General features: G+C 45.9%; 10 protein-coding genes and 1 long non-coding RNA gene across 16 annotated transcripts; 7 read left to right on the top strand and 4 right to left on the bottom strand.

Moving 5' to 3' along the window:
* Positions 1–9,474: 9,474 nt before the first annotated feature.
* On the top strand, positions 9,475–13,032 carry LOC133392670 (tenascin-like). Of its 3 annotated transcripts, none has more exons than XR_009765739.1 (5): positions 9,475–9,798; positions 9,894–9,999; positions 10,075–12,316; positions 12,384–12,476; positions 12,553–13,032. XR_009765739.1 is itself a non-coding variant. In XM_061653048.1 (4 exons), the coding sequence occupies exons 1-4, from the start codon at positions 9,695–9,697 to the stop codon at positions 12,416–12,418; spliced, it is 2,487 nt and encodes an 828-aa protein (XP_061509032.1). In that variant the 5' UTR covers positions 9,475–9,694; the 3' UTR covers positions 12,419–13,032. The 3 variants fall into 3 exon arrangements, 1 of the variants encoding a protein (XP_061509032.1); XR_009765738.1 differs by having other exon boundaries at positions 12,543–13,032; XM_061653048.1 differs by having other exon boundaries at positions 12,384–13,032.
* Positions 13,033–43,869: 30,837 nt separating this feature from the next.
* LOC133393979 (uncharacterized) lies at positions 43,870–44,546 on the bottom strand. Its single transcript, XR_009766543.1, has 2 exons — positions 44,130–44,546; positions 43,870–44,061 (listed from the first exon to the last, which is right to left on the bottom strand). It is a non-coding gene; the product is annotated as an uncharacterized LOC133393979 (long non-coding RNA).
* Positions 44,547–46,403: 1,857 nt separating this feature from the next.
* Positions 46,404–53,222, top strand: LOC3291574 (toll-like receptor Tollo). Its single transcript, XM_551799.4, has one exon. The coding sequence runs from the start codon at positions 47,514–47,516 to the stop codon at positions 51,570–51,572; it is 4,059 nt and encodes a 1,352-aa protein (XP_551799.3). The 5' UTR covers positions 46,404–47,513; the 3' UTR covers positions 51,573–53,222.
* A 9,917-nt stretch (positions 53,223–63,139) lies between these two features.
* LOC1280330 (uncharacterized) lies at positions 63,140–64,808 on the bottom strand. The gene is made up of 2 exons (XM_320174.4): positions 64,558–64,808; positions 63,140–64,482 (listed from the first exon to the last, which is right to left on the bottom strand). Exons 1-2 carry the CDS (start codon positions 64,572–64,574, stop codon positions 63,282–63,284), a joined length of 1,218 nt encoding a protein of 405 aa, XP_320174.3. The 5' UTR covers positions 64,575–64,808; the 3' UTR covers positions 63,140–63,281.
* A 489-nt stretch (positions 64,809–65,297) lies between these two features.
* Positions 65,298–67,595, top strand: LOC133393978 (organic cation transporter protein-like). Its single transcript, XM_061661675.1, has 4 exons — positions 65,298–65,726; positions 65,814–66,048; positions 66,231–67,125; positions 67,200–67,595. The coding sequence occupies exons 1-4, from the start codon at positions 65,572–65,574 to the stop codon at positions 67,547–67,549; spliced, it is 1,635 nt and encodes a 544-aa protein (XP_061517659.1). The 5' UTR covers positions 65,298–65,571; the 3' UTR covers positions 67,550–67,595.
* Positions 67,596–67,718: 123 nt separating this feature from the next.
* LOC1280331 (organic cation transporter protein) lies at positions 67,719–70,347 on the top strand. Its single transcript, XM_061661674.1, has 3 exons — positions 67,719–68,675; positions 68,748–69,880; positions 69,945–70,347. Exons 1-3 carry the CDS (start codon positions 68,512–68,514, stop codon positions 70,289–70,291), a joined length of 1,644 nt encoding a protein of 547 aa, XP_061517658.1. The 5' UTR covers positions 67,719–68,511; the 3' UTR covers positions 70,292–70,347.
* On the bottom strand, positions 69,696–72,352 carry LOC1280332 (major facilitator superfamily domain-containing protein 8). The gene is made up of 3 exons (XM_320176.5): positions 71,826–72,352; positions 71,106–71,755; positions 69,696–71,036 (listed from the first exon to the last, which is right to left on the bottom strand). Exons 1-3 carry the CDS (start codon positions 72,006–72,008, stop codon positions 70,376–70,378), a joined length of 1,494 nt encoding a protein of 497 aa, XP_320176.3. The 5' UTR covers positions 72,009–72,352; the 3' UTR covers positions 69,696–70,375.
* Positions 72,353–72,637: 285 nt separating this feature from the next.
* Positions 72,638–75,673, bottom strand: LOC1280464 (major facilitator superfamily domain-containing protein 8). Of its 4 annotated transcripts, none has more exons than XM_061661671.1 (5): positions 75,270–75,672; positions 74,588–75,076; positions 73,870–74,528; positions 73,071–73,790; positions 72,638–73,002 (listed from the first exon to the last, which is right to left on the bottom strand). In XM_061661671.1, exons 2-5 carry the CDS (start codon positions 74,768–74,770, stop codon positions 72,837–72,839), a joined length of 1,728 nt encoding a protein of 575 aa, XP_061517655.1. In that variant the 5' UTR covers positions 74,771–75,076; positions 75,270–75,672; the 3' UTR covers positions 72,638–72,836. The 4 variants fall into 4 exon arrangements, with proteins under 4 accessions (XP_061517655.1, XP_061517656.1, XP_061517657.1 ...); XM_061661672.1 differs by having other exon boundaries at positions 74,588–75,033; positions 75,270–75,671; XM_320177.5 differs by having other exon boundaries at positions 72,647–73,000; positions 74,588–74,801; positions 75,270–75,673.
* Positions 75,674–75,978: 305 nt separating this feature from the next.
* LOC1280333 (small nuclear ribonucleoprotein Sm D3) lies at positions 75,979–76,838 on the top strand. Its single transcript, XM_320178.3, has one exon. It carries the CDS (start codon positions 76,115–76,117, stop codon positions 76,544–76,546), a length of 432 nt encoding a protein of 143 aa, XP_320178.2. The 5' UTR covers positions 75,979–76,114; the 3' UTR covers positions 76,547–76,838.
* A 273-nt stretch (positions 76,839–77,111) lies between these two features.
* Positions 77,112–78,935, top strand: LOC1280334 (nitrilase and fragile histidine triad fusion protein NitFhit). Its single transcript, XM_320179.5, has 4 exons — positions 77,112–77,426; positions 77,486–77,860; positions 77,930–78,440; positions 78,508–78,935. Exons 1-4 carry the CDS (start codon positions 77,238–77,240, stop codon positions 78,855–78,857), a joined length of 1,425 nt encoding a protein of 474 aa, XP_320179.4. The 5' UTR covers positions 77,112–77,237; the 3' UTR covers positions 78,858–78,935.
* An 8,624-nt stretch (positions 78,936–87,559) lies between these two features.
* On the top strand, positions 87,560–140,638 carry LOC1280335 (prolactin-releasing peptide receptor). The gene is made up of 3 exons (XM_320180.2): positions 87,560–88,064; positions 116,823–119,113; positions 131,385–140,638. Exon 2 carries the CDS (start codon positions 117,345–117,347, stop codon positions 119,070–119,072), a length of 1,728 nt encoding a protein of 575 aa, XP_320180.2. The 5' UTR covers positions 87,560–88,064; positions 116,823–117,344; the 3' UTR covers positions 119,073–119,113; positions 131,385–140,638.
* The last annotated feature ends 2,436 nt before the right edge of the window (positions 140,639–143,074 follow it).

Here is a 143,074-nt window from a genome sequence, read left to right as displayed (position 1 = left end):
ATAGCAATCACCCTAATCCTGGTCATGTTGGGTTCTGAAATTATCAGTATTGTATCTGGCAGGGGTTTTTCCTTCCATATGCACATGTGTGCATTGTGCAAACTGTTCTCCTACAATAGATTGTTTTTAATCAACGCTACCACGTAAAACGGTTCAACAAAGAGGGCTGCAGATACCTACAGATCTTTGCTTGCGAGTAAATCTATCCCACGGGAAAAGTTTTCATTACGCCAGCAGCAGCCAGCATGTTGCAGGCATTTATGCATTCTAGCAAGCTTTTTAAAATATCAGTCAGCTCTATAAAATAATAATAGATATTTATTTATACGCATACCGGGTGCTTATTTGAATGTTTGAAATTCCGTGCAGAAAAATCAACTTACCCAAAAGAAACAAACAAACGTCCGCTTGCAGCGAGTCATGGCAAAGCAAATTAGTGAAAATTGCATTTAAAATTTCTCCACTTTTAACGTTGCCGTGCCACACGCTCCAGTGAGTTTGGTGCACTGCAACTAAGTTGTGCTTGGAAAAATGCACCACACGATTTTGGCAAGGAGAAGCCCTGTTACGGTGGTGTTCGGTGGCGATTCTTGGCTTGCTTGCTGTTGGCTCGAAAGGCTTTTTATTCCTACCGGTAAGAATTCTTCACTGGAAGTGGGCACACGGTACTGGAGCAGAATGTAAATTGGTCGAAATCAACATGGTGAAGTAGTTTTACGTCGGTTTAATGTTTCAAGAGCCGTGCCTGTGGAGTGGTTTGAGTGCGGACTTAGTCGTGTGTACGAAATTTTGCACACAGTAAGATAGCGTTATAGTTTGTAGCGGTTGGTGTTGATGACGGTCGCGGCATTTTCATATAGCTCGGGTTCCAAATCCAGCCAAGGCGGCGTACGAAGCGCTGTTGCTTGCACTCCCGTGCAAGTGACCCGGCAGCTGAACCGTACCTGAGAAATTTTGCGCACCGGTCGGTACCGGTTCGCTTACAGGTAGTAGCTGTTGTGTTGTGAATCACAACAAAACCAACGCAAACAAAACGTCTCCCGAGCGGTTGGCAATCGGCTGCAGCATCTGTTCCGGCGGCAGCGGCTGTAAAGCACTCTCGACCCTCGGAGCCATCGACCTACAACCCTAGCGCGTTTTGCCTGTGCCTTCTAGGAACACTGGCCAACTATATGCACTCTATTGACTGTTGGGACCCGCACCACGGATGTAAGTACAAAAACAAGCCATTTTTAGTGCGGTTGGATGGGTAGGAAAATAAATAACCCGGCCCGGTTTGGTGCATGTTTCAAGCATGCGCTTCAGCTGAAAATCACTTAAAAAGCCTTTGTTGTGTGAAATTTGCTAATCGATTTATTTCCAATCGAAGATTCTTTACCGTTCGAATGTTTTTATTTTCTCGAAATGGGAGCCTTAACCTAAAATAACATCGAAAAAGGAAACCTTTCACGCTAAACTGTTATGTTTTATGCATTTCGTTTAAAGATTAACGCTTGTACCAAAGCAGTCCATATTTATGCGGTATGGGATGCTTCAGCCATTGGGTTAATAAGAATATTTAATATGCAAATCAGTTATCATAACGCAACACGCCGTACTTTTGGTTTTAAGAGGGTATGCGACCTCATAAAAACCGAACATTGCGTGAAAACTAAAAGCATCCATAACTACTTTTCCCTATGACGAGAGCAAAAAAAAAAGGAATCAACGCCACGGCAAGGAGCGCATGTAACGAGCTTTGGGAAATGGGGTGATGAGACCTATTGCGGCCACGGGCAGTGTGCAGTTTCCCGCAGCTGATAGCAATCCTTCCCCGTGGCATTAACAGTGCGCATAGATTCATTTCGGCGCATCAACAGTTTTAACCGAGGGACAGTTATTATTGCGATCCATTGTGCCCGTAAATTGAGTCCTGCCTTAACACTTCCAAATCTTGCCCGCTGCCCTCGTGCAAGAGGCAATTATACGAGGGAAAGCAGGGATTCGTGCAGATACGAAAGGGGGATAGATAAATAGAAGGCTTCATAGTGTATAAACCATGGTGGTTGGGATTTTAAACACAGAAGAAAAAATCAACCACAATCGGTCGTACATGCCTGCGGTAATCTATATCTCTTAATTTATAAACCCATCCTTTCATGCACACTAACTTCTATGCAGGGTATAAAAAAAATCACACACCCTTTGCGCGACTTCAGTGACAATGTACAGGAAATAAATAACGGACGAATGATATCAACGTCTTTGAAACTGGTTTTCCCATCGGATTTAATAAAGTGAATTATGGAATGATAATTCAATGAAAATTAAAAAAAAAACTAACCTTGATCAGCAACGCTTTATGGTTGGTTTTCAAGACGAAACGTCCCTTTCAATTGCTCTTAATCGTGTTTCTCTTATTTATTTACACCGATAAATTTAACACATCGATCAATCGGATTAAAGAAATGCTTACGATTTTTACTGTCTAGTGGTAGAATTGTAAACCAAAATTGTGACAAAATCAACCGATGGGAAAACTTCTTCAAGTAGCATTTCTTCAATGGCTATTTCAATCGCACACTTAGCTCAAGTACAAGCAGAACTGCAGCAATGGTGCAGGGTGTATGTGTGTGTGTGTCACTTAAATATTTCACCCACTTCTACAAAACTATAACCGTTGTCTTATCAAGTCGGTTTTTCCTTCCAGTTTTGCTAAAAGCGGGTTACTGCATCTTTCAGTACGAACCTTTTAACAACTTTTGCTTCCACTTGCCTCCAATGAACATCAATCATCACTTAGGCTTTACGAAACATTTGTCAAAATTGCTGGCGCTCGTATCGTGCTACACGTCCGTGTACCCGTCAAAACGTTTTCAAAGCCGTCCCCCGCCTTGTAGCGCTCCATCAGCTCGCTCGCAGACCTCGTTTAATGACAGATTTTGGCTTTCGGCTCGATCGACTCTATTTTCGAGCGCAATCCAGAATAAAGTGCCATTTTATGGTGCTTTATTGGGAAGCGAGAATGGCGCCTTTTTTAAGGGGCCACTGTGACGATATGATTGCGGCAAGCACGCTCACACCCCGTGCGTCCCGCGTGTCAATGTGTTGACGATGTATGATTTTTCACGCACTAATCCCACCCGGACGCAGTTTTCTGTTCATTTTTTCCCTGTGTGTGTGTGTTTTTTTTCTATCTTTTTCTGTATCTTTCAACGCGACATCCAAATCCTATACCGAGCGGCAATAAATAGGTGCCGAAATTGAAAATCGTAAAATAAAATCCCATCGTTTACTGTTTTAAAACTTAAATTCAGTAAGATTTACGATGCACTTCTCTCGTTCACTCTCGATGTGTGTCACTACTACTGCTACTGCTGCGCCTTTAGCTCCGTCACTCTGTGACGATACGTTTCAGCTCAAGCCAAGAAGCCGCCGCAAACGTTTATTTCTCGTACCACTAGAACGCGGCCTCGGCCTGAAGCATCCAGAACTCAGATCAATCTCCCACTGTCCGCTTTTCATCCGCATTTTCCAGCCGCTCGTTCAAGCCGCTTCGTCTGGATGAATGCGCCCTAAAACCGTTTCTTTTCCACGGCTTTGCCTTTCCAGTAATGCTGATGGATATTTTATGTGATTTTGGAGCCGTTTAAAAATAATACCCAATGCGCGCGAGCACGCTTGACAACGTCAGCGAACGAAAAAAAAAACCAACCACCCAAAGTCATCCACTTGCAGATCACTTGCTCGATGGCCATGTGCTTTGACGAGAATGGCCCAATAAAACTCTTTGCAGTGCAGGCAGGCAGGCTGGGGCCTGGAAAACAAATTTCTCTTCCAGCTCTCGGGCTGTTCTTCTAGGGCGTGCTGGTTAAGCGGGCTCGCAACTCGCGCCATTCCCGATTGTTTAACCACTCCACTACATAAAACCGCCAGCAAAGAACCCGAAACAGTAGCATAGTCGACAGATGTCGTCAAAAATTTGACTCGTATGTCACCACACGCTGGCACACGTGCGTCATCCTTGCTGTCATCAATCGTGTATGTGTGCCTTGGCCCCACCAGGGACCCCGGGCAACGAAAGGATCAATATGCTTTCAAAGTTGCTACCAAACGAGGAGATAAAGAAATTTTACGATGTTATTAAATTTTGTACCAACCGTTACAGTGGTGGCGGCTTGTTTGCACAAGTAACTGATTGAATACACGGTGATTGATAGGTCATAACACGGGCCAATGTGTGTCGGTGGGTGTATGTGTGTGTGTTGGTGTCATTACCTTCAATCTGTGCGTCGGTGCTGCACCCACGTGCGCAGCCAGCAACAATCCAGCGCCAACACACCACGCAATATTCGCGTAATTACAGTTCCGCCGAAGCCAAATCTCTTCCTTTTAATAGGATTAGTTGCCTTTCAATCCGTAATCCCTTTTTTCTTCGAGCAGCGGACCCGCACCCGCACCGTCGTAAAAAGAGAAGTAGCTGAAAGTAGTTGGAGTTTCGGCGAAGCCGAACCACGGATAAGACAAGTGAATCCGGTCACCCTATAGTCCTGCCAGCGACCGAGAGAGCGTACGGTAAAATGGAAATCTTTCCCAGTAATCCTCAATTTCCACGTGACCGAGGCACGGTCATAGACATGCAAAAAACCCGAAAAAAAACCACTGCTCGGACCCCAAAAGCATCCTCTTCACCCCAAATGGTCCAATGTTGGTGCGCAGATATTTCTATTTAACGATTATCGGCCAATTATGCAAACAACAGCCAACACGGAAAGCTTGCCGGGAATTGTTTTTGTGCTTGCGTTAATGTCCTTAGCTTTTCCTTCGCTCCACGGCTTTCACCGTTTGCTTGGTTGCTGATTAGCTGGCCTCGGTCTTCGGCCTACCAGAACCCGGATTAGGTGAAACTTCTGAGCCCGACTGGGTGAAAGAGTCACACACAGTTAATGATGCAGGGCGAGCGTACCTGCTGTCAATTATTTTAATCCTACGGGTTTCGTCCATCTGAATAAACAATACACGCACAAATCCTACGCACTGGCATCGGGTGGACCGAACTTCAGGCTCCTAGCTCAGTTGAATATGGTAGGATCTAGTGCTTGTGTGGGGTATCAAAGGTAAGCTTCTGCCAGCAGCACATTCGCAACAGAGCTCAACACTCGAATGGAATTGTCTATTCGCTGGAAGGCTTTGCTAGATCCCGGCATGGGTCACGCACATGCCAAAAAGCATTACGTCGACACACGGTAGCACCATGGCTACCGAAGCCCACACACACACACACACACACACACACACACACACATCGACACCGACACATTTGGTTCATAGCCTGAAGAATTACAGCGTTCTTGAAACTAATTTCTCAGCCGAGCAGTCTTTCTCACCACAAGCGCATCATGCACTTGTGCGATGTGATGTGAGGTTGTCCGAGTGCACCTCCGTGTGCGTGTCTGTGGGTGATGTTAATTAAAGTTTCGTTTCGTAATGGTGACTTACAAATGCAGCAAATGTAGTGTTTTCTTAGCAGTGCGAACGAATCATTCGATCTATGAGAATCGCACAGCACGGCAGGGCGGTGGAAGCGAAATGAAATGAAAACCGTTTCGAAGAAAACTTCAATTAAAACCCAACCGCACTGGTGTTTCTGGTCAATCCATTCGTGTGCGGCACACGTGTTTGCCTGTAACGTTTGTGCACTATTTGTGCACGACAATCAATTGACAGACAAGCATACAACCAACCTGCAGGGAGAGTAATCGGCCCCGGCGCAGGAGAAGGTTCAATTTACGTTGGTTTGCAGTACAACTAATTCCAGTGATGGCTCTGAATGTTTAAAAGTAAATGTCAATAGCATGGCTCTTAGCAATCCCTTATCGCTTCAGCAATTCTGTGCATAAGGGCAGGCAATGTGTGGTTTTTATGTGCAACCGTTTCGTATGTGTGCGAAATGTTGCTCTGTGGGCTACAGCGATATGCGCTAGTGAGGAGATGCCAACGAAAACAGATAAAAACAAGGAAACACAACAATGAAGCGTTGCCTTTGTTTTAACGCACACAAAACCCGCGGGACCCCAGCCGTGCGGCTGCAAAGCACAATTTTTTATCTCCAGCTAATCTTCACACCCCCGTGGTGCAATACGTATTTCATCCCAAGCCCTTTCTCCTCACATTACGGGCCATTAATCATTTTTTAACTGTACCCTCCATGTCGACCGCACGCGCTCCCATCACCCATGAGAACTATCGATACCGCCAGTAGCGCCCTGCGTTGCGTTGAGAATTTAAAATGCCTACCCCCTACCCCTAAAACTACATTATTAATGTTACCTACCCCATCCATACCCCAGCATACCTTTGATCGGGCTAAGCCTGATCGATTCGAATGATTAATGAGTGGGTCGCGAAATATTGCAGCTCACATTAACTCTTCACTCACACTAGACATGTTGTGTACCGATGTGCAAACCGACATCATGTGACTGCAATTTTCGTTCGATGGAATGGTTGTTTTCGGGAAATTTCCTCTCGCCCATTTAGTGCATTGTTGTGATGGCACATGCTTTTGAGCCTTTCTCGAAACGGATTTCTTCTTAATTGTGAGTACTTTGACTATTCGCTTCACCATCAGCAGTCGCAGATGGAAGGGAATTGCTTTCGCCGATACTTTCTTGCCTATTTTCGTTGTTTTTTTTTTTGTTAATCCTTTCACGGTTCTCATCTCTCTCGTCTCCCTTCCAACGCCTAAAAGCTTGAGGCCGATCCGTTTGGTAGCACAGCATGCGCAACTACTCCGTCATGGTTGGACAATTTTCTTTTTTAACAATAGCAAATGGAGCACAGCGATTCACGACTGCTTTGCGATCATTAGGCGAAGCTCTTCAGGGTTTCCAGGTAAGCAGATAATCTCCACTCCGGTGCAAACACACACACACATACATTCATATGTGTTTGTCTAGCCCTGTTTCGCTTTTCACTGCTTTGCTGCCGTTCTTCGCCTTCGCAATCATGAGCATCGGCAGCTCATTGGAAGTGGATGGATTTCCAAATCAACATTAATCCCTGCTAACAGCCACCTGCAATTAAAGAATACCTTCGTCAGACGGTTCAGTTCCCAGCGCTGGGGCGGCCGCGTACGTGTGACGCAGCTTAAACTGAACTTTGGAAACCAGCCGTACGAGAACTCGTTAAGCTGCAGGAGGTTGTCAGTGTCGGGCCGTAAGGCTCTTACGTTATTCCAGGACACATTTGTTTACACGAAGCATGTGAAAAAGTGTTGCCGTTACCTAATCGGTGTAGAGGTCGGGTTGAAAAAGCAAAAAATGGGTTGCAAAAGATTAGGAAATTGGATTGTTATTTGAAGGCCTTGCCTACATTCTTGCGAGCTTTCGGGAACAGCTGCCAATTGGTATGGTCAATTGGGTAAGATCGAGAAAGAGGGACCATTTTATTGGCATATGTTGCTTATTTTGAAAAGTACACAAATCACGTATCAATTGTTGATTTTCGCTGTAAAATTAGCTGCAACATCAAGGGTAACTATTGAGCAACACCATAGTCGAACTGTTCATGCACGATGTAAAGCGTAAGAATGATGTCTACCTCGGCAAACCGCACAGCACTTAAAATCAATCCATCCATTTACAATATCCGTTTCGTTTATATTCTTTTTCTTCTTCTTCTTCTTCACAAAATGTGATAACAATCGAGCCAACAACGGTCGGTTGCTGACGAGCATGGCGTTCAGATACTTAGCGTTCGGCGAATTATTCCGATTCCGAACAGTAAGCTGCTCTTGGTTTCACCTAATTTACGACACCATTACATGGGTAACAGCGTTAATAAAGTCATGCTTTTATACGATTATAAATCGCTTTGCGACCAGCGTTGACAAAAGCAATCCGCCTAGCAACCACCGCAAGCATCGCATTTCTTCGCCTCGCTTGTTTGCCTTTGGCCCCCCTGTCACCCCAACACCGATAGGCGGAGACCGACCGGCCCGGGTCAGGTTTCAATCGTTCATTTATGATCACAACTCATGCTATTCGTCTCGGACTGGGCTGCCACCGGGCTGCCCTAACCAAGCTCGCTCAAGTGGTTCGGGTGCTGGATGGATTGTGTGTTGGCGAAAAGAAAAATGTAGCCACATTCGTTTGGATTACGCTGTCATCACGTCCGGCTGTACACGCAGCACACCGGGTTCTGTGCTCTCGGGCGGAACCAAACTGTACTGTCCTGCATTCGAAACACCTTTTCCCACCCACGGTACAGCGGTTGAAAGGCGTTATGCCATGATGACTCCGGTGACGGTTCAAGGTGTGAAAAGAGTTTAACTCTTACTGAGAAGTGGTGATACACTCACCAGCCATGTTCGGTTAAAATGACATCGTAAAGCGATAGCATGGAACACGCTACCCACCGCTTCACAATTGCAGGCCGGAGTTGGTGGTGGTGCCATCAACGCTGACATCAACTGCCATGTAATCATAAGCAGTCGCAAGTGATTAAACGATGAAGTGTTAATACTACGTCACAAGCACGATAAACTCTATAAAATTGCGAAGAAATGGGCAAAACAACAATTTCAACCAGCGAACGAAATATCTGACCGTGAACAACTTAGCTGAAAGTTTTTCTACTTTATTTGAACATCCATACCAACAACCCACTTCCGTAATATCTGAAATCTGGTCGACATCTTTCTCAAGGCATTAATCACAACCATTTCAACCCCTGGAATGAGCATTTCTCGAAAAAGATTTGTACTTCTTATATTATCATTAATCGTTTCTTCCTCTTTCCGGTGATGGTTTACTTCAGCCTTTCCCAATCACGTATCGATACTTCCGGTTCGTCTGTTCCGGTTACAGCCAAAATGAATGCTCGCCGATAGAATTAATGTTCCATATTAACCTAACGGTTTCACTTCGGCGTTCTCCCGTCCACGGAAAGGTTCCCGAAATGCGGCGGGTTTTACAATAGGGTCACTGTGTAGAACCCAGGGTGCTCTTTGCCGTTTACTGACACATAAATTACGTAAATACTGTCATTAAACCATCTTTCTGAGCATCCTTTTCCTTGTCGATCTGCCGGCAACCAATCTTCAAAACTGGAGGGTAAGCAAGCAAACTAGACGCACAAACCTAGCAATTATCGATGGTCAAAAGTGATTAACGTGGCTAACCATCTGCTGTGAGATGCATATACCAGCGTATACCAAGCCAAGTATTTAGAAGGGCTTTAGCATTTGCACTTTTCAACGAAAAGAATAAAAAACTCTTTTGTGAAAAATGCATTGTTTACCATTCTGTATGGAAATGGTTCAATCATAACAACATTATTTGAGCAAGCAACATGATCTAATCAGCTAACAAGGAATGTAGGGAATCACGGTTGACTCACAGCCGTATTTTTATACATGCGCCTCACTTTATCGACATAGCCCTACATTCTCCCATTGTACTATCAGGCTTGTTTACATATGTGTGGTAGTTACATGCATTTCTGTTTTGAACGCGACGTCTATTATTACAAGAAACTGACACACACACACTCCCAACGTTTGCGAAGGAAGTTTCCAAGGCGGCAAGTTATTTTGATAAAATTAAAAAATAACAATAACTGAACATTCGAGCTAAGAGCAATCTTCCACCGAGCGACTGCTGCAGTTCAGTCTTGATCAAGCTACCGAACGGTTGTGTCCGCAATTCTGACCATGGAGTCGAAGCAGTTACTCTGGACGATAGGAGTGTTCTATTTCTGTTCACTCCAATTCTTTTCTCAAGCACAAATTGCTCCGTCTTGTAGTATTTCTGTAAAGTAAGTAGAGTCTGTCATAATTTGCTGTTTTTTATGGTTGCGTGTGTTTTATTTATGGTTCTTAATCATGTTCGTACCTATATGTTACTCTACAGACAGCCTTTTGTAAGTAGAGCCAATTCTATTGAGACTGGTACCGTCAACTGTGGAAGATGGAGTCGACGAGAGGTTTCATACCAATGTCATAAAACAACTTGCAACGTGAGTGTTAAATAATAGCAATTTCCTTAAAAACATGCCCCATTTTACCCTGGACTCTTCAATTCTTCTATACAGCTAGATTATACTACAACATCCCAACCAGCGTGCTGCTCAGGGTATTGCACCAACTCTGATGGTTTATGCGTACCGATCTGCAAATCACGCTGCGAAAACGGATACTGTGCAGCACCTGAGACGTGCAAGTGTCTGGATGGATTCACAATGACCAACGGAGTCTGCAAACCCATCTGCAGTCACTGCCAGAACGGTATGTGTGTTGCACCAAATCAGTGCATCTGCAACAAAGGCTATGAGCGCAGTAATGCTGGCACATGTGTGCCCAAGTGCACCGACATCTGTCTGAACGGAATCTGCACTGCCACCGGACAATGTGTCTGTGCGGAAGGGTACTTCAGCAGTCCGGCTATCGCCAACTTTGACGGGCTTGTGAATGCCACGCTATGCGTGCCGAACTGCGATAAGACATGTCAAAACGGCCGATGCGTAGGACGGAATCGATGTCAATGTCACGAGGGATTTCAACCTTCCGGCGATCCGTTTCAATGTGAGCCGATATGTGTGAATGACTGCTCCAATGGCAAGTGCACGGCTCCCAACATGTGCGTCTGCAACGAAGGCTATCGGTTCGAGGTTGATCGTTGTGTCCCGGTATGCAATCCACCCTGTGTGAATGGTGCTTGCAAGCAGCCGAACAAATGTACTTGCTACGAAGGATACTCGATGGTGCCAGGCTTTACTAACAAATGTGAAGCTGTATGTGATCCTCCGTGTCAAAATGGAACCTGTACCCTACCGAACGAATGTACGTGCCATGCTGGTTATGTTCCTTCACCATCCGCTACTGAGCAGTGTGTACCATTCTGTGATCCAAAGTATGTAGACGTTGAAAATGGACTCTGCGTGGCTCCAAATGTTGTGCGATGCAATGCGAACTATCGTCTAACACAGCATCGACAAAGCAACAAAGTAAGCTGTGAGCAGATATGTACCCAAGAATGTGTCAACGGACAATGTACGGAAGGGGATCGCTGTGTGTGCCATGAAGGATACGAAGCAGCAAAAGCTCGTCCCAATCTATGTATGCCTGTCTGTAATCCACCCTGTGAACTGGGCCACTGTATCGCTCCAAACGTTTGCGATTGTCACGAAGGGCACGAGAAGCAGGAGACAACGAATCAGTGTGTGCCGACCTGTAATCCGAAAGTAGTTGAATGCACTAATGGCCAGTGTACGAGTGTGAATGTTTGCGAATGCGATGAAGGATACTCCCTGCAGATCAGTGATGATGGAGTCCAACGATGCCTTCCTATCTGTGATCCATTGTGCAGCTTTGCTACGTGTGCCAAACCTAACGAATGTCAATGCTGGGAAGGATACACTCCCTCTGTGACAGCTTCATCTGTTTGTGAACCGTACTGTGAGAATGGCTGCGAGAACGGGACTTGTGTAGGGCCTGCGAAATGCGAGTGTCTGGTAGGGTATATGGCAATTAATGATAGTGCTTGTACACCTTACTGTGATCCCAGAGTAGTCGACTGCGAGTCTGGAGGCAGCTGCGTTGGGCCTAATGAGTGTGACTGTTTCGAAGGATACATGCTAGAGACAGGCCCTGTTGTTCCTAATCGTTGTAAGCCACAATGTTCCGCTCTACCAGACAACGCCGTATGTACTGCACCGGAAGAGTACAGCTGTCTGGAGGGATACAATGCTGTATACAATCAGGAAGAGCTCTCGCAATGTATCCCAATCTGTGAGCAAGACTGTGAGAATGGCACCTGTACAGCTCCCAACCAGTGCTCGTGTTATGAAGGATATACAGCGGGCTATAATGAAAGCTGCACTTCCATTTGCGAGAGAGACTGTGAAGCGCACAGTGGTTTTTGTGAAGAGAACCTGTGCCAGTGTAACGATGGTTACAGTAACCTTATCAATAGATACACATGTTCACCCGTCTGCGAGGGATGCAAGCACGGGGAGTGTTTGATGCCGGGCGAGTGCTCTTGTTTCGACGGCTACGAGATGAGCAACGACACCGACTCATGTGAACCACTGTGCGGCAATTGTACAGAAGGAACGTACTGTCAATCCCCCGGAAAATGTGCATGCTACGGAGACGCTACTATGCACGTTGACGAACAGAACAACGTACAATGCATTCCATCTGTAGAATTAGCCCTTCACTCAACTGAGTACATTCTTTGGTTGGCTATTGCTGGTACGCTTGGCGGACTTACGGTACTGTTTGGTATTGTGTACTTCAGGTACTTCAGACCATCTGGTAGCTTTAAGACTACAGGTAATTGAAGCTTTCTTCAAACCATTTAACCAGCGAACTCATTACACTCGTTATGTTCTCTTTACAGGAGTAAGAATGAGTGAGATTAAATCCATTGACTGAACGAGTTTAAACGAGTGATTTGTTATTTGTTGATTTGTTCTTATATCGATTTGCATAGGTTTGTGCAATGAACAGAATCTTTGTGTAAATTGACGCATTTGAAATTATCTTTTCATATGTTAAGCTTTTTTTAGATTTTGAAACGTCTTCAAGATTCGTTGTATACGGGAAAAACCAAATCAAAGCCCTTGAAAATTTGCTGCCGAGTAGTTTGTTTCGAACACAAAGCAATTCTAACGCCGCATAATTTCGCGTCGAGACAGCAGTAGCAACAGCAGCAAAAAGTCAATGAATAAACGTTATTTACGACCTGCCACGATATATGACTTTGGTACCAGCACCAGACCACCGAGTTTTGCCCTACGAGCACCGGCGAGACGAATGTTATGCCGCGACACCATGAGTTATACGATAACGCCCAGCCCACCGTTCCGTTCCTGTTGAACCAGACGATTCCTAGACGACCACCAATTGGACCCAGGTTTTCAAGCGAAAGTGTATAGTATCCGCTTTTTACGGTGGACAGAAAAATTGTAGGGAAAAATCATATGAAATGAAAACCACAAACTTGCTGTAAATTATTGCTCAATAATAAATATTTCCCTACGAATGTGTACTATTCTCTTTCCCTCTCTTACACTTCTACCGGTGTTTGTAGTTGTCATTCGTGGCCCACTTCAAATCGCATCGTAACGGTTAGCCCTGGTATGCAAAACTCAGAGCTCCACCATAATATATCCACGGTTGCCCTGCGAAGGATGCCTATCCTATCAGTTCTCCCGTTCCCCGAAATGCAAAGCAACCCAACAGCAAACAAAAAATGAGGTCACATAAAACATGCATTCAAATTATTCAAATTGCCATTAAATGATATACTTCCTGCTCCCTCTGATTCTGATAGTCTTCTCATTTGCAATTGCGGTAATCAAGGCGGTCCATCACACATTTCAATCGATGTGTACATCACTTTAATGAGTTAAAGTTTCGGTTTTATGTAAAAGCTCTAGCCTTTAGCCAGCGCTATCGCCCAGAAAGTGAACTGCGAGCGAAGAAATCATCATCACGCAAGCTGTGAAACACGGCTATTTAACACATTGATTAATCATCCGAAGGAACTAGCTATTAATCATCTGCTGATAGGAGAATCAAAATGGATTTCGATAGAGGCGCCTCAATCAAAAGCTGGTGTATGTGTTTGGTTCGAAAACAATTTAACTCTTGAGCTTCGCTGTGGAATTTTCTTCTACATGTTGGTGTTTTCGTAAGGCGAAGAAGAACAGGACGACCGTAAACCCACATCAAATCGAGCATTGGGTCGGTTTACTCACCAGCTTCTGCTGATGGTTATAAATGTGTTGATGCGATCAATTGACAGGTAAATTTGAGAATGATATATTTCTACAGCGGCTGTGGATTGGTGCGTTTTTAATGATTGCAGTAATCAAATTGTTGAAAACTAGTTACGATTAGTCATCAGTCTACGGACCATTTAGGCCACTTACATGATGTTCGCTGATAAGCGGAGGCTATGATGGAACTGGTTCTATGCAGTGAGCAATTGTTACAGTCATTCTTATGCTGATAGCTTACTTTCTGTTTACGATTTAAATAAATCCCCTTTCCGCTTGGCAGTCAAGCAGACTCATTGTTCGACGACCAACATTCTTAGGCCCTAAGTGTAATCAACTGTAGCTTAATTCTTCGCGCAGCCAAACACTCCTAATGAAGCTATTTTACGAGTAGCAACCACCAATGACGACAGCCAAACAATCGTTGGGTGTCGAGTGGGCAGTGTGTGTGTATGTGTGTAGGCAACGCTCATAAATTAGCATTAATATTGCTAAGCTCACAGTGTCGTATTTTTGCCATTTCCGCAAACTGCCGTTTGTTTCTCTCCTCCCACTCAGTACGCGACACCGTTTCATTTTTATTTCGCGTGGAAAATGTTTTTCCGCCCGCTACGCAATCCATTGGTCACAGCGCTTTGGTGGATGTCTGTGTGTGTGTGTTCTTTTCGGTGACCCGGTACAGAACACGACCATCGTTTGCGTACAGCGGAGAGTGAACAGGGCATTAGCTTTTCTTAACCACATTCTTATTGCTGGCGTCTTATCGGGTCGCAGTTCACACAATCCACCGTGCGAGAAGTTGACGTCATGTTGACGCGCTCGGCTAAATCCTAACCTCGCGCAAGGTTACGGGGCGGCCCTTGGGTGACGACGGCCTGACGGTTTGTCGCTCGGTGAAGTAGCTTTTTGACAGCGGAAAGCGATACGCTATTGCATGTATGCATGAAATGAAGTGATTATTACATTTTGCTTTCAACTAAAACCACCCCCACTACCATGCTTCATCCCTCCGCGCGACTTATTCGCAATGGCCAGTGCCAATTTCGTCGGCAGTTTTTCTCGAGCAATTTGTGTGCTCTAATAACTCACCTTAATGCGAACCGTCATACAAATGGCTTTATTTTCCGTCGGCATGCTAACAACGCCGGAAGTTGGGGCCGCGGTGACGTATGAGTGAAAATGGGGCATGTTTGGCTTGACTTGATAGCCATCGGCAAGCGTACGGTACGATAAGAATGGAGCTTGATGCTGAGCTGAAGCCGACGAGTGACAAATGATGCCCGATTATGACACCAGTACAATCTTCTAACGATGTCATTTTCGCACTACCCCTAACATGGTTGATTATTTCGTCAAAAACTACGCATAATTCGTGATTAAGTGTGATTTTTTCCACGTCGGCAGCTGATTAGCCTGTGCCAATTTCCATCGCATGAAACATGTTTATTTGTCACCGTAGAAGATCATTTTGAAGGTTTAATTGTATGGATAAAGGAAAAGACGAAATTGTACGTCTTATTTCTAGAACCATTCTACTGATCGTTGTACTGTGAAATCCAATTCGGTCATGGAGAGCACGTGGACATGATAACCATTTTATTCGAAAAAGCTTACATGTTCTTCGAAAGCCCGCGACGGTGGCCCCTCGGGGCCAATGATATCATTTATCATTACGTCAGCAAGCAGCTACCAGCTACCGATGCTGCCAAAAGCGCGCCATATAAACGGCGCTCCGAACTGCAACAAGCAAAATGTTGCGGTAGGTTAATTTACCAAGCTCACCTTTCAGCTTTTGGGTCCCCTTCAAGCTGGTACACGTGTACACGGTGCTACCTTTTCGTTTTTTGCGCCTCCATTTCTATCCATTACCTCACGACACAAAATAACGAAAGTCGGCTAGCTTTGGCTTCCCTCGAGGGTACAATTATGACGTTTTTGTGTTCTTCGGTTGCTGGGCGCAAAAACTAAATTTATGCAGCGTTAAGGATTCCGTCCAGAGACCCGAGGACACGCGGGTTTTGTCTTTTATCCTTATTCCCCGCGCTGTCACACTTAAAATCCCGGTTAGCTGACGTTGACGAAGGTTTTGTGCCGCGTTTTGGAATCGATTATGGTTTATCCGCAAGGTGGCGCCTCCCGACGCGTGGCCCTCTACGCCATGCCGTGACGTGTGAAGTGTTTCCGGAAGATTAGGATAAATGGGATGCTAAGTGAGTGTGTGAAACTTTCGTAATGTTCCGCAACATTGAATGGTTACGAAAATTGCGTTTCCATTCAAAACTGTCAAAAGTTTGTGAACGATCCTTAATCCAACCTATCATCGCATCGTTTTAGCCTACACATGCGCTCCTAATTGTGGCTAGGACAGAAGTTCGAGCAACCTGTGCATGCATGTTCTCGTTACTTTTCGAATCCACTGCCAAAAACAGCTCCAGCGCAATCAGGAACCTCATGCACGATGGTCGATAATCACAAATTTACCGAGGACAGCGGCGAAATTTAACACATCATCACATAATTCATCCAGCGGACCCTCCCTTTTACGTCCTTTGCGATGGCGAATGTCCGAGATCCGGATGCGGTTAAGCAGAGCGCCAAGAGATGCGACGATACCTGCAAAACACGGCGGCACTTGATTGCTAGACGCGCTGCCCATCTTTCGTCGGGATCGCCTACTCTGTAATTAATAATATATTTCCTGTCTCGTTCAGGAAGGGTCTGCAAGAACCCCGAAGCGCCTTCTATTCACGATCACGACGCCGCCAGTAGAATGTGCAAATTATAGGTCTTTTTCACTTGTCGAGAAGACCCGGCAAGCGTACTTGGGACGGCTAAAGATGCCGAAAAATGGAAGAAACTTCCCTCATCTTGATCGTGACCGTAACCAGGCACCAAGACTCAGCTGCACCAATAATATGCTTACGAGTTTTTTGCTTTGTTTTTTGTCTGTTTCCTTCTTTACTCGATTTATCTCGTCCGTTTTTTTTTTGTCCGAGCAGGACGCTTGTTAAAGTGCGTTTCAAGTCCATGCATCCAGGCCGTTCGGTGCGTTCCAGCCAGGAAGATGTAGTTGTGGGAAGGATAAAAACAAAAGCCATCGCCACAGGAAGGAAACGAAGGGAGTCTGTTGGGCAGGTACAGGGAATGTGAATTTGTCTTCCTGGTTTGGAACCGTCCGCTTTATTTGATCATTCCGCAAAGAACCCACGCTAGAGCTCGCAAAACTAACGCGAAATAAAAGTGAAAACGATGCGGAATTTACACACACACACAAGAAAAAAACACAAATCTTCTCCATTCGCTTTTCACACCACTTTTGTTCCTTCTTGGCATAAGAAATCGATACCCTCTTTTTGCATAATACGGTATGATAAACAGCATTTGCTCACATATTATTAAGGAGTAGTGAGATGAAAATCAGAAGAGAAGCATGAAAGAAGACATACGTTTATTGCTTTGTGAGCTGGTTTGAGTGCTTTACCACAAGAGCATTTCATTCTGAAACTATCTCGAACAAAATCTCGAGCACTCGAAAGCACTCGAGCGTAATGAAGTTTAGTCCTGCTGGATTGACTCACACGTCATCCTTGCGAAGGAAGGCAACATTTGTTTCAAAAACAGCTACAGCTAATAGAAAACTAATCCCACATGTGATTTTTCTGCTTCAGTTGTGTTTCTACCGTCCCTAAGACCTCGTCCTGAGGGAAGGACTACGATGACCTAGCATAAGTCACCCATTAACACAAGAGCCCTCGCCTAATCAGGATCTAAATCCAGCGAGATTGTTTGTCACCACACAAATGTGATAAAAAGATAATGGTCTTGATGGATGGTCCGCCCATAAAGGAAGACTTGGTGACTCGGCGTGCCCTACGCGCACACTGCCAACAGCCCCATACGGCACACCCAACAATGAGCTACTGCTGTTAATGCTAACGCATCAGATTACTGCTGATATGTGGAAAACGGCCAAACACCAATCGTTAATTGTTGGTAAATATATCAACAAGCCATTCACCTTAACAGCATTGTAGTTTATTGTGGTCAATAGTGCACCCCACTAGGCCAGGCCCGAGACCCACAGAGCTTGACTACTGGCAGCCAGCGCCGAGGGTCATAAACAGTCGTTCCAATAAGGTCGAAACACACCGCGTTGATAGCATAAATAATGATCCCAGGAAAGAATCGCACGGGGAAGGGACGCCGGACGGCCGCGCTTCGCCCGAATGCGTACACCATTAGCCATTAATGTAGAACCACTCCCAACGAGTCATAATGCGCGAGTACCTAGACCAAGCCATCGCCCGGTACGGCACCCATTGTACGAAACGGTACGCAGTACAACCGGAAGCATAGTTATCCTATTACAACATCCCGGAACTACACCTTCAGGGAAAGCCGAACGCACCGCACCGGCAGTTGGAACGCCCCACGTGACTGTCCCATGGAGCGATAATTTATATTAGCACAGAATGCGTTCTCGATGAGCCCCCTTGGTCCCGTCAAGGGCTGTTCGGTGCAGTGCTCGCATTCTGCACCACTGTCAAGTGAGTGAAAGTAGCGAGGAAAAAATTAATTTATAACTGAAATAAAGTGGTTTTTCATTACCATCTTATGGTCCCAAGCAGTCGCCGGGAGGCTAGATCGTCTTGCGCTTCTCGACTGCAAGCGCACACCCAACAAAGTCCAGAAGCGGATCTAGCGCAAACGAACGAGTTATGAGCACGTCTATAAATTACTCCCTCCTTTGCACGCGGTGCTCAAGACGCAGCCCCGGGAAAGAGGGTGCGTTTGCGTATTTGTATCATCGGCAGGACGAGCATGTTTTTCTTGACTGAAGCGAAAGGATATTCAAGCGCATTTTTTATCACGCTTTCGAAGCAGGATCAGCGCCAAAGGGTCGCTTTGCGTCATGGTTGCCAGTCTCGATGCTCGTTGTTCTCGATGCTCGATGAATTGCACTTCTCGACAAGACGTTCCGGTTGGGTTGGGATTCCTTCAAGACAGCGCAGCGAGCGCAGGGTAGCCATATGTAAATGAAGCTTCTACAGCAAAGTTTGATTGCTTTATGACAGCACGGGCGTAACTTCGCTAACTCGTCCAACCCAAACCAAAACCAGGGGTGGAACATATTAGGTGGTGTAAATATTTACGATGCCCAACAGCGCGCGACCGAATAATCGTAGCTTTATGGTTCTCTTCTCACATTTACAGGGGCGTGGGGCGCTAATTTCCTTCGACAGTGCATTCGCGGGGTTCGTGTTGTGGTTCCAGCATTTATGGTCCACCTTGCACTTGCCCCAAATCATCCATCCAAAAGACATCGTGTTCACAAGGAAGTCCTATTTTGCTCGAAGCTTTTATTCCATTCCACCGACGGTTAATAAAAGGGACCCAATTGGAGGTTATAATTTTTATTTACATTCCTGTGTAAAACGTAAGGCAGGTGCACAATCAATATGCCGTACAAATGTGCCGAATGTTTCCAACACACCTTACAATTCGTTTGCCTTCCATCGCTGTGCACCGTGCAAATAAATAGTATTGTCAAGATTTTCCGCCAAGGCTCCGTTCGGCCGGCCATAAACTTACTGAATGTACTGACTTGCCGCGCTCAACTGGTTGCCAGTTTATGGTACTTTAAATTACTTCCCCAGCTTAACCGGGACCTTTCGGGGAGCAGCAAAGATTTCGGGTTGCTGCCCTTCGAAGTACTTGCTGCGTGGCAGGAAAACGTACCGGGCCAAACATAAGAATGCAATTTTATGTTAGACTTGCACCGGAAGGCACGCGGCACGGCGAACGAATTTTCCAATCGGACCCGTTAAGAAAAAGCGCTTTCAGACTTTCAGGCGAAAAGTGACTGCCATGGGAGCAGGCACAGCTCACGCATTCCACCTGCTGGCACGTATTGTCGTAAATCGATGCATATACACACCCACACACACCCTCCCTCCCGTAGCTATGTACGTTGGCACGTGGATCGGAATGTGAAGCGCAACATTGGGAACCTGTGTTTTCACATAAATTCAATAAACTACAAGCGCGTTACCGATTCGAGTGAACGGCGGGCAGGGAGAGGTGCTCCCCTTCACAGTGAGTACCTTTTGCAATCCTCCACGTGGTCAGAAATCGCGAGCAAAACGTCGTCCCCGTCGCCGTAATCGTGCGCCCGTACGTGCGGCTGCATCAACACGGTGCCGCTGTGGGCGCTTACCGCCCTTGCACTTAGCTCTCTCACGTACGCGCATCCACTAAACACGTTATTATAACACCCTCAGAATCCAGTAATTTATGGTTCTGGGGTTCATCTGCAAACCGCCGAAACGGCAGCCATCCCACCGGAGACTCTAGGTGGTCTCGTTGCATCGAAGCGTCCCGGCCCGGCCGCAAAACCACGTAACGTTCGCCAAAGTCACGGGACGATCCGAACCTTCTTCCGCCACATAACGGCTGCATGCAATCATCCCTCTCTCTCTCGCTCTCTCTTTCTCTCTCTCTCTCTCTCGAGGCTACACATATCCCACACATGCACACGCTCTTCCCATGGCTTCAGTAAGGAAGCGGAACACCCACACCGTGCACTCAGGCTCCCCTATCTGTTTCCGTTTCTTTCACATGCAAATAGTTCGATTAACGGAACAATGGCCGGGACCAATCGTTGTCGCTGGGCGCTCTCCCGCCCCGTTAGTTCATTTCGAAGGGATATCGCAATCATTCTCTGCCTTTTGGTCTGGCTCTATTCAATCCTTCTCCCGTATCACTTCTACGGTGTCACTGTGCGAGGCACACACAACACACAATAGCAAGAAAGCGGAGCAGAGTTTGAACTTTTCTGTGCTTGAATGGTGGCAAATAATTTATGAGACGGTTAGAGTAGAAAAGTAAAATATGATACAAACAATGGAAAATTAATGTATAATAAATGTTGTCCCTTTAATTTAATTAAACTATTATTTTCAAATTATAGAAAAAAAAACCTACTAAAAGGTGAGAAATTTTGTTTTTTTTTTAAATATCAAACAAAAAATGAGTGTAACACGTTTTTATTTATTGTTCACGAACATCGAAGCATTCATGTTACGCCTGAAGGGTATGCAATACGCATTCCTTCAAACCGTGATGTTCAAAGCGTGCTTATGATTTCAGCGCCTTGTAGCTATGCAATTGGCACGTTACATCCAAACTAAAGTTATGCAATCCGCATAACACCACTTTGTGTTCGTTTGAACATACAAATTTGGTTCATATTTGTGTGTACTGTCGAAAGTAACTAACTTCTACCACTCATAAATGTTCATAAAGCATATTATTTTCGCTGAATGTCCCCCACAGCATAGACAGTATGAGTGGTTATTGTCAACTTGTTGTAAAACATGTTATCACACGGTTTTATTTCAAAACATGCCAACTAAATAAAATTGCCACGTTATAAACATTACCCACGCCATTATCAATCACACACTAGCCGGCCCCGATTATCGATCCGAACGCATTCAATATATTTTAGTCAATCGGCAATTTCGCATCTCACAGCTCCTGGATCTATCCTTTCCCACCCTTCGTATGTGTGGCCGCATAAATGAACGCACTCCAACGTGCCAACATTCACAGGTTCGAAGCTAATTTACATCACGTACCGGATATGTACGCGTGGATTATCAGGTCATACACAAACCGGAATGACTTCCATTGCACTGCGCAAACAATAAACCGGGTCGCCGATTTATGGTTATCTGATGCCGATGAAAACGATGACGGTGGTGCAAGTGCAATTACTAGAAAATTGAATCGATTCCACATTGAGAAAGCGGTGATGTTTCCTCCAATTTTCCGATACAAAGCGTAATTTCTGATTTTATGGCAGGAACTTCTCCGCCTCCCCGGTCCAGCGGGATGCAGTGTAATTCATGTTCTGATTACGGATTGCTTCCAATCATATGGAATTTGATAAATATCCGTAATGTGTCAATTCGTTACAGACTGAATCGAAAACTATCTGGCACGTAGCGCAAACAGAGCCTTGTCTACCAACGGTAAACCCATCTCTATTCATAATGAACAGCGCATAGAGCATGGAAGCATCGCACAAATTAAAGTGCCATTCATGCGCAGCAATAGAAAAAGCCACGAGCCTCCACTTCAATGAGGTGTCTGCGAGTAATTGCCAAATAATTAAAAGCAATTAAATTATGATAAACTCCTCACCATTGTGCCTAACTTAAGCAAATCAGCTTGCTCCGGCATTCGGGAACACTCGTCACGGCGTCCCTTTGTTTACTGTTTCGCTTATCAGTGGGACCGCTTCAGAATTTCCACCCATTTTGCTGTTCATTAGTATTCAATGTTGCGCTTTCAAAAGACATGTCTTCCTGCATGCCACGGTGGCTGCTCGTGGAGATGGGATTATTCGTGCTGCTTGGTCAAAGCAATAGCAGCAACAGCAGCAGCAGCAGCAGCAGCATCAGAAACGAAGAAAGTCTATAAACAAACGAGATTACGTTGGATTCGTCCTTCTTCCATCAAATCATCGCACGCTCGGTTGCTGACGCGTGCTTAATCAACAGCCATCTTTATCATTGAGCAAGAGAGGGGAAAAACAGAGCTACAAAGGGAGAGAAAACTACCGGCGAGAGAAGGGGAAGAAGTGATAATAATCTCCGTAAATGGATGTATGTAAACAGGCAGGAAGAAGGGAAGTGAACGCCACCGGAATTAAGAACGGAAATGATTTCGAGCGCAGTGTAGTTGTTGGTAAACAGCCACAGCCCACCATTTCGGCAGCAGACACGTTGCAATGGTGCTACAAGAAGTTTGATACATTATACAAATTTGCCAATAGACAGTAGGGCAGCGCAAATCAGTGTCTGCGTTCGAAAAAAAAGCCTCACATCCCGAAAAGCTTTTGCTAAACTCACAACAACCAAGTAAGGCTTTTACATCAAAGATACAACTTTTCGATCCGACCTCCCCAGTGCTGTGCGTAGCATATGCCGGTTTGTCAAGCACTTGCCATTAAATTATGTTTGAGTGTAGCGAGCTTTCCTGAGCCCGAGTTGTCAGCGGACGTCAGTGCCCTGAATGGGCACCCCATTCGACCCGGATTGCCTCGAGCAAGGAGGCAAGTTTTTGTTGCCCACCTAACCCAAGCTGCTGCAACATAAATACCATCCAACTACCTCCTGGGCACAGGTCCTGTGGATCCGTTTTACAATCCGACGCAACTGACCTTACAATGGAGCCTGCCTAAACTTTACGATGTAATCATTCAACCCGGCTTCCCCACACACACACAGCACCGCAGTCGGGCGGATATTACACCAGTACGCAAAACTCTTTCGTGTCCCGGGTTTCGGCAGTTTACAGTTTGTAAAGATGATGAATAATAGAGCCAGTTGTTGGAACATTTACTTTTCATACAAAAGCCGCAGCCCCTACTGCCCGGAATGAAATGCTACATAATTGATATTTGCTTCCTTCTTAATATGTGAGCGGCTGCAAATGTAGCAAGATTTGTGCGTACATGGGACTGTAACTATCTGAAACTGGCAGAACCACAGCCTCCAAGCCGACTCATTCCGAATGTTTGTTTGGATTGGACTGGATTTATAATTCAAACGGCTTTCGACTTCCGTTTTAAGAACTTGTAGCACTTTGTCATGATCACAAACTTTCGCCAAACTTGCAGCAAATCTTTCGACAACTCTTGCGCAATGCAAAAACAAAAACGAGCATCTGTATGATAGACAAGTCCGTGACCGTTACTCGATAGATACAAGTTTATCCTGACCAGAGCGTTCCCTTAAACGCTTCTTTCGCTTCGATCGTCCGCAGCCCTGCCTGCGTGACACATGCGTCGTATGCTCATCGCACGAATAGCACGGTGGGTTGTTGGTTAGCAACAATCACTGAACAATTGCCATCCAGAAGATGTCTCCCAGGCCTTCCGAGTGCGCAAGGGGAGGCAACGGGGTGGGACGGCACGACGGGACGACAAAAAGTGCCGCCAAGTTGTCAACGGGGCAGAAAAGTCGATCAGCCGATTGCGAGGCGACTTCTCTGCCATAAATCGACTCCCGCTGTTTAATACTCTCTGACTGTCTGTCGTTTGGGCGCGTCCCACCCCGATTGCGTCCGGGGTTTCCTCTCTCCCCCCTGCCACAGTGTGTCCTGTGTGCGGCGAAACGCACGATGTGTGTGCGCTAAATTTCTGCTGCCCGGTAGGGTACATACATGGCGATTTTTTCGCTTCCGTCGCATAAAAGATACCATTACTCGCCGCTCGCCCGTCGGTGGCCGCACCGTCACTCGAGTGTGTGTGTGTGTGTGTGTGTGCACACATTCGGCCGAGCGAATCACGGCCTGTGCGCTCCGGTAGGCTGCGGCAACTCCGGTAGGAATGACTGTAATCAATCTGTCATTTCGCGAATTACCTTCATAAGTTTTCTTGCCCCCGCGTCGTGGTGTGGTGTGCACTGAAGGGAATGCGAAAAGTGTCACTGTGTGCTCTCACGGGGCCGCCACCGAACACCTGCTGCCAGTGTTTGCCAATGGTGCGCACAGCGGCAAGCTACGCAACACTGGAACTGGGAGAGATCGAGGAACCGTTTAAACATTGCACCAGACAGATAAGTTCAAGAGTAAACTGGGTTGTTTCACAATGGCGTGGAAATGCTTCCTTCTTTTTTTAAGATCACCGCACACCGTCCGCAAGGCGGCCAAAGTCTGCAACTGCAACTTGCAGCTCGCTGGAATGCCACTTCAGAAGTTTCCTGCCAGGGCCCTTGCCAAGCGTGCGCGCGCGATACGACCACGGCGGCCCTGCTGATGATGCTCTGCGCGCCTCCAGCAAATAGTAGTAATGTGCAGTGTTGTGTTTACAGCTGTCGCCGGATCCATTGCCTTTTTGTCCGCACTTGCCTAGCCTCGTCTAGCATCTGATAAGTTTTAATACGCCTGCGATGGCTGCTGACAGACAAAGGTGCACCAGCAAACACACAGCCAGCACCAGCACAAAAAGCACAGAACAAGTAATTGCTCTCGTATTACAAACATATTTTATAAAATGCTCGTTTCCTTCGTCTGTCACAATGCCCGTAACCGGTAGACAAGCATTCTTCTTCAGCATACAGCAAAAACTGTTCGGCCGAGCCACCGAGGAGAAGAGTTTTATGTTAACTGCATGTTGCAGAAAGCGTTCTCGATTGTTTGTTTCGTGTCTTTTTTTTTGTGCCCTGTCTCCCTCTCTCATGATAATTATCAGCTAAGGTACAATCTCTGTTCTATAATCCTCAATCGTTTTAGCTACAACCCTTTTTCACCGAAGCACCGGCAACCCAACAACCGTACACAAATAAGCAACCTGAGTGTGTGAAAACGAATAGTACACTATTTTGATTACAAGAAGATAGACGCCGCCGCCCTCGTATTCTGCCCCCCAACCGCCTCGATGGGCAGTTGGCTTGTTTATGAAAACGCCGGTACACATAAATAGCAAACCAAACGAAAATATTGATCAATAAATAAAGTCCGCCGCAGCAACTGCACAGTAGGAAGCACTAGAATTTTATCGATCATGCTTTGCCGTAGATGGAGCCGTGCCATCGATATAGACCGGGCCCGGGTTACACCTTCCCAGGCCAGCTTAGGGACACCTTAAGCCGCTCGTGCTTACGTGACGTACCGGATGTCCATCATCGGTTTATGTGTTTATTCGACTGATTTTATCTTTCTCATTGCCATATCGTCAATCCGGAATACTTTTACCGACCGGTGCGAAGGAGTAGGATGCACTAGCACTCTTGGTCACTTGGTCACCGCGCTCTTGGTCAATACCATCATCACCCTCATCATCATCGTTGTCGTCGTCGTCGTCGTCGTCGTCGTTTCGCACCGGACCATCTCGTACGATGAAGCAACAGTGCCGCCAACCACCACTGCCGCAGCCACCATCTGGCGGCATGCTTGACAAACAAAACGCTAACGATGTCATTGAATGGTTCAATATTATCCAACAGAAGCCAGTAAAAACCTATCCGATAAAATATTACTTGCAGAAGTTTCTGCTTATACGTTACAGCGGGTGGTAGAAGCAAATAACAATCCCCACACCGGCACTGTCCTGTCGTGCCGGCACACTGTCTTGAAAAACTGAACCGCTTCTTCGGTCGGAACGTATCGTGCAGATTGCTTAGAAGCGTTCGGCAGCCCGGTAAGGATATGGTGTTGATAATGAGGAAAGTTTTTCCACCCCTTTTCGCGTTGCTTGGTTGCACGGGCACAGTAGCACGTGTGCGTTCCATCACAGGTCCGTGAGAAAGATAAAATTCGGCTACACCCGGTACCACAGGCCGCACGTGACGGCCTGCCTCTTCCCCCTTAACAAAACCCTTTTCACAATAGTCTTTTGTTGTAGCAACATTCAGTTATAAATGCTTTAAGAAAAATTCCACATCTTAAGAATCTAGTAACAATTAGCTGCATGCGTTGCTCTCCCCTCGCTTGCTCCACACCGAAATTTGAAACAAAGAAGAAAAACCACCAAAACATGTAGCTGCCAAGGTACTCTTTTCCCGACACGGCCTTTTGTTTCACGAGCACACAACCCGACATACGACAGAATGCTTAAAAACACATTCAACAGGGAAAATCGCTTCAAACGCACCAAAGCAATCAGAAACAATTACGTGTTTCGGTCGAAATTTTCGAATAATCGTTCGCTACTCGCACCAACCTCCCCTGCTCCCACCCTACCCCAAGACACTTTGCTGCCAGCAACCGTGAAACTGTAAGGTTAACGAAGAGAGAGAGATTTTGTTTTTTTGCTGTTGTATTTGGAGGATTTTGCCCATTTCAGGCACAACAATTTTGAATGTCAAAGCCGGTACCACAGGGGCCCTTGGCCACGTCCGCACGGTCGGCCCACAGCTCGTCTTGCTCGCGAAAACTTCACCACCACAAGCACCGAAAACGCTGAAAGGTATGTCGGGGTCAGAACGCGCTGTAAGCCGCCGTACCCGATGCCTCGCAAGAATATGTAATTGTTTTTGACATCTACAAATTATTTTAATTGCTGAATCAACAGTTCGGCCAAAGATCGTCGGCCGCAAGTCGTGTTTTGAGGTAAAGTGGATAAATCGAACGCATCGGATTTCAACAGCTGATCAACGGCTGCCCGGTAACCAGTTAATCCGCTGTGAGTATGTTGTAAATGGGTGTTTCAACAGTGTTATTATGTGTTGTGCGGGTTCTACAACTTTCACACTCTAAGAAGAATGCACTGCACTCCGCACAAATGGTACAGTTTTGTAAGACAAACATAAGTCATCAATCAAACTGCTCATTGCTGTAGCGAGCGAATGATCTGTTCGCGTGCACCGTACATGATTTATTCATTTCTTGCAAGCCAATGTTCCATCGTGAATGTCAAAAAAGGCCTCACCTCAAGTTGCTACCAAGCTTTCCGTCTGCATTGGGGCCCGGTCGCTTTCAAACACTCACTTTGACGGGATCGCAATTGTGACACAAATTAGCGTACTGCAGCCCCCGTAGTCGGGGTTCCGATTTCGAGAGGGCTTGGCGGATAATTGGATGGTGCATGCAAAACTTGCAGCAGCCCTTAATCCCGCAATCGTGATTCGCCAGCGCCAAGCGCAGCACCGGGCGGGGGGTTTCAATCAACCACCATGCTCAGACAGGCGTAAACCCGAAATTGCCAAAACGGTGACGCCACAACACGATGACGATGCCCATCGGTACTTCACGACGGTTACATGCAAAAGAAAAAGGGACAATTCCATCTACCCACGTGCATCTTTATTCGATGTGACTTTTTCTCTCGGTGTGTGCTTTCTTCGGTGGCCCCGGGCTCACCCCCCAGCGTACCGAAGCTCGCTGGCGTAACGCAACATGATACGTTCAGTTGACCGGATGGTACAGAAATCTTCTCCGCCCTCCCCAGTTGGTTGTACAGGAGCGCATAAAAAATGGCCGGCTATGCATGCCGAGGGGAGAGCACAACGACGCTGCTCGTCACAGGCTGACCATATTGGCGAACGGGCCAGTATCAGTGTGGTATGCCGAACGATAGCGCTGCAAACGATTGCTCACTTCTGTTTACGTCTTGTCGATTTAGATAAAAGTAGGTCACTGTGAAATTCTATACAAGAGATTTCACCCGAGGGCTTTTGGGGAGCAGTTTTTTTTTACGGCCCTTTTTGCCATCGCCTGTTACTTTACGCACCGCCACCTTACACACACACACACCGATGCGACCTCCCGATGCAAGAGCAGTGACGGTGCTGCGGGACATGCTGCTACGCTTTGCGGGCTACAAGACGAGTGCATAAAATATTCGTCCGGACATGGCCGCTACCGGCAGTTTTTGAAGCGATTCACTTCTTCGCGATTCAGCCCGACCGAGCGAGCCTCGCTTGCCATCGCATCTTCTTTTGGGCTGCAGTTGAGATTTCTCCTTCTTGCCTTGCTTCTGCGCTTCGGCGCTGATCTCTTGCAGCCACGTCTTCCTTTCGGCGGGGCGCTGTGGGGACCAGAGGGGGCACCAGAGAGAGAGAGAGAAATTTGAACGAGCTCCAAAACGATCCGATCGGCTTTGTTATGTCAAGAGACCCGAGTGGTACATGTACCACGCCGGGCACGTTTCAGCGTAAACACAGGAGAAACTTCCGCCACCGCGAACTTCACTGCTGCAATGAGGCATATGTACAGACCAACAGCAAACAGCGAAGGGAGCACACAAAAAAAAACGGTACTAGCGTGTCTACCCAAGAAAGACGATCAAACCCCCAGCCACCGGGTGCCACTGAGGGAGGCTCGCGAAGGGTGTGAGCGGCCAGGGCCGACGTACGGAAATGCGAAACACGCTTCTGACAGAGTCATTTGTCATCCCTTCCCCCACATCCCCGGCGGGTCAGCGGGGGAGGGCCGATCTTCTTCCTCCAGGTAGCCAGTCACTGTCCGTCGTGGCAAACCGTCGTGGCCGGCCGGCTGGCAAGCCCAAGATGAACCCCGTCACGGTATCTCGTGACTTAAATTCCTTGCCTCAATCATAACTGTCAGCCAATGAGAAATTCGAATACATTCATGTCAAATGGCTCCGGATCGACGGTTGCACACGCACTTTGTCCATCGATCCATGCCCGATCCATCCAAAGGGTGCTATCTGCAAGTCCGAATGTATCGGGAATTACTAACGAATTAATTCTCTTCATCATCCTGCCCTGACTGACAATCTCATTGCGCGGTGAGCGCCGGTTTAAGTGTGTGTCTGCTGGATATCATGATTCATCGTGCATCTGTTGCGGCTACCGGTGGCCGTGGCCGTCGTTTCGACGAAGGCGGTCGGCCTGCCGCCGTTGGATGGATTCATTATTTTTCAGGGCGGTTGATGTTAATGTGAGCAATTCGCTCTTCGCCTATCGGAACGGTTTCTTTGAAATTAATTTTATCGCTAATTAACCGCGGTAAAACGATGAAAGATAGCGTACATAATCGTGGATCGTTGACTTATCTGGTCGGGTGATAACTGTCTAGCCATTATGACCGCTGGCGTGGAGTCGACACTTAGCACCTTACCAATGTAAACAGGCGTGCATCATCTTTATGCGCTGTTTCGAATGGGATTATCACACACACACGCTCACCCGGGCAGAAGATAAGACCAGGTTGTACGCCATGTTGGGCACTGGGCACGTTCAGTCGAGTTGCATTTAAAACAACGCTATCGGCTCTCTCTCTCTCTCTCTGTCCGCTTTGTTCATAACTTGATACTTTTTGTGATACAAAAAATGGGAAGCACCGATGAGCATTACAAATCAGGAAGAGTTATGCCCTCCTCTCACATTTTGTGCGGATAGTATTTAGCAACAAACAAAAACACACTAACCGCATGCAACTACCTGCATTTGAATAAAACTGTCATTTGTTTAATTAAACTTTCAACATTATGCAAATGCACCTGATGCTGATAAAGCAGCTGAGAAAATACGAAATTATTGATTGAAATGCGAGCCGGGGACGGTTCACACATTGCAGCTTATGCTAGCGCGGTCAATCAGTCTTTCGAATGAGGTTCTAATTATTCGAAATGATCCAGTCACCGAGGGAGAGACAGTGCGCGAGCGAGCAAGCGAGTGGGATCGGCAGCTCAGAGTACAGCACCCCATGCCATCGTTCCCGCCCGTGCGCCTGGGTTGGTCACATCCGAGGCGTAATAACGCCGTAGAAGGCGTCAGACAAGAAACTGATCGCTCACATTATATTGCCAATTAACTGCGGCCGTTTTGCAACAACCATTCCGGTCGGACGGAAGCGTAGAGGAACGAATTGCCAGTGAACGGAGAATGGAGCGAATGCGAAATAAAAAATAAAATAAAAACCCACAGCTCAAACAGAGCCCGCATTCCCGCAAGATGTCACAGCAGCAGCAGCAGCAGCAACAGCACCACCGTCGGCATTACTAGCCGTTGTGATTGTATTTATGGTACACCGGGAATACAGAGAGCGAGCGAATCAACTCGTTCCCTCTCGGTATGCAGCACGCTCGGCAATTCGGAGCCCATTGGCTTGATGCAACATTTTACGGGGCAGCTGCAGCTTAGTTTGCGAAAAGAGAAAATAAACTTACGAAATTTACGCGAAAATCATTCACACAGACCTCGATGCGCCGCTGGCCGCCACCGCCAGCACGAATGGTTGGCGGGCCTTTTTGCCCGGGATGGCGGTTTCGAGTGCCTCACTCGACGGTTGTTTGCCATGTCAAGGGATCGATTGTAATATTTCAAACGAATCGCTGCAATCCACACTCGCCCGTAAGACGTGTCTGCGATGTGATGGGGATTTAAAGAACTTATTTTATTGTTACGATCAACTTTAATTAAATTTTATATCGAATATCAAACGTTTAGAATAATTTATGCTCTTCTTTTCCCGATACGCTTCCACTGGCCGTTGCTGAACTTCATAAAACTGAAGTGTGCAGTCTGCGTTCATTGTAGGACTTGCGGACAAGTTTAGCACAGGTTAAGCACAAACCCGCACTTATTCGATAAACTTGTTCTCGACAATTGTGCACATGGCTAGTAGTGTTTGAGTAGCTGCGATCTTTGCTTAATATCTTTATTTGTACAATGCATGCAGGCATCTTCAACGCGTTCGCATTGTAGTAAGAGTGGGCGCAAGACTTATTATTAATATTCCCTAAAACAAAACTACTACTTCAATGATCCTTTTCTTTGCACACCTCATCGTCATGACTTTGGACCTATTTAGCAATAATTGATGTTTACGTTCAATGGTGAATAGTTAGCGAAACTGTTACACGCTGCACTCATGTACCAACCGAATGCATCGCGCTGCAGTCGAGTGAGAAAAATCGATACAGTACCCGCCGCAATAATGGTACCTAATGACATAGACCAATACTAAGCTAATGAGCAACTCATGTTTTTCATTTTTTATATCAAATTCTCACACGATTTGTTCCCCGCCATTCCACCTTGGTTGGCATAATTTTACGTCGTGCTGAGAGCACCAATTCTGTCGCCTGTTAGCCGAACCGTAGGTCACGTTTTAGGGTAGGGAAATTGTGCCGCTTTGTGTCAGCGCGTTTGGCATGCATTCTGGCATAATGGGTGAGCTTGCATTCAATGAAATGAGAGCGTCCTCTAGCGCACGGGAACCCCTCCGACTGTGCTTCCCTCCCCCTAAGGCGATCTCCTTAAAACCGTTTAATGAGATAGAATGTCATCCAGTTAGGCGGCACGGACACTACTGGCACGGCAAAATGTTACAGAACTATTGTACGGCTAAGTGGAAATTGATATCATTGTAACATACGTGAAGAATGCCATAAAAGTAACGAACGATAGTGGCGCGGAAGCCTCGCGTTAGTCTCACCGTACCGCGCTGGGGTTTGTTCACGGAGTAAGCCAAGCTTTACTTCTCATAACATGTTTGCTTCACTTCACTACGCTTGGTCCGTCGTGAGCCGTGGTCCACAATAAAGTTTATCGTATCTTACACGCTGGTGGGTTCGCTGATTAGCGAACAAATAACACGAAACACGGTACCGCTGAGTACTGAGATCGGCACACTCTAATTATATCGCAAAACACTCCCGAAACTCCCGGCCGGGCCACGCCGTACGCAATGCGAAAATTTTCCTTTATCTCATCAATTACACACATACCTTCGTGGGCCGCGGGAAAAGTGCAAACTTTGTTTTCGTTAATTGTGTTAATGATGTGCCGAAATTTGATTAGCGGCACGTTTGAAAACGAAACAAATTCTTTCCCGTGGCCGGGCGGGTTCCCCCCCCCTGGGATTGGTGAGACCGAATTTGCATGCAGCTGGCGTGCAGCGCGAAGCAGCAGTTGTTGCGAAAGATTCTCTTTAATGGGCTGCAGTTAATTATGAAATAAAGAATGCTTCCAGTGCCAGCAGCGACACATGCGGGCTTGTTTGAATATCTTGCCGGGCTACTCGCATTTAATTGCTACCATTAATCCTGCGATGCATCCAATCACTGAAAAAAAAACCGGGCTTCGCTGTCAGGTAGCACAAGCGAAGGTGCGAAACGTTTGCTTCTCCCATCGATTAGGAAGGAATTTTCTTCTTCGTGCTGGGGGTTTTCATGTCTTGACCACTTGGGCAAAGGTTTCGTCGCTTTGAAAGGCTGACTCATTAAAGTGTACCATTTTCAACAAACACTGCCAGCCGGTTGACACAACGAGCAGATGTTTTATAATGAGTTTACTCACATAAAATCATTTATATAGTAGTGTTGCTACAGCTTGCTGAATTGATTCTTTCACACTGCAATGTGCAAACTTCGTCGAGGGGAATGATGCGCTCCTAATACGTATTTCCTACTTCCGTCACTGCTAAAGTCATGCCACTGTAACTGATTTGCAAAAACTGGCAGCTTTTCGTAGGGGAATTGCAATTATCGCCTCTGCACAATGTAACAAGCCACACATACAAACATCTTGAATCAACTCTAATTTTCACGTCAAATTCTGCTGCGGCACAATGTAGGGCACGACGGGCACTCGGGCCTGAAGACCCCGTGAGTGTCCGTAATGCGAAATTGATCGTTAGATCTTGATCAAGTGAACCGGAACCGCGCCATAAACATTTTTCCTGTGTGAAAAAAGAATAATCACAACTCGGAACGAAGCTTCTGCCGCACCGGGACTGCCGGCCCACAGCCAAGCCCACCAGCCAGCCAGCGCACTCTTCCGTCCCTGGGCAAGAAGCTTCATTAACAATTCTTTCCACCAATTTTCGACCAACATCTTTGTACGATCATTATCTGTGGCTATTTTCAAATAGTTTCACTCTCTTTCTCTTTTCACCACGGCTACGCGCGTTACGGCTACTGGGGCCTTCCATTAACACCCATCTGAAGTGGCTCTATCGCCACTGCTAGCATTGATGTTATAGATAATCTTTCCCATAACTAATTCAAAATTGTTTCACTGGAAAGGAGGTTAGAAATTGTGAATGCTTCTGTTCTGCTAGTGGCGTAAGGAAAAAAAACGCACACATACACACACACACATACAACCAGACTAATCCTGCAGCAGCATGTGTGTTAACCTAATTACACATGCAGTGTTGAAACCATCCATCAAACCATGGCTGACAGAGCCCAAAATGGTGAGACGCATCGCTTCAGCGCGTTAATTTTGATTCCCTTCCATTCTTAACTTATCTTCAGTTATGGTTTGCGTTACTTTTATGTTTGATGATCATACGAACAAGTAGATATTACACGTGATAAGCTTTTACTTTGAGGTAAAGAATGACTTTTAATAGAATATTTCTTAGAAGAATCCCACTCCAAAATCCAAAGAAGTGCTTTTACCTTACAATCATCGTTTTGTTCGGCCAAATCAACCGCATTAAAAGTAAAACGTTCTCACTTCATTACACTCCCTTTGGACGCATTTACCTTTCGCACAAAGCGCACACGGCCGAGATTCGTGCGAAAACAATCCGTTCAAATGTATTTTTCTTGTAATATGTTAAACACCTTTCAGCTTGGAATTGCAAATCATTAAAAGGAGTGTGTGTGTGTGTGTGTGTGTTTTTTTTTAGTTCTTCCTTCACCACAACACACGCTAAATACCAACTGTCAGGACACGGAATGGAACAGATTCTAAAGAGACGGGTGCGCAATAAAAGCAATAAAGGAAACGCACAACACTTCATGAATAATGTAATTAACGATTAAGCCCGCTAAACAGTGGATATTTGTAGCTTCGATGAGCGCTTGGCTGCTGCAACGTTCTGCTGCAAAACGCACCTTTCCTCCTATTTGGGCGTACTGAGCGTGTTGATGGTCGGCACGGTCTTCCCTTCCGAAGCGAATTTCAATCTCGGGCTGCACCGTACAGTTGACAGTACGTAATAGACAGAAATTAATTTGCATTTACTTCACACGCACATTTTTTCCTCCTCGACTGACTGGATGTTGCTGCGTGATTCATAAAGATGGGAGAGTTTGAGAAACTCTTTTAAGCTTAAATAAGTACCTTTTATCGCTGATGTTGCCAGGGTTCCTTTGAAAGTTCGAAGCTTTATACTGGCCGAAGGAGCTTTTATGGCGGAGTTTCGCTCTTAATTTATTTGTCTTCTTCTTGCGGGAAGACCACTATTCCATTAGTCCACACAACCGATGTGCTTCACCATGCTTCCATCTGCACGGATCCAGGAAGCTCCCCGCGCTCGACGATAATCTGTAAGCTGCAGTTAATTTTCAACACATCTCAATTCATAGTTTTAGTTTAAATGGACAAGATATAATGACACGCCACACAGTCTCATGCCGGCCTAGAAGTCACTTATACCCGGGCGTACAAATTGTTCCCGGCCCTTAGCAGCCAGCCCCACCAATAGTCGACGCCCGTCTAGTGCGTTGGTGCCGCCTACTTCGCTGGTGCCGCTGTTATGAGACGATCTATTCCGTTCTATGCCGTCTTAGCGTATTTCACAAGCGGATCAGAGCGGGCCACCGCTCGCGGCATCCCTCCTTCGGCGCACACGGTTGTCTTTCACCTTGTCAGGATGTGTAATTTGGCCATTCTTGGCGGCGGCGGCGTAGTGGGGTTTGATTTAAATCCTTGTGCGTTTCGTTCTTTCCACCGAAGCCTTCCGCACAAATAATTGAATGATAATGATACGCTGTCAGGTTGTTGATTTTACCTTCGCTAACGATTGCTTTGCGGACCCGGTTTTCGTTGTTCTAATCATTCTTCTTCGCTCGGTGCCCGGTGTGTTGGGTCGCGCTTGCGTCCAAGAAAGAGAGCCGGCAAATGGTAAAGAGGAAAGACAAAGAGAACGCGAGCCATAATTGCGGAAGGCGTAAGTGGCCGGTCCAGTGCCAATTCAAACATCACGATCCGGCCAAGGGCTGAACACACGGTTAATTATCCTGCAGATGAGGGATTCAATGCTGATTTTTAATTCCACAATACTACTTGCGCTCGGTTTTCAGGTATACATACGCTTACATACCCCTCCACGCACATCGCTGTCGGCGAACTCACATTCACATTCGGCCTTTCGTAAAGGTAAGCTTAGCGAGAAAGATTGCTATCGCACAGCGAACCAACGGTAGCGTTAGATAATCTCGGTGGCGGTGAAACAACCTGAACCCACACGGGAGAACGATCTTCGAAGCACAAGTCCTACCTATGAATGTGGCTCACTATCACCTTGTAGACACGAGAGCGACACTGATTCTAACAGACCTAGTAGCGTTACGTATTTACAAAAAAAACAAGAGAAACCCCCCCGGAATGCTTACCGAACATTCCATTGTCCTCGGCTAATATTTCTCATTACTTTCGGTCGGGCAAACATTTTTGTGACGTCTGGTTCTGGTGTCACGTGATGTTTCCTTTGATCGCGTTCCAACGCGACTAGAACCAGCACCACCGGCCAGCGAATCGGTTCGTTTGTTGCATTTCTATCATGTTATCAACTTCTGATCAAAATGCCTCCGTATAATTATGCTGCTGAAAGAATCAAACTGCCCGGACGCAGGATCATATCCAGCAAGCCCAGCGAGCGTTCGGGCTGACCGGCCACCGACCATACACAGATGAATAACAACAGCAAGTAAATGCGCGTAGGCATTCCATTGAAATATTATTTGTTTTATGATTCCATTCTCGATCGTTAACAGAGCCCGCGGAGCGAACGATACGTGGCTTGACTGTTACATTGCTTCTTAACTGGCTTGGCCCTTACCACTTGTCTTTCGGTTGCGCTGAGTTTCATCTTTCTTCGCGCTGCCTCTCGGTCTCTGTCCCTCTCGCTCATTGCCAATGGCACACCAAGGGCCCGGTTCAATTATTCAATTCCTTTTGCGATCACGCTGGCAACGCTGGCTTACTACTACTACCGCAGAGCTTCGCAGTGCCCGTGGACTCTGATCGCGCTGCCATTATCACAAGTTATATTTTTTACAGCCTATATGGATGCATCGTAAAACTTGTTAACGGTCCTTGTTTACATTCAGCGCGCTCGCAAAACGTGATACGTATGAGCCGTTTTAAAATATGCTCCTCCTATATTTTCCAAAACTTTCATAAATATATCAATCATATTTACACGCGCACCGTTTTATTATTTGTTTCTCGTTCGATCCAATCGTCCGTCGATAAATTTCACGAGATCGCCATATTCGTCAGCTCCATCATCTTAATCGCGATTGTACCGATTCCGACAGTCTGGTCGTAATCTGTGTCAAAATTACTGATAGGATCATGATTTGGCATGATTGCTTGCACGGCGAGATGATCAGTTTCTCCGCCAACCGAACCAGCCTCCTATTGTCAAGCGCATAGTTCACCTGAACAGCGCCGTGTGCCGCGAACGGGGTCCATAGCCATAATCCTGCACACGGCACACAGGCCAGCACGGGCTCCATTTTCAATACTCACGTTCACGGTGCGTGCGAACAACGCTCAACTGTCTACCGTTAAATGCTCATCACAAATCTCGACATCAAGTGAACTCTCGCCACGATCACATACTTCTGCTAGCTGAGGAAATAGAGAAACGCGCTAGAGCTACGGAGGCAGAAGCACACGGGCGAAAGAAATGTAGGAGAATTCTAAGTCATGCATGTCAATCTTCTGATCCATATCGGAGACATTGGAGATTTGGATGATTGATCACCTACCCTGTAGAGTGAGTTGGCTGTGTATCATACACTCCGGTTCCCGGTTTAATCGCGTTGACAGTTGAATGCTTTTGCGAAACCGCGTAACTGGATTTCACTCTAGTAAAGCAATGCTTCGCACTCTAGTGAAGCAATTTGGGAAGCATACATTTGATAAGCAGAATTTTATGAAAATGAAAATAAAGTATAAACACTTGTTCCTTCATACAATTACTCTGCTTTAGTTATTCTGCGTACCAAATATTCGCCCTTCTAGTTCATCAATAATCCACCACGCGCACCGTATCAACCATTACGACGCTCTCCTAACGTCAGGCCAGAACTGTCAAGCGCTAGAAGCTGCTAATGGCGAAATTGTAGCTTCTTAATTGGCACATAAATTGCTATCGGTTGCGATTGATCAATTTCACAGTATAATTTACAAGTATGAATCATGTTGTCTCGGCTGCTATTTCACGTAGACGAGCGCGCTACTAGCTCTTACCTACACCGTGTGCTAATCGTCCCGCTCTTGCCAACAAGCTGCTGACAAAAGGTACATGTTGGGTAGATATAATAAATAAATTATGTTCTACCGATACCGCCTTTCACGCGATAAACCGGTTCGGGTCAAACTCGACGACGTGATCACCTTCCGATCAGTTTCCTGAGCGCGGAGCAAGTTCGATTGAGCTCCGCCTCCGTCATTTTTCGTCGCTGTCGCAGCCGCATGCGCTCGAGAACAAGCTCAAGTTAATCATATTTTCGATTGGAAATGCTGCCGAACGGACATCTAACTGTTTCCGAGGCCGGCGGGGCCGACATTCAACCCGCTCCGGACGAGCGTAACGAACGCGCCGACGGTTCCATAGCGATGCACGGTCACAAAACCCACACGTTGGGGATCCATCTGGACGGACGCTCTCTAGCACTCCGACACACGTCAGCCTGCCGGAGCTTAACAATTGAAAATAAAGCCATCTTTTAATGCGGTTGATATCTCAATGACTGCGTTGAAGATCATGACAGGCCGCATCCCGTCCGATATGGTTTTATGACATAGTAAATCAATAACGGCCAATAAAACTCAACCGACGCACCCCTGTAAATCAATCAAATTAAGAATATTCAGCCAAACATTCAGTATTTTTCCCGTTCGTACTTCAACAGTCGGAATAAGCTTCCCATTCACACTCATTCCTTACGACCAACGACCAATTTTGCATCGGCAATCATCGTTCGCTGGTAAGTAATTACTTTCAGCACTTGGGGCAGCGATAAGCTGCTTTCTGTGGTGCCTTCCAGCTCAAGCTGGAAAACATATCATTGTAACCCTTCTACTGGGGCTTTAATTTCACCTTTCCGCAAGCATATTTAACCTGTACAAATTGAAGCCACGGAACGGACCGCGACCATCTACCATCTATGGATAACGTCGTCAGCGGCATCGACGGCAGAAGCCACCTAATGATTGTGACTTAAGAAACGCCCGTCAAGAATCCACTTGTATCTGTCAACAGAAACAAAATTACACCTCTTTACTTGAAAGATGAGCAAAATAAACAAGAAACTTGCAACAAACCGATCGACTGCTTGCTTGTTTTTTTTTTCTCCCCGCAACTCTCTCACTCAGACTTTCAAGGACTGTTTTATTCTTATGCGCCCTTTGCTGCGAAGTACAACTTATGCGCAACCATGTCCGATGGCGTCTATCGTCGGGTTCGTTCCCCGTTCTCAAGTATTTATCTACACTTTTATCAATTTTCACCTTTGAACAAGACTACTACACCTTCTGCAAGGCACCCCTTGCCTTTTCAGTGAGTTCAGTTTCCTTCACCACCGCTACCGTGCCCGTCGTGGCGAGTGGTATTTGCAAAATGTCTCCCATTCGAACGGCTGGAGTAAAACACTCAATATTGCTAAAATATATCAATTACACCGGAAACCTTGTTACGACCAAGCTAAATTAACTAGTTTAAATCTTTCTCACGTATAACGTTTTCCATCGATTGCAAAGAAGTAGTTTGTCTAGAAAGAAATCGAGTACCACAATAAAAAAGCGACCACCACAGCCATTGCAGCAGCGTTGACGGGATCATATTTCAAAAAAGTAAGCATAATCAACCAATCTCTTGTGTACGGCGGAGGCTAGCCTGGTTAAATACGTACAGTAAGCACCCACCGAGCGGCAGACGCATCTGATCAACAACGGTGCCGCTCTTTCTTTGCTCTATGCCAAGTCAAAGGCTTTACCTACTAAATCGTTGACCCGTGTTCACACTTGATACCTTGTTTGCCACTATTGCATCCGAAGGTTACCCGCTCGAATTCGAACAAGCGACCATAAAGCGTATCGGAATCGTCCACCGCTGCACATCCCGCATGTTGTCTGCGCAAGATCTGCGCAAGCAAAATGGCGCAAGCGAGATCGTCTCCCTGTCAGGCCGTCTAGGCTTAGTCACGGTTGGATTGAAATCAAATCTTTTCGCAAAACCGCCCAGATAACATTTGCTTTGAGTTAATTTTATTGATATTCGTGTTACAACTTCTCACTTACACCGTTGCTTAATGGCGCAGCAGAAAGAGGACCTTTGCTGCAGTGGTTAAAACGCTGTCGATGCTAGCCGTATAAGATTCATTGCGCGTTGTCTTATTAAACGTAATCAACGTGTGCTATAAAAGATCAATTCAATAGGAAACCTAACCTCTCCTACCTTAGTAGTTTATGTTCAATAAAGAAGGATACATTTTTGAGCACCTTTGTTTCAAATTTTCATATCTGCTTCAGACCGTCCTTATTCCCAGACGAAGAGAATCTCTCTGATTCGTTTACTCAAACAGCACTTACCTGACTTTCACTTAAAGAAGAAATAAAAAACGGTCTGCTCTCAAAGTTAGCTGAGCTCAGATCGCAGACCACAAGCAAACCACCAGCCAGCAACCGTAGACGAACCGTTGCTCCCGCCACGGGTGGTGAAACAGTTCCCGGAGCTGTCAATTCTTGGCACGTCATCGGTACATGCTTCGGCAGGAGAATCGCACTACTTGCGACCATGTGACGATAATGACAATCGATAGTCCGTTCTCTAGTTAATAATCAATTATGCGAAGCTTGTTACTGAGATACATCAGCTGTCAGTTTGCGGTGCATGTTTCACGCGGTCAATCAACGAATACCCGGCTGCCTAAGTAGTACCATGCAGACATACATACATACCGTCGCTTGTCCCATAGCGCTTCGTTACATATGGCGGGAAAGAAATGATCCTTTCGAAACCATCTGTCAATATAGCCAAACACATGACTGCATTGTTAGATACACTTTTGATATTAATGCTCGGCTTTCCCGGCCTCCCGGCAGCGTTCGTCGCGCACAGAACCGCCGTACGCGATCGCACAATTTCTCAAACCATTGTTGTCCTGCACGAAGCCAGCAGCGAAAAGATGAAACAGCTTCAGCTCAGATGTGCATGTAACATGTTCTCTCTCCATCTCGCTCCGTGTGATATATATATGCACCGTTAGAAGCGGGCATAGATTTCTTTTTAGCATATTGGAATTGCATTACCATAGCTAATGCGATGCAAGCGAAACGAACGAAACCCGGCCCGGGCCCGGGTGGCTGTTGCATGTCTAGGCATCGCATAAACGACCCGTACAGTTTTGCGCTAGCCGTGCATTCGCGACTCTGCGCTCCGCTGGCATCCGCGTATCGTCCGCGAAAAATCAATAAACAGCGAAATGTGTGCTACTGGGACGCGTGTTGGTGGTGTGAAAGAAATTTAAGGCCAGGCAAAAGCGAACGGCACCACCGGTCGCCAAAAAGGTGGGTGGCAGTAATCCCGATAATGCTAGGCTTACACAGTTCATTCAAACATTAAAATCAATGTGTGCGGATGCCGCACAGCGCAGGCATAAAGGATAAATTATCAACACCAGACATAAGTTGATCATTAAACTTTGCCTGACAAATATGCAGCCAAAACACATACACACACACACATATATATATATACACATTGCGAATAAATCGTCGCTTCCCAATAGTTGGCGGGAGCCGGCGTATCGTTCACTTCAATCTTCTTAAGAAAAGAAATGGTTTTACTACTCAGCTTCTGTTTGTTCGGAGCGTTTTTGTTTCTTCTCTTGCTTCTTCTCGACCCTCCCATCGCGCCACAGCACAGCGCACCGTCTATCACCGGCTAACAAATGTGTGCACCTCATTCTCGAGACCCCGGGCCACAGTTTGGGCCCCATTCAACGGAAATTTACAGACAGCACGTCATATGAAACGTCCCGAAAAGAAAACTGCCGCTAATTTTGCCTGTTAATGCGACATTTGGAATAGTAATTAAAAGAATTTACTATTTCATTCAAATTATTTAAATTCAAATCGCCTGTCGCGAGGCCTCGCCGGATCTGTGCCCGGGCCTCGTAAACTTTAGAATGCCGTGAAGGAGGAAGAAAAGATATGCCATTTATTTTATTCGGTTCCCCTCCTGCCATCATTAACAGACCGGGCGGCTATTTATTACGCTCAACCATACAGTTAGCTCTACAATCTCTTGATTAGACCGTTCAACAGCTTCAAAACTGGCCACCATTAGAAACACGCTTACGAGCTGGCATGTGTGTATGCAGAGACAGCAGCAACAGCAACGACAAAAAAAACTGTCTCACGGTGATCTAGCAGCGCACCACGGCACGATGGTTCACAAAATTCAAATTCCTAAACGAAAGTCTTTAGCACGAAAGCGAATGGCCGGGGCGATTGGGAACGGGGTTTGGCACTAACACTGCGGGCAGCCACGTTCTGTTCGGCACCTCGTCAATTTTATTCCACCGCATCAGAAACGCTCAAGTGTAAAACAATAGATTATTACAAGATCTCAGGGTATTAAAAAGCGTTTGGTGGTCGGCCATTTGGTCGTAATCAAGCAACCACAAAACCCTGGCAGCCCTGTTATCCCTTTAACTCGTACTTGTTTCTCCTTTTCGCTCTGTCTCTCTCCTTCAGTTCGTCTCTTTGCATTACTATTTTTATATTTAAAATACGTTTAATTTTGTAATCGCTTTGCGGGCCGGGTTTAAGCTGGGACGATTATTTTTACTAGCAAGCTTTAGCTGGCTGCCTTCAGCACCCCAGAGGGAGTGATCTAGCGCCGATAAGGGGTAATTTATAGCAGCGATCACCTAATTTTATAGGGGCATGATCCTTCACAAACCATAACATTTCCAACGCGGCAAAGGGACGAGAGACGCCACAAATCTTCCCATTTATGACCTGCCAAACGAACTCAAAGTGAACAAAACGCACTACACTGCATCGGATGTGTGACTCGAAAACCCTTAGCCTTACTCCCGAACTCCCCCCTACCGAAACATCGACCATGCCCCTACCAAACACCACAGTGAATGCGAACGGGAGAAAAAAAAAGGTCAAGGATGAGAAACAATTCTTTACCACTTTAAAAATGGCTATCTAATGAAATTCGGAATGGAAAACCTTTTTGTATTCTTCTTCTTCCTCCTTTTCTAAACCTTCATCTGTGTTTGTGTTTGTGTTTTGTGGGTTTCGGAACGTCAGGTGTCAATTGTCGGTCGAGATAAAAGATAAACAAAATTTCAAAATAATGACCCCGAGCCCCGTAGCGTTCTCAAGATAACACAAAAGGGAAGAGAACATGACGAAAGGAAATGTGGATTTTTTCTGGTTGGTAGCTTCCTGGTAGCGACGAGAACCCACGACGGTTGCACAAGTACCTACCGGTACGGGGTTTCACGAGTGTTCCAGCTGTTTTCTTTTTTCTTCTCACTCGTTTCAAGTGGCTAGGGAAAAGAGCCCTCTAACGAAGATGACCTAGCCGACTGTTTACAGTAAATTTTACACATCCGCAAAAGCTAGCGAACGAGGTTAGAGGATGGATCGTCCCAAAAAGTGATTTTTGTATGATTTTAGTTTTTTTTTTTCGGGAAAACTCACACAGTTTTAAACGTCCGTGCAAACGCAACGCTTGCAACGGGCAAGCGCATCGGTTCTCGCCCCATTCCTGCTCTGTGGTTCGCCGACGGTTTGCCGCAGAAAGGCCAATTAAAACACGAAGAACCATCGCAACCAATAACTCTCAAAAGTAAATGTTGAAAGCCCCGGCTATATCGTCCAGCCTCGCCGCTTGAAAAGCGATGATTACGCTTTTATCACATTGCACGAGTGAGAAAACCTTCACATCTGATTGCAATGGCTCGTCATCACCCCGTTGCGGGCTGCAGCCTGAGATGAAGGGCGCTTCGAGCGTGGAATCGCATGAAAGTTAAATTTACAAACTACGTCCTTCGGATCAACGGACGTTTCGGACGCTGCAATCATTTTGCGAAAACCGGTAAGAAAACGCTTCGATACGCTGAAAGCTCCAGAAGTTCTCGCCTTGTATCCCAGCATTCTTATCCCATCCGCGTGGCCGCTATGACCCGTGGGCAAGGAGGTGGAGATTCCTTGTTAACACAAAATATTCCCTCTTTTCCTTTAGCCGCAAAACAAGTTTTTCGTTACTTAATTATAAAGGAAGCGAACGAGACGAGGAGGATCGCAAACCGCGGCGGCACACTTCTTGAAGCGATACATCCGTACCACACTGCCGGCTGCCGCGCAGTGCTGTTGTTGGCAGGCCTGCCATCCAAAGCCATTCGCCCCGGTTGCCTGCGCCCGGCGCAGCTCCCATGCCCATGGGGTTAGCTTGTTTTAGCAATTGAAACGTGGTAAACGCTGCGCATAGCCAGCAGACAAACGCGTGATTGCCGAATAGATGTCGAAACGGACAGACGAAAGGCATCGCTTGTTATAATGTACGTGAAACCCATTTCTCAGGCCGCCGGAATGATCCGAAGCAGAAACAAACAATCTATAAATATGACGGCTTGATATTTACGGTTTTATTACACATTATTCAATCACTAATAAGCCTGCAACATTATTTTTCGGAGCATATCTTTTTCAGCACCTCTTATTTTACTGCGCTACCCGTGATTGGACGATCGCGGCACGATTGGGCCGGGACATCGAAACGAAATCATTTTAGACGCCACTTTCCAGCTTTATACGACTGTTTGGTTATGGAGATATTTATGGCAGGGAAGTAAAACATAATTTCAGTCCATGAATCATACTCACATCGTTTTCCATCGCTTCGCTCACTCGCTGGAAACGATTTCAGGGCTTGACTAATTTTATGTTGGTGGAAAACCCCTTTTCTACGCTTATCCTTCTTCCCACCCAACCCAAGCTCCCAAGATGAGCGAGGCTTCCCTTCCAAAGTATGTCTTTCCGTGCGGTTAAATGCATTCGCGAAACGATGCAACTGCATCCCCGGCTCGACCACAATTTTCCCGCATCTTGCGTAGCAGGAGGTTGATAGAACGAAAATATATCTAATGTTGCTCTCGCAGCAGTGCTCCCTGCCGCAAAGCATAACGAGTCGAAGTTGATACGAATATGAAACCATCGCGCAAACAACGAGCCTACGCTGCTGCCACTGCTGCTCCTGCTGCTGCTGCCACTGCTGCTCCGGAAACCACGCTCGAACCACGCACCACCACTACCATCACCACCATCAACACCACAACCACCGTTCGTTCGCCGCCACCGCTGACGACGGCAATTCCGACGGACCAACACGGTCCGACGAACATCGAAAGGAGATAATTGATCCGGTTTCTTGCTGGTGAAGCAACACAAAAGCAGCAACCTGAACGTAACTCCGTGAACAGGAATTCATCGAGAGTTTTTTTTCTTTCTATCTTTCTTCTCCTCCTTACGGACCCGCGTGTGGAACACGGCAGAGAGAATGAAAAAAGCCTCTGTGTATGCATAAATATTAAAACGCACAACATATGTTCAGCGTATGCTGCCCTTACGGCTGCTTACATCGCTTGCCTGTGTGAGTGGATCATGTTTTCAAGAAAAAGTAAATTTACCTTTACTGGCAAGATCGCTCGGTTGCCTAACCTATACACAGGCGCGAACGATAGCTGCAATTTTCTGCGAGCAAAAGAAAGAGATCAAACTAGTCGCTTGACTTAACTGGTATGCAGTAACAAGCCCGAGCGATCGCCTCTCTTAGCTACAGGCTTAGCTGGCCGGATTATGAAGGGCTTCGGGAGAGCTGAAAGTGCAATTGCATTTGCCATTTTAACCTTCGTCTAGGTGCTTTTCATACTCGACTGTGAAAATTACTATGAAAAATGTTTCATTTGGCTTTTGGTTTTTGTTTTTCATTTAATGTATCATGTTAAACTTGCAAAGCTGATGAGAAACTTTTTATAACAACATATTGAAAACGGGCAGCAATCATTCGGTTAGCTTAGAGAAAATATTCAATAACTAAATATAAGTGAATTTACTTTTAACATTATTTAATTTCAATAACTTTACATGACCGATTTTACGACAAACGCAAACTATTTTTCATGAAAAAGTCATAAAAAGCATTAAATACACGAATACAAAGTCAGCGCGTGACGAAACAAGCAACACATCCGCCCGGACAGGTTCGTCGCTTGCCGAAGAGTTGATGTCTTTTTATGAGCGATTGTGCACTTGTCGCGCAGCCCGCTGGAATCGAATTCGCGCAGCTATGTTTTGTTTGTGAGACTTTAACCATTATTTCCTATTATTCATTCTTTGGAAAAGCATGCACATGCCACCCTTTACGTAAGCATTTATGACTGACGGCCAACCGTCAAATGTTCGCATTTCGGTACATCCGAAAATCATTATACCCCACACAGCTGGCACAACTTCTGTTTCTCTTGTGCGCACTGGCGTTGGCCATCCGTTGGCGGAAAATCGATTAAAATTTCTCCTCGCCAAATTAGCCGAGTCTGATTCACGCGATCGATTGTGAGTGACCCGAAAGGCCTCACACTCGCCGGACCTTTGCCACCAAAACGACACAACGGTACGTGTAAAAGATCGCACAACAATGAGCAGCATGAGGTAAACAAGAGCACACTTTTCTATCACCTTGGGGCTCATCCCGGGTGCTGGCTGCCGTGGGGCTGCTGTGGGGTGAGCTGCATTTGTTGGTTTCTGAAACAGTGCGACCGAGGCTGCGAGAGTCTGCGCGCACCGCGTCGACACAGGCTCTCTTCACACGATCGCGAACAACGCTCCGCAGAGGCGCGAGGGCAAAAAACTCGACACATAAATTCCAATTTAGAAAGAGCCCTGCTCGACGCACATCAAACTCTTGATCACGTTCCTACCGAATAAACGGCAGCCATGATTGCATCCCCTTTGCGCGGGCGCGTCTGTAGTGGTGCGATCGGTCCTGGCCAAAGCGCTCAGGTGAGCAGCGCTCTCACGGCGAGCGACAAGATCGATCCTCTCACCGGAGAGACCCATTTTTGTGGTAGCAAGACAGCTCGGGGTACGTGGAATTTCTCAGAACTGACTGGGCTGGCTCAGTCTCAGAGTGGAACGCAAACGGAGAATACACATCCGTCCGGGTGCACGGTGTTACGGTACGAAAAACGCCTAACGTGGCTAAATTTGAGGTCACGCAACACTTATCAAACGCGCATTAGAAGCGTCTTCACAGTGATAAAGTGTATTTTTCCGGTGTTATCGTAATAGCGAAGGCGATCGATCGTGTGTGTGAATATTGTAAAGTTTTTACGCTCTTTCGCAACGTGTGTGCATTCGGATGAAAATTACCGTCGGAACAAGTGCAACTGTGATCATGAGTGAAAATATGATAATTTTTACTACTCGTGGTTGAATTTCAAAAGATACATCGAAAACTAAAATGACAGTGAAATAACGGGTGTCAGTGATCGTGCACAGTAGTGTCTTTGTTCGTAGTGCGTCTGCTTTTATGGTGATTGTGTGCGAGTGCAAAATGCCGTCGGTAAAAGCATAAACCTTACGGTTTACCTTTCACGCTTAAATCTTTTCCTCTGCGCTAGACAACAAGAAAGCTTTGTGATATCTGATGCAATTAGTGTCAAGTTGTGCTGTGCTATTTTGATCCGTGTGTCTTGATAATATGACAAGCTGGTGCAAACCATGTGAGAGAAAGTATTGTGTAAAATGCGTGCATTTTTAATGCAGAGAGAAAACTTCGTCTATCGTCGCGGTAAAGTTGAGCAAAAAGTGTTTCCAAGCATCAATGTGCAACGCTCTAAAGCCTACCGTCATACGTGAGCTTCAGTTTCGTGAACAACCGTTTAGTGCGCACGGGAGGGAAATATGTTAATCCCTACGAATGTGGTGTGAAAACGCAAACCGTATCGCAGCAGAGTGGATTAACAGCAGTGTTTTAATTAAAAACATGAGTATCAAGCGCTTATCGCCGTCTTATCGTGCGTAGTGCGTGTGTCTAGTGCGTGTGTGTGTGCCTGCCTGAAGGGTGGTGGCGATCGATCATCACTCGATTTTATTGCTTGCGCTATCTTGACTGGCCGAGCGGTGGCGTGAGACGCGCGGTGGTTCCGCGCGTGTCCATGCTATTGTGTTTGTGGTGTGAACATACGCAAGCAAAGGCAGCGCGTCAAGATGCGTCCCTCGCCGGCACTGTTGACGGTGCTGTTTGGCACCATATTCGGTGTGTTTGGCGCTTCGCTCAGCAAATCGCTCGTCAGCCAGGCGCCCGACGAGTGCCGCTGGGATGGCTACACCGAGGACGATTTGACGCTGCTGTGCCGGCTAAGGACTATCAACAGTGAGCTGGAAAACACGAACTTTAGCGTGCTGCATCCGGAAAACACCGTCCGGCTGCGGTTACAGTGCAACGATGGGCTGTTTTTCCAGAGCAGCCTCAGCCCGGGCAGCTTCAAGCAGCTCACCAAGCTGCACGCGCTGTCGATCGAGTACTGCAAAATAGCGAACCTCAGCGAGGGCTCCTTTCAGGGGCTGAAGCAGCTCGTCAACCTGACGCTGCGCACGCACAACACCGACTGGTCCTCGATCAGCCTGGACATTGCACCGCAGGTGTTCACCAGCGAGCTGGCCAAGCTGCAACGGCTCGACCTGAGCCAGAACAATATGTGGAGCGTGCCGGACGGGTTCATCTGTCCGCTGGCGCGGCTCAGCTATATTAACCTCACGCAGAACCGCCTGCGTGACCTGTCCGTGTTCCACTTTAGCGCCTCGTTAAGCACGCGGCTGTCGAAAAAGTGTGGCAGCTCGATCGTTACGCTCGATTTGTCGCACAACACGATCGACAATCTGCCGCCTGCCATATTTTCCGGCCTCGGAAAGCTCACCGATCTGCGGCTACAGAGCAACGGGCTCAACTACATCGCCGACAGGGCGTTCGAGGGGCTGGTGTCGCTGTCCCGGCTGGAGCTTTCGCTTAACCGGCTCACCAACCTGCCTCCGGAGCTGTTCTCCGAAGCAAAGCACATTAAAGAGATTTACCTGCAGAACAACAGCCTGAACGTGCTGGCTCCCGGCATTTTCAGTGACCTCAAGCAACTGCTCGTGCTCGATCTGTCCAACAACGAGCTCACGTCCGAGTGGATCAATCCCGCCACCTTCCGGGGGTTGTCCAAGCTCATCCTACTCGATCTTTCAAACAACAAAATAACGAAGCTCGAGCCCACGATCTTCCGCGATCTGACCAGCGTGCAGGTGTTGCGCTTGCAGGAAAACTTCATCGAAAGCATCGGCGAAAACACCTTCCTGGGGCTGGGCGCGTTACACACCGTCATCCTGTCCAACAATCGTCTGTGCACGGTCGATCACTTTACCTTCAGCGGGCTCAACAGTTTGGCGCTGCTTTCACTCGACTACAATCGCATTTCACGCATCGATCGGCAGGCGTTGCGCAATCACTCCGCCCTGCAAGAGCTGCACTTAAACGGCAACAAGCTGCTGCAGGTACCGGACGCACTGTACGACGTGCCGCTGCTTCGCACGCTCGATCTGGGGGAAAATCACATCTCCAACATCGATAATGCGAGCTTCCGGCACATGGCTCACCTGTACGGGTTGCGGCTGACCGAAAACAACATCGAAATCATCCGGCGCGGCACGTTCGAGGCGATGAAATCACTGCACATCCTAAATCTGTCTCAAAACCGGCTGAAAACGGTCGAGCAGGCGTCCTTTGACAACAACACCAAGCTGCAAGCGATCCGGCTCGACGGCAACTATCTCACGGACATTGCCGGCCTGTTCACCAAGCTGCCCAATCTGCTGTGGCTGAACATCAGCGACAACCATCTGGAGGTGTTCGATTACGCGCTCATCCCCACCGGGCTGCAGTGGTTGGACATTCACGCGAACAAAATCACCGAGCTGGGGAACTACTTCGAGATTGAGTCACAGCTAGCGCTCAGCACGATTGACGCCAGCTCGAATCAGCTCACCGAGATCACCGGAAGCGCGATACCGAACAGCGTGGAGCTGCTGTACCTCAACGACAACCTTATCTCGAAGGTGCAATCGTACACCTTCTTCAAGAAGCCCAACCTGACCCGGGTCGACCTGTTCGGCAACAAGATCACCACGCTCGATCCGAACGCGCTGCGCATATCGGCCGTGCCGGATGACCGGCCGCTGCCCGAGTTCTACATCGGCGGCAACCCGTACCAGTGCGATTGCAATCTGAACTGGCTGCAGAAAAGCAACATCGATTCGCGGACCCAGCCCCGGCTGATGGATCTCGATAGCATCTACTGCAAGCTGCTGTACAACCGCGGCCGCACGTACGTCCCGCTCGTCGAGGCGCTGCCAAATCAGTTCCTCTGCAAGTACGACACGCACTGCTTCGCGCTCTGTCACTGCTGTGACTTTTACGCCTGCGACTGCAAGATGGAGTGTCCGAAGCAGTGCACCTGCTACCACGACCAGAGCTGGAGCTCGAACGTGGTCGACTGCTCGCGGGCCGGCTACGACGATCGGCTGCCCGATCAGATCCCGATGGATTCGACGCAGATCTATCTTGATGGGAACAATTTCCGGTCGCTCAGCAGCCATGCCTTTCTGGGCCGCAAGCGGCTCAAGATTCTCTTTCTCAACGGCTCCAACGTCGAGACGGTGAGCAATCGAACGTTTTACGGCCTGAAAGAGCTCGAAATTTTGCAGCTCGATCACAATCTGCTCACCGCACTCAACGGGTTCGAGTTCGAGGGGCTCGACAGCCTCAAGGAGCTGTTCCTGCAGTACAATCGCATAGCGTCGATCGCCAATCACACGTTCGATCATTTGCACGGTCTGAAGATCCTGCGCCTCGATCACAATCGCCTGGTGGAATTTAACGTTTGGCTGTTGCCGAAGCAGCTGAACGATATCAGGCTCGCGTTCAATGCCTGGTCCTGCGAGTGCGATTACGTTACGCGCTTCCAGGAGTATCTGAAGACGTACGATTTTGTGCGCGATCGGCACAAGATAAGATGCGCATCGTACGTTTCCAGCAATGCCACCATCGCCCCAGCAACACAGCCAGCCGATGCGAGCCAGGCCAGTCCGGCCGAAGAGCCGCTACCCGATGGTGCCGGCACCGGTGACTTCCTGGTGTATTACGATAACAGCTCCACGCTCTGCACCGGTGCCATCCCGCTGGAGAATGTGATCAACGGAAATTTGACCTCGCGAAAAACCATCCTCTCGCCGCAACCGATCGAGGGCTACATTCCGTTACTGGTAACCGGTCTTTTCGGGTTTTCTTTGGTGATCATTCTGACGCTGGTGCTGTTCGTGTTCCGGCAGGAAATGCGGGTCTGGTTTCACTCCAAGTTCGGTGTGCGCCTGTTCTACCGCAACGCCGATATCGACAAAAACGAGCGCGACAAGCTGTTCGATGCGTTCATTTCGTACAGCTCGAAGGACGAAGCGTTCGTCGCGGAGGAGCTCGCGCCGATGCTCGAGAACGAGGACCCGTCCTATAAATTGTGTCTCCACTATCGGGACTTTCCCGTCGGTGCGTACATCGCCGATAACATCCTGCAGGCGGTGGAATCGTCGCGCCGTACCATCATGGTGCTTTCCGAGAACTTTATCAAATCCGAATGGTGCCGGTTCGAGTTCAAATCGGCCCACCATCAGGTACTGCGCGACCGGCGACGCCGCCTGATCGTCATACTGCTCGGCGAGGTGCCGCAGAAGGATCTCGATCCCGACATTCGGCTGTACCTGAAGACCAACACGTACCTCCAGTGGGGTGACAAACTGTTCTGGGAGAAGCTCCGGTTCGCGCTGCCCGACGTGCCCAACAATCAGCGCCGACAGCACCAGCCGAACATCTCGCTCACACACTCGAACGTGCGCAACAGCTATCAGCTTACCCGTGTGGCACCGAGTAATCGAACCAACAATCAGCTCACCGCCCAGCATCAGGATCCTCGGGGACCACAGGGACGATCCACGGACTATCATGCGACGCAGCAACCGCTGCCACTGCCGGGTCTTGCGTCGGAAATGCAACCGCAACAACTGCACAGCAGCCAACAACAGCAGCAGCAGCAGCAACAACAGCAGCAACAACAGCAGCAACAACAGCAGCAACAGCAACAGCAACAGCAGCAGCATCAACCACCGTCCACACAAGCGCAATTAAGGCCTTCTGCTCCGCTGAACACATCCCCCCGAACAGTTGGCATTCACATTTAAAAGCCCATTAGGGTGGGTAATGCGTTTGTGGTTGAGTAACGAAAAAATCCCTTGTTTTTGTACATAAGCGAACCACTGTTCTGTACAACACAACGAAACGTGTCGATAAATGTAAATATAACGTATGATATTCATATTCGTCTTAGACGTTGTTGCGCGGACGTGGAAATTTAGAGTTGTGCACACGCAAATGAAATTGTGATATTAACACGTATAAGTTATTTGTAAACACACCGATCGCCGGCGCAGCTGTGACAGAGATTTATATAAAATAGTCAGGGTTGGCGGGCGTTCTACTTTCACGCTCGCAGTTCGCATTTGAATTTGAAATTATAAATATCCCAGCTGAGCGTGCGAAAACCTGTCGCGCCTACCTTTAAAGTGAGCAATAAAATAATGGCCACATTGGAAATTAACTCTTTCAAACACCGTTTGCAACACGCAATCAAACCGCACAGCATGCCATTCCAGTATTTGCGGAGATAATTTACAAATCAGAACGACCGTACCTGTGCCATGATTAAATGTGGCACACCTTTTTACTGACAATAGAAGGAAAGCAAACAGCAGGATGAAACACATTTTCATTTCGAAGAGCGTTAGAACAAACAGCAGAAGGGTGATAAAAGATGCGTACAGTGAAAAAACGATTAGGACAGAGGAACGATTAGGAAAGTGGCGCAAAAAGGCGAAGGCTGTTATTTGCTCATAGGTGTTATGTATGCTCCATCTAGTCAAAAGCACATTAGAAACAAAATGCACATTGAATTGATGATTCAATCATACCTATCGGACGATTGTGCATTGATTAGAAAACTCGAATGAATACTCTGAGCGCTAGAAAGGGGAACACTATATGTCTTTTTTTTTTTGTAGAATAGATGCTGCCAGCACCAATCATTCCTACTACTAACGTATACAGGTAAAGAGACTGATGATGAGATCTTGCATATGGAAGGGAATTAATTTGATTAACTAAATCTGTCACTATTAGTTTACCCCATTTCCACTACTACGCCTTGACTTTTGAAGTCTGACAACTATCCACTCAATGAATTCTCGCTAGAAATAAACGCAATCTAAGGTTTCTTCATCACTTAAACAAAACAGTACAGGTAGCACCAGTATGAAGAACGGAGCATTTAATACAACGCACTCAACTTGCTATCGTAATAGGTAAACATAGATGCAATAAAATCGGTTACTATAGTTAGTAATAAACTGATCCAGTTCGTACTAAATTTCAAACCGCTAACGGAAGGTTGTTGGGTTTTGTCAGCAATAGATATCAATTGTTAAAACATAAAGAGCAACGTGGTAGCACAGCATTTTTAATCTATACAATAACAGCAATAGCAGGAGGCAGATTTTATTCTTTCGAATAATGGAGTTTAAAACGGAAAGAACGGATTTCAACGGCTATCCATCCGTGTATCCTAACGTTGTTGATAACTTATTGTTTGGCGAACCGTTTCGCACAGAACTGAGTAGAAGAAACTAAATGAAATCGGAGCTAAAAGGTATCCTACTTTTTATTTTTTAGAAAATAACTCAAACTGCCCTAACTGAAGTATTTGTTAGCGAAATGTAGTCTATTCAATTGTAATAAATCAGGCAGCAGGAACATCCTGTTTCAAAAAGTAAACATTACTCGATGGCTCAGTTTTTCTTTCTTTTCGTACATCTGAAATATGGTAGGTAGTCTGGGACAATCGATATCAGGTGAGTATGTTATGATTTTGCTGCTTCTTACGCGAACGCGAAAGAAACCCATACAGCGAGAGACTTCATCGATTCGTCAAGCAACGAACCCCACTGCGCTCTCATTGAGCTTTACGAGAGCATTTTTTACAAAGCGTCATGCTCACAATACCACCATACTAATTGAAACCCATTACTTTACCTTCGTTTTGTGCGGTGTATGATTCCGCTTCGGCTGCTTGAACGAGCTGAACTTTCCTGCTCACTTTGTTCGTGATTTGAAGCATGTTTTCTGCCTCTATGCATGTCTTAAAACGCAATTAATTTAATTTTGCGTCAAGCTAGTCTCGGACAGCTTCATACACAATTCGTGGTAGATTTCATTTGTGCATGTACGGGTGTGTGCAAACGCATCCGTACACAGCACACAATACCACAAGGAGATTCAAACGCCACTCCCGGTGAAAGCAAACACGTTGAAGCTTTTAGCCTCCCTTTGCCCGTAGCGTTTTCTTCGCCCCCTGTTTTCGTTCGCTTCTAACAAAGTATCTCAAACATACAATTGAAACTGGAGATGGACGGAAATACAAAAAAAAGAGAGGCATCAACAAAAGCGTCTTCCCGTCATCGTTATCTGATCCACTGACGCGAGCGCTTAGCAATTTGATTCAGATTTGTATCGGAAATCATAGATTCAAACGAACCGAATCCTCCTTCACTTTTGCTTCATTTATCGTGCTGCTGCTGTTGCTGCTGTTGCTGCTGCCACCATTGTGTAATTTTGTTAGATTGCCTTTTCACCGCTGCTGCTGCTGCGGCTTGAAAGCTCCGGTGCTCCCGGGTGCTCCAACGCGCTACACCGCTGGCTGCGTTGGCAGAAGAACTATAGCAGTGATTAAATCGAATTAAAGGGTAGAAGCATAATAGCCAAACGGATGAGTGGGCCAAACACAAGCGGCAGAAGAACGGCCGTACCGGCGCAACCTCTTCCGGATGTGCCACTTCCAACGGTAGAACTAATGAATCTAGCCCCCTCCTTCCCCCTCACCGACCGCATTACAAATCATATTGCCCTAATGATAACCCTACGGCCCCACGGGGCAGACATGCAGGCAGGCGGCAGAATCTCAGTCAAAATAGAATCCTCAATCGGAAGGTATTGTTACTTACTCATCATGTGCCTAAAGTGTGTGCTTTCTTTCATAAAGCCGTTTGACGTTCGCTTCTAGCTATTCCATTTCCTTTTTTCTGTTCTGCTTCTTGCTAGTTGAAACAGTTGTTTCGATTTCGCGTCATAAATTTGTACTACTTCTTCGAACATCTTCTTCAAAAGATGCAGCATTTTTGCAATTTCATAAATGGCTCGATCAATCCATTATATCCGTCCTCGTATCCCGTATAGACTAAACCCACATCCTATCTAATTTAAATTTGTACAAACCAAACAGCTCACACACACACACTCGCTCGCTCGCTCGCTCGCTCGCGGGTCCGTAGAGTTCCAACCCGAGCCCAGAGCGCGCAACACCGGGACCGACCGGGTCCAAGGCACACTCATAATTTATTCTAATTAAATAGTACTGTCCACATAAATTTCGACTTCATTTCGAGGCCGGCCGCTGCGCCGACTGGTTGTTGTTGTGATCGATCCCTAAGCTCAATCTCACTCTCAACAAGGTGTGGATCTTACTCGTCAGCCGGCGGGAAGGCTGTTCCATTTCACCAATTCACCCCGGCTGCGGCCATTCTAAAAAGCAAATAAATTGTTTCAAACCGTGAAAAATACGTAGGTTTCACCTTTTATGCGAGTCTAACGATGCGTGGCTCACCCGCTCGGCTCGTTATTCCCAGGGAGTCATCCCGGGAGTCTGTATTTCAGCTGGCCGTTTTCAGCTGCCCCCCCCCCCCTTCCTTCCCTCCCCTGATCCCCATCGTTTTGGTGTGTTTTTGCCCGCACGCTCTTTTTTTCCTCTGTTAGTTATTCCAATTCGTGGCACCTTCCCCGCCAAGACATAAATTGCTACATTAGCAAGGCGGCATAAAAAGGGGTGAAAGATCTTAGATGGTACCGTTTTTATTGTTATATTATTTTAATTTGGTTCACAAACTACACATAGCACCAACCGGCTGGCCGGCGGCACACGTTACTCCGGCTCTCCGGTCAGCATCTAATTCCATCATCTGGGATGGAATGATAATTTTAGCTCTTCGGCGGAAATGGCATGCGGGAATGGCACGCGGAATTCATTTGATTTATTTCATCACTGTTATGAAAATGTTAGCGTTCGCGTATTGTAGGCTACCTGCCACCTCCACTCCCCCGCACATCACGGTCAGTCACTTCAAACACTTTAGCCCTTTTTGGAGTGACCTCGTACTTCCGGTCGGCTGGTGGTTCCGATTCGGTAAATGCTTTGATGTTCGCATGTGTTCCTTGTCTTTCTCTCTCTCTCACTCTCGTTCTCCCTCCAATCTTCATACTATTGCTTTGGAATTGACACACGTTCTTCATTCCATTCCACCTGCCACAGACCAATTTCCGAGCGCTCTTTTAAATATAAAACATTTCCTTGTGTCTTTTTTTTTATAATCTTCCATCCGGGTCTAGGTCCGAAGCTCCCCCTCATTCGTTCCTTCCGTTCGGTTCGATTCAGGTAGCGCTCATTTCATGATAATTAATTCACTGTTAATAGTGTTATGCTTTCCTTTGTTCGCGCTCTACACACACTAGGGATATCTTACACGCATAGTTGAAAATTTCTTTAGCGCCATTTCTTCGCTGCCTTAAGACCCACATAAACATGCGCCAGTGTTAACGGAAGTGTTCGCACCTTTCAAGCGCACTCGTCCCGTGCGGGTATGTTAAATTGATGTTTGTTAAATTAATTTCAACTTTGCTCCTTTCTTTGCACAGCGTGTTCAGTCGGTTTGTTGCACCTGGAGAGTACTTTTGCTATTTTACTTTTTGTTTCTTATGTTTCACGTTGTTCAAAACTGTTGACAATTTAGAGAAGGTAACTTTTGTTATACTACAATTGATCACACTCTATTTCAAGGACAGAGCAACATTAAGTCTTCCATTTCTCTCTGCTAGAATAAAGCTATGGCCAACCGTCAGCCGAATATAAAAAGCTTGCAACACTAAATTAAAGATTATAGCGATATCACTTCCCACAGTATGTGTGTGTGTGAGTGTGTGTGTGCCCAACAAAAGAGGAGAAATTGAAAGAAAAAGACATTACGAAGTCTAACCCGCTTACAACAACACACAACAAATTAGGTAACTGTAATCCGGTGTGGTTCTGATTTCCATCGCGCTCTTTCCTAATCCTCCCAAACCCATCCACACCACCATGCAACCACCGCTCCCGTGTTTGAGCCCGTGAACACGAACAACACACAGAACTTGATCGTCATTGGATTTTAATTGATTTTCCCTCCGCACGCTTGTTTGGCACAACGCAACGCTCGGCGGTGTATACATTCCTTCCTCCACTGTCTGGTTTTTTATCAAATTCACCACACATTACTAGTTCACCCCACACAACATCCCAACCGAAAAAAAAAATCGAACGACTCATCGATCTACACATCGTTCGTTCGATCAACAATGTTCATTGAGTCGATCTTCTTATTCATTTTATTTACAAGAATTATGCTTAAATCAATCTAGATAGGAATAAATTCGAACAAGCGCACGATGCCCAAATATGCATAGAAGAGCATGGGCGAACACCCCCTGCCTCTCATCCCCACCGTACAGGATGATAACTGGGCGCGGACGGGCATGGCATGGTCCGGTTTCGAAACCAGATAAAAAAGAACAAATCATTTGTCGATAATAAATTATTTTCCATCGTTAGCCTGGAAGCCCGAGCGCTTTTTCGACTATTCGATGTTCGCGGATGCTTCCTTTTGCTTCTCTAATTCCTCCGCCTTACCTTTCCTGTTGCTTTTGCTTATCACCCGGACTGAGAGAGAGAGAGAGAGGGCTCCCTTTCTTTGGACTGCTACTTCATTATACCCATCCCTTCCTTCACTGTTGCGCTCTGTCTGCTAAATTGTTTTCTATATTAACCCAATTCAGTCAGTCCTGACATACCGATGACTAGCGCGCTACCCCCGAGATTCCTTACCGGGGGCTGAATGCTTCAAGCCGTAGCCGAGCATTCATTCCTTACCGTTCAGAAGTTGACGGCATATTTTAGGCCGAGTTTTAGGCGACAAAACGCTGTTCAATCACCGATCGACGCTCGTTTCGCGGTGCCCCTTCTCGATCGAGGTTTTTTTTTCTTTTCTGTTAACCTGTCATGCCCTTTTCAGACTCTCCCCCCACACCCCGTCGGACCCTCCCACTCGTAATTGATTAGCTGATTGAATGCTCACCAGTCTAGCATCTTTATCGTTTAATTGATTTTTTCAACCCCGCCCCCCCCCCCCGTTCGGGATGGAGCGGCGTGGTACGCCCGATGAGAAGTGAAAATTACTGCACCCTTCAACCGAACCACTGTAACTGTTGAACTTTCCTGCCAAAGAGTAAACGAGGGTAAGAATAATTGCATAAGCAGCAAAAAAAGCAAAATAAATTGCAACAAAGTTGGAAGCAGTAGGAAGGCATCAAGCGGATCATTGGCAGGACCTTGCTTACTGCGTGCCGCACGGTGCCAGGGCAGGGGCAAAGCCGTGGCACAGTTAATAGTTGTGTGGGCCCGTGAACAGCCATAGATAAATAAATAAAATTCCACAAACTCTCCCAAACTACGCGCATAATAAATCTTCTGCTCTGTTAATTTGAAAATGATAGCCTTACATGCCGTCATTTATCGAGCGCGAGTGAGGGTCTCTTCTGCTATCATGCAAGTCACGAGAGATTCGGTTTTGTTTTTTCCATTCTTTTTTGTGGTTGCTGCTGCCGTAGTGGCCATTCCGCAACAGGGCCACGAACACTATGTTGCAGGTGAAGCTGGAAACGATTTATAAGCGCCTGGGCATGGGACCTGGGCAGCGCTATGGACCAATTTAAAATGATGCCCAAGATGTAAGAGGAAGCGGGATCACGATAGGGAGCGCGCGCTGCTCACAGTCGTCGTCGCGATCGCTGCGGATCGATTTCACGGGGTTGAAACACACAGACACACACACACGCACACACGGAGAGTACGTACACCGAGCAAGCAGCAACGGCAGACGGGAACGAAGGAAAAGCGGAACCGGTTTCCTTGTCATCAGCAGGCAGGATTTGATGAAAGATAGTTGATCGTTTCTTTACCGTCTGCGCGATGGTTTCATCATTCGAAGCGCGATGTAAAATATAAATATTTATAATCATCTTCAGTAACATGCAAACGGTTCACCGTCGAGACGATCGGTCGGTCGCGTTGGTTGCTTGGTAGGTTGATGGTTGATGGTTGTTAGGTCGTTTCGACTCGTCAAGAGCCGGGGCTAGAATTTCACGCAATGACAGCCAAATTTATCTAACCAGGTAAGTGTGCCCGTTCGGACAAGCTTCCACCTTATTAGTTAGCAATTAAGGCCCATATATTGTTTGGGCGGCCACCTTCCATCAACGACCCTCCCCACAGGTCCCACTCTCCCCTGAGGAAAAAGGGATGCAGGGTTTGGGTTTGGATACAGCCCTCAGCCCGACTGCATCACTGAATCACGCCTCTGCAGCCGAGCCGCTATCCGGACTACATGAAACATTAATTCGCAAGCAAGATCGTTTTCTTTTCTCGCGTTTTTTTTTTTTTGTATTTCCGTTGTATGAATTACGCTACGACGGAACCCTCAAAACCATTCAAATATACGATGACGCCCGTCTACGAGACATAAACACCGAAGCTGGTGGAAGCTGCAACACCCAACACAAAGCACACACAACGACCACGGCGACGACGACGACGACGACGGCGACCCCCGCGCGTACAAACGACGAACCTTCTCGCGCTTGCCGTGCGAACGTACGTGCGGGGTGAAGCAGCAGGCAGCAGTATGCTGATGCCTGATGCAAATCCCTGATCATACCAACGAGATTACAACGACTCCGCGGCTTAGGGATCGATAGCTTCTTCTTATCGCGCTGGGAGCTAGTACGGACATGAACTGTGTTTGCCTGTGTGTTGTATTTATTGTTTGGGACTTTGATTTGTAGCTGGTTGTTTCCTTTGCATTACTCACCCCGCCTGCACTCACGCTGCTGCTGCTGCTGCCGGATCGGTGTACCACGGTGCTGTCGGAACAAATAACATTGTCCCCTCACTGGCTTCTACTGTCCACCCACTGGCGAAACGAAAGTGTGCATGTCGGTAGGCTTCAGGGGAGGAGAGGGCTGCGGTAACGGCACCACAGAAGTCAGGAGTTGCTCGTTTTTTGTTGCTTGGCTGTCGTTTCGATCAAAGCCTGCCCCACACTGCGCACCTCCCTCGCGTTCCTCCCTTTCTGTCCACGTGATGCCGCTCCAAATGCCCACCAGAATTCGTCGTTTGCCCTTTGTCAGGCGACAACGACAACGAGCGATTTTATCTGCGAGTGAAGACATCTTACAGTGTCGCCTGCAACAACTACACCGTAAGTTGTCGCAGTTCGCAACGGTGGACACAATGGCGGCGGGCGGCGTGGAGAGCTTTCGCGGCGGTGGTTTCCGTTCGCATTACTTATATTTTGCCTGCGTTTCGAGTTGTATACGCTTTTGCCGCGTGCTTCATCAATTGAATTGCGCGACTTTTGCACCCCATGACCAGCGGTCAAAGCGCTTTGGGGGGGAAAAAGGGGATAATAACAATATTGTTTTCCATGGCTGTTTAATTTTACTGGATCCGGGGCCTTGTCTAAGTGTGTTAAGCAGCGGCGCTGCTTTATGGGATTGGTCTAACGGCAGACACGAACGTTCGTCGTTTGTGTTGTGTCCCCCCCCCCCATTTCAATGGGCAAGAGACGCTAAGACAGAAGCGCTCTGTCTGCGAGTGTGTCTGGTGGCTTTATTTATTACCGACTGTTGGCTAGTTACCTTTGCCTAATGAAGCCTTGTTTCTATCGTTACTTCAACCCACTACGGCACACTACGGTATTAAGCTGTATTTGGCGGTTCTGACGCTATAACGGACACCATTAATACTGAAGCGATCTGTTCCTTGCGTTCTCTCCCAGCAATTCCCAGCACTCAAATCTTCACACAAACGGTCGCTTCCAGGAAGATTCTTGCCAAACCAATCATTTATATTGCCCCTCGGACACCATCGCGATAAACGCGAGGTGTTATGAGAGGAACGATTCATGACAATGGAATCGAATTACGGGGCGAGAGGAAAAAAAAGGCAACAACAACAAACGAATGAAACAAGTTTCCAACATTTACGAATTGTTGGAAGACATTTGAATAATACAAATTCCTTACTTGCTGGTATTTATTTTGAATAATATTTATACTCCCTCTCTCGCCTGAATCCCTAAACAAACGACTGCCGGAATGCTGGCCAGCATTTACATCATGTAGCGCGCTTTTCTTGTCCCGGTGCGCTTTTTACTTATGGTTCGATTTCCCGTTGATTTGAAATATTTGTAGCGTTTCGCTGTCACCAAGCCCACAGCCGAGCCCAGCAGTTGGGATGGCCTCGATTCGCCGTACGAATTGATTATTTTCTGCATACGCACAACCGAAATTTCGATAATTTTATTCCACCTCGCATGATGATTGGTTTCTGGGCAGCGAGAGAGCAGTCAGCAGCCGGCATCCACGGCACGGTCTCGGTAGCGGTAGCGCATTAATGCGTTACATGCACTTTTGTTTCCACCAGCGCACCCGATTGGCACCAGCGACGCCATTTGCAACACGCACCAGGGAGGACGAACAACAACGGCGATGGCGGCGGCGGCGGCGGTGGCAACTTAACCGATGGCCGACAGAAATAATTCGGCAGAAATTTAAATAATTCGTCGTCAAACCGCTCGCCTAACTTCCTCGGCCGGGTCATCTGGTTTGCTTTAAGTCGTTACTTGCTGTTGCCTGTCCAGCAAAACATTGTTCCGTTTTTCTTCCCATGATTGGATTTATGGTAACGAGGTCAGGAATTTGCTTGCGGTAACAGATTACAATATTCGTTTGCAATAAAAGAGAAATGCAAATTGTGACTGTTGTACTTTTTTGTTCGTTTCCCGCCCTGATCGTTGAACTGTTTCTTTTTTTTTTGTTTCCTCGTTCCAATTGATATCCAAACTGGCTATAAAGCATCGCAACATCCGGGGAGGGACGGGTGAGGTTTGTCGAACGGATCCCACCTTACCATTTTGTTTTGCAAAACAAGTTCATAAATTTGGTACCCTCCATGGGGTTCGAAGCGTAGCACACACATACACAGTTATAGCTTTTTCTAACAAACTCAACGCCTGTTTCATACCATACCAAGAGGTTAACGGTCAGAGACCAAGTGGCTGCTCCTTGACAAGCTGCAATCAAATGGATGATTTACCATGCTTAATAACAATCGTAGATGCAGGTTCCGGACGATCCAGAGAAACCAATTTTCACCCCAAAAGTTAGGCAATAGCTGATCGCGATGCGTAGAATTCAGATCGGACAGCTGCCTGCAGCAACACCTGCAGCAAGCAATCGAACGATCGATCGTCGATCTTTTCCGGCTTGTGCGTACAATTGGCCACAGATAATCCGAATCCGGCCAACAGCAGTTCCGATCAAGCCCCAAACACCTTGCCAGGTTGCTGCAGAAGGCGGTCAATAATCAAAACGCGTTCAGTAAGCGTTACCACGTTCATTCCCCAATGTATGCGATGACGATACGTTACTATACACAAACATTTACCTTAATTCAGAGGTTACCGGATAACATCGCAATTATAAAGCCATTTCTATTCTAATTGTTCGTAATGAAAACATACCTAAACGGTTGTTACATTGCAACAGTTCCCTATTTCTCCTGGTGAACTGACAATGAGACCATCCGCACTGATGTACGGACAAACATTTTACGTAGCGCTATACTGCATATGTATATCACTGCTGGCCTGTTTGCAGTCGTACTGCACTAACGCCAATTCGTACTCACTCAGGATCAAGAAATACGTCTGCATCGACACTCCGTACAAAGAATCCACGGTTTACGCGTGCAAAAGCATCCCACGAAGAAACGCACCCACACTGGTCAATGTGTCCGTAAATGTGCCAAAAATCTATGATATTGTCATGGTCAAGGTTTTACTATTCTACAAATACAGTACCTATCAACCATTCTTGATCACTGTAGAAGGCAATGGTTGTGAATATATCAGACACCCTCCACAGTTCAGCGTGGAAAAGCAAGTGTATGATATAATTGAAGAGACGCTTCCGGAGCTGCTGGTACCGTGTCCCACGGGCGTAAGTAATGTAGGAAAAGCTTTGGTTGGAAAGCCCTCCTTTTTATTCATTTCTTGATTTCAGAACCGTACGTACAATTTTTCGTGGTACCTGCAAGAGCGTCACGCGCCGAAAAATATACCACCGGGGGATTACAAGCTGCAGTTCAAACTGATCGCTCCCCGTAACATCACCATCTTTGCAATGGATATATACGTCGAAGTGCGTGTGTCGGGAATAGTTGCGATGTTGCAAAAGCAGTAAACGCATGATATTGGTAATTAAATTTCTCTTCTACCGTCGTTTCTGACCTATGGTGTGCCTCAACCCGCAAAGATTCTAATTTATGTATCCTGCAATAACACAAGATAAAATACATACCTAGTGAAAGTTATCCCTTTCACCGATATGACTACGGCAGGGGGTTCTTTTGCTAGCTGGTCGTTCTAAATTAACGAAGCATCACAGTTACAGTACAATGTTTCAATGTTTACATATTGAACTTTACTACCCAAACTTTCCACCAAACCCTGATCTAATGTTTATTCTACAAACAGTTAAAACAACTCAAAGAGCAGCTATTATAAACTGAACATTCACAAACAGTTGAACAGAAATACAAGTTCTTTTGCCGGCGGACAGAGTTCAGCACAGCTTCACTAACACTCCGTGTATGGTCCCAGGGCTTTTACGCTGCTGTTTATATGCGGTAGCTCATTGCAATCGAGCGGATTGTTGACCAGGTTCAAGTAGTCCAGCTCCTCTGGCAGGCTGCTCATGTTGAGCGCATTTACATTATTGTCATACAGATAGATCGCTTTCATTGCCGGGAACGGGCGTAGATATACGTCCGATATGTTATTGTTGGAGGCGAACAGCTCGCTCAACCTTATCGGCACCTTCTCCTCGGTTGCGACCAGCTCCAGCAGTCGATTTTTCGTTAAATCCAGCGAGTTTAGATTATTCATCAGGCGGAAGACGCCAAAATCGATATGCTCAAACGCGTTCCTGGGCATGTGAACCGATAGCAGTGTCGCAAAGTAGTCGGTACAGTTGGGCCTGGGCACGTCTTGAGTCTTCTGCTCCTGCTCAATGTAGTACGTACGCCACGAGCAAAACGTCTGCACATCGCCCGCCTCGTTGACCGTCATCTGCTGGTGCTCCCTATCCGGCAGGTTTAGCTGCACCTCAGTCAATCGGTTGCCCTCCAGCAGGATCGTTTTCAATTTGCTCATCAGTGCCATCGTGCCGAAATCGAGCCGTTTCAGCTGATTGCCGGAGAGGAATAGTTCTTCCAAATTGCGGCAACACACCAGCCCGGGCGTGATCGTGACCAGCTCGATCTTGTTGCCCACCAGATACAGCAAAGAGACGGGCGAGTTTTCCAACACATCGAAGCTAAAGTTGGTCAGCTGTGAGTGCGTTATCCAGAGGATGTCGAGCGTCAGCAGCTTGGACACGGTCGGTGACACCACCTGCAGCGAAGTGTAGTCGGCACGGAAGTCCTGCAAGCTTGTGTTGTTTTCGAACTGTACATCCTCAACGCCCATGTGCGTCAGGTGCACTACACTGGCGCTCATCGCTGCCGGAAACAGTACGCGTGTAACGTTCGAGTTGGTGAGCACCACTTTCCAGGGCCGTATGCTAGCGAGCGGGTGCGTTAGATCAAGCACACCGATCGTTGCGTTATCGAAAATGAGTTCCTCGGTGCTGTTAGTGAGAAAGGAATAGTCTTCGGGCTTGCCTTCGCCGGTAAGATTCACGATCGTGCAGGACACGTTCCCTTTGATGTAGGAAAAATTCGGTGCGCCTAATGTCACCATCACGCACATGGACGTCACGAAAAGCAGCAGTAAAATGCTAAGGTGGAAAACAGCAAATGCACAGCATACAGTCAATCAGCAGTACAGTATTCACTTTCGGGGCTATATTTACCTATGAGCTATTGCCATTCTTCACTCACACAAAGAGTTACACAGAGAAATAATTCCCTTACGACACGCTTAACACAAGTGACCGGCACAATGCTATCGTTCTCATTTTTATAAACAATTTTAACCGATGCAATTACGAACCAATGGGACTCATTATCACCCACCACTGAGGCTAACAAGGCATGAGGCCAATTCATAAATGATTTTCAAATTGAATTACTACTCAACGGTTCGCAGAAATACGGTATGACGGTAGCTTAATGTGCTTTTAAACAGAAGCATCAGAGTCGAGATATTATAACATCACGTTTTGTTGTCTAAAAAAAGCATCAATTCCAATGAAACCCATTCCTCCACTCCAAAGCAATAATTTCAACGACCAACTTCCGAGCAACTGTTAGTACCCGAGCTTCAATGACACTTTAGATGCGTTGTTCAACGAAACACTCCTTTTTGTGCGATTTGTTGCATTCAAAAATGCACAATTTAGCTCGCCAGTGGATGCTGAGTGGTTGGTCTAATGAGCTGACCACCTCTCAAAACGGCCGCTCTTTCTCTAGCTCTCTCTCTCTCTCTCTCTCTCCCACTCGCCACAATCGCGGGAGTATTTTTACATGTATATGCTTCCTAATAAAAGCAGTAGTGTGCTAAAAATAACCCGGTGCATGAACATAAATACTTGCCACCGCGGGACTGTGGTGGCAAATTATACTCCCGCTTCCCTTCAAAACACAACGCACAAATACACATACACATATGGGGCCACAGCCACTCGTTAAAGTACACGCATGATGCGTGTTGGTGAACCATCATCTCGCACTCGGCCATAATCTGTGATAAAAAACCGAATGACAAAAGAAGAGCGATTGCTGCTGGCTGGCGCACAATAAGCGTGTGTCCTTTGCGTTACAGACAGAGCGTACAGTTTGAGATTAGATTTCGTGGCGGCATCACACACCACGGTTCAGCAGTTCCGCTCAGCAGTTCAGTAACAGCAGTTTTGGGGTGCGAAAAGATGGCACCACCGCTAGCGTTTGATGATGTGCTCGTCGAGATTGGCACGTTTGGCCGGTTCCAGCTGCGGCAGTTCCTGCTCATGATACTGCCGCTCGTGTTTAACGCCTTTTCCAACCTTTCGTACGTGTTCACGGCGGCTGACCTCAAGTACAGGTAAGCTCTACAGGCTCATGGGGATGGAGCATTTGGAGCTGCATCAAGTTGCATTAATGGAATTTGTTCCTTTTTCTGTTTGCCAAGATGCTACATCCCGGAGTGTGAGAATCGAACCGATGCGGCGTACCTTACCGAATGGTTGCCGGCGGCCGTACCGTACCAACGCAACCAACCGGCCGGGTGTGAACGGTACGAAGCGTTTGTAAACATCACCGGCGACTATTTACAATGCCAAGCGTCCGATTTCAACCACTCCGCTATCACGCGATGCTTCGACTTTGTGTATGAAGATAAAGCGGCCACAACGATTGTGAATGAAGTAAGTGATCTTGCGGGGCGCGCTTTTTTTTATGACCGACAGGCGGAACAGCTGATGGTGCGAACCGAACGCCCGATGTGTGATGACCAGCTTTCATTGGTCGAAAACATATCTCGCCGGCCGCGAACGCGGAACGCGGAACACTCATGATGCTACTTTTGTTATTCTTGTTCCGCTTTCAGTTCAACTTGACGTGCGACGAGAACACGTGGAAGATAACTCTCGTCGGTACGATTCACAGCGTCGCCCAAGGGCTGGCGCTGCTGCTTGGTGGTTTATTTTCGGATCGCTACGGCCGCAAATGGGCCCTGCTGCTAAGCATCGGTCTGGGTTCGACCCTGGGCATCGTGCGGTCCTTCTCCGTGAACTACGAGATGTTTTTGGTGCTCGAGTTTTTGGAACCCCTGCTCGGTTCGACCATGTACACGACGGCGTTCATCCTCGGCCAGGAACTCGTTGGACCGAAGCACCGTGTCTTCGCGAAGAGCCTCTGTTTGGTCGTGTTTGCACTTGGTGAAGCTACCATGGGCGTCATTGCGATGTTCGTGCACAACTGGCGCTACTATTTGCTGGCCCTGTTCGTACCGGGGCTCGTCTCCCTGGCCTTCCTGTGGGTGACGGCCGAAAGTGTGCGCTGGTTGCTTTCGAAGGGCCGCAACAGGGAAGCCATCGTCATACTGGAGCGAGCGGCCACCGCTAACCGGCGAACGTTGTCGGAAAGTACGCTCAAGTACTTCGCCACCAATGACTATCAGCGCGAAACGCCCGACCTGCCGGCCAATCCGTCCTTCTTCGAACAGCTGGCCGAGGTGTTCCGGTACAAGCGGCTAACGATACGGCTGGCAATCTGCTCGTTCTGCTGGTTCACGAACGTGATGGTGTACTACGGGCTGACGCTGAACTCCGTCACGTTGGCCGGGGATAAGAACGTTAACTTCATCCTAATCACGCTGGTCGAAATACCTGGAGCCGTTTGCATGAACTTTATCCTGAACCGATTCCCCCGCCGAATGACACAGTTCGTGTCGCTGGCAGTGTGCGGAGTGCTGTGCCTGGTCACACTAGCCATTCCCGAAGGTGAATTACTGTGCTACGTACACTTTGATTGTCCATCATCTCATCAAATTTCTTCGCTATGTCTTTCCTTACAGACGACAGCTGGATCCACACGGCAATGTTTCTGTTCAGCAAGATGGCCATATCGTTTTCGTTCGGCGTGCTGTACATCTACACGGCCGAAATCTTTCCCACCAATCTGCGGCAAAGCTTACTCTCCATGTGCTCCATGATCGGCCGGTTGGGTTCGATCGTCGCACCGCAAATGCCACTGCTTGCCAAGGTGTGGAAACCGCTGCCGATGACGCTGTTCGGGTCGATTGCGCTACTGTCAGCTTTTACCATTTTAGAATTTCCCGAAACGGGTAATGTTCGGCTACCGAACACGGCCAGCGAGGCGGAGAATCTTAAAGCGAACAGTTTTGATAGTGATCGTTCAGAATAAAAAGGGGATATGCTACGCGCATATCATTATTGCTATACCCACGTAAGCCACTGCCAATTCCTAAACTTATCGATGACAACAGGATCGCCAGTTCCTGTGGAAGTCAATCAATCATCCGATCATCGCATAAAATGATGAAACAATTAGATAACAATTCAAAGGAAATGACACTGGTACGCTTCCAACAGTTACGATTCGAGGACTCGACCTTTGATACTACTACCCGAACAAGCCAGTCCAGCGCGTTGGCGACCACATACTCATTTAAAATCTAAACAAACACGTTGGAAGCATCACTTCATATTTAAAAAGATTAAACATTATCAGCGTCAATGAGTGGCTCTGGCAGCTGATAATCATTTAAATGGGTTCCGCGTTTATCACCGAGCCGTTTGCAATTCCTCGCTGACAATACTGACTCGCGCCGGGCGTGGTCATTCTTCGAAACCTTTTGTCAAATCAGTTAATTATGCTCTCTCTCTCTCTCTCTATCTCTTCGCTGCAGCTGTCCAGAGCAGCGGTAGCATGTGCGGTGGCGGGAGTCTCCTTAAGAGTTTGAGAGTGTAAAGTGAAATCAATCAAATTCAATTAACGCATTCCCGATAATAAAACAATATTAGCTTACTCCAACCGGCACTACTTGTACGCATACCGGCGACGCTTCTCACGCTGGCAACGGAGCACGCGCAGTCGTGCCGTTAGCCGCTAACCGAGCCGGACCCTGCGTTTCTGTCACAACACAGTCAGTCTGTCGAAAATAGCTTTCATTCATGTGAGTGAAAAAACTCACGAATCGTGTGCTCTGGGGGACCATCTCTCCCGTTGATTTGCACGGTGTTACTCTCGTGCCGAGTGTGTTTGTGACCTATAATCTGACGAATCACATCTAGTTGGCGTCGCGTTTTTTAAGCCGGCAGGAAGAAGAAACAGTGTAATCGCACGTGTGTTTGCAATCGTTCGTAATGCCGCAAGCCGAGGACGACGTAGACTTGGACGGAGTGCTGCACGAGATCGGTCAGTTTGGGCGGTTTCAGGTGCGCCAGTATGGGCTGATGGTGCTGCCGATCATATTTAATGCGCTCTTTACGCTCAGTTACATCTTCACGGCGGGGAATCTTGAGTACAGGTTAGAACAGGTGCAGTGTTGTGCAAGAGAGCAGCATCGCTCAGCATCGTGATTTGTTCTGCGTTTTTACAGATGTTTAGTACCGGAATGTGAAGATCCTGCCACGGATGTTTATAATCCTCCCTGGTTAAATGCAACCTGGCCGGGATTATTGCACTCTGACGGGCGATGCCAACGTTTGCAATTCATCTCAAATGACACCCGCCTACCGGAGGGAGAGTGTACCAGTGATGATTTCAACACTTCCGCCATTATTCCATGCGATGCGTTCGTTTTCCAGACCGAAGAAAGCACGATAGTGCGTGACTTTAACATCACATGTGCGCACAACGACTGGAAGCTTACGCTGGTGGGCACGATCAACAACGTGGGACAGTTCGTAGCGCTTCCCATTGCCGGATACCTGTCGGATCGGTTCGGCAGAAGATGGATCCTGCTGGTGAGTGTCGCCGGTAGTGCACTGTTCGGGTTGGTACGCTCGTTTGCGACTAGCTACGAAATGTTTATCGCGATGGAGTTTCTCGATCCGGTCATCGGTTCCACGATGTACACTACCGCGTTCATTCTGGCGCTCGAACTCGTCGGACCGAAGATGCGTGTCACCGGCAACAACATTATTTCTTGCGCATTTTCCTTCGGCGAAGCGCTACTTGGACTGCTGGCGATGTATTTCCGCGACTGGCGCGTGCTGCTGCGCATTTTGTACATTCCCGGCCTTTTGGCGCTTCCGTTCCTTTACACAACGGTCGAGAGTGTTCGATGGCTACTGTCTAAAAACAGAAAAGATGAAGCATTTACAATCTTGAAAAGGGCGGCAAAGCTGAACGGTAAAACCATCTCACAAGCCGCATTCGAACGGTTCAACTGCATCGAGACCAAGAGTGGGTCAGCGAAATCCCTAGATACGCAAACTTACGCACAACTGCTACGCGAAGCGCTGGCCAATCCCGCGCTGGTGCTGCGTGTCATCAACTGTTCCTTCTGTTGGCTCACCAACACTATGGTGTACTTTGGCTTGAGTCTCAATTCCGTGTCGCTGTCGGGCAACAAGTATCTTAACTTTATTCTTGTCTCGCTCATCGAGCTTCCCGGGTTCTTTTTGATGCAACTCATTCTCGATCGTGTCGGACGCAAAAAGACACTTTTCACTACGCTTGTTCTAAGTGGGCTGTTTTGCATCATTTCCGTGTTTATTGCTGACATTGGTACGTAGCTATTCCTTCCCCGGACCCATACTGTGTTTAATCAAACTGTATTCCTCTCTTACAGATGCTCCAGCCCTACACCTTACCCTGTTTTTGCTCAGTAAACTTAGTATAACAATGTCGTTCGGCACACTGTACATCTACACTGTGGAAATCTTCCCCACCAATCTACGCCAAAGCCTACTGTCTACCTGCTCCATGTTTGGACGCATCGGATCGATGATAGCACCGCAGACACCGCTGTTGGCTAAAGTGTGGACACCGCTGCCGATGATACTGTTTGGCTGTCTCGGCATCTCGTCCGCAATAACCTCACTCCAATTTCCCGAAACGCTAAACAACGAGCTGCCCAACACACTAGAAGAAGCTATGAATATGCAGGGGAACGACATTCCAGCAACCGACCGGTGATTAATACCGGTGCCGAGTATCGATTTTCTAATAAATATCGCAATTGTATTAACGCATCCCTTCTTGTTCTGACTGTTCTCCGTATCATTCTGCTACTCCATTGGCCATGCGCTGCATTTCTTCCGCGTGGTTAATCTTTTTAGTCGTTCGCAGATGACTTTTGTAGCACCACATCCAAATCAGTAGCAGCCCCGATATCATCGCACCCAAACCAAACAGCCAATAAGTTCCGAAACGCACGTACACCACTACCGAGGCCGGTCCTATGATGCGCGTTAGTCCGCCAATGCTCGTGTACAGCGCCATCCAGTTGCCCTGCGGCCGGGTGCCGAGCAGTTTCGAAAGAATCGTTTGACTAATGGCTATTCCAACCGAGAACGAAATACACAGCATCGTGTATGAGATAGTTAATTGGTATTGATTAATGGGAGGAATAGAATTACACCATTCCTGTTCGATTGGACAGCCACCGCCACCACCAACGCCCGTACTTCTATTATTCGACGAATCTAACATTGGAATTGATTTGCTACCCATCGGTATCATCACCACTTGACTGATAAACAGTGGTACAATAGCGAAAAAGAGAAACACATTGTGCTCCTGAAACCGTTTACATAACTGAGGCAACAGCAGAAACACGGCACAAGAGCACAAAGTGCCGCCCGTAATTAAGATGCCCAGGTAATACAGAGATTCCTCGTGGCTCCAGCCGAACTGATCGAGCGATATCGGTGAAAGGGCGCTAAAAGAAATAGAACAAACATTGCAATGAGTATTGGAATGAGAAATAAGAATGTTTGCGCATACTTACGTTTGAACAGACACGTAGAAAAACATCAACACACTGTAACCGATCATGACCGTCCAGATCGAGAACATTTTCAACGGTTCGTACGTATCCGTCGCTTTGCTGAATCCGGTCGTTTTCATCGCTTCCTGGGCGGCGATAGTACGATGCACGAAGCAGGAAGGATTCAGAAACAGTATGTACACCACGCCAAGGGCCGCACAAATCCACCCCGCCATCGTGTACATGTTAATCCGCAGCCCGTACCACATTAATCCTTCCTTGCCAATGGTTGATAGGGCCGCTTGAATGATGGGCCCCACTGCTAGCCCGAACGTTTGAGCCAACGAGCTCATCGATATGGCACCGGTTCGCTCGGACAGCTTAGTGGCCGTCGATATGTACGCTCGGCTAAGCGTATTGATTGACGTCGATATGCCAAAGACAAACCTTGCCAACAGTAGGACGTACCTTCGGTGCGGTGTGGGGAACAGCTCCACGACGCTGTACAGCCCATTGCCAAACACAAACAAAGCTGTCAGTATCACGAACGGAACGCGGATTGATGATAATCTATTCGAGCACCAGCCGATAAGTGGACTAAAGATCAACTGACCGGCAGGTGGAGCGGCAAATACGACACTCAGAAACGGCTTGCCAACCGTGGGATCCATCTGAATCGAGGAGAAAAGGTTTCATTATGCAACGGTAACACTCTGCACCATCGCTGCGCCGACTGCTTACGTCTTGCAGGTATGGCCATAGCCCAGTCGTCACCACGCCAAACGATAGAAACATTAAGAAGCCGCTCACATACACCAATCGTATTGTGATCCATCGTTCGCGATATTCAAAATCACTCTCAAGCCCACTCGAACGGTCCTTTTCGTTTTGCACCACGCGCCACCAACTCCCAATCGATGCCATGGTCACGAACGACAAAACCGAAATGACCACCGTACATTCGACTAGCACCGATCGAACCCTGTATCACACGAGGCGATGCGCAACTCGTCGATTCGATTTTCTACAAACTTGTTCTTCCGACTTAGAACCGGCGGTCATATTTTGCAATCAATTGAATTGATGGAGAAAGCACTCACTGATATGATTTAAGGGTGACGTAAAAAATAATTGCATTCACTGCCCACACCGCCAATACGCGCCAATAAATCAAACACGGATGGCATTCTCACGACGGGGAAGCAAACGCGAGCTAGAAGCGCACATGACTGCTCGCGCGATCAGTTTAATCGACACTAAGTCAAGAACCAGTTTTGCTTAGACGCGCTACAAGTCTCATCGGAACGGCAAATGCAGTGCGCTCGCGCTCGCGCTAAATCAACGCCTAACTACTTGTTTTGGCCGCGTGTTTGCCCTTCAGTTTGCCACCACCGTGCTATTACTTATCAGCTGGCTGGATTATTGCACACACGCCGCCCCGTACTGATACTCACAACAATCAATACCCGGGCGCATTAGGCAGACGAGGAGACAGGAGGCAAACGCGTTTTTTCGGAATGACAAATCACGGCTAGATAAGAAACCACGGCGAGACTGTTTTTTGTGCGATTTCGTTTCATTCACTGCTGAATGCTTTCACAAAACGGCTACCTAATTGTATACGGTTCGCTTACCAACGAGGAAAATATCACAACGAACACGCCGCTCCTTAACGCTGAATAGATTATATATGTGTATAAACTGAGCAATTCGTTTCCCTGCAGCTACATGATCAGCCGTTCCGCGAAGGGATCAGCTATCGCCGGGAGTGCTGCTGTCTTTTGAATTACCGTTAAGCTGATCGCCACCGTCTTCGGTTGTCTTTTTTTCTTCCGACGCTTGATCTCCTTTCGTGATCACCGACACGAGCTCCTCTCCTCTACAGCTTGCTTCGTAAGGGATCGGCACTAGTCTTTCTCTGTCGAGGGAAATGAGCAACGTTAATACAACGCCCTAGAAGGATTTACATCAATTTCAAATAAATACCTCATTTGCCATAGCCACATCATGGTGGCCGCCATCATTACCGCCGTGCTGCCAAAGGTCCAGTATAGTCCGTACTTGGTGTAGATTGTAGATAAAAATACCGGCCCCAGTGCTCGCGATAGACACCCCGAGCCCGTCATGATGCCCATCCATGTGCCCTGAGGACGCGGTCCTAGCACTTTCGAAAAGATGGTTGTAATCAGCGTCACACCGATCGGATACCCGATGGCCGTGAACGCATAACCAACCAGAAATTGGCTAATGGTCATACCGCGCGTAGTTTTACACCATTCCTGCGATGGTGGACAGCCTAGCGCGTCGATACCACCGTCCAACGTTTCTGTGCCCGCTGTGGGAATAGGTCCACTGTAATCAAAGTCCACCCTGGTCAGATTGGACCAAACGTTTGTAAAATTCGATCCGTACACGTACGTCGTCACATCGTCCTCCATGCGCAGCGACGCGAGTGTTGCATTTTCTGGAAGTGCCAACTTTGGCGGCGTGTCACTCATCGGTATGTAAACCGCGCGTCCCAACACCATGAGGAAAAAGCCACCCCAAATGAGAACTTGCTGCTCTGGGAATCGCTTGCATAATGGATCAATCATCAGGAACATGGCACTGGCCAGTATGGCTCCGACCGCCATAATCCATGCCATGTAATATAAGGCTTCGGCTTTCGTCCACGCGAACATATCCATCGTCAACGGTGTGGCCAGTCTGAGGGGGAAAGGATACACAAAATCGTTAGCGGAAAGCGCTGACCATCTTCACAGGACACAGAATTCCGTACACTTACGTTTCGAGAAACACGAAATTGAACACCAGAATGAAAAAGGCAGATATCAGCGTCCAGGCGGATAAATAATCCGGTTTCATCGATTTCCACGTTTCCTTCTCCGACTGCATGCCCTGCTGTTTCATGGCTTCGAGGGCCGCGATTCGTTTCTCTTTGAACACGAACGGCAGAAACAGACAAAAGTTCAAAATTCCCATCAAAACGTTTATCCACCCAGTGGCCGTGTACATGTTGAGGTGCAATTTGTTTTTCACCAGCGGCAGTCCATCTTCGCCGAACATCGTTACGGCGCCCTGCAGCACGGGGCCCACGATAAATCCTAGCGTTTGCGCGAGCGATACCATCGATACGGCACCGGTCCGTTCCTTGACCTTGGTGGCCGCCGACAGGTACGACCGGCACACGGCCACACTGGACGAGCTGACGCCGATGAGGAAGCGCGAGTACAGCATCCAATACTTTTGATCAGTTGGGAACAGCTCGAGGCAGGCGTAGATGCCGCTAGCGATGGAAAATAGCGCCAGCGAGCAGAGCAGGGGCAGCCGGATCGAACCAAGCCGATTGCCCCACCATCCGACCAGCGGGCTGAAGATCATTTGTCCGACCGGATTGGCACCCACTATCCATCCCAGGAACTCTTTGCCGGCGTGAGGATCTAGCTAGTTGTGGAAATGTTGTCAGTAAAGTCGTTCTTGGGCACAGTTTCTCTTTAACATACCTTGTCGAGGTATGGCCACACGCCCGTGAGGATGATGCTGAATCCGAGCGACATGAGAAACATGGTGTAGTAGATGATTCGCACCGACGTCCAGCGTTCCGTGTACTCAGCGGCCGTTTCCAGACCATCGTCCAGATCGTTTTTGGATGGTTTTTTGAGTAAACAGTTCTTTAATCTCTCCATTGCTGATAATTGCCCGTTCGCTGAACACACACTGACGATGACAAAGCATATGTTAGCCCCTTCGTACGGACTATTTACTCCGATCTTCGTCGATCTTCGCAAACTATTGCTATCGAATTGTTGTGAAGCGAACGGAATTGAATCCAATGCTACGTGTACCGTCTGAACCGCACCACGCGTCTGGCCTGTTTCACATGTATGCGCACAGAAAACGAACTCAACGCTCTTTGTTTAACGGAACGTTGGGCAGTGCACGGTTCAAACTACAAATAGATATCAACTATAAATAGTTGCAGCCCCTATCAGCTGAGAGTTGTAACGGGGGGTATTAATATCACTCTAGAATATTATACGAAACGTGCCTGATTTTGCCTTTACAAGAACAGTTTCATTTTTAAGAAACTTGTTTAGTAAACTAAAATATTCTTCACTTTGTTTGTTAAGTGCATCGATCATAACTCTCCCCGCATAGTCTTCAGGTCGATGCTTCGCCACTTACCCTAAGCCACGTTCCAGTTGAAATGCGTTCGCGCAAATAGTTTGTATTCCGGTCCGGTCGACGCACCGCGTTACCACTTCTCACACGAAAGCATAAGCCAGCGGAATACCCTGGCAGGTCCCAAAATTACATAAAACTGAAGAAGGCTCTCCTATTGATAACATTAAATCGGACACTTTGCGCCGTTATCTAATCGCGTCGCAGATAACCCTGCATAGTGGCGGTGGTCAATGCACGGCGGCAGGCTCACCACATATTTCCCTTTGCGCTGCCGACTGTTTACAGGTCTTTGGTCACTATTTTTCAACAAAGAAATTGTTAGCACATGTTTATTGTACAATAAAAATTGTTTGTTTGTAGCAGCTGCCTGCGATCGTTTTGACAACAATGACACATTCCGCTTAAATCGGGCAGTTATCTCATCGTTGCCGCTCATTCGAGCACTAATTCTTCTCACTGCGGCAACCAGATCTTTCTCACCACCTCACATACATTTTTTTTTTTACTAAATCATTTCACATAAGCATGACAATTTCACTGTAAACTGACTGTGTATAGAATATAGTCTGCCCTGACATTACCTTTTTACCTCCTTAATTTAATAAAACAACAACATTTATAAAATTCCGCAAAATGGCCTACATTTCATGAGGAACAGCATCTGTGCGCAAAATCCTCGACTACAACCATGGGCTATAAACACAGCGTATTTCCAAGTGACCAGCACCATCGCATAAACACGTGCAGCATGAGCAGTTGTCAGATTTTGCCGCTACCAACAACATCAACAGTCCCCGCACAGAGTTGTAATTTTCGCGTGGAAACAGTAATTTTCACTTAAAACCATGTCTATTGGCGTACCAATCAAAGTGCTGCACGAGGCCGAAGGCCATGTGGTGACCTGCGAGACCATCACCGGCGAGGTGTACCGTGGAAAGCTGATCGAAGCCGAGGACAACATGAACTGCCAAATGACGCAGATCACCGTGACTTACCGGGACGGACGCGTCGGAAATCTGGAGAACGTGTACATCCGGGGCTCGAAAATCCGCTTCCTCATACTGCCGGACATGCTGAAGAACGCGCCCATGTTTAAGAAGCAGGGCGCCAAGACGGGCACTGCCGGACGAGGCAAGTCGGCTATACTGCGAGCACAGGCGGCCCGAGGCAGAGGTCGTGGGGCGGGAGGCGGCGGAGGTGGTGGTCGAGGCGGTAACAAAGGAGGATGGCAAGGGCAAGGACAGCAATCTTCTGGCCGTGGACGCGGAGGGTTGTAGAAACATTTCGTCTACACTACTTCTATCCTTTAGTTAGTAAGCAAGCATTTTAGGAGCTCGGCAGGCGGCAGGCAGGAGCTCGTCACAACATTTGCACCCATACAGCGTAAGAAAATGATGCCGATTTGGAGGCAAGACGTCCGGACGGGTAGCTTTCCGGTGGAGTGAAAATACACGAAATGTAACATGCGGCGAGCGTGTAGGATAACCACATACTTCATTACAAAACTTTCTAGAAATGTAATTTGCATTAAAGTGAAGTGAATACAATCGAACTCAATGAAACATCCAAGCCCTTCGTTTTCTTTGTGGATCTTTGGCGAAATGTAATAGCAAGCAAAGATAAAGGTAAGCTCATTTCAAATCAAAACATTCTTACTAATTGGTGGATTTCGGTGCAAAAAAAGAGGGCTGGAAGCACGATAAAAGAAAAGCAAACAATTGTTCCCTTTGAACGCGGTAAAATTCTATGAAAATTTTGGCGACCATTTTCAACATTCTGCTGTGCCGGAACAGACACACGTACCGTATAACAGAACGAACGTCAAACCGTTGTATAACAGTCGTACAACAACACAAACATTCACCCCTCAGCAACAATAACAAACATAATCAAGCAACATCTGATAAGCAGTGAATTAGAAAGAATAAAATCCACTTTTCTTCCTCGCCTGCACACGATACATATTTCATGTATTCTTTGCTGAGAAAACGAGTCGCGCAAGTATTGTGGCAATCGTCACCCACCAACATCCGAACGATGGCTACGCAAACCCCGGCACGTATTGCCGTTGCGCAAATGCGCTCCACCAACGATAAGCAACACAACTTTGCTCAGATCCAAACCATCACCGAACGGGCAAAGGCCAACGATGTGCAGGTCAGTATAGGAATCCGCCCGTCCCCCGTCCTCCAATGATTATGACGAGTAGCATTTAGTTTATCTTCTTTCCAGAGTGCTGTGATTACGTAGGAACCCATCGGGACGAAACGCTGAAACTGTCGGAACCACTTACGGGCCCGACGGTACAACGGTACCGAGCGCTGGCACGGGAACAAAACGTTTGGCTTTCGTTCGGTGGAGTGCACGAAAGCATCATCGAGGAAACGGAATCGGGACAGGAGGTGAAGAATATCTACAACACTCACATACTGATCAACAATGTCGGCGAGCTGGTGGCAAGCTATCGCAAGCTGCACATGTTCAACGTGATTACACCGGAATTTAAATTCCGTGAATCGGAAACAGTCCGATCGGGTCCGGCATTGATACCGCCGGTTGACACACCCATCGGACGGATAGGTTTGCAGATTGTAAGTGTGAACTAGTCACAATTCAATTGATTCATTCGTCTCACATGTAAACTATTACCATTTTTCCAGTGCTATGATATGCGTTTTGCTGAAGCGAGCACGCTTTTGCGGAAACAAGGTGCCGAAATCCTCACCTATCCTTCAGCCTTCGCTGTGTCGACCGGACGAGCTCACTGGGAAGTACTGCTGCGGGCAAGGGCGATCGAAAATCAATGCTTCGTTATTGCCGCCGCTCAAATTGGATTCCACAACAAGAAGCGAGAGAGTTATGGCCACGCAATGGTAGTTAATCCATGGGGAACCATCCTAGGAGAAGCCAATCCAGATCAGGATCTGGATGTCGTCGTTGCGGAGTTGGACTTTGGCAAGCTGCAAAGTGTGCGCGCCAATATGCCATGTTTCGAGCACCGGAGGGACGATGTTTACAACCTTTCGACGCGAGCAAGCCTTCCGTACGCCAATGGTGCTACAGCCAAAGAAAAGTTCTCGTTCGGAGGTATAGAAATTCCTCCTGAAACGATATTCTACGTATCAGAACACTGTTTCGCTTTCACCAACATTCGCTGTGTTGTGCCCGGACGTGAGTTTTTGATTGATTTCATTACAATTATAACAGCATATTAACATTATCTTCTCCTATCTGCCAGATGTTCTAGTTTCAACGAAACGTGTCGCCGCTCGGCTACCGGATCTCAGCCCGGCGGAAATAAACGATTTCTTCCAGACCGTATGCAAGGTGGAAAAGGTGGCAGAGCGGCTGTACAATGCCACTTCGTCCACCGTGACGGTACAGGACGGCCCGGACGCGGGACAGACCGTTTTCCACGTGCACTGTCATGTGATGCCGCGCCATGTTGGAGACTTTCCCGAGAATGATCAAATCTATGGTGAGTTGAACCGACACGATAAGGAACCGGAACGGCCACGACGACCCATCGCAGAAATGGCTGCAGAAGCAATCCGCTTTCGGGAGGAAATGTCACGATTGGGATTGTGAGTGTGATAAACTGTGCAAGGTGGTATGATTTTCCAATAAAACGGGACACAAATTAGGCTTAAGCGATGCATATTGAAATCAATTTAGATTTTCATTCTAAATTTTAACGAAACAATTACCCAAGCGTTCATAATTTTACCCGAAATGAATAAAACGGTACCTTTTCGCCGGCCCTAATGTTTGGTTCGGATTGATACGTCAAATCCAATCAATGCCGGAGTCCCGGATACACGATAATTAAGGACGAATTATTCATGTCGGGCCGGGTGGCACGGGTACACCAGTGGGAATCTGTTTATCATGACGAATCAGCTTTCCCCCAGCCAAAGGAAAGTGAAGGAAAAGATTAGATTAATTGATGTTTTGAATTCGGACGAAGATCCTCCGTGCGTTGTTGGAGGGTTCGCATAAATCATTGTTTACCGAAAAGTTTTATTCTGCCCTTGCACGCCGGCACGCCAAATCCCTTTGCCAGCGGTTATTGATATCGATTTAGGAAAGGATAGCGCAGAACAGATGGTTTCACCGGTGCTGCGAGTATAGAACAACGGGGTAGGTTATTTTCTATTCCGATGGTGTTTCCCTCATGTGGATAAGCAGTTTTCCCTCGCCAATGTTTTCGGAGGTTTTAAATGTTAAAAGAAAAATGTGAAAAGTATTTGTGTATTCTTGTGATTGTAGTAAATCGATTATTGAATTCCAGCACTCAAATTGTCTTCTTTACAGAGCATGCCAAAGCCCAAATTCATCGAACTCCAACAATCCTTCCCAGAATCAATCGTTCAGCACAACTTGTTAACGGATAATGTAGATAGCAGTTTTGAATCATGATTAAATAGATTAATCCAAAACCATCAGCATTCTACGCTCAACCCTAATCCTTCCAGTAGATGGGATGTCGGTTACGAGCGACCGGCCAGTGTGTAACTTGGTCCACAACGGCTACGGTACAGGTTATTGTTAATTTACATTCACAAAGGTTCGATTAGGAAATACTCTGGGCACATGTGGGCAGAGAAAGACACACACACTTCTCTCCAATGACAAGATGTATCCACCATGAGCAGTCATCTTTTGCCGGTGGGTATTTCAGCATTGTGCGCCTCGTGTTTCGTCGAAAGGACAACACAACTGGGCGCCACTGGAAGATTGAAGTTAAGTGAGCGTAGCAAAATAAACAACTTAGAAAACTTTACCTTCCTCGGTGCGGAAGATACTCTAGACAGAGAATTAAGTGTACAGGAAGACGTGGGGGTAAACCATACCCGGAGTTGGGATGAATATTGGTGGCTTACATTCCCCATGAACACAGTAATCCTGCCAGACTTCCCAGTCGCCAGACGTCCCGCAAAGTGAAGTGTTGTGGACGAAGACATGCCAGATATCGCCCTACATCAACCATCACAACCACCGTGACGGGAGGGGGGCATGTTTACGGTCAATGTTGGTCTTAAATTTAATAAAATTACGCATGGCACAGTGCCGTAGTGCTCGTGTTCGAAGCACCCAGGGCTTTTGAGGGAAGGGAAGATAAACCGAGCGAAGATTCGTCGTCGCCGCTACGCATTAACTGTCTTTTGTGTGTATGCCAGTCCTGGTCATTACTCGGTGAAGTTGCTGTGTGAGTCCCTTTTACCCGAGCAGGTCCTGGTGCTGGCGCATCCATCATCACGCTAAAAGGCCATACCGAGGGACCGGATCGCCGGCGTGTAAAAAGCCGTTTTTCTGTCGGTAAAATTCATCATTCCCTCATGCAGAACAAAGGAACCGAATGATTAGGTTAGGCTACTAGTAATTAAAACGTCATCCAGACAAAATTTACGGCGCGCTCGACCGGTGGTACGGGATAGTGGGCCGGGCGCCAGGCCTTTGTAGGCTCACTGCGTCATTGCACCGTTTGGCCGGTGTTGCCTACTTCCGGGGTGGATTTCATAAACAACTTAATAACCAACCAGTGTGCCCTCGGTGCCCGAAAAACCGCAAACCCTGTGATGATGGTCAACGCCGAAGCCGTCCCGGGCCTTCGGGTTGGTTTAATAACCATAAATTCTGCTCGCCAAAATCCACCACCCGATAACAAATCTTTCGTGCCAAAAGTTACTACTACACTGGCCGGTCGGTGGCCCCGTCCACGCGGTGTGTACGTCGTCCGTTTTCCGAAAAGGTATGGAAAATCTCACCCGAGCAATTTGGCCCACGGTGTCGTTCATTCGAAAGCCAGCCAGCAGCACCCGGCTAATCTGATCCAGGCAATATGAGACCCGTATGCGGAAGAATTATGACCCGGGTCAGGTGAGAGCTTTCACTCGCCGTGCCACAGGTATCACACCGGCAGACCGGAGATAAACAATGGCTATCGCTTTACAATCGAACCGATAATGTGATAAACGACGGGGATGGCTTTCCGGGAAGCACCGGGGTCAATACACCACCGAACGCCACAACATGTGCACCACAACCGACGAGAGAGATACATTTGGAAAATCCTGTGCGTCTTGTACGGAACGGACACATAATGACTTGCGTCACACCATGTGCCACGAGGACAGTGTTTTTGTGGTGTAATATTTCGTTCCAATATACACTCATTTTGCTACTGAAAAAGGGTGACCCGAGCAACGGAGCGGGGAGTAAGGTTTTGTTTTAAGCACCTTCAAAGGAGCCAGTCGCCGGAAAAAGCTTTCACATAGATTACCAAAAAGACAGCACTTCTGCCTTTTCATCTGCATCTTGACACCCATTGTTTTCCGCCAGGCGAGAACAAACACTTCTCGTGTTCGTGTTTCAGTTTCCACCCAAGCCACGAGATCCGTTTGAGAAGGAGTTTTCAAAACGGCTGTTGGCAAAACTTTTCGCTAATAAGCGGCGTTGTTTATTTTTGCTGTTTGGAAATTAAGTTTCCCCGTCGTTCGGTGCTCCGGGTAGGGCAGAAGGGCAAGCCGAGGCAAACGGTAAGCAGAGGATGCATGCGTTTTACGCACAATTACCGTGTCGTCCCTTACAAGTTCCCTCGGTAAACTGTTTGCTTTGCTTGGTTCGGTTTCGGTTCTGGTCGTGCGTTGTGTGGGGCGGCAAACACATTGGACTTTAAAATAATTTACATCCATAATCGTACTGCACACAGGAAGTCACCGTGATGATGGGAAGATGTGTGTTTACCGCATTGATGTTGATGCGTATAACGCTTCAGGCTTGGGGCGATTCATTTTAACTCGCTCGAACTCGGGCAGAGCGATACTGTCTAATTAAATTTTCTTCCAGCGTCGTCTTGTGACATTTCATTCCATTGTAGGCGCGCTTAAGAGAAGCGTTAAATAATGAGGCCGCTTTTTAAATGGCAGCACTGTTTGCTGTTGCACTGTCACCGATAATCGTTTCAGGATAGATGGAACCGCCAAGCCTGTAGTCCCATTTCTTGGCCTGCACATTTGTCTTGCTCGCTTTCCTTTCGACCAAGCTGCACTGGTCGGTGCCTGTGCACATGGCACAGTAATTGCATTTAATTGTGCATTTTACAGGATGATAAACGAACCGTGGCCAGTGTGGGGAAAAGTGCAGTTGCAAATAAAGACACAGGGTGTACAGACCGAGGAGCAGCGTACCGGGGGTACGGATAATTGCCGAGCATTTTATGCACTTCTTTAGTCTCCCGGACCGCCAAAGACACAGCGGAAACGTTTGCCACTGTGTAGCGGTAATTGAATGTAATGAAATAATTAATTCACTGTACTTTCTTCCTTCGATCGATTGTCGGCGTGGAAATAACCGATCGGTAGGTAGGACACATTGTATGCGATGGCAGGCGTAATGCAGGAAGGAAGAAGAATAATTCCTTCGATTAGTCGATCAACAGTGTGCCTAATCGACAGCTGTAAGCCGCTCGAGGGGAGGAAGAGTTTCAAATTTGTTTGCCAAAGAGATAGTTACTCTAATTGCTGCCATGATCTTTCTTACCACAATAGCCAAAGAGCTGGCGTGGCGTATCTGCAGTAACTCCAAACTCCCATGATCGATTAAACGATAGATATTGTAATGTAAAGGTAAATTGATGGAGAAAGAGTCAATTAAAATGAACGCAAAAATGAACCCGATATCTTTGTCCGTTTGGCAGTCGACAACCGTTCGTCAGAGGGATAATGAGCTGACGGTAATTTCAAAAGGCACAACGAATGGTAGATAATGTCTCCGTTAAAACTTGACTTGAGTCGAACAATTACTTGTGATAGTAGTTGAACGGGAGTAATGGAGCATAGGAAAACTAGGAAGAAACATATAAAGCGAATACTCTTGCAAGCAACACAGCAAACCAACATTAAAATGACTTCTTCATCAGACTATTACGCTGCTGTATCGATACTTTCTTGAGTAAAGGCTCACAGTAAGGAGGCTTCTTTAAATCTTATGCTCAGTGCGAGGTCTTGCGTGTGAAACGCTCATGAATTTTTGCAAAAATATCCCCATGCAGACACCGTAAACTTTCTTCTGCATACGCAAATAGCGATCTATGCTTTATGAATCTCGCTCTCTCCCTTTCTGAGTGCAACGTCTGCCAAAAAAAAAACAACCCTGTTTATATTGTACATAATCGATAATCCAACCCATCCCCAACAACAACACAAATCACAATGGTGAACGAAGCATGGAAAGAAGCAGCAAAGCTGATTCGAAAGAACCTTCCCCGAATTCAAACCCATATCACGATGTTTGGGGCAAGGCAAAAGTTTTGTTTTTATGTCCCTGAAAACGTACGGGGCAGTGGCATAAACAGCGCGATCACATCACCATAAAAAGGTAAAAAGCACAAATTTAATTTCGCTAATCGATGCGTTTTCGCTGGGTTTGATTTGCAGCTCGCACCGGATCTATACCATTGGCTAATTTGCTATTGAATATTTATCATCCCGAATGCTAATTTGACAACTTGCCCTAGATAATGGCAATCGGGTGCTGGTTCACTTTTTCTCTAGCAATAGAATTTTTGTTGTGAATAAATGCTATGCGAATTTGTGTCGTGGTTTTCATACCATCTATAATACTTTTGATTTATTTTCATTTTGATTTGCTTTCAAGTGTGAATAACTACAGGTTTGAGCTGAAATAGAAACTCGATCAACGAACAAAGCGGTAATATAAGCGTTATACAATTGAACGTTGTTTTACTGCTTTTTTTCATGACGTAAACTGTAAAGATCCTCAATGCCTGTTTTTGCAATCATTCGGCTACGAAAAATAAAATACTTCAACTTTGCACTGCTACATACGCTTTCCACCAATATTCTTCCCATTTTTTAACAATCATCAATCATTTATCGTCCCATTGGCCATCTTTTGCTACGGTTCGTTCGTTGGAAAATGTTTCTTTTTCAATAGCATCGCAAATGGTCTTCACCTAAATGGTTTTTTGTTGAAGTTTCGTTTCCGCTCTTTGCTCCCAGTAGCGAAACATTCCCCTCATCCGCATAAGCTCCGGAGTGGATTTGCCGGTTTGCTAAAATAGCATCGATTCAACTGGCCTTAGCTAGCAAATATTTGTCCAGGATCTAGCCAAATGGAGATAGTGTGGACAGGTTAATGCAGCAAATTCATACAAATACGCAAATACACAAATTACCTGTGATAAATATTTACTTTCCCATCGAGCGTTGTCGCAATGCCGATTGGCTTTCGTTTAGCGTTTGGTCCATAATATATTCCATGATTTCCGTAATAGCGTCAAACGTTTTGCAGCTTTTGCGATGTGTAGGTCGAGTGATCCGCATTTGAAGCAATGTATTCGATTTAGAATTTACCTTTCAATTTTTTGTGCAATGATTACTCACACATTTACACTTAAGTACAGATGATGGACAGCTTAAAATAAAATAATATTAAACTGCCTTTTATACATTTATGCGCTTTCCCTGTATTGATAAAGTCGGTTGTATAGAGACGACGACCATCGAAAGATCACCACCAGGTCAGTGAAATGTTGTTCAGTGCATGATTACACATTGCAGAGCTGCTGTACATACATCGCACACTCAAAACGATTTGTAAAACTACACTCGAGGAAGCCGTTGAAACGATTAGTTCCATAGAATCTCCACAGAAATATAGAAAAATTGCATAACTCGTTCATATGAAAGCACATCAGTACGGGCAGAAACGGCAAGGCTGACTGCCGAACTGAGAGCCATTCAGAACTGTAAACCTTCCCACAATTGGTTACGCACACAAACAGAAATGCAATCTACCAAATGTTGGTTTCACATTCGTTAGAGACGAGAGGCCCAACGATGTGGAATGGTCCATGTACAAAAAAGGACCATAACCCACTGCCCTTCTGCTCCAATTCTATCACCCTTGTGTTGAGTCTGTTCAAAAGTTCAAGTGTATTGTGCCACACTGTACCAGCAACATTTAAACTTTGGTATGAAATAGTTCTCAACAGTGATTATATTTCAATTATACACTTGGGAATCATCACAAATGCATTTCATTCCAAACGGAGTGATGTTTGACATGAAATAGCACGTCTAATGGATAACCTGTGCCCAAATGAGCGTGCGAACGAGAACGTTATGATGCGTTTTCGGAATGAAATCAACAGCTTCCCACAGTCAATGAAATTGTATGGTATTGTACAGTATGATTGAGAACCGTAAAACTGTAATCATGATTCTATATGCACACAATTGTTGGTCATTCATTACGAAATAAATTCGACAAAATGAATAAAGAGGGCGTACGTAATTGAAACCACTGCAAATGATGGGTTGTGTTTAAAGGGCAAACATTACGCAAAAATAGCTGATTCTTGCGAATGCTGCACTGAATGAATAATTGATGTTCAAACTGTAAATACTCTCTATAGCAGACCAATGCACAATTAACATCATAGGAGAATTATTTTATGGAGAGCTACAATATTGTTCATTGAATAATTCACCGCAGTATTTCTGTGTTTGAGTACGTGTTGGGCACTTTAATTTTGTGCAACTTCCTTCTGTAACAATTCATTGCCAAGCTGCTCTCACATCCTTAACAATTGCTCGCATTAAGAAGCATAAAACGTTCAACAACAACATACGCCTTAAATTGGCATACATTTTCGTAGAAAAGAATAAAGTTTCACGGATGACAAGCATGAAACACATTCCCATCGAATCATTGCACCCTTGTTACATCAATTCGTTCCACCCGATAAAGTTTTTCCTTCATGATCTTCCAGGAAACTTTGGGCCGAAGCGAGTTCTTCGCTTAATGCTGCGTGATGGTAGTCTTTTAAAGTATTCAAATACTCACTCCTGCTTGATGTGTACCTTGTCTATAGATACTTTGCCTACAAAGTAACTCCAGCTGCTCATTTACGACGAAAGTCGTTTAATTTCCCGAACGCGATGGAGACGCATGGTTGTTCATGCAAGTTCTGAAAATTCTCAACAAAAAAAGTTTCTCCTTTAATGACATGCTATCGACTGCTGGTTTGAGAAACTCTTACCACTTGTGCCAAACATTGCATCGCACTGAATAGCCTTTTCTGGTTACATTTTCGCGTCACTTTAATCTGCGCTCAACAGATACTGTACTCCCGCGCACAGCACTGTCCTTGACTGGTTCGCAGTAGTACCACTTCTGTATGCTTCCCACACGCACATTTGTCCGTACCAGACTGGTGTGTAAATAAAAACCATGCGCCCCTTATCTGCAGGCTGGCGGCTGCAAATGTATTGCTCCCCTGCTGTATGCATGTACAAACTATCAGCGTACTCACAGTTGCCATCGCTAGGCACCGGCAACGCCGGCCTACTGCGATGCGCCCGGGTGAAGAGCCGTTGTCAATGTTGGATGATGTAGCCGCCGCCACGCTGGCGTCTTGGTGGAAAACATTTCGGGAATGATTTCCTCTACTTCACGCGCCCACAGTTTACGTTAACCATTAGCAGAGCCAGGCGGTGGAAAACGTACGGGTATGCAGCAAGGAAAGGATTTTTTCTTCCTCACAGTATCGTCTGTGTTGGAGCACGTGTTCGAGGGATGCTCATGGCGTACAAGGAAGCTTTTCTTATTTGCACGGTCGTTTACTCTTATTTTCTGCCCCCTTCATTCGCCTGGCTTGTGCTCACCAGTGCAATGCAATATCTACCAACGACAACAGCACAAAAACCCTCATCTGGTGGCGCCCTTTTGAATATACAGCCCACGTTCTCGCTCTGCATGCGTCGCTAATACCCCGGAGTAGAACACTTGTTGAATGTTTTTATCCAACCATCAACAGCTGGCATAAAATGTTTCTGTTTACCGAACGAATGGAGAGAACCTTGCTCACGAAAGAGAACCATTTGGTGGACATTCGCTCTCTTGCAATCGCTCTCTGTGTTTTTCAATTCTCTCACGCATAACACTAGCAGATGTTTCCCGAGGACGGTCTTATTTCCTCATTCTTTCCTTTTTAAACAAACTTTTCCTATTTTGTTGGCATGCAGAATGTTTTGAAAATTTAAAAGCGTACTCTAAACATTCATAAAAAACACACATTACATCCTTAAATATCAACGAAATTCTTTGGTTTCTAAAGTCCATGTATCATAGCACTCTGTTACGGTATGCGACCCCTGCTTTTTCTCTCGCGCTTGCTCTCGTTGAGTCGCAAGAGACCAAACGCAACGATTTGTTTAGCGCGAATCTCATGCTTACCTACAAATGGCAGCTCCTATCAGCTCGTATCAGCGCCGAAGACGTCAGTTACGTTTCGGTGCGGACTGCGTCAGGTCACTCTACAGTTCCTACGCGCCCCACGGTGCGTTGCGCTATCTCTCGTAAGGGTCACGTTGTCGCGTCGACGGTTAAATTGAAATGGTGCTCTTAACGCCACAGATGGCGATGGTTGCGTTTCAGCACATGAGTGTGTGTTTTGTTTTTTTGATTTTTTAAAAGAAACCTAGTGATCTTGGTGAATGTGTTTAAAGTGAAATTTTGTGTTCGAATCTATTGGAATTGGATAATTTGTATCGATGGCTATAATCATGATTTTCGTGTCTAAACAAATTAGTTCATAGTGTATAGTTTCCAAACAACCCAATCAGACTACACCAGTGCAGCTGGTCGGGACACTCCGGCAGGCATTGCAGCGTAATTTCCATTGACTAATAACATCAACTACTTTATAACCAACCAAAATACTACCCACAAGCTGCCGTAGCACACCAGAGACTGAGAAAAAAGGAGGTAAGTAAATAAGTCATGGTGGGTTTATTCTGCGGGATTTAAGGTTTAGCGAGCATCGCCTCCATTCCAACACCACCGAACAAGTGGCGTCCCGAGTGTTTACCCCCTGGGCACTTGCCGTAGAAGCTGAGCAGTCCTGGCCATTGTGCAACTTTTCCCCCATCCTCCTCCCAACCGCTCACAATCCTTCTCCCGTGGTGCAAGTGCACCGTGGTTTAACGACAGCTCTCCACATCACGGCACACAGGAACTTCCGACCTGGGGGGGGCGAGAGAGAAAAAAGCAAGAAAGGAAAACCCCGATCTGGCACGCTGGGATTTATTCTGGGCAATGAAAAAACAACAACGATACAGCTTTGTTAGTTTCGTTGTGTGTGTGCTTTTTTCCCCTGACTAACTCCCTCCCATCTGCTGCTGCGGTCAAACGCAAGGCAACACATTTTCGCACCTAAGAAACAAGTTATTGTACTCAAAATCAGTTCAATTTTGGAGTGAGAACCTCCCAGCGGAGACGTGGAGATGGCGACAGGGGCGGAAGTGATACGATTTTAAAACTCACTCATTCGTGCTAGTTTACGTCACGAGTGCTGCTTGCTCGCACGGTAGCGTGGTGCTTGGTGGGGAACAGGGGACAGCAGTTTGAAAGCATTTTAATGAACTATGAAATAAATAATTCGATTAGCCACAGCACAGAAATGTCAGGTGGTGGCAGAGACACATCTGGTTCAGTTTTGGAGCGCTCGGATTAAGTCATTAGCAGAAGAGGATTTTAATATTAAGCAGGATGAGGAGTTCCTCTTGTGTTGGTTCTGCTTTTCAAGTGAAGTTTTTTTGGAGTTCAAATCTATACAGAAGAAGCGTTTTCAGCTATGCAGGCTCAAGTACAACAACAACAACAACATGTATAGCAACATCCCAACTGCAGACTGCACAGACTTTTGTTCGGGTAACAATCCATTTAACGCACATGCATCAAAGGGGCCAGGGTGAAATAAGCTGCACACTGCCGCTCAATCATTTCACCGCCGGTAAACATATGAAGCGACGCGTCTCGAAAGGACGTCTGGGTTCGTTTCCGCTTCGAAACAAAAAGACGGCCGGAAAACAAAACATAAAACGCAAACACAAGCAACAGAGCGTGCACCGGTAGGACCGGAAAAGTGCAGCCAACATGCTGCTCCTTAAGGCTGCCGGATGCAGCTGCAGGTGTATTGTTCGCGACGGCCGGGCCAACCGGGCCATTCGACTTTTGTTTCCCTCCTCACTCACCAACTCCCATTCTGCCCCTGCCGTGAAAAAGTCAAACTACAACATGATGATGTATTGTTTCGCTTCTATTTCCGCTTAACAACAAACCGCCACGGGCAGCGTGGGCCAAGTTCAATTAAAGAGCGTCATCATCGAGCGCTGAAGTCTGCAACAGAGTCGCATAGCGGTCCCACGGACTCCAGCGTGGCTAAAGTTTCGCTTAGCCATATTTACTCAAAGGAGTGGATCGAGGGGGGGGGGGGGAGGATGAGGGGTGGAAAGCAATATGGCCAAGCAAGACGAGGCTTGGTTGAGCTTTCTTGCGTCGTTCGTCCACCGCCAGGGAGGGAAGGCTTACGCGGCAAACCAACTCATGACCACCCGTTGAGAGCGGCATATGTTAGCGACGTGCGCTTAATTGAAATTGATTTTTCTTGCCCGCTCCAGTAAAATGCGATCTCTTTATGCCCACATGTGTATGTGCACGTGTGTGCGTGCGTGCGTTTGTGTTTGTGTATGTGTACGCACATTTAATGATGATAAAGACATCATGGCGAACGGTGCGGTTGGCGGATGTTTATGTTCCAATGCCCGGAGGCCAATAATGGCGAGAAGTGTAGATTAGTTCCCGCGCACCAGCACCGAAAGGACCGGCACCCGCAGGCACACGCGCGGGCACAGGAAGTGGCGTAAGCTTGTTTTTCCACACCCATCAGCTTTTTCGATTGGTGCTTCGGCGGGAAATGGATGGCATTTCCGTTTGAACTAACTGGTGGTTTCACTTTTTTGTTGTTGTTCCGCCACCCCGACCGATTGCCAGCTTTTCCACGCTCATTCTTTTGCGGCTAGCTCAGCGGCGTCAAGGTTAATGGATTTCAAAGTATGTTTGAAGAGTAATCACCACCAACCAGCGCGGCTGCATTCGTATCGAAGTAGAGCGGCGCTGCTCGTTACGGATCTCGTATGGGTTAAATTAGCGACATCGACCTTGATGATGATGGTGTTTTGGATATTTTATGTGCAAAAAATGTAACAGATAGCGTTCGGACGTAAAAAGATGGTGGTAATTTAACAGCAGAACATGTCCAATGGCGTCATGCGCAGGCAAGTGTTCATGATTGCTGTAAAACTTACATAACCTTCACACTTGCATAGTCAAATGTAAGTGGTAAATATAAAAATCTACTCTGCTTTCATATTTTTGCAGAACACAGAAGGGGTTTCCAGCGCGCAGTTTATCTACCTTTTTGCAATACATGTTATCGTCCACTTATCACAGCGCTATCGTCCGTACTGGTATCTTTTTGCAATATGGATTATTAATGCACAATTTTGGGTGCAAAAGCCATATGTTTTGTAAATAACCACATGTCAATCAATTTGCTACAGTATTGTAAAAGACGAAAGATTGCGTTAATAGAGCACGATCTTTGCTCTCCATCCAAAGGTTGTTTAAAATGCTCCACAAATGCGAAGAACGTGTTCTGCATCAACTCACATATCAATGAAATCCTCAATTATTTCCACTACACTCAGCAAATTGGCTTTCGATACACAGTTGCTGGCCCCGACAGCAACAGCAGCAGCACCAGCTACAACAACAGGCCCATTCAGTTTCATTTTTACGAGTGCAATATTGATCCGAGCGGTTGAAGACCACCGTCAGATATACATTTTTCTGCGCTGAACTTCCTTTGCTTGATTGTTTTTTGTTTTTTCTCCCGTACTGTACTAACCAGTCCCGCAGCGTCTGCAAGTGTGTTGCAAACCAGAAAAGTAAAGTGTACAAAAGCATGTGCTGCCGAGTATCATTCCTTCCGACCACGATGAGCCCGATCCGGGCGTGCAAACACGCTCCCTGGGGCACGTCCGGGGATGTTCGGTTCGAAACCAAACTTGATTTGATAGAGTGTTGCAATCAATTTAATTTTCCCTAATTGAGTACATGTGTCACCGTTTGCCGGCACCAGGGCAAATAATTGATAGAAGAAGATCTCGTACGGTTCCATTTGCCGTCACGCTGGGAAGTAGCAGCTCGTTTCTTATGCCATGCCATTCCCTCCCTGTTGGAGGTCTGCTGCGTGCAATGCAGCGTACTGCAGAATAAAATGGTTGTTGAGCGGGCGTAGCACTGCGGCCAAGCGGAACCGCAATTGCATGTGCAACGGTCAGTACAATCGTAGAGGAGAGAGAGAGAGAGAGCTCTTCAAATGGCAAGAACCGCTATCTGCAAGAGCTCGCCGCGTCCGGTCCGTGTAACAAATTCAATTGTTGCAAACAATAATCTGAAGATGGGCGCCACATTGTGTAGATAAATTATACGTTACTCTGTTGACTCCTGGCGCGCGCGCGCGCCCGCTTGTGTACGTGTAACATCGGCGAGCATCCAATGCGATGGACGGATTCTTTCCGCTTCACTAAATCGAATTCCAGCGATTGAGAGAAAACCGGAGAGCTCGGCAAAGTATGATTCGTATCCAAGCGCGAATACGACGGCTTACGAAAAGGGCTTGAAGCGGGTGGTAAAGTGATATAAAAATCAATAGAAAGTTACCGATGAAAGCAAACAAACTGAAAACGCAAAAGCTCGCTACCAGCTTCCGTGCGATGTCAATCGATAAGAGGAAAATATGTACAGATACAAAAAGGTCACTGGCGGTAAACGCTACGTAATGGGTAAGTTTCCAGGAACTAAGTAACTACTTCGATGTTTGAATATTCAATCTGCCCTTCGCTGCAAACTTAAACATACTTTATGAAAGCTTTTTCCGATAATAATCTTTTCTAATGATTGGTTTTGCTATAGCGCAAACATTTTTATGCTACCCATATGCATCATTGAAAGGAGGATTGTGCTGATTGCTTTTCGTACCATGCTTGAGTATCGCACCTCAAGCAAAATTAATTTACAGCTCATAAACAACCCACACACAGCGATGGGCGTTGGTACAAAGAATGGACGGAAATTTATAGGACATGTACAAAGCACGCACAGCCAATGGCGTTGCGCTTGCCGATAGACATGGCAACGAGCATTGTCGCTTACGTACATTCTCTACCTTTACGAACCGACCTCAGCGAATCGATACGATCGGATCCCTTAAGAAACTGTATGAAACGAAGGAAATGAGGTTTTGTATGAAGCGAATCTCTCGGGCACGGAGAACGTCTGTCATCGACAGCGATGAGCTGTGAATGGAATCTCAAGAAAATGAAGGAAGAAGGGGCATAACCCAATGTATTATGTTCGGTTCGGCTAACCTGGGCTGCTCCAGGCCGCTCCTCGTCGTTGCTTCGAGCTCGCTCAGTGAGCAACGGCTAGTAACGTATGTTGCGCTTGGCGGAAGTGGTGCGATCTCGCTAGCATCACAAAGCCACTGATAAAAGCGGGTGCCATAAGTGAAGATTTGTGTTCCTGCAGCTATCGATTACGACACCAAAGGGATTGTGGCACTTGCACCACATCCCTCCGGAACCGCTGCATCGATGTGTAATAGAGAGTGAAAATTTGTTTTCCGCCAGAGAAGCTTGCGGCTGGAGCAATCGGCAAACAATGTCATCTATGTAACTGGAATCCTTTTTAATTATTCACAGCACTGCACTGGCAAAAGCATGCAGCAGGGCTGTGAAGGTGAGTGAGAACCAATGCTGCACACGAGCATACGAGCTATTTTACAGTCGATCGAGCATCGATATCTGGCAGAGAATGTTTAACCTTTGATGAGATATTCACCTTCCACGTATGCTCTCGTAAGGAATGTATAAAGTCAGCAAAAAACCCCATTCCCAGAACTGCCAATGGAACAATCCCGGGTGCATTAGAGCAAATGATTCCAGAAGCATTCCCATCCCCGACATACGATGGCTCCACATCGAGTAGGTTGTGGTTTGCATGGGATGGTAAATTTGCTCACAAAACTCAACCCGCATTATGAGAATTGCACCGCATGGAAAATTAAAACCAATGATTGTTTGCTGATCTCATTTCAATCGTTTCTTCTATTGCGGTGCAATGGTTTTAGCATATCATATGTGCTTAAACGCTCCCTTTCGCCCTTATACCGTGTACAGCATTCTGGTCGAACAGTTTCAAAAGGAATGCTAACTGAACCAATTACCGTTGGAGCTTCACTTTAAAACATTCCAGCAAAATCATCGTAAAAGGTTTCACTGTTCTGACACACCGATGATCGATATATTTGGAAATGGAAATATCGTACGGTGTAAAAGAACCCCTTTGGAAAAGCTGGAAAAAAACTCACAGAAACGCAAGCGAATCGAATTAATTCCATTTCATAATCTAATTTTTCCCACCAAATTTCTATCCATAAAACGGGTTAGGCGTGCTGGTTCTCTCGCTTAATCTATGCCGAAAAATTGCTACCCCGTCTCCCTCTCTCTCTCACTATTACTCCCTATTTTCCTCGGAATGTATAAGGCTGTTAGACGGCCAGTAGCCGGCAGGAAGTTTGTGACCTACCCCCGAGGGCAGATATCAAAGCTTATTATCATGACTATCGGGCTGAGCATAATTTTTCCCGAACCTTCTACGGCCATTTTCGTGGCTCCATTATAGGACAAACCACGGCAGTACTTGGGCAAACTTTTAACCCCGATGCACGACCGGGTAAGCAGGAACAACGTCCCTTTTGCTGGAGGGGGGGAGATGGGCGGGTGCAATCCGATGAAGAGTGATTTGGGTCACGCACAGTCAGCACAGTGAATGGATGTCATCATCGAATGGCAAGTGGGCATTTGTGGTACATGGCATTAGCTCGAAGAATCTGCCATTTTACGCCTCGTTTCATATTTTATAAGTTGTTTTAGGATGTTGTAAGTGAACCGAGCGACCCGTGTCGGAGGTGTGTGCTATAGTGCGGCCTCGGGCAGGAGGAAGATGTGATTTCCTAAAGAGTACCATAATAATGGTAAAAGTTTATGTTCCCCGACCAGCAAAATGAGCAAAAGCGGCCCGCCTGTCGCAAGGTGCATTACATTATGAAAGCAAGTCTTGGCCGGATGTCGTGAATAAAAAAGCAGATCATTTGTAACAGATGGGAATTTTTGACAACTTTCGTCACAGTTTTCCAGCATATGTTGGAACATATAAAAAAATATTTCCAACACAAAATGGAAAACATTGTCCAGTGTTCTATGCTGTAATTGACTTTAGAATTCCTGACAAAAAACATTTATAAATAAACACATTAGAAGATGTTCAATTTTAAAATCCCAATACTCATTCAGTTCTTTTCACACCGTAGCAGAGAGCGATCATCATGCTCGTCATTCTAGCAGCACTTTAAAAAGCTGCATATGACGAAGTGATGGATGATTTATGACGCTGGAAATCGCCTTCGTCAGCCACCACTCATATGGTTGCGGTCGCACATATTTGAAGTGCGATGTATTCGGCGTGTTTCTGCAACGAGCGACCGACTATTTGTATGCCACTTTGCCGTCCAAACCGTCCGTTGTGAATGATTGCCACCAAAAAAAAAAAGTTTGTGCCAAGTGTTGTGAAAAGTGTAAACTGTGCGGTTTTAGCGGTTAGCAGCAAATTGCTGGCAAATGTTTCGTGTTTTTTGAAAACGCGTTAAGTGTTTACGTCGACCAGAATGCGTAGTTTTGGTAGATATTAATGAGACAGTTGTTTTAAGATCCAAGAATATATAAACATTGCCCAAGCGTTCTCCCGAACGATAATAAAACAACCTGAGGACAATTTATTTCTCACGCAGGAAAAAAGCGAATAATCCAACAAAACCGCTCCATTCATCTGTTCGCTCTATTCTGCTGGTGTTCATTCGCTTCACCCAACGGCGGATAGAACTTTCGTCCAGATGAATTAGTATGTCAGCTCTGTTCGGCTTTTGTGATGATTTATTTGTGCTATTTATGAGAAAAAGTGCTGCTCAAATGAAGGAAAACCATGCTTCAGCGACCAATCATCTGTGGTCGGGCTGTGTTTGTCTCTCTGCCTTTGCCGCTTCTGCTTGTCCAATTCATTTCTTTTTGCGCCACACAAACAATGCTACCGATGCTAGCCTCACGTCCGGTGAAAGGAACGTAAAAGATACTATCTTCTTTCGTCGAAAGTGTACTCCAAGAAAGCTTTTTGGGAAGTGGCCGACGGTTGAGTTTGTTGAGCGGATGATGAAATGTAAAATGATAATAAAAAACGCTCTCTCATCCCTTCGTTGGCCCACTACAATGCGAAACCATGTCCGGGTGATGCGTGGCTGGGAATATTGCTTCGCTGAATGTCGGTACCTCGAGGGGACAGGCCAGTACAATGTTTGTCGCGAATCTTCCCCGTGCATATTAGGTTTCCATCCGAAGCTGCTAGACGGATTGTTCGTTTTTTGTTCCTTTAGCTGGAATTAAACTTCATTCGAATTGTTTTCTAGACCATGTCGTATTCTATCCCCACCACCATGGCTGTGTGGTTGTCGCGTCAGTGATAAATATTGTCATGATCTGACAGGATAGCGTGCACAGCCGGTGGTAAAATGCGACAGCTAGAGACCAGCTGGAAGTCTAGCTGAAGCCAAGCTAAGCGAAAACCCAAGCTGAAAGATCTATGATGTCGTGTGCAAGTCGCGCTGCTGGAAGTTATACGAAAGATAACCTCTGTTGACAGGTGGCGTGTTGTGGTTTAGCACAGAGCCTACGATAAGTCTGTTGAGGTGGGTCTGTGGCATGTGAAACCACGGGATCAATGATCCAAATTGTATTATTCAAATATTCATCCATCGTCGCTTCGTCGGCTTTGCGAAGCCACAGGGATTGCACCCAAAAAATGGTCGATATTCATCCATTTTGTACCATTTGAATTCGAGGAACTGTTCAATAACATCTTGCACGTGAATTGTGTTCCATGGCGGGGTTTCTATCAATTGAATCAATCCGCGTTGATTAGCCCCGCTCTGAATGCCTGTTTTTGCCTGACACCCGAGAGTAACGAAACCGTATCAATGTCAATTACAACAGCATTGGGACGAAATATTTTGGTACTATTAATGTTGTGTTTTGTTTGAAAGCAAATGAAAAAGAAAAGCATTATGTGCAAATGTGTTGTGAATAGTCAATTGTTGATGTTTACTGTTGACTGGATAACTTCAATAAACATATTGTATGTCTCGTCTCAATGGATTGGCACACTGTATTGTTATAGGCTGTAATTTTTGCTTCATAACGGCACAATAATTTCAGCTCGTATGGTTATAGTGCAACTCTAGTACCTCGCCTGGCCTCAAGAAGGCGTTCCACACGCGATTGTGCTCGCTCGAAAAGAGACGGGCGACTGGGCGCCTCCATTTAATCCTGCTCCTCGAGCGAACAGTAATCAGAATCGGTAAACATCAATTGTGACACTGTTTGGAAATCAGCTCTAGCGGAAGCGGTTGTTTGTGAATCTATTTAAGCATTCAGCTAGCCTTATCACGGTCAGTAATTCGGGGAGAGATTATTCCACCAAAGCTATTTTCAGCAACGAACGCCCATTACACTGATAGCGATGGCGTTATTGGATAGCTATCGAGGCTCTGATTGGAGCGCTTTGGGCCCAAAAGTGCGCCGTTTTTCGAGAATGAAACTTTTGCGACCAACAGGCTCCTCGGGTACGCACGTAGGGACGCCTTGGCCAGCCGATGGCCAGCGGTTGAAATCAATAATGGCTCCGCAGGGAGGAGGATGTTTACTTACCCAGGAGAGTTTCACTTGGACACCCTCCAGGCTAGGCTGGGACGATTGTTTTGCGCACCAGGGTAGTATGACTGACGTACAAGGTGACGGGTAGCCGAAAAGTGGTACCAAACCGTACTAACGCTGCCGCTCTCTAATCATGTAGAAGGAAAAAAACAAAAGCATGAGTATGATGCACGCTGGTATCGTTAGGAAAAGTTTCCGTTTAATCCGTCAGTTTGTTTAGGAAGTAATTTAGTCAACGAGCTGGAAAACAATTCAACAGCCCTGGGCTGCACGAGCTTAATGCTTTCCGGCGCAAAATGAAGGTGTTGGATTGCGTCTTTCGGGTCTGTTCAGGTTGTTTTTTTTACCCGCTCGGTCCTGCCCTAGGTACGCAATCGGTTCGCGGCTGGAATGGTTCTGCTACGGTACGGTGGAGGTTTTCCTTTTCCAATTTTCTTTTTTAATACAGCACGAGCTTCAACTGTAAGTTATTCGAGCAGAACGGCGGAACAACAACAGGTATTGTCTTTCGGAAATGGAGTTACAGCAAGCTAAACGATGCTTTCGCTCTAGTGCGTTCGCAAAGTTGTGGTAGATTCTAATGCTAGATGAGGTGCTGGGCGGTAAAAGTTAAATTGATTTTTTTAACCTACACTGCCGCTACCAGAATTTCCGGTAACACCTTCGCACCAAGTTTCTTGGTGCCCGATTAAAGCCGGCAATAGCTGTTCCGTGGGTGTAAAAGAAACTGGTTTATGTGAAAAAAAACAAAACACACAAAACAAGCCTTGATTACTTCCGTGGAAATATCTTGCTTCAACCATTAACATATTTTTTTTTTACCAAAAGCAGTTTCATCTGAAGCTTTTCGGTAGAAAACAAAAAAATATATCTTCTGGATGAAAATTGCGTTGGATTGTTTGTTTTCGAAAAATTTGTTCGCTTCTTTCGAGAGATCCGCAGATTAACTAGCGAGGGGTTGGCTTATGTGTGAATAATTTATGAGATGGAATTGAAAAATAATCCCCTAGCTCGGCAAAAAGGCTGCCATATGCGATCCACGATGTTTTATTTCTCGTTCCTTGGGAATATTCGATATTGAGTATTGAGTGCGTTGTAAACACAGAACCAAAGGTTGATGTGATGAATCGAAATTACTTCAACACAATTCCCTAATCAACTCTAGCCTTCGGTTCGGTAGTAGAGCTCCGGGCGTCCTGAAATGTGATTCCCTTACGGTGGCCACGACCCACCTTGCACGGCAGGAGCTTTCCAGATGCAGGACATTGTGGATTGGCCCATCAAAATGCGATTTTTGTTATCAAATTGATCGTCAAAGTGTAGATGGAGCTAAGAATTTGGATCAGGTTTCGGGGAATCGGCTTCATCACGCGTACGGCCGGGAACCATAACAATTCCAAAGATGTTGCTGTTGTTATTGGTTACATCTTCCTCTTGAGGCCATTCGTTTCATTGTGTTTATGTGGTTGTTGTGATGTCTTGCACACCTTAATACGCACACGCAGCCATCGGGTTGTGAAAAGGACAACAGCGGCGCCTTCCCTACTGTCACATATGCGTGTCCTGGTAGATGATGACCCGGAAAATAATATGGTTAGGCATGAAATGTATCCTCCAACAATGTAACGTGTACTTCGGAACAGATGGTACCGCAAATGTCGGTGCTTGGGCACACATACACACCCAAACTTATACCAAAAGCCACCTGAGATCCGCACCGACAGGTGAAACGAGAAGAGGATAAATCAATTTTTTATTTATGCGTCTTGGTGAAACCATAAAAATCATGCCTCGGGCGTAAAAGAGCGCCCAATCCGTGAACGACCATCCATATAATCCCATTCTGCAGAGCCCACCAGCCATGGTCGTCCCATGCTCGGAAGCAAATAGGGAGAGACCACATCATCTAATAACCACATTGTAATACGGCATGCATGATATACCAGGGCCTTCACGAGGACTTTCAGGTGATTTTGCTGAAAGTAGACGCAACCTAGGATGATGGCGATGCTCAGGGAAGTGCGTGGCGGGGGAATGACGTACAAGGTTCATCCGCTGGCAAAGGGAAATAATCTACCCTTAAATCCATTCCGGCAACAAAGGGCTATTTAACCACAATTGTGGACACGCAGTGCTGACTGGGTAAATACAGTGTCAGAGCCACCTGTAACACAGTACCATGCCGACACATAGACTATGTATTCAACGATTTCGTTGAATAATGTGGACATAATGAAGCGCTTTCACGCTGCTCTATAGCGGTGCTTAAAATTCATGGGATTACAATTCCCTGGAAAATGGTGCACAATTCATCTTCTAAGTGGGACCAGATAAAGAGGGGAGAAAGAGTCGTAAGGTTCACAGGAAGGATACCGCAAAAAAAGAAACACACACTGAGTATGTTAAATAACCACCGACTAAAGCGACACAGCGAGCTTTTAACGAGACGCATCAATCGAAGCAAGGCTGTCGACGCCAAAACAACACGACGCCAAAAAAAGCCGGCTGCTGTTGAATATATCAGCCGCGGGAGTCGACAAAAGCAAAAGAGTAGGGATAACAACACAGCCGCGGTGTGGGATAAATGGTTTGTTTGTTTACTTGCGTTCCCGGCCCAAGCAATAACAACAAGCTTCGCAGAAGATCTAACGAATCCTCCAAGGCGTGGTAACGACTTACTGAGGCTTCTCCCATTTCTCCATCTTCGGCACACCAGCTTTGGGGACCAGCTAAGATGTCACCGGGGTTTGGCTCAGAGGGCTTCTGAAGTCTTGAAAAGATACGCCGAACAGGGCATTGTGAATTCGAGCGGAAGGTATGCGAATTGTAAACAATTTGCTGTTGCTTCCGCTCCAATCCAACACACTTCACAGGCGCCTTGGCGTTGCCTTCCAGCCGCTTCGCGTTGTCCAGAGGATTGGATTTATGCGCTGATTGATCTATCAAATCTAGTGCCACAACACACGAAAGATGCCTTCGAAACGCCAATGCAGCACTGTCTGTCAGCTGTCAGTCTTCGTTCGAAGGATGGCATCTTCGGTCTGCGTTGCTGCGTTGTTGCCGGTGCGAGACATTTCGTCTCACATTCCCTTGTTCGTGTGTCGTTGCTATTTGACGAAAATTGACAGTGATTTATTTGCCACTCGAGTCCCACGATCCCGCATGATTGCTTCATTATGCTCCGGTGGGAGCGCGTTGGTATGGTGCATAGTTTCAAAATGGCGCTGAAAATGATCCCATGTACCGATACAGTTCGTTTTCGCTTTATACTGTACTCTTTTTAAAAGACGAACAAGGCTCTAAAAATGATAAGTGCGCTGTATTTGAGACATCAAAACCATTCAACCTTTCCAATGGAATGATTATTGAGGTCAAGATAATGCGATTAAGTAGTTAAGTTTTTAATCCTCCATATCCGGCTGATGAGAGTGTGTTCTGCTTCACATAGGTTTACGGTCGTTTCGTTCATTGATTCAATCTAATTAACAATACTACCATAGACGAACAAGTGTGGCCATTCCGTAGAATGTTGATTTTTATTCAATTAACCTGTGATTAATTTGAGCACGGTTGATTGCAACCACCGAGCGCAAAACGGTTTAATATAAATGAAAGATGAGTTTCAATGTTTTCATTACACATTTTTATGTTCCATATTTCATCTGGAATTCAATGCATCACTTGAAACCCCCAACACAACACATCCATTTTACTTCCCACCCATTCCAACAAGTAGTCTCACACACTCAGGTTCCGATAATCCCAGCCCGTAAAACAATAATGGAACTCCCGTACCATCTGTTATCCATTATCCAATGCCATTTTCACGAGTATTGTCATTAGGACACGGCCATGACGTTTTCTGCTCTTTTGTTTCGATACCACATCCCAAAATCCTGCATGACATGGGATTGTTTCCTGTTGCCGCTTTAAGTCCATGCTCCGAACTAGGTCGAGGATATATAGACGAACGTTTGGTAACTGAATATTCCGAAGTGCCTACACCAGGCTTACCTGTATATCTACAGATGTCGCTAGCTCGGAACACAATGCTGTGCCTAAAAATAGTCCCAACTCGTTTCCCTACCTGCCTGCCTGTCTTACCGCGGCGGGATTCACCGTGTGTCTCTGTTACAAGGACAATTTCATTTCTTATGCCGTGGCAAAACCCTCTGCCACTGATCCGGCTGTGCAGAGACAATGAAAAACTCATCCATTTTTCTAATGGATCGAAGTCAGAATTGGGGTTTTGGTGTTAGTTTTCGCCATGTACTGCGGGCTACGGCAAAAGACGAACAGAGCCCCGACTCATCATTCGCCCCGATTGCTACAGACGATGCACGAAAGTGGCCCCGAACGATGATGGAGAAAATCGAAACCCGAAACATGTGGTCCGGTGGTTTCCCATTTCACAATGTTGACTTTTACCGTTCAGACGAGACATTTTACTCTTTTGTTATTAATTAAGCATCACTTCAGTGCTGGTTAGGGGCATTACGGATGACAAAACCGTACAGACCACATGCTGTAAAAAGCTATACCTGGACCATGGTTTTGTGCTAAACAATGCTATGTGTGATAAATATCTTATTGTCCTATTAAATTTTATCTTTCATTGCCACAACTTTGCTGAAAACGCAACTAAAACAACTGTTTAATACCTGTAACTTAAATGTGCTTAATACTTGAAATCAGATTTGTACTGATCTGCCATGCAGTTCAAACATCTTCAATCACTAATGGAACTATACACAGGAAAACGATTTTCCATTGAGATCCTTTACTTCAACCCAACAGAGGATATCGTGCGTATTTGTTTGCCTTTCCAGAGAATGGCATTTTTGCTCTGCTTTCAACGAAAAGATACATTTCCCATGCTATCATCCGTTGCGTTGTGCTTGCAGATCGTCATCCTATTCTTGTACGGTGTAAAAAGAAGACCCCAAAAAGTAGCAGAAAAATCACGCTTCTAACAATGCATGACTGCTCCCAGTTCTCGTGCTCGTGTATTTGCAGAGGAATGCCGTGATCAAAAGCAGTCCCATTCGAAGAAATTACATTCCAATCCCCTTTCCCTTTGTGGTGCTTGAAACTCTTCGCTAGGTCAGGTGAACCCGGCTGCCTGCACACGGGCAAACTGATTGTTCAAGTGCGCTTGTGTAGTTTTCCGATCGAGTGCCATGCACCTGTCGGGGTAAACGAAGAAAAGCGTACGGAAGATTGACAAACCCATCAAAGGGGCTGACGGAAGACTGATGGGAAAAAGGGGCTTCCTTGTGCCATTTTCTTCTTTCTTTTACCAATAGCAAACGGAAGAAACATACTTTACGGTTGTTGTTTATGCTAGACACAGTGTTATAGCTCTTCATTCTTCTTTGGGCTAACAGGACTTTGGGGACTCACAACGTTGCACGCAGGGAAATGCTTTAAATTGAGTGAAAATGTCAACAGTGAATAAGGATAATTTCATTACGAACAATAGCGGGAGGTTTGTGTAGGCTAAGCAAAAAGGGCATGCCTTTCAAAACAGTCGATACAGCTTGTTTGGATAGGGCCTCTCTCAGTCAACGACGATGTGGTCTCCGCTGGCTTCGTGTTAAAACTGTTTACTTTGATTCTTTATTCCAGACTAAGGAATTTATTTTGGAGAACACAAACACAAAGTTTGAAGAGCACGACCAAACACCATGCACTCAGCAATGTTTAAAAATAGTGTTCAGCACTTTTCTAACATCACACAAAATGATTCATTGTTGCAAAGAAATGCTGTTAATGGTTCTATTCGTGTGAAACAAATGCGTTTCCATATGCTTGATTAAAATCTGTAAAATATTCATCAAAGCTTTTAGCGTAGTTGAGCAATAAAACTATTCAGCTTCGTTTCAAATGTAACGACCAAAGTAGCAAAACCATTTGCAAGCTTTCAAACACACAATAGGCTCTAGCACTTCTGCTTAACTTTCCCACCTTGTTTCTTTTATAGAAGGCACTGTGTTTTCTTCTTCCATTGAGTAAAGTCGCAAAACACCTTTCTGGAGAGGATCACCCATTGCAAAAACACTCAGCGCAGAACTGGGAAAACTTTCATCCCAAGCACACGTTCCGCTATTTTCGCGCCAAAGTGATGGCGTTCGGTGATAAATGGTTCACTTCTCACCGGCGCAACTGTGATAGGTTCTATCCACACCGCCCGGCAGGTCAGACGAGCAATGGAATGGAGCGGAAGCGAACCGAAAGCCTGTGGCAGTCATGCTTTCTCCTAGCAAACCGTCGACAACGTGTGCCGTTTGTTGTCGTTAGGCCGGGAACGGAAAAGGGCGCTGGTGAAGCCGGTCACACTGGAGGCTCACCACCAAGCCGCGGTGGCGGGAGTCGTAAATTATGAGCATCGTTTATCATCACACCTCGCCGAGTTGTGTGCCCCTCCGGGTGCCGAGCAGCCGATTTGACACTAACTTCTTGAGCCATTTTTAAGCAGGGTGCTTAACGCGTGCAAGTAGCGCTAACGGTCGTGCTTACGGGAAAGCACACGTAGCTTTTAGCAGGAAAAACGGTCGCACAGACCCATCAGCAAACATGCAGAACAGAAGATGAACAATCGAACGTTGAAATGCCTGGCAGGCAGATAACGTTCAAGCGTACGTTGCTGAGAACCGTACGGCATGCGTCGCGCAGGAAAATGTCAATTCATGTAAGTGATTCCACATTCCACGTATGCATGGTTTTTTCCTCGCTGTTGGTAACAAAAATGGCACGCTCGAAATTTTACTTCAAAAGTTTGAGAATGAAATGTTTCAACTCCGGGTTACATCTCTCTGTCTTAACTCGCTCAGACGTACGTATTCATCTTGTACCTTTATGCTGTGCACGATACAGTCGCTAATGATAATGTGCGAAGGAAAATCACGACTCACCTACGCCGGCTCCCACGCCTACATTTTCAACATGCCGCTGCTTTAGGACACTGGATTTAAAATGATTTGCAAATGGGTACGGTAATGGTGTCGGCCTTCTTTTAACATCATTAACCGGCAGAACTGTTTCGGCAGAACCTTCTATGTATGTCTGTGCGCGAAATATTCAGTACAGTAGATTTAGCGGCGCTGATAAGCAGGTGCTGCTACAGCTCACAGATCGTACTTCTCCTTCTACACCGCACGTTGAGATTTTAATGAGCACCCCGAGCATGATGTATGTCGCTGGAACGAATGACTTTTTTTAGCTGGAACTCATGTCCCGTAACTTGCAGAAAAGTTAGCTTACGCTGGGGAAAGAGCCGGCAAATCCTCCTCCCGCCAGTTAATCAGTAATGATCCATGAAAGCGCACAGCTCTCTGCATCGTACGATGTAAAAGGCACGGTTGAGCCATGTAATCCACGGCACCACAGTCGTTTCGATCGCGCTATTCGCTTTTACCGTACGCTTAGCAAAGGGTGAGCTGCGCTTTAAGCTCGGCAATGCTTTTCCCTTCCCCGAAGCAGAGATTGATGAACTGGTGATGGACGTGGAATGTACTTTTTACTACACCACACTACTCCCTTTCAATCGCGAAACCAAACTGACCACAGCGATGGACCGGCATGGCTGGCTGTTCGGACAAAAAGAAAGCGACCACGTTCGTTGACCAAGCAGACCAAGAACAAGATCGGTATAAGATTATGCTCGCCCATGAAACCGTCCCCACTTTTGTGTAAATGTTTAATAGTTGAACACTTCCCCGGTGCGGAATCCGTACGTGACACCGTCGGATAATGCGATAATGGTGCAGAAACATTACGCAGCGATTGTCCCTATCCTTGCTATCTTTCCTTTACGAATGAGTGAACGGGGCAAGGGAACGAAGTTGCAACCGGCCGTGTCGTCATTACCAATTCTGCAGACAATCTCTCGCAAAGTACAAACTACACTTATCCTTTATGTCACCGGATTTGGTTTGCTGTAACCGAAACATGCCACAGCCACGCAATGGCATTGGTGTGCTTTTTTAGATCTTTTTTTTTCAACCAATGCAAACTCGAGGTGATGTTCCGCTTTTGTACTGCCTCCCTAATATCCTCCCCAAAAAATTAAATCTAACCCACCCTAATGAAGGATTAGAAGGTTTTACAACTGTACGCAGTTTTTGGACTGTTAAATATTTTTTTCTGCTTCTTGTTGGTGGATTGGTACTTTCGAGGAAAGGATAATAAGGGTACCACAACCGATGCCGTAACATTTGGTAAATGTACGCGAACGGCGCTAAGAGTACGCCACAAAATTTCAAGAATCCTTTCACCGAGCCGTAATTGGAATGCGAACAGTATGATCAAATATTAATTAAAAGCTGCCTTTCACGACCGGTAGGAATTTTCATTAAAGATACCACTTGCGAAAATGCGTACATTGAAAAGAAGCGCATTTTTACTCCACTGTGCGTAATTATACATCATGGTGTAAATTTTTAATAAGATTATCCTACGCCTTTTTTACTTCAAGAGCAAATTTGCTTAAAAGATAACATTTCTTCTGTGTACTTTCGAAACATCTTAAGAGACACGATGTTTTACGTGCGTGCTGGTGTGATAATTTACGGGTAAAATTAACGAAGCTCTCGCTATTAACTGACCACCATTTGGATGTCATTAGCCTCTGAGGATAGTAATTGCGGAGTCAGGGCTGTCTTTCGTGGTTTATTGTTTTATCCTTTGGGAACCCTTTCAAGCATTCCATTGCAAATTGCTTTCACGGCTATACAACTTAATGCTGGGCAGGGAATACGCCGAAACCTATCGTAATATAGTTATCTAAAAACCGTTTCTTTCAAACGTATGACCGTTGCGCGTGCTAGTAATAGTTACCATCCCGTAAAACGGTTCTTGCGTCATCTCAGCACTCCGACAACGCGTGTTAGTTGCCGGCGTAAAACAGGCAACTACCACCCATATCGTGTGGACGATAACTTTACCAGTGCGCAAAGAATTTATATTTGGCAGCTGGGCAGCGACCGGAATTGAAATTTATTGACTCAAACCGATCGTACGGCACGATACTGTTCGGTGTCGCAAGCCCGACCAGTTTGGATGACTTTACCTACACTTCGTGCCCCACCGTAACGGTACCGCAATCGATCGGTTGAAGGAGGAAACATAAAAAAGGGAAAAAGGAAATCTTAAAGGAAATAAAAAAGAGCTTGCCATCAATTTCCGGCCACCGGACGACGTTGGCTCAGTTTGATCGACCGATGGCCGGGGGGCAGTATAAGCTACCGGTAAGTCCAGTGGAACTGGGTTGGTATTTTTTTTACGATTTGTAAAGCCTACCAACTGCCTCGTTCAAACCACCAGGGCCATTCGGAGAGCTACTGTAGAGTGGAAAATAGGCTGCGAGTTTGCAGTGCACTACGTAGGAGATGGAAGGTCAATCCGGGGTTCAAAACCCCTTCCTTGGGTAGGGGAATGTTTGCCAACTTCATCAAACTGAATGGCTTCCGATTAATGGCTTGGGTCGGACAAACAGTCAAACGGCAATCGATCGAATCGATAAGCAAATTCATGTTTTGTCACGTGAAAAGTAAAGTTAGCTCAACGTTGGTATGGAGGAATGTTGTTGCAAGTTTGACCATTAGCATCGTTACACACGGTCAATCACGGTTGGATGCGCTTTATTATTTCAAGAGTGAGCAAAACAGCAAAACAAATCAGATTAACTTTTTTTTGCATAAATTGCCTTCTGGGTTTGATGCTATTTGATTCAATATACACCGGAGAGCGTTGTACGTACCGTACGGTAACTGTTCCTGTTGTTCTTTACGTGGGACAATGTTCGCATCGAACATTCACGGTAACACAAAATAGATCACTTAGCTGGTGGTGATGGTGGCCAGTTTGTCTCGGTGCTAACAACGCCGCAAAAACGTTCACCGCGACAGAAATAAATTCTCCCGTGACACGGACCAGGTGCTTCAGAGGACAGCGCAAGACCCCGGGATGTTTGTGACAATCGTCTTCGATCAGCTCGATGAAGCAGAAGAAACAGAATGTAATTAATTAATTAATTTCTTACTCATTTCGTGTCGCGCAAGACAAAACGTTCGCTCAGAAAGCGATAGCGCAGGGAAGCCTTTTGCATGCTTCACCGAAAGCAAAGATGGTGGCGAAATTATCTCGATGGCCGAACCAACGAGTCGAGAGAGCCGATGGATGGATGCCGCATCGAGGACTTGTCTATTTTGTGCTACCCATCAAACGGAACGGGCAACGAGTATTCTATTTTGTAGTGATTGATTTATTTTACCGATCGTTCGATCCGTTATCAGAGAACAATGTTCACTAAAAAAACGCAATTTACGACCGACGAGGCTTTATTTCTTGAGCGTATCTTTCGAAATCCCTAATAAATTGCACCTTAGGGAATGCTTCGGAGCAATGTTTGGGATGCTTTTATTTGAATATACTTTTTCGCCACTTGTGCTTTGCGTCGCGTACAAAACAAAAACTGTGCTGCGTTCCATTTTGCTGGCAGAAAAAAAATCCCACTAATACCCTTACCCATTGCGACCATTACTCATTTCCTTCGCCATCCGCGCACTCGGCGTTATAGCAAAACATCAGTTTCCATTCATCTTGTCCCACGAAGCAAGTCAAAGAGCAAAGGAAAACCAACCGAAAGGGGTCTATAAAAATCACATTAAACGGCTCTTAATACGACCGATGATGCGGAAGGGTGGGCATTTGGCAAGCTTCACCTGCTTTCTGATGAATGATGACCGTTTCAAGAAGATAGGGAGAAACAACCTTTCCCGACGGTCCATTCTACACAGGTGGTTTGCTGCCGCACGAGAAAGCGTCTCAGTTGACGAGCGAATAAATTTCCCAAACCTCTTGATAGCTGCTGTGTTTTCTCGCTTCTTCACAATGTTCCTTCTTGGTAGATAGCGAGCATTTTTTGTTGCGTTCGCTAGCTTATCACCATCAGCTCCCGAAGGAGCTGCAATCGAGGCCGTACTTAGTGCTATACTTAGTCGCCAGGGAAATGACTTGGTACGGGTGACTTCGAATGAGCGACGACGCGTATTTATTTACCCATGACCAAGCATCCGCACGTCTTCCACGCGGCCCACCCTTACTACGAGACACGATTGCCAACGCTCGCCACAAAAAAATTCTCAACCACGCAAAACAAAGCGCTACAGAATTGGTGTATTGGTGGAAAAAATAACACCAACGAGGAATTTATTTCATCGGTCCATTCAGTGGCGCTCCCAGGATGCCATCTTCCCGTCTCGAGTGCAGCCTTTTGCGGACTATTTTGGTGAGGTTGCTTGGCCTCAGATTTTCAGATGCAACGAAAAGGGAAACGTGATAAACGAAGGTAAGAAGCCATTTTAAGAAGATTTCCTCCCTAACGTAAACGAGCGCGGAAAAAGTGTTCTCACCAAAAAAAAACCGTATGAAAAAAAACAACTCTCCAGGCGCGATACAGCACAGTTGATTAGAGGAAGGAAGAAAGGCAGCGAGAAGATGGACTGAGCTGGTCCAATTTTTTCACCATCGATGATCGGAAAATGAATTGTAGAAAGGTGGAGTGTACGCGTTTCTGTGCGGCTCTGTGTGCGGCTGTGAGAGTAATGTTGGACATGGTCGTGGCTTTTCAGGGGCTGAGTGGATAATGGAGAATTTGAGAAATTCGCAAGGGAAAGCAATTTTCGTTTCGTTGATTGAAAAGTGTACCTCGAATGGAGGATTGTTTTTTTCTGTTTTCCATTTCAAGCAAAGAAAAAAAAACTCTCTCGAAGGATCGGTAGGCTGGCATTCCCGACACGCATTCGCGCAGTGGCAAGACACAGGCAGGCAGGACGAACCACCCGGCAGATGATAATTTATTTTCCACTTTAGAAACGCTACCGGTTTCCTAAGCCTCCCGGACAGGCTTCCTACGGGTCAGAGCGACCGGGACCAAGAGACTGTTGGATAAATATTGGGAAGGGGAAATGAATATCGTGTTTGCGCTCCGGAACACGCCTGCCCAGGTGTTGGTGAATAATATACGAGCCTGCCGAGATCCCGGCTCTGTTCTGGAAAGAAGCAGAAGCACGGAAAAATAAGAAGCAGCAAAAAAAAGATCAAATGTTTCCATACGAACCGTCCTGCCTTTGTCCCAGGGAATGCGTATACGACGATGATGACTTCTACGAATCCCCGTCGGCTTTGCCCCATGGGCTAGCTTCCGGAAAGCTTTTGAGGAATTTGTCGTGCTTCGTCTAATTAAAATCTCTAATCCAGTGTGTCCATAAATTTGGATCATTTTAATAAATCCCTCCCCGATACCCGAACGCTGCCCCAAGATGGCGTTTGACCTGCATAATGAGATTCACAGAGCTTGCTGCATGTGTAAAGCTAATCATAATTTGCAAATTGTTTGATCAACCGTGCCGTGGTTGTAATTATATTAAACGTCTCCCTAGCTTCCGTAAAAACAGCTTACTCTCTCAAATTCTGAATGTGTCGTTGTTATCATTAATCACGGACAATAAAATGCAAAACAAAGATCATTTAATTGGCCTTGGCTTGAGGCGGAACATTTACAAAATAGCTTAACATTAGATTAACCCACCCCGGCTGAACTTTTCTAAGCACCGGCTCAACCTCCAGTTTATTGAAAGTCAACTTGTCGCGAGCGTGACCCACCGACGTTCCTTGACCATCGCAATTTTTCATCGCACAGCAAAACTGCGCTGCTCAAGCTGACATTGACCCGGGCAAGGGTGGCCCTGCCAAGCCGGCTCGCTGCCAATTGACAGGTCGCTTGTGCTCGAGGGCCGGGGGCGATCAGCAAATGATTAATGTGGCCAATGAAGGGAACCAAGATTCATTACGCAGAATGGTATCGATTTCTGGGAACGATGACGACCAGCCAGAGATCTGTGCGAAGGGCACAGCACAGAAAAAAAACCCACCACCCAAACGGAATCGTGTCGATCCGAGCGGGCTTAATGGATTAACGGCCGAAGGTTGTCGATAACCTGCGGGTAGAAACTTTTCCTGCATTCGTGTCTCGTGCACGGTTGAACGTTCATTTCCGTTCCACGCGCAAGGAACGGGCGAGCGGGAACATTCTGTCCGTTTATGGTTAGGAAAGTTTTGTCCTCCTCACCTTTGCGTGGGCGTGTTTTTTTTTTTGGGAGTGAGAATTTTTTGCGCCCTCTCACTTTGGGCGTGTTGTATGAGCGTTGGAAGGTGCGTCGAAAAGTGCGTGACATGGTGATAAATGGTGATGGTGAAGATTAGCCCCACAAGGAATTTGATTCGGAAGCCTTTCCGGCGCCCCGTAGTGTCAGCCGACAAACCGCTCGTTATGAAAGCGTGAGTGTTTGTGACCGCAGGGATTTCTCTTCTTCATCTTTCTTTTTTTTTCTCCTTTTTTTACTTTTTTGGCAAACAGATTCGAACAGTCATGATGACCATCGGGGTGGTAATTATAGTCCTTCCTGCGCTAAGAAACGCACTGTAATGCTTGCAAGAAAAACGATTGAAACGTCGGCAAGATTGAATCCGATTCGGTACGTGATGGAGTTCCAGGAATTCACATGATTTTCAACTTCTTTCTTACGCTCTACATGTTGCCACTACAGAGAGGAGAAAGAGTAGGAGGATGATATGAAGATTGAGGAGAAGAAAAGGACTATTAGGCAAAAGGACAGATTACAAATTGATTACGGACCTTGGCTGGACTGCCAGCGATGCTCCGTCGCATTACGATGGTCAGTTAGGTAATGATGGTATCATTACTTATTCTTTCCATCCCTTTTCGAACGTCCTTTGCGTGCTTTATGAGCCGTTGTTTTTCTGTTTGGTTTAAATGACGTTTGCAGTAATTTAATAAATATTTTTCAACGAATTTTCCCCTCCAAGTGGCTCGACCCGTCGGTGTGGTATTTGTTTTATTTCTATTTGTTTGTTCTAGCGTCGCTCATTAAATACGGCGTTTAAATTAATGGTGGACAGCAAAGCGTACCACCGCCATTAAAGCTGCCCAGCCATTTCTCGCACCCATGGTGCCTGCTTGCCTAAGCGGGACAGTTTTCGATGGAAGCGAAATTTAATTGATGCCCCGCTGCGATGCGGGATGCGCGATGCGGTTGATTGATTTATGAACCTAAACGACGGAAGCAAAGCTCGGAGATGGGACCACTCCACGGGGAGGGGGTACATAAGGAAATTGCGGAGTGTTGCGATGAAAATTGAATATTTTACTACCGACTTTGGCTTATCCCCTGCGGCCATAAACTTTGACCTTCGAGCGTTGCGAGTACAGCACGTAGTTTCTCATTTCCGTTTGATCGGAATGTAAGGCATCTTATGATTTGGTTATGCTCATCGAGTACGGAATGCCTCAACAACACCCAGATTTCAACGACAGTATCCTTGTACTTGACGGGATGATTAACGAACAAATGAAGTGATATTAAAGTTTTGGGGCGAACGTTTTTCCTTTGAATTGTACATTTTTGTTCCGCACAAAAGCTGTCCCGAGCAGAATCGAATCTTCCAATCCAGCATAAAGAAAGGCCCCTAAACACAATAGCCATTCTGCAAGTGGCATCATTCCTTCGGAACGGAGAGTAATGAAAGCAATTCATTACGAGCTTATCTTGCCATTTTAAAAGCGTGATGCCTTCCCGGGTGTATCGAAAGCCCATGCAAAATAGTTTCCTCTGTCTCTCAATTAGTTTAATGCGTTTTAGAATTTATCTCCAGCTACAACTTTATCGAAACGCTTAAATACTACTTTTGTAGGATTATTTAGTTTGCTAATGGTTATTGGAAAGTGGAACGGTCTTATCTGGGAGCAACTATCCCCCCGGGCAGTCGCTATTTCGGTCAATCGAACAGGCTTTTGTTGATAATGCCCAGGCTGATTCGGTCGCACATTTTCCGCATAGTAATTTCGAAATTTCCCAGACTCGATTCAGCACTTTATCCGAGATAGCCCCGATCATATCTTAACAAGGGTACTCCATCTTTCCATCCAGTGTGTAGGTGTAGAGATGAAACGTGATGTGTTAGGGTGTCAAGTTGGCCCAGCTTTATCGTTTGCATGTAATTTCATCGTGGCCAGAATTCGGTAAGACCGCAAAACCGACGAGCGGCCTTGCCTGGCCTGAGATGATGGGAAACTCATCAACGCCCAACATTCGGTCCCTACGGTTCATTAGTATTCGAAACATTAACATAATCCCGGGCGCGATGAGCTAGTGATCCGGCAAAAGCCAATCTAGAAGTCACTGTGCAAGTGTGCTTTCTTGAAGCCCGAGCTAATGGTGCCAACTGTGGGATGGAGAGTGCTTTCATCAAGAGTGCTCCACCATCCATTACTACCCACCTGTGGTCAATCCCTACCCTGAGAACAAAAAATGTCATAGCATTACCGTGATACATTTATTGAAGTAAATGTTTGCATCACTCGCGACGATTATTCACTCCTGCCCTGATGTTGTTCGAGTGAAAGGCGTTCCAGTCAGCTCATGTGGCTGACAATCCAAAATAAAATTGTAAAAGACGTTGCTTTTGACCGATTCAACATGTATCCCATGTTAACAACGCAAAAAGTGTGCCTCTAGCTGATTTTCTTTCTCTTCAGTGGTTTGGCATGGTATTATATTTCAAACTGAAAGCACAATAACCCCGCCTTAAGTAAGCTTTACTAGTTGCTAGTACCTGTAGTGTTTCCACTCGCAGCAAGCTCTATTCAATCTTTGTGCTACATTTGAGCTCGAGGGAGAAACAAATGCACAATAAATCTACAACCTGCTTGTAAGATTTATTTACAAAAACACTCGATACAAAACCGACCCACCACGCGATGGTTTCCGTTATCTCATCGCGTTGTTTAACCTTTTCCCAAACTAATTAAGTCGACACTGCTCAGCCCGGTGGAGACGGCCATCGGGAGTACAACTTTGTCACCATGGTAACGCGTCGCGATGCTTCGCTGTGGCGTGAAGGAAAATTGTTTTGTAACGCACCAACGAGCGATCACAGCGTGATAGATAAGCGAGCCAGAAAAGTGGAGAAAAAGAAACTTTTCCTTAATGAGCCTCCGCCCAGAAGACAATGCGCGTTCTGCGAAAATACACAACGAAACGCCACCTTGCGACTGGTTGTTTTGCTTCCCAGGGGGTTTCTATTTTCTAAGCTCCGTGTCCCGAAGGGAGCTTACTCAACGGAGCATGAGAAACTCGAGCAGGGGTTATGCACGTGTTGATGGTGTTTGATAGCTGATGTCCTCGGGAATGGAACGATCTCTTTCGTCGCTTCGTCGGTAGAAAGAAGAAATTATTTACGATTCCCTCGGGTCTTCGAAAGACTTTCCTTTGCTCAGGAGTCATTAATCGTACTGGGGCTTCGGTGCCGGGACGCTGAAAACTTTCCACTTAAGCGAAAAGTATGGAATGAGTTCGAGAGTGAGCAGCAGAAATCCTATCAGCCACCCGATGGTGATGTTTAACAAACCGCAGCAAGGGATAGCTCCTCCACAAAACGGGGTGAAAAAGGAAAACGGCAAACAGTACGATTGGCGACATTTTGGCGAGCTAAACGAGGCTTACTTACGACAACAAATACAACAACGATGCGAAATAGTTGCTTTCTTGCGATAGAGTGGTTGTTTATCTGGTTGCCTTGAAGCGTGGACAAAGCCAAGGGACAAACGAAGTCTTTTTTCAGTTTGTAAGTTTAAATTACATTCTCCCTAGTATTTCAATCATACAGCTCACTGGCTTGAGAAAGCGATGAGCTAATCTTCGAGTAGAAGTACAATCCAAAACACCCACCGTTGGGTAAATTCGGATTTCAAATATTTGAACAGATTATTTGCGAAAAAAAAATCAGACCAAGCTGCTCTTTATTCTCAATTTAGTATGAAACCTCACAGATGTGGGTTTTGTAAAACATTATCGTACGCTGGCTCCTACTTGTTTGGCTGGTTGATTTACTCTATAAGTTATAAAAAAATTGAAATATATTGGTACCGTCCTTCTACTATTTCTGTCATCAATTCATCCATTGTTCATAATTGACACGTATACGGCGCACGATAATCGCGAACATAGACCAATGGATTTCTCCGTCCAGCTGAATACTGCTGGTTCGAGGTTCAGTACACATGGACGTCAAAAATATATTTTATTGTATTCCACCACGCCGAATGAGAGAAGATTGGGGACGTTAGTGTCAGGTTGAGTTCCGGGGTTGAATTCGAGACGTGCCCAGTGCATGAAATATTCATCGGACCAGTCTGACAAGTTTCGGAGCCACCCGTTCCGTTGTCGTTGTCGAACACGTTCACGGTTCAATGTTAGCCCCATTGTTTTAATGTCAGACCATTTTGTAGAAATGATAGCGTGCCGATAGAACAAGAGAAGCTACGTATGCACGTATCATACGGTATGATATCTTTGGCCCTAGCCCATAAAACGAAGCTACATAATACTTCAACAAAAAATACCATTTCATAAAATGTACGGGACTAGCTAATTCTCACACGGATTTACAATTCTGCCATGAGTACACCGTTCAGTTACAGAGAGCTTTGCTCATAAGTCTTAGTCATGCTTTGGCTGACTACAGTTGTTGCGTCAAATGAAAGGAACAATGAACTTTTTTTTGCACGGCACTGTATGAGAAGCTGATTAGGGAAATTTGAAAGCGCGCTATACGGAAAATGTCACAATCATACCACGTAATCCCACTACTGATGGCGAATGCAGTGCGGCTTTATCAAACTCTATCAGCATTATTTCAAGCCACGATTGATTGTCCACAATGCAAATAGAAGTTTCCCCCTTGTTCTAAAGCCCATTGTTCACTGATGAGTAAAATGTACGTGTATTGCAGGCAGCACACAGATGTTACGTAAATCTTACCAGGCCGGGAAGGTCCACATCGTGCCTGGCGAAATGAATGACGTGTTCGTTTTACGGTACAGCGAGCAACGAAACTCGTCCGGAGTACAACGCTTGTTTTTCCATTGAATTTGTGGACAACGTCGGTCCTTTATCGTTCATGAAGAAATTCAATTAAAATCTGCAGCAACTCGCCCCGCCAATGCATCGGTATAAGCGACGTTGTAATGCAAACATGTTCTACACATTTGCCTTTCTATTCCTTTTTCATAGTCAAATAGAGATCCATTACCATTTAGCAGTAAAAAACGGGATGAAGGGCGCGTTTCTAGTCGAATAATGGCGTTATCGGTACTAGGCAGATCTCACCGTTTTTATTTGAACTAAGGCAAACACTGATATTTGTAGAGCTAATTTGGCTCATAACGTCTTTGGTAACACACCATATCAACGATATTATGATCTATACCACCATTTTACATGGTATTTTCTGGGAAAAGTTCATAACAACATCAAAATTAACTATCCACTCCGTAAGATCGATGCTTCAAACATCAATCCGAATAAAGAAAAATGATGTTGAGAATCACGCATGCTACAATATGTGTTCTCTTGTATTGAGCGGAACAACGATCTTGAACCTTCAAAATGAATTTTTCATTCGGGGCTCCATTTCAACGTCTTGTTCAAGAAAACAGCACTTCGTACCTGCGCCCAGTAAGAGCTGCACCGATAGTTCAATGTTACTGATGATGGCAAGTAAACTCAATTACTGTGTAACGAATTCGTTAGGCATCAAACTCGATACCTGACCCAGTACGGTAGTCGCAAATCGTAAAACCAAACGGTAAACCAGAAATGTTTCGAAACACGAAATGTAATATGTGGCAGGGACGGGTGAATGTAATCAATCGGATTAGTGATGCGGAATGGGAGGGGATAAAGCATGAAACGAATGTTACATACACGTGACGATCCTTTTGAAGAGCGATCCGCAGCGCACACAATATTGCAAATGACTCTAAACCCTGTCGACATGGGCCAATGATGAATGTGTCATCGGAAAACGTATCTTGCGGAGGATGGAAAATAAAAGGATCATTAGCAATAGCCTGCACTAATTAACAACGAGCCACCATGGACTAAGCTCGAATGGGTGGTGATACGACCATAGCCTTTGATGGTTTACTTTAGACCATTCAAATGCTCGTCGTTAGAAAATCGAAAAATTGGATTTTTTACTGCTTATATTCAACACATTTTATATTTTCATAACATGTTGCTGGAATGATTTTTACTGTCTACAGCCCTGTATCAAAACTGTATGAAGATAGTCACGCTATTATCCTACGACCATAACACTAAATTATCCACATGGCACAATAAACACTTCGACAACTTAGTGTCAATAGTTTTCGATTACATCACACCAGTTTATAGGTTTACGCTGTCAGTTTGTGCGTCCCTAGATATACAGCGGCTTGTGCTGTTCCGACTGCCGACACTACCAACGCCACCCACACGGCGTGATTGACAGCTTAGATATTATCGTAGATTAAGTAACACCACTGTCATGTTGTACGACATCGTGTCGCCAGCAGGCTCACGCATACCGACTAAAGTGCTGCTAATCAATTCGGCATCAAAATTCAATAATCCGCTCCCGTATCGGTGGCATCCAACACAAACCCGCTGCCGTTTCGTGATGGCACCAGCGGCACGGAACCCTTTGCCATTCGGAACCTACCGCATCCTTGCCGAGTGTGTACCGATCTAGGGAAATGTGATTTGTCGCCACGCCGTCCGGGCGAAGTTAGATTTCTAAGCGTCTGCTTTCTGCATAAATCGAAATATTAATGCAAACTCTGCCTTTTTTCAACTTGTTTTTTTTCTTTCTCCCGCTTTCCTTCAATCAGGAGCACCCCGAGCACATCAATGGCAGCGAAAAACGCAACGATCGACGATTCGACGAAAATCGAACGTAGAAGAGAGCGATAAAACTACGCAAGTGTGCATTTGAAGGATTGGCATCAACGCCACAGGCACGGGCATTGGACATAGCGCAAAAAAAAACACTCCCACTCGCCGAAGCCGGCCCTCGTTTTCGGATGCCGTAACATCCCGTGGACATTCGTCATCGTGGGTAATCGTTCCGGGATTACAGCGCGCTGGTTCGAGAGTGTGTCTTGGTAACGGAGGCAGCACGAGTGTGTGAAAGATGCTCGAAGATAAACACGCAATACCGTACGTAGACCAGCTCCAGCACGTGCAGTGGGTGCACTAGGCGTGTGGGCGCGGTGGTCTGCCAGTGACACTTATCCCGGTTGGGTTGCTCGAGTCGAACAAAGACAGCTTGACAGGCGCTAGGGACGTGTGTGATCGTAAATATTTTACTATCGCGCTAGGCAGCGCGCTCTTCGCTCCAAAGACGCCTCGGAATGCTGACGCCAGTGTCCGGGCTGGTTAGCTTGGTGGGCGCTGTGACGGTGGCTACTGCCACGTCGACGTCCCCAGCCGCGATGGCGTCGCTGGTGCTGGATCATACCGAGCTTCCGCTGGCGGGAACAATCCCGCCCGCCGCGCTAATGCCGGCCCGAGTACTTTTGCCATCGAACGCAACGAATCTCACCCTGACGCTCGAGGAGCTGCTACGCCCGAACAGCTCCACCGTGGCACCGCCGAACGGAGACAACGATATTATCTTCTCGAACAAACTCGTCCAGATCGTGTTCTGTGTGCTGTACTCTAGTATCTTCGTGCTGGGCGTGTTTGGCAACGTGCTCGTGTGCTACGTCGTGTTCCGCAACAAAGCCATGCAGACGGTAACGAACCTGTTCATCACGAATCTGGCCCTCTCCGACATACTGCTGTGCGTGCTGGCCGTGCCGTTCACGCCGTCCTACACGTTCATGCGGCGCTGGGTGTTCGGGAAGCTGCTGTGCCACACGGTACCGTTGGCGCAGGGCTGCAGTGTGTACATATCGACACTAACGCTGACTTCGATCGCGATCGATCGCTTCTTCGTGATAATCTATCCATTCCATCCGCGCATGAAGCTATCCACCTGCATCACCATCATTGTGCTGATATGGTCCTTTGCGATAATGGTGACCATGCCGTACGGGCTGTACATGAAGTTGCACGGTGTCGCCTTGAATGGGACGGACAATGCTACGGGGCCGCTTTCCAGTGCTATGTACTGTGAGGAGCTGTGGCCATCGGAGGAAATGCGCAAAACATTCTCCATCGTCACATCGATACTCCAGTTTGTGCTGCCGTTTATAATCATGGCGTTCTGTTATATCTGCGTGTCCATACGCCTAAACGATCGTGCTCGCACCAAACCGGGCAGCAAGACGTCGCGCCGAGAAGAGGCGGATCGAGATCGCAAGAAGCGCACCAACCGCATGTTGATCTCGATGGTGGCCATCTTTGGCATTTCCTGGCTGCCGCTGAACGTCGTCAACATGTGCAACGACTTCAATTCGGACATCAATAGCTGGCGGTTCTACAATCTGATTTTCTTCATCGCTCACCTGACAGCCATGTCGTCCACGTGCTACAATCCGTTCCTGTACGCCTGGCTTAATGACAACTTCCGCAAGGAGTTCAAGCAGGTGCTGCCCTGCTTTGATCCGTCCCGTGGTAGAGCGGGAACTGTTGGCGGCAACCGGGGGGCCGGTGGCGGTTGGCGCTCGGAACGAACCTGCAACGGTAACAATGACACCGTGCAGGAAACGCTCATACCGAGCTCTCAAGTTCTGCCCAGCAGTCGCAGCTCGCAACCACACCAGCAACCGCAACAGTTGAGCTCATCGTCAAGCCAGGGACAAGGGAACCAGCCGACGGTTGATTCGATCCTGCTCTCGGAGGTTGTGCCGCCGCTCTCACTTCCACCGCCCCTCACCGGGGCCATGCTGCCGAGTGTGCAGAGTGCGGAAACAGTCATTCTTCCATCGGGCGTACTGGAAACTCCGTTCGACGTACAACTTATCCCGAGCGTAGGTGCGCCAGTCAGCAATGGAACGTCCGATGCGACGAACCTTACCCCGTCCGCGGGTGTCCGAAATGGGTTGAACCATGCGTGCACGAACCCCAAACTTTCGTCACTTATCCTCATAAATGACGGTACTACGGCTGACTCGAAAGTGCCCGCTATTCTATAATCATCTGAGCTTGCGAAGGACATTCAACCGCCTCATAAAAGGTAAGCAAAACATAGTTGGGTAGCACCGAAATCTAGATCGCGCAGAATACTATTCACAGTGTCCTAAACTATTCTACTAAAGCTGAAAGCAGACTTCATACAATAACTTTTTCAAATAATCAAACCGCACTCAAGGCATATTCCTCTGCCCTGACGCAACTCCATTTCACTTTGCCAGTATAATAATTAGATAATTGAAAAATTCTTCCTTCCTTTTTTCCCACTCGGACAGTTTTATGATTCGGACTTATCTCGCTTTATGGAAATTCTAGAATACAGAGCAGTGTGCTAACGCCTTAATCGTTGCACTTTCTTCCGTATATTCGTGGTGCTTCTCGGGTGATATGGAAATGTATTCAAATGCTTTTGTGCCGTCGTGGTGGTAGTTTTACTTTTCTTGGGAAAACGTTTTGCAAATCTCTGTGCCGATTGTTGTTCGTGCAAGGACTACCCGCTGCTGCTTCTTGAGCACGCAAAGACGAAACTTACGCTCTGACCGTTTGCGTTTATCTTAAGGGGATGAGCAAATTATTTGCTTTTTGTAGCCGTGATTTGGAACACTTGGAATAAGCAACAATAGCACTTCCGAGAATCAAGCCGGTTCCAGTTGGTGCTGTATTTTAAGGACGCATTAAAGGTCAATCCGCCAGCACGAGTGGTGAATCGCAAATTGCAAAGATCATTTCAAGAGAAAATTCACGCCAAATAAAGCTTTTTTGCACTAACTGAATGTAGTGTGCTTTATTTTTTCTTTTAATCATTACCCATGCCGAAGATGCACCATACACTACAGTAAAGATGCAACCACTGGAGAACCCAAACCAAGCAAGAGTGCGTTAATTCCAGCGTAAATTACCGAAATGGAGATATCTCATTCAAATGTACCACGCGGGAACATTATATTTTCCACCGGTATTCGTGCCTGAGCTCAGCCATAAGTCCTGTAATTAAAGTAAATTGCTTTTCATTTACCACCATGGAATTGTTTGCGCGTGCGGTAGCATATCCGGTTTGTGTCAATGGAGGGAAGGAGGGTGAACAATAAAAAACGGAATATTTTTTGTCGTATCGTTGCTCGCTGGAATTTTACCACTAATGCTGCTGGCCACCGGATTACCGAGACGGAAAAACTCATAATGCACGGTATTAAAAGTTGATAAGAACCGAAATGTTTGCTCCAGGGAGGAACATTATTTTGCAATGGAGGGTTGGTTTTGTGAATCAACATTTTGGACCCGAGCAATAAAACCGGCGAGCCACATGGCTACTGCTACTGTTCCTTTCTTTGAGTGGACGTGAGTGAAGTTGGCCGACTGACAAAATGTTTAACAATCATGCGGGACGGATAGAAGAGCGAGAAAAAAACTGTTAATCCTACGAAAAAACGGTCATTCGGTCACCGTTGGTTTGAAACATTCCAACGCATCTTCGTTCGTTCGTTCGTGTGGGACAGTTCACACGGGTATTGCATTAAGTTTATTGTCAATTACGGAAATAATCGAACGTATAACCGTTTCGTTCGGGTAGTAGAAGGAAAAGGACACTGTACCCCTATTTGAACCCATTGCTGAACGACAATTTTAATCGCTTTCCAAACAACCGAGCCAAACCATTCGAATCGAGCCGGAATGTGGTTGTGTTGCCGTCGGATAGCAAAGGATTAGACCGATTGGTATAACCGAGCTACCGGTGGGCTAAGCTGCACGCGTAAAATAAGATTATCCGCTATTCGATTTCAATTGAAGCTGGTCGGGATTGTGAGGCGATTCATTGAACGCACGGTGTGAACAAAACTTCCTGTTGAACAAACCAAATGAAAGGTGACTAAGCGTAAGGATTAGCAAAACTATGTGCTCCGTTTGTACAGGACACTAACAAAGGTAGATAAACAACCTCCAAACATGACTCATCGCTTGTCTCAGGTGGAAAGTCATTGCATACCACTGTCCAGAGCGTAGTCTAAATCAGTATTAATGGGGTACCGGTAATGGAGTCACCGTGGAACGTCCGTTTTGTGAGGAGGTGTAGATTCAACTCTGATTGTGACACCGAATACCGTTCCTCGTAAACTCGAAAGAAGGCCAAGAGGTGATGAAATTTACGTTCAATAAATTAATTCATTTTCCATTGTTACCGACATTGGTTCGCACGGCAGTAGTTGGACAGGAAAATATGCCTACTGGCATCGTTGCCACGGCACGGTTTTCACTTTCTCAACGCACCACAGCAGACATTCATTCTGCATATCGCTCTTATTGTGAGCCAAAGTCCATTATATTGTGCCGAAAAACACACCATCCACCACAACGGACGATAGCTTCGAGACGAATAATGAGATGCTTCTTGGGACATCCAGAGAATTTCTGTTGGCAAAAGCATTCCAGCGAAGCAATATTCAGCAATGAGAATGAATGTCTTTTTTTTGGAACAAAAGGCCCACGCTTTACCTTGTTGTTTGTGTTGGCATGTTTTGGGACAACTTTAACCGCCGCGTTGTAAGTCTTTGAGATGATTCTACAGAAAATCAATATTCACACCAAGTACTGAGAACGTGAGCGAGTTAGAGGTAGCATAGAGAAAACTTTCCAGCTGTGGTCTAAAGTTGCTCCATCTAGCTATCTACCTAACCGTTGTCATAAAATGAACCACCACCTATCTCACCATAAAAAATACACACACTCAGAAACCAAACGCAAATGGCGAATCCAAACAGCCCGAAAAGTAGTCCTATTTTTCATCTCGAACCTACCAGCCTCGTATGGATAGAACCAATAAAAAAAGGTTCCTGTGGGATATTTTATTACTGTTATCACCGGCGAGCTGGGTGCTATTTATTTATAAAAACACATAACCTTCATCATCCGTATTCATGTTCGATGTTTTTGTTTTTTTTTCGGGGTACCTCTAATGGTAGGTGCGTAAACTCTTTCGCCCAAGTTAAAGTTCGTTCAATAATCGTTCAATAAATGGGCGTTGATCGTAAGCCCGAGAAGAAAAACGACGCGCACACCAGCATTATGAACGTAAAGCAATTTTTGAATCGTGCATTGTACCCCTATTCGGTTGCATGCCAATATCCCGTTCCCGTTGGAACCTTCCATTGAGTCAATGACTTGTGGAATAGCTCACGAAAGATTTATATTTCTCCGCCCGGAAAAGTGCTACCATAAATACCGTTTACTGTCAATTTATACGATTTCATTCGGCTGAGTATAATTCCTGTTCCTGACGCCAGAGCAACTTGGCCACTATTGAGAAACCATCGTTGCTGTGCGCCGAACCATAGAACGATCATAAATGCACCACAGCGGGGACAAAATATTGAAGTTGCCCGCAAAGGTCTGCAATGGGTAATAAATGAGAACGATTTAGAAATAATATCCAGCTTTCCGTGTGACCTCGCTGAAAGGGTGAAAAATTCAAACGGAACTAGTTTTTTTTTCTTCCTTCTAGACAGGTAGACGGTTTCTTTTTCCTTTTTTAAATGGGATTTAGTTTTATTCGATTGCATTTACACATTTTGTAGAATAGGTTGATCATTGTGTGGAAACTAAATCTAGATATATTGTAGCCACCATTACATTCCCATCCAAAGGACGGATCCAATTTCCTCGTCCCGGGAACTGCTGGAATTGCATTGCGATGGAATGTTTTGATGTGCGTTCACTGCTTGTTTCCGGGATACTTTCGCAGATCTTATCCACCATCTTAACGAAAGGACAATGCAACAGGCAATCTCGGGTTGCTCCTGAGTTGCTCTTATGACAGTTTCCTGTGTCTTTAGTGCCGGGCCTGAGAGCATATTGTGAGGAATTGAACGAATGTTCAATCCTTCTGTAGAATGTTCAATTGCACTGCTCGGGGTAAAACGTAGTGCTCGTAAAACTGTTCAAGTAGCACTGCTTTCGGCAGACTCCCTCCCTAAACAGTCCCACTTCCATCCAAGAAACAGTGCACCATTTTCACAAAATCTGTTTCCCATCGTAACGCCTTCGGGGATCGTTTACTCGCTCCTTCGAAAAAGCTATTGACATTGGCAGGGCGTTATCTCGGTTTTCGGGTGTAGCTATCGAAGACAACTCCCCTCTCGCTTATTTGTTACATTTCCGCCCCAGTTCATTGTCATTCCACCACGGTCCCTTGATGGAAATGGAGAACAATGTCAAACTTTACACCGAAGTTGTGCCGGTTGACTATTTGACTTTTCGCTACTCGCACGAACCGTCGAACGAGCGGGCGTCTGTGCATTTTGGCAATGTATTCTCGGCAGGTTCGATTTCGTATTCCTGCTGAAACGCGTGCCGTATGGGTTGCATTCAATTTAAACTTCATTGCACCTCGATGCCACTTGGGCTTGGAATCTGTCGTTGGAGCATAAGCGAAACGAGCGCTTTCGTTTCAACGAACCGGTAAACCGTATTGATGCTATCACTTAAAGACGAACTGGATATCGTCTTCTAACAGAGCACAGAAAAGTACATCCATTACACTAGCGTATTCGGTTGGCTGAAACATAATCCACCCCAGCGAGAGAGCTTCCTAACCATAACCCATTAGCAAGTCAATTGATTAGAATCGTGCTGCTTTACTGACAGCGATAATAATGATAATAACGTTGGTGGTTTAGGCATCCAGGGCGTTTGCCGGAATGGGTTGCCAGGAAACAACGAGCGTCTCATTAAGCAGATGCCATTAATCTTATCCTCGCGATACCTTGCGAAGAACGCGTGCTGACCCTAATCACGCCTACCACGCAACAATAGCACGATGATCAAAGCAATTAGAACATTCAGCACATTCAGCCCACAGACTATATGAGAATTTCTGTAGTTGACCGGATATCAAGATGAATTTCTACACAATCAAAATCAATGTGCCTAGGAGAGTATAAAATTAATATGATAAAGCAACTCAGCGATTTGAATTTGCTTCAAAGGAAAGCTATAAATATCACTATCTATAAATGTAAGATATACCTTGTGCAGATATTACGTTTGCAATATACATATATGCGTATGGTCATTTATAACCGATCATCATGAAATTGAATATCAAGCACTGGGACTATTATGGAACATTAGTAAATCAATACCTGATGCAGCAGAGCTCAGTTCACTCTGAACCTCATAACTCTTTCTTATCTTAGAACATAGAAGTTTAAGATTTTTTTTTTTTTTTAACATAGTTTCTATTCTGGGATGGTTTAATCCTGTTTTCTCGTGAAAATTTCAGAATTAGATACTCTCTCACATGTGGGTTTTAATCCTGTTTTCTCATGAAATTTTCTGAATTATAAACCCTCTCACATTCAACAAGAAACCCAAGTTGAAAGCTACCGAATATATAGTCATGCCGCTCAACAGAAGACTATTTCCGTACAGCTGTTTCCTGCTACAGTGGAACGTGATCTCATAATCGTTGTAGCGCAACTAGTGGCCATAATTACTATGCCAGCAACTTCATCTACACCATCATGCACCACGAACAGCAGCCAGATTGCATTCACGCACCGAAAAGGTCAGAGAAGCTTTGTGCACAGAAGAATGATTTCTGCTGCACCGTGCGCTACGCTGGCGTTCGGGTGATTTTATCTCCAGACTACCCCTGAGAGTGCTTTCATGGTCGAGCGAATTTGCAAGCAGCAAACGGGGTTTAATTTTCGATGAACAAAGTTCAGCGTGTCGAGCAGCATGACGCTACGACTGCATTCCGCGTTGCATATTTCAGGAGCTGGAAGTGAGACTCCAAATCAAGGCTGCCCATTAAGCTGGTGCAAGTGTGTAGAGTACCGCCACGAAGAGCTTTCTGACACCTGCCATGTGAGCAAGAAAGAGCTTCCATCTTGCTTCTTGATTGTGGAAAGTGGCCACGAGGGATGCGATTAAGTCATTAGTCGGCATAGGCGAAAGCTGGCATCCTGGAATACGGTTTACGTACGTCCAGACGACGTACTCTTCCGACATGCCTGACAACTTTAACACAATCTGAAACTGGCCCAGTGTAATGCACTGTGAGTGCCTTTCCAAAGAAACGTCCCCAAAAGTCGTAAAAAAGCAACATATTTCGTACATTCTGTTTTGCAGTGTACATGGCAACCAAAAAAGGGCTAACCTAAACTTCCAATCGTTGCGCCTCGCTCTGTATCGCTTGCATGGGTAGTCGTGTGGGTGTTGGAGATTGAGTGGTGAATTGTCGGTCGGAGTTGTTGCCTTTAAGCTCTGGTCAGATTATCTGCAGCCGAACCCGTTTTGGACATGCCAGCGGATGGTTGTTTTCTCCGTCGAGCGTGAAAAGTCCTGTCGTTGTGGCAAAAGCGACCCGGCTTCCCGATTTGCATTCATGGTTGGGTGGTCCTTGCAGAAAGGTTACATTGAAAGCGGTGGGACAGACTTTTTGCAGCTCTTTCATCAAATCTCACTTTATGCTGATGAGTTTCCGACACAGCTTCATGGGAGAAGCAATGTTTTTATTCTCTCTCCCTCTTATTCTCTTTACAATCTTATCATCGCTTTCCATTATTGGCTGAACGGTAGCTGTTGCTGCGCTACCAGTTGCCATGGACATTCCAGGGTTATCTGGCAACGAACATTCGAAAGCAAGTAAACACCGACAGAAAAATAACGCCAAGATGACGTTGCCTTTCCACCGAACTGAGCTTACGATGATTGGTTTGATATATCGCCTCATACCTTAAAGCTGAAAATGTGGCTCGACAACAAATTCTCAGATCTGTTAATAGCTTTACCAATGCTTCTTTTTTTTCTCTTCTGATTGGCAGTAAGCATTCGTTTGTTTGTGATTCATATGTCCTTACTTGGGATCTTTGGAAATAATGGGTGCTTCCGTAATGCTGTCTCGCACCGAACGCACCGGTTTCCAACTAATTCCATATTTGCACCTGCAATTCATTGGAGCTGATTAAAGCTCTTTTCTGTAAACGCCGAATGTTAACTCCAGGTGGAGATTTAAAAAAAGAACAGAAAATGTGGCTGTGATAATCACGGGGACCGGTCAAAGCCCAAGTGATGAAATTTTCCAGCGAAAGCTTCAGCGGGAGTAGCTTTTCATCGAACGTATCGATTACATCATCAGAAATCTGCTAGTTCTGAGGCAGTCAGTGCTATAAAACCCGGTGCAGCAGGGCAGCGCCGCTAAAGCGTGGGATGGCGTAGCGAACGAACAGTCGCGAGAAAAGAAAATCCAATCCTAACGAGCACCTTCGTACTTGAACGCGATACGGCTCGCTGATGGTGAAACTGATCCACTCTCCCAGTACCAGCTCGAGTAGCATGCGACCATGCCCAGCTTCTCACTCTCAACACCGAAACGGCGGTACTTCATTCCACTCTATTATGGACTGCGAGGACTACCGATCATCGCAGACACATCGTTATAGAGATTTTCAACCAATTTAAAATTAATTCACTCGACCGTAAAAGTTTTCCTCTACGAAACTTGATTATATTGCCCGTCTGCCACTTCCTGTCGCTTCAGCCCGCTGCAGCTCGTCGTTCGATCGGACATAGTAACCTTTCCCCGCTTCGTGTAACCATGCATTCTTTGCTTATGTGGTTGTAAGTGTGTGTGTGTGTGTGTGTGTGTGTGTGTGTGTGTGTGTGTGTGTGTGTGTGTGTGTGTGTGTGTGTGTGTGTGTGTGTGTGTGTGTGTGTGTGTGTGTGTGTGTGTGTGTGTGTGTGTATGGTTGTAAGTCTCAATCGGGGGCACGCTCGGCAGTGACACACTCGTGGCCTAGTCGTGCATTAATTATCCTTTGTGCTCTGCTTTTCCGACCAGTCCTGCCATATGCCGCACCCGCTGCACCACCGTGACCGCGCGCAGATTGTTTAAATGGATGAAATTATTTTCATCTATTACTAACCAAGTTGTAAAGCCATCCATGTTCATCTACATGAAGCCGCCGCACATAAATTTAAAGAGGCACCGATGAAATGCTTTAAAATTCAATCCATTTTGTTGGTGTTGATTGTAATTATGATGATTTGAGCTTTCAGCATACCAAATCGACGCCAAATCACTCACTCTGAGCGATGAACTTTATTAATTTTGACTCCTCGATTATTGTTGTGTTGATTTTCCACATGAAAGTTGAATCGTGTATCATGATTAGTACATGCAGTACCTATCTTGTCTGCTCGCCATGTAGTCCACTCTATTGTATGCAAAATGACACAACCACATAATCAATTAAAGTGTATACACAGTAGCTGCATAATTATGAGCACTCTTGCGGAAGCTGTTAGGTGAACAAGCCCCCATCAACCGTGAAGGGTGAGAGGTCATTAATGCAGATACATTATTTTATCTAATTACTAATGTAAATGCGAACCATACAGCATAGACGATGGTAATTGAATCAATGGAAAATTGTTTGATCTTTCACTCAACAGCTTAACAGCATTCATGTATGATGTTTATTTTAGAAATTAATAGTATCACAAAAAATGGCTCCAACAACTGTTCCAGTTGTAATAGCCCTGAGTTGGCAACGCTGATTGCTATTTTGTCCGTCGGCCACTCAAAATTGCCGTCACTTTCGAGCACGCTGCAGATGAAGTGTCTTTGCCATACCACCGCAAACCGCGCACATAATGCATACTAACGGTACGGCAATAATTAGGAAGGAATTGAGCAACTACCGAGTACTACCGTTTGCCAGTGCGCGGAAGAAGTGCGCGAACCGCCACAACCATTCTGCGCGGAATAAAGAGATGGAACCACAAAAGATGCAACCTTCGTTCCGTTGCGCTCTGTTCCGAAAGAAATGAAGTCTTTTCAGCTGCAACTGCAAGAAACAAATTGCAGCTCTCCAAAAGCAACGGTCTCGTTACGTAATTTGTCGCCATTCCATCAGCACCGTGGTCGGCGTTGTCGTCATCCTCATCGTTTTTGCTTGTCCCAGTCACAGCGGGATGCATTTGTTTGCATAGAGCGCAGCGCTTCAACCGCGCTGCAACCGTGACGAAGAGTTAATTTTGAAGCAAAGGCACATGCCGGACGTGAATGCTGTCGTGCTCTTGGCTCTATAGTCTGCTCTTCGCCTCTTACATTACCACTCGCAGCACTTCCGGGAGTCGGGAACATAATGCACAAACCTTCCCCTCCCTCGAGAGTTCCTAACGGCGAACGACGAGCGAATAACCCATTCCCGTAATGGGGAACCCTCAAACCTGGGTAGTCTAATGTCTGCATTCAAGACTGCTTGTTTGGGTGTTTTCGTTGGTTTGAAAATGGATTTTACACTGTGGTAAATTGTATAAGAGTAACACTCATTTACCATGGACCCATGGTTCTGTTGATGCTTGCTTCAAAGCACGGCATATGGCTGGTGAAGTTTAACATATAGCTCGCAAAACATCACCCGAACACTTGACCTGTTGAAGTTGACGGATCCTTAGGATATTAGTTTGTTTCCAAAATTGGTTTACTATTAGCAGCTACGTCAAATACTCATTATGCATCCAACCGGGCAATGCAGCAGCCACACTTTTTGAGCTTTTCATTTTGAACGACCTGCTACTGTTGCGTTCTTTTGTATCAAAAATTATAGAAAAAGCTCATGGCTTGAAACAATAATATAATTTAAAAGGGCAAATAATCATGGCTCCAAGGCTACAGCGACGTCAGTCTTAAAATTTGACAACGAAAAGACACTCTTCACTGTTATTCAAACTTCTCATTCACCTGTCACCTGACCTACTTCTGCTAATCTCATTAATATTCGTAATGAAGTCTCTTCAACATTAATTTTGTGGCGGAAATGCGAATGAAATAATCAATCCGTCCATCTATTATGCTTTTTTTTTAGCAGATTGTAGAAACGTCCCACCGGAAGCGGGTCGGTTTCGATCGATCTGCCAGCTGTCATAGCGTTCAGCGCAGTAAGCGTGCAATATAGTGGAGTTCCTTCGCTTTCTCATTCCATTCCATTCAATTTGGCCGTCCGACTCAAAATGGACACCGAATATCACGTACAATTTTTGGCTCCCGCTCGGTGCTGCTCGGGTTTGGATGTCCGAGAAGCTGGTCGTCCAGCTGGAAAGCATCGCAGAAACGTGAGCATCAAACGAACGGAAATGCTCGATGGATGGTTTGCCATTTCGGCAGTTCATGAATATAAAATACTGTTTTGCAGCAAACGCTTTTAGACTGACTGCTACACCAGGGGAGGAGAAGAGTTGTTTTACTCTTCTCTTTTTGTACCAGAAGATGTATTCCCCGTTACATTCGCTTGGCAAATGGAAATTCATGGTATCTAGCAGATGGTCGAGGTAAAAGCGATAATAACGTTTGACAACAATGTTCTCTCTCGACACGTTGTCAACCACCATCCCTTTGCATTTCCCTTCAACAAGCATCATGGTTCATGGCATATCACACAAATGTAATTACATTTAAATAGAGTTTGCTATTGTTTGTGTTTCTTAAAGATGAACACACACCATGCCACGATTAAAGTGAAGCTGCAGAAGTGAACCCACAAACTTCGAATGCAAACTAACTAACTCGCCTTCCCAAGATCGTCTCATTCTAGTAAAATATGTTCGCTACTCAGTTTGGCAAAAGAAAAGTACACAAAAAGGGTAATCGACAATGAAAATGCTTCGGTAGATTTGCGCTGGATAGCCTGCGAGACCGATCGGAGGACGTTGCTCATCACATATTCAACGAGCTTGAAGCATTAATTATTAATGCATGCGCGACGTTGACGTCGTCCTTTCGGTTCGACGGTTGATGCAAATGATGATCTTCCCCGACCAGGCTCGGTACGCTCCTTTTTTGGGGCCTTCAGTGCGCATCAGCTTACATTGCATTAAAGCTTGCAGTCGTTTTACGGTGAACGATACGCAACTATGGAACCCTCACTGTGGTTATCCGTGACGTCTCCAAAATGACACAATCAAGGAGAAGGTATTTCAGTTTGGTCAGGGCGCGTACCGTGGAAGTATCATGCAAATGTGAACAATGTAATTTGCATCGCACAACTACGTGACCTGTCGGGAAGCTCATTTGTAGACAGCTTGAAACGGTTGTACAGTTATTTTAGTACCAGAATCAATGGTGAGAAATGGGTGCGGACACTATGAAGAATATGGTGGGCTGAATAATTTCCATTCCAAATATAAGTAGATTATAATACAATTTCATTGATGTTGGATCGGATACGACAAACACACAGGAACAAAAATCAATGCGAATTAGTTTCAGTTTGTTCTATTCAGTTATCGCAACAGGTTTCAATGAAAAATATTGAAACATGTTTAGAATGAGCAACTTTTTCTAAAATCAATTATCAACATCAAACCGCTACCATGACGATGTTTTAAACTGTTTAGCTACCAGAAGCCGTAAAAGAACTTCCCCTGTTGAGCTGTGCGTTTAATGCACATCTTTTCTCTACAAATAGCGAGCTTTTTTAGGAACACGGACAACTTTCAGATGAAAACTTACTCCAAACACTCTTCCGACGCTCTGTTACTGTTTACTCAATATCTTCGAAAGCTTTCCTCCACCGTTCTGACAAGTGTCTGATAATTTTAGCAAACTTTCTACACTAATAAGTCCTCGCACGCATTGCTGGACGATGGGAGTCGTAATCAATTTTGCCAAACCACCGCAAAACCCAGAAGCAGGGTGTAAAAGTGGATAAAAGTTCGTCCGTGGGTTGCCTCGGTGATGGATATTGCCTCAATAACGTGGTTACTTTGTTGTGAACAACTTGCGAAGGTGCACTTTTGAGCATCTTTTGACTTTTCTCGAAGAGCCACGGAGGCTTGCAAGGGTATGCTTGTCGTAGCGGCTGATTGGCTACCTATTTCACACGTTAGCACGGTGCTGCAGGTGGGCTGGCATCGCATGTCACAAGTAATCATAACATACCCGTTCGGGAAACACGAAACTCAACCTAACGATGGCCTTTTACAAGGGTGGTAAAGTTTACTGCTGAAAAGTTATTCCTACATAAGCTCTTATTGGAAATTTAGCTGAGCGGTTTTGGATGGTGAAGAAATGTTAGCTGATTGTCAAGGAAATATCGTTTCCGTTGAACTTTACCGTCATCTTCAAATAATATAGAAATCATCTACAAAGTAGAAATATTCTCGTCCTTACACTTACAACCTTCTAGTAGCGCAAAGACTAGTCGTACATATTTGATTGCCATGCCCCATTAATCCACTGAATCAAATTGTCTCCCAATACTGATTGTAACGTTGCTTGATGCTCATCACTTGTGTTTTTGGTTTCATTTCAGACCCGCTGGTAAAATCAATCCTACAGAAAATTAAATTCTGTCATCTCACTTCCCAAGGCCAGCAGAGCAACAGTGATGTACCCCAGGATGATACGATAAGTCGGAATGAGTTGACAAATTTATGGAACATCACAGACAGCCATGCGACCATCGGCCCCAGCATTCAGCGCAACTGGGTACCGCGACGTGCGTTCCAACCGTGTCCTTCCCCACTGCACCCGCGAGGTGTGAAACGAAATGGAATTTTAGCGGTTTCATCGAAAATAAAAGAAAAAAGACACTAACTCACACATACGCTCTAACACACGCATAGGGTGGATTAAATGATGTGACATAAACGAGACGACATGTGCGCACTGGTTGTGCCAAAGGGCATGTTGTGACGTGGCCTGTAACCGTTCGACTAAGAACGAACCATGAGACGAGGGGCGATAAAGCTGTGTGGAAAACTGTTTCCACTTCCCTTGGTTCCGGGAGGCGTCGCGATGAAAGTGTCTCGTTACCAGGATATGGCCAGGAGACGCAAAGTTTTGCAGAAGCTATGCTTAACGAGATTGCCAAGGTGCAACGGACGCCATCGCTCGCCATAGTGCACGTGACTGCATCGCACGTTCTTGCGTTGTTTTTTTTTTTTTAATTTCTCTTACACCCAGCCCGCAAACGACCGAACGAAACGAACAAACCAACAAACGAAGTAAACAACCGAGCAACGAGTCGTCAAAATGATCGACTTTACCGACATGAAGATGCAAAAAGTCAAAGGTGATAGAAAACTTTATTTGATCGTTTTAGCGAGACACCTCTTTGGCCGGGAGCTGTTTGAGTGTAGAGCACGAGGGTTTAAAACTAGTGCAGTAAACATCGACATCATTCGTTCTGAGTGCGATGGTACAGGGGTCGGAGCAGTAGTAGTGTAAAAAGCAAACAAACAAACAAACTTGATAAAGGAAACCACAAGGAAGCCGGATAATCAGTTTCTAGACCGGTACCATTCTGCAACACGATATAAAAATAGTGAAATTATTAAATCTAAAGCCACAGCGCCAGACAGCCCGACACCTACAGTGTACAGGGTACGTAACGTAGGGCAGTAACGGTGGCCACCATTCACCCGAGAAGATGTAATGTTTTCGTGCTGAAGATGCCAGACGAGATGCTGGCAGTACTGGCGTGTTGTATAAAAACAAAATCATTGTATATGGATGCTAGAAAGTAAGAAGAAGTGGTCGCGACAGATAGCGATTTTCTTATACGCTTTTTCGGTGCTTCCGTTGTTCGATGTTTGTATCAGCACATTTTCAATTGGGAGTATTGGGAGTATGATCCCGACGTCTAGGAGTGAGGTATGTGTGAGGAAATGTGTATGAATATGGAGTGTTGTTCGGTCCAGCGGAAGGTCCCTGACCGTCGGACCCGTCAGTTATCTACGTCAGTCTTAAGAACGCAAACATTCCTTCACATGTGCAATAGACGCCATGGCGTGTCATGCCCCCCTGCTTTCGTCCAGTCTATGGTTTCGTAATTCCCTTTGGGTAACTTCATAGAAGAAGCTTAGCTTAGGAGCTGTGTCTTCTATTTAGAGTCAACATATTTGTTAGTTAATTTTTTCGATTTTCGTTCTTATATTGCATGACCACGAGCTTTTGAGCCCGTTTGTCCTTTAATCTGCGTTAATGCCTTTTACACCCAAACGATGCTGTGTTTGAGGCGATGATCAGCGGTCAGATTCCTTATAAAGTACATTAATTTCAATCAAACATAGATATTGACAATTCTTAGTTGCAGATTTATCCGATTTCGTTCTCAAGTTCGTTTTCCCTTATCTTTGTGGACGCTTTTTTGAGCTAAACAGTCTTGATTTAATTGTCCTCTCGACAGAGAAATCTCCAAGACGTTTTGGATGGTTCTAAACGTGAAAAACATTCTTCATAAACAATTTCACCTTTTCACCTCATTGAGGTAGACTCATAAAACTCCATTAGTGTAAAAAAAACATCATTTGAGCATGGCATATCCAATGACAAACGTTTGATAAGCGCTTTGTCATTTGAACGACCGAGCAAAGCTTCAACGAATCTGAATGTAAATTAAATTTAACAGACCACTTGTCATCGTTTCTTGCTTGCATTCTTCCTTTTCTTGCCATTTTTAGTTCGACCTGATTCAAACGTTTGAAGGATTTTCGGTCCATTCCTATATTATTATCCACTGTCAGCAGTAGCTTGGTCCGTTCCATCGGTATTCTGAATCCTCCTGGGAAATCAGGGACCGTGATCCATCATGAACCTCGTGACCAAATGACCCTAGCTCAAGCTCGCAACCGAAGTTGTCTTAGTCTTAGGAGAAGTAGTCGGAAAACGGAGCTTGCGTTTGGGTTTTGTAATCTGTTAGATTACAAACTAACCGATCAGCCACTTGCTATGCTGGAATTCAAACAAACACTCGATCAGTACGTTTTTTTAGCTTTTTTAGACGAACTCTTGCATTCGACCGTCGTGTGAATTCGTTTTTCATTTTATTAATTTGAAACGATTTTCAATTTACTTTTGATTGAACTCTGGCCACGATTGTGCGGGAAAGCGAAAATTCCACACGATTGGTCCAGACTCCGTGTGAAACGGACCCGACCCCACACTGACCACTGAAACCCTCGCCACGGAATGGAACGAAGAGAGAGGAGAGGAAACAGCACTACGACAGCATCGATACTGTTCGAAGGCAGCACAGCCCCGACAGACATCCACATTTGACTCACTTTCCTCGAGCTGTACGTGATTGAGCCCCGAAATTCTAGGAAGTGTACGAATTTGCCCTGTTTTTCCTTTGCTTGCCTCTTATGTTACACGCGGGAGATTTTCTTTCCAGTGTTTTGTTGTTGGTTGCGTGGCTTACATTCCGTTCGGAGAAAATTTTCATCACCCACTCGGCTCAATAGGAGGGTACGGCTATCGACGAGTTTACCACAGGAAAGGCAGTTCGGTACGCTTGGCGTTCGTATTATTTTGGCGTGATTGTTTGTACACTCGTGTCTGAGTGGCCTAACCGGGTTTCAATGGGCGGAAAAATAACATTTCAGATCACTTCCAACCGACCATTCTACCCGACCGGCACATTTTGGAAATAAATCGACCAGTTTACGCGTCTGGAAAAAAGGTTTATGGTCCGGGTTTTCATACTATCATTCGGCTCTAAGCTCTGAGCCAAAGAGAATAATGATTTAATTTGAACAAAGAGTTGTGAAAGAATTCAACGCTACAGATCAAAAGAGAAGTTTTTTGATTGGATACAAATGTCTCTGTCGGTTGTCCCAACATTGTTTCTCTACCCATTCAGCATCACGATTGTGAAGATGTTTGGTAAGTTTCTTCGGCTTACGAATGGGGAAATCGGTATATCAAAAAGAAGGAATGCCTCTTAATTCATCTCTGCTCCGACTCTAGTGGGCGGCAATCAAAGTTAATTACCGGCACATACGTGAAGTGGCTTTAGCAAACGAGTTGAGTGGAAATGTTGACAAAACACGAAGTTAGAATACGATGGACGATTTGAACAGACGTTGACCTTTTGATGTTGAGGCTTTTTTCAATTTCATTCATGTTTTTTAAAGCCCAGATGAATAGTTTCAAATACTATTTCAATCTAGAAAATATTTTTAGCAAGACAAAGCTGATTGCTTACGTTATAGAGTGATGGATATTGGATATTTTTGTGACCTTTTCTACCGTCATCCTATTGATATGGCAACAAAACTCTCATATTACATCCACCCTCAAATGGTCAACGGTCAATATACAGTGAGAGCGCCGTTCAACTTGAGCTGGTAAAAGACCGTACCTAGAAAAATGGCCCAAAAGAGTAGCAAATGCCCGAAGAGACCTATAAATATCCTTATAAACCCACGCCCCGCGGGCTAGCCGAAAGCTTTTGATATAATTTTTTCCCCACACTGACCACGCCACTGTCATGGTGACAGCGTGAAAAATGACGCCTCCTTGACCTAGCCAAGCCCCATCGCTTCGAATCAATCAATCGGCCGAAAAATTAAATCTTGCGTTCACACTCGTAAATCAGCTTACAGTACAGTAAGGCAACACAGTCAAATAGAACGTCCTCGCTGGCGGGCAAAGTACGACGGACAAAATGTTTCGCCGGTTTTCCATCAGTTTTTGTTACAAACAAAAAGAAGAAAAATATCTCACTCCCGGGAATTGTAAATGGCAAGGAAACACAATCACTAACCATGATAATATCGGTTCCCTCGGGATACGGTAGCCACGAAAAAGGTTACCAGCGAACAAAACGGTACTCATCCGCGGTGAATCGTTTCACTTTGTCTTTAGTTTCCGTTTTAGCTTCCAGATGAAGGTAACGGTACTATCGGCTGTGTTGCTTCCTCTTATTTTGTGCATTATCGTTTCTTTTGTGAACGTTTTGACGAGCTTTCAACATTTCTTTTTTATCTTTTCCGATTCAACTGACTTCACTCACTGATAATTATTTTGCTGTTTGCTCCAAAAACAAAAACCGAACGCCCCACTTGGCACGTCAAACCTGCGAAATATCTTTAAACAAAGCCACAGTGGTGGTTTAAACTCACAATCAAGGAAAAACACTAAATTCACCAAGGAAAACTGCGAGCGTGGGTATAAGGAAGGAAAATTTTCTCTAGAACGCATAAAAAATGTACAACGGAAACAGAAAAGATGAAACCAAAAAGAAAACAAACGGGCAATACACTTCCAATTCTGATTCACAGTGCCTCGAGGAAAGCGTACTCAACTGTGTTGATTCTAGTGTGCTGCTAGTTGCTGCTGTCCGTCGTGCTGTTAATGTGTATCTTTCGCTGTTGTTGTTGTAGTTTGTATCGTACTAATGTTGTTTTTTTTCACCGCTGGCGGGAAAATAAGGAAACTAGAAGAAAACAATTGCGAAACGGTCGAGAGGAAAGCAAATGCCATTAGTCGATCCTGTGTGTGATTGTATATATGTGTGTGTGTATGGATGAGAGAGAGAGAGAGAGAGAGAGAGAGAGAAAGCACCAGAGGAACAAAACTAGTCAAGCTAGAATCAAGCATCCACTGCATATTTAGCCTTTACATTTCACGCCATTTCGTGTGTTTAAGCTTCCGTGCAGTTGACTACAAGCACACAAACTGCAGGCGGAAAGAGCAACAGGAGCACTTTAGTTTTTTTTGCCAGATGATGATATTCCTACCACTTTTTATTTATAATTGCCTCAAGTGCAAGCAGCAACTTTACTGCTTCCGGAATGTTGCGATACTAGAGACATAACTCCACAGTTTCTTTCTCCTTTGCACTGGTAGAGTTCCGTAGGTCGCTGTCGTGTTTCGTGCTACGTTGCAGACGCAAAAGAATAAAGTCCATTATCAGCAGCAATGCAGCAGGGTGAAGTTTGTTGCGCGAGTGATCTTTTAACATGAAACCCTGTACAACTAGCGGAGAAAAAGTGGCTGAATTTATTATCACCATCTGAGGACACGGATCGACAAGGAAAAGTTGAGCAGCACAGAGAAGACGTGTAAACGCTGTAACAGGAAACTGCCCCACTGGTTTTTTTTATATTGTCGGGTGAATCATCTCGTCCCGTGCTAGACTATCACTAGTTGTGTAGTTATTTTATTTGAATCGGGCGCCGAAGCTAACGAAGAAACGAGCTAACACACTTTGAAAAGCTGATGAGCATCATAGATAGGTTGCATAACGGTATAGTAAAATAGAGCAAACGGAAAAGAAAAATACCGATTCATGCGACCGCTACTCACCAGCAAAAAGAAACTCCAATCTAAACTGCCCGACGGAGGCCAGGAAGGAGTGATTTGTTTTACAGACGATAGTAAATTCCAGCGCCCGTTGCTTGAGACATTTACCGAAAACTCTGTTGTTTAGATCTGGTCTGGCCAGCAATGTGCTCAGCATAGTACCATTATTGGTATTTTTGCGTAAAGGTAGACCATTTTGTGTCCTTGCTTTGGTTTCTTTAGTGAGGGAAAGTGCCACCGAAGCCAAATGTTGGTAAATTTAATCAACGTGTTGTTGAGCAGCGCAGATACTGGAGCTGCATGGAAAGGCCAAAAGAAAATTGCAGTAGCATACACTTTGATGTCTATTTTTGCCGTTTCTAGGTGTTTGAAGAGGTGCCGTTTTTTATCGGCTCTATTTTTTTATGCTAACGCAGCACGAAACGCTGCCTGGGCCAGATTTGATAGCTATACGCTGAACTCGGAAGCGTGCTCTACCTGCTCGGTTCGATTCAGTGGCATATTAACTTTTGTACCGCCGCAGTCACGGACAATCACGTTAGGTCGGGAGGTGGTAGAAAATGGAAGGGGATAAAAGAAAGAAATAAAGCCGTCAGTCCTTGTTGGTAGGCGTTGATCAAAGTGACAGAAATCGATACTCGATAGCTGCATGTTTCGAGCTCAGCACAGGCATGTCAAACGCATACTCGCATGTTCAGGAAAAAGTTGAAATGAAAAACATTCTTACATTGACCACGCACGTGATTTTTCGCCACTTCCTATTATTGTATCTGAATATTGTTAAAATGCTTTTCACTTTTCAATGAATTTGTGCTGTATGAAAGCCAGCCATCATTGTCATACCGACAATCAAAGTTTGCGACGCACATGCGTTTGACACCCCTCGCGTAAAGGATCATTCCTGAAAGCTCGAGCACCAAAAAGGTTCCAGCATTGTGTTGTTGGATCGCAACGTACAACGTTAAGGCATGTCCTCTACATGGTGATCTCGGCAAGTCTACGGCTAAAATGAAAATCACTACAGCAGGAACAACAAAAAAAGTTAACTTTCTTCATAACACCGGCTACTAACACGCGGTAGTGTGTGCTGAGGGTGAACTGAAACGGTACATAAAACGCACGACCTCGGCATCGGCCTTGGTTTATGACTCTTCCGTACGTGTGCACATACACACGCGCCCTCTGCAATGTTTGCAAAAAGGGACACATTTTGTGCAGGACAATGTCGAGGACGTTTGTTGTCATCGGCGTCGGCGTCGTTGTCGTCGTTATGCTCGGTGTCTGTTTCGGAGGAATGGAAAATGATATACGAAAGGTGTTTTATTCATAAGCAGCTCCTTCTTGCATGGACCGTACGTACGGACCGGGAAAGGGTGAGGTGAGCGAGATTGATTTTACTCATATTTACATACGCAGCACGTTAAACGATGCGCACGATTGAAGATGCGTGGCCGTGGGAAAATTTCGAAACCCCTGCGGCATGCAAATGAAATCCCCCGCATTTACACCGGTGGGACGGGCAATAAAAATAAATAATATGCCTACTTTCAACGGGCGGTGGGTGGTGACATTTGTGACTGATTTCTGCTGTTCTAGTAACCCGGAACGCCGTTTGTCCTCACCACTAGCGAACGAAATTGTTCGCCCGAAACGGTGCTGTTTGTGCTAACAGCAAAGCGTGAAGTGTTGCTAAACAATTCGCATGAATTTTATATGAAAACAACATCAATCCCGAGGTAGGCGTATTATTTGCCTTTTATTGCCATGGATACACGCTATACGCGGTGGATGCCACAGACGCAGCGCACCCACACGCCTGCCAAACATTTGTACATTATTATCTTACGCAGCAAATACGCCGAAGTAGTCAATTCGCGAGTGGCCAAATCGGTGGTAGGTTGGTGTGTTTTGCAGCGTCACGGAATTATTGCACTGAAGGCAAGGATTTCAACGACTCTCTGGCACAATAGCAATGGTAACGCACCGTATGGCCCCTATAACGCGTGCAAAGCAACATTTTCCACCGAAGCCAGACGCGTTCGAATGACGACACTTCGGATGCAATTATCATTATCTAAACGAGGATACAATTCCAGCAGCGTGGGATCCCACCAAATTATCCTATTCCCAGTCATTTCTGCAAACGATCCTATTCAATTGCTGTCAGCCGCAATCAGTTGTTAGTTTACACCAAATTTGATTCAAATCGATACCCTTGCGTGGGACGCGGGTGTAGCAGTTGTGAGTGCGGGGCGTTTATTTAACTTGGTGCAATATTGGGTTATTAAATTGATTTACGCAGTGGATGTTTGTCAGCAGCAACCCGGGTGTGATTCAAAAACAATTAAATGTGTATGTTGGAGATTTATTGTGTGTGGCATTTCAAGTGCAAGAGAAGAGGTTGAACATTTTTTACGGAGTCCTGCACTAGTTTATAGCAAACCTTTAGCACTTAGTCTCAAGTATAGTGTTAAAATCGCTGTAAAAACTACAAGGTATTGTGATGTAAAGAAAGATGATGAACAATGCTAGCAGTAATACTAGAATTGATTGCAAATAAAATTATCATCATCGCCAGCACTAGCACAAGTGGCATTTGTTTATGCAATGCTTCGATAAAGAAACGAGCTAGTATTCTTTTTTATCAAGACTGTTCTATAATTTACATTGTTTGTTTTGTAAGCCATTTCATAGTTTTAATAAACCTGTAGCTGAGTATGTCCCAGCTACCAATACGAATACGTACTCCACAAAGCAGTAGAACCCTAAATACTATCTTGATAGAAAACTGTGTAAAGTATTTTAAAAATGCATTTTTACCAACGACACTGGTTGAAAGATATTAAGCAAATTCATAGTTCTAAACCTATTAGTGTGAAGCTGATATAGACATTTAGATGATGAGGAAACTAACAAACATACAGACACATACAAAGAAAACGAAAGCTAAAGTGAGAGCTTAGAAAGGTAAGACAGGCGGCGCTAGCGATACTTGTTGAGCTAATGAAATACAATTTTACTAGCAGAACGTGTTAGGCAATAGTTCGTTTATATGTAATAACTAATTGAAATCACATTCACTAACAATTTACAAATTAACTAACCTTCGATGCGACTGAAAGTTGGACGCGGGGAAAGACACTGGAAGGGCCTACTAAAAATGAGCCATTTTTTAGAGGTAAATAGCACGATGTAAGAATTGAGATGATACTCTCCGATGAGCTAAAGGGAGGATAGACATTTGAGGCACGACGTTCTTCAACCGTACGAATACAGACAATTGCTTGTTTTCATTATAAAATAACAATGTGCGAACAAGTGCACCGCAGCAAAAACAAAAACAAAAACAATGTAAAACGAGCAAACATTTGTAGAAGCCTCACAAATGGTTTGCAAAGCTGCACACACCAGCAAATAAAAATATAAAATAAATATAACAAAATACAAACAGAATCGTTAATGCTCTGTAAATTACCCCTCGTCATCATCGTGCTTCTTTTTCTTTTGGTTGATTCGTGTTGTCTGTTCAACGAGGATTTTACATTTTACAGCAATGAGATAATCTGCTCACTTTCCCACAAACACCAGTGCCACGCGTTGAGGGCACAATCCACAATCCATCCACCAGCAAGAGGGGTAAGTGCTTCACCCAAGTGCACCGTGTACCGTTTTATCCCATCGTCTCCGGAGAGTTAATTGATATTAATCCACTGTTTCGCGTTGTAAACGCCTCCGGTAATGGAAACACAGCACATTAGCATAAATTATTCGATTATCACCCATGCGACCTGGCCGGCGAGCGTCATGTGCAGCGGATGTGGACATCACAACACCGAATGGAAGGCTTCAGAGCTGAAGAATGAGAGGTAAAACGGCCGGTGATTGCTCGTGTCCTCGAGTGTGGCGAACGTTAAGGGCAATTGGCGCTTGGTTTACCCTTGCTGAGAGCTCATTAACTGCCCGATGGTCGAAGCACTCGTACAGCAAATGTCCAACTGCTTTCGTTCCTGTAATTAATGCTAATGATTGCTTATCCTCGTGTCTGTCCTGCAGCGCTTTCGCCTCATTCATCCACTTTAACCTGTTGGCCTGCCATAATTGCGAGTGTGACCATTAGTTGTGGGATCAACCTAGTTTCACGAGCAATGTGCTGGTCCTTGCCGTTGCTTTTGAGCCAGTGGAACTAGATTTTCCAGTCACGGCTCGTTGACCTTGCGACGTAGATTGTTCTAAGGCCATGGTGAAGTATAGGATTTCTTCTTTCCATATACCATGTAGCATGAGTAAAACCTATAGAAACACTACGTTTAACAACGTTTTAAATTAAATGTATATCGTTGGTTTTTCTTTCGCGAATGGGTAATTTGAATTAAACGCCTGCGCGTATGCAATACACCGCATGGAGCGCACTCTTGCGGAAAGATTGCTAACCGACAGCTAATTCGAATTCAAACATTCTGCGCATTGATTGTCCTACTTTGTTATGCAGAATTTAAGGCTGTGTTAAATGCATTCTTTATGTTATCCTTCGCATACTAACAGTCGGTTACAAAGCCACAACAAAGTCAAATTGATCCAATTTGTTGGTTTATTCCAATACCAATACTACCTCAATTTACCCTATTACTCTATTATTCCATGAAACGAACCTTTCCCCGTCATCATACAACGAGTGTTATTTACCTACGCAAGCCCCCGCATGCTCGGGCACAGAAATACATAGTAAAAAATATGAACAGCAATAACAAAACTAACCCTGGCTAGGATCGTTCCTACGATAAGAGATACATTCTCCTTTTTCTCATCTTTCCGGTACCGCCTGCCATTTGGTTTCCCGGGATTTGTGTGTATGTTTTCCATTTGGGAATCCCAACAAAGGGTCAGCAACAACTATAAGCGTTTGCTGAAAGGTTCTACTGTCACAGGCAAATGCACGAGCGAGTGGGTCGACTCTATGGCGCAGCTGAAGAAAGACGATGAAAACTGATAAAGTTGTGAACGGGCAGAAATTGAAATGAAAACAAAAGTTTTGTTGCTAGTGAAGGAAAAAGGAAAGGACATTGTTTTCGAACGATGACACTGGCTGGATACCGCACCTGGCTCTAGCAAAAGAGATGGGCCAGGTGCCATGTACTAAGTGGGATAAACGAGTGGAAGATTTAATTTCGTAGGAATTTTACCTTTCAGTTTGCGTGGCTCTACCTCCAAGGCTCACCTGGCACAAAGGGATGGAGTCAAGCTATTGTAAATATTCTGCACAGAAGGGGAAAAGGACAATATGTACCACTATTACCGTCTTAAATTAAACGAGCAACTTGATCAAAACTGTTTAGATCAAGGGCAGTTGCGTTAGTTATGCAAATCTTTTTCATATTCGGAGTTATACGAGCGTAAGGGAGCTTTGATCTTGCGTTGAACTCTTGCATTCATAACATATGGAATGATTTTGGACCGGAAAAGTGACATTTCAAATCGGTTTACCATTCAATATCCTACGCTCGCACACTCAAGAGTGACTATCCGTCTAAAAGTGGCATCTTGTGCGATACATGTTGATTGATTTTCTATATTCTGTCTAGTTCGCGAAAAATACTCCTTGGTCGTCCGCGGCCAACACAGCGTGGAATGTAAAATATTGGCCAATTTGTCAGACGCCTGACGGGCTTCGCATTGCAGGATGACAATCGATACATGCATGTCCTGGCATGGAACATACACACTACACATCGAGTGGGTGTCAATAAGTGGAACTCTTGCTGCATTGGACCAGCGGATGCACCGCGTTGCATGCGAACCAGATGTTCCACTTTGTAGATGGGAAGTGTGACGACGGACACACTGTTTGCAGTTGCACTCTAATGGTACGAGCAGCATTTACCCATACCATCGTTTTGCCTCCTTGCAACGTTC

Source organism: Anopheles gambiae, chromosome 3 (genome assembly GCF_943734735.2).
Source record: "Anopheles gambiae chromosome 3, idAnoGambNW_F1_1, whole genome shotgun sequence".
In the NCBI taxonomy this organism is placed as follows: domain Eukaryota; kingdom Metazoa; phylum Arthropoda; class Insecta; order Diptera; family Culicidae; genus Anopheles; species Anopheles gambiae.
This window is presented reverse-complemented; position numbering and strand designations above follow the sequence as displayed.

Excerpts from the sequence above, each read along its gene's own strand:
- LOC133392670 (XM_061653048.1), top strand. The coding sequence starts at position 9,695 with ATGGAGTCGAAGCAGTTACTCTGGACGATAGGAGTGTTCTATTTCTGT. Across the intron at positions 9,799-9,893 it reads TCTTGTAGTATTTCTGTAAA|ACAGCCTTTTGTAAGTAGAG; the intron begins GTAAGTAGAGTC and ends GTTACTCTACAG. Across the intron at positions 12,317-12,383 it reads TGGTAGCTTTAAGACTACAG|GAGTAAGAATGAGTGAGATT; the intron begins GTAATTGAAGCT and ends TTCTCTTTACAG.
- LOC3291574 (XM_551799.4), top strand. The coding sequence starts at position 47,514 with ATGCGTCCCTCGCCGGCACTGTTGACGGTGCTGTTTGGCACCATATTC.
- LOC133393978 (XM_061661675.1), top strand. The coding sequence starts at position 65,572 with ATGGCACCACCGCTAGCGTTTGATGATGTGCTCGTCGAGATTGGCACG. Across the intron at positions 65,727-65,813 it reads GCGGCTGACCTCAAGTACAG|ATGCTACATCCCGGAGTGTG; the intron begins GTAAGCTCTACA and ends CTGTTTGCCAAG. Across the intron at positions 67,126-67,199 it reads CACACTAGCCATTCCCGAAG|ACGACAGCTGGATCCACACG; the intron begins GTGAATTACTGT and ends CTTTCCTTACAG.
- LOC1280331 (XM_061661674.1), top strand. The coding sequence starts at position 68,512 with ATGCCGCAAGCCGAGGACGACGTAGACTTGGACGGAGTGCTGCACGAG. Across the intron at positions 68,676-68,747 it reads GCGGGGAATCTTGAGTACAG|ATGTTTAGTACCGGAATGTG; the intron begins GTTAGAACAGGT and ends GCGTTTTTACAG. Across the intron at positions 69,881-69,944 it reads CGTGTTTATTGCTGACATTG|ATGCTCCAGCCCTACACCTT; the intron begins GTACGTAGCTAT and ends CCTCTCTTACAG.
- LOC1280332 (XM_320176.5), bottom strand. The coding sequence starts at position 72,008 with ATGGCATCGATTGGGAGTTGGTGGCGCGTGGTGCAAAACGAAAAGGAC. Across the intron at positions 71,756-71,825 it reads TATGGCCATACCTGCAAGAC|ATGGATCCCACGGTTGGCAA; the intron begins GTAAGCAGTCGG and ends TCCTCGATTCAG. Across the intron at positions 71,037-71,105 it reads TTCTACGTGTCTGTTCAAAC|CGCCCTTTCACCGATATCGC; the intron begins GTAAGTATGCGC and ends TATTTCTTTTAG.
- LOC1280464 (XM_061661671.1), bottom strand. The coding sequence starts at position 74,770 with ATGGAGAGATTAAAGAACTGTTTACTCAAAAAACCATCCAAAAACGAT. Across the intron at positions 73,791-73,869 it reads AATTTCGTGTTTCTCGAAAC|ACTGGCCACACCGTTGACGA; the intron begins GTAAGTGTACGG and ends TTTCCCCCTCAG. Across the intron at positions 73,003-73,070 it reads ATGTGGCTATGGCAAATGAG|AGAAAGACTAGTGCCGATCC; the intron begins GTATTTATTTGA and ends TTCCCTCGACAG.
- LOC1280333 (XM_320178.3), top strand. The coding sequence starts at position 76,115 with ATGTCTATTGGCGTACCAATCAAAGTGCTGCACGAGGCCGAAGGCCAT.
- LOC1280334 (XM_320179.5), top strand. The coding sequence starts at position 77,238 with ATGTATTCTTTGCTGAGAAAACGAGTCGCGCAAGTATTGTGGCAATCG. Across the intron at positions 77,861-77,929 it reads GACGGATAGGTTTGCAGATT|TGCTATGATATGCGTTTTGC; the intron begins GTAAGTGTGAAC and ends CCATTTTTCCAG. Across the intron at positions 78,441-78,507 it reads TCGCTGTGTTGTGCCCGGAC|ATGTTCTAGTTTCAACGAAA; the intron begins GTGAGTTTTTGA and ends CCTATCTGCCAG.
- LOC1280335 (XM_320180.2), top strand. The coding sequence starts at position 117,345 with ATGCTGACGCCAGTGTCCGGGCTGGTTAGCTTGGTGGGCGCTGTGACG.